Source organism: Gallinula chloropus (assembly GCF_964237585.1).
Source record: "Gallinula chloropus genome assembly, chromosome: 2".
Classification (NCBI taxonomy): Eukaryota; Metazoa; Chordata; class Aves; order Gruiformes; family Rallidae; genus Gallinula; species Gallinula chloropus.
In genome coordinates, this window is record NC_140086.1 from 125009642 (window position 1) to 125153820 (window position 144179).

Sequence of the window (144179 nt, forward strand, 5' to 3'; positions counted from 1 at the left end):
TCTGATTGTTGTCTATATGTGAAGACGTAGCAGCCTTCAGTAATTCCTGCTATCTAGTCAAAGCAAGGGTTCCATGCTCAGCCTTCCAAGTCTGTAGTAAATACTTGTACCAGGCGTAAGTGATGTACGGGAATTAGATTAATCCACGTCCTAGGGAGTTTATAAGGTTTAGTACATATATGCAGTTTCAAGAAGAGAGTTATTTTCCATAATCATTTATCTCAAGCATAGGAAACATATGCATGATTATATAATTAACAGAATATTTGTTTGTCAGTGTTTGGTTAGTGTGCATAATAATATCATTATTAGGCCTTCTGTGCTCCTGTATTATCAGATTGTTATCTCCCTGCTCCTTTAATTCACTGTCTCTGCTTTTTAGATTAATCACTTTGTTTTAATCTGAACATTTTAAGGGTTAGTTGGGTTTTGGGGTTGGTTTTAATTTTTTTTTTTTTGACCAGGAAGGGAATGGTTTGTGAACACCAAAGCAAAAGTTATTTTAGAACAGATTTTAATCTTTTTGTTGTTGTTGTTGTCGTTGTTGCTGTTGTTATTGTCACATCTGGTAATCATTTTATAAGGTGGTGGTTTAGTCCCAAATCTTGTTCCAAATCATATTTTTAAATATCTGCTCTATTCTAATCAGCTCTGCATCTCTCAAATTACCTTCAGTGTCCTTTTCCTCCCATCATACTGCAGGCAAGGCAGCACACTGCCAGCTGAAACTCCCTCATCCTTCACGATTTTCTTCTTGAGCCGTCAGTCTTGCTCAGTACTAAAGTTTATTGTATCAGGCTTCCTGAAAAGGATGAGAAAGGATACAATGTTGCCATTTTCCATTGAGCTTGCAAAGTTTGAACTCAACTACTTTGCACCGCTTTTCCTCCAAGTATTATCGGGAAATGATAATTCTTTTTGTCTTTTTTTTTTTTATCTTTTTTTTTTTCTTGTAAGAGGCACTGAATAACACTCATTCTGTTTGGTTGGAAAAAGATTAGTTTCTAAGTAAACAACCCGCTAGACAGTTATCCCTTGATCGTATGTTATGGAAGATGTCATCTACATTTTCCCTTGTTTTTCTTTGCGAAGCGTGTTCCTTGGTTTGGTTTGGTTTTGTTTGTTTTTTCCTTTTCAGCACTCTCGGTAGCAATCTTAGTAACCTTTTTCAGGACATGCAACATAGGTACAACTTTCCACGTTTTCTATGCGTGCCACCTCCACTGGCTTCGCTTTGAATAACGGCATTACGTTACGTAACCGCGCGCTCATTTTCGAGCACTGCATTTCTTTGCTTCCTAGATTATCATTTATTTTGTGCATTGCAGAATACGATAAATATTTCATGTATTTCACCCCATTACCATTTGCTTTTTCCTGCGTGCCCCGTATGCTGCTTGCTCCTATTTCAGCAAACATCAGCCTGTTCCTCTCCCTAGTCTCGATGCATTCCTCTTCTTCCCTAATACGTAATAGACGTGCAGTGATAATTTTGCTTTTCATGGATTCATCGATTCTCTCTTCCTTTGTTCAGAGGCCATGCGATTTCATTTATCACAGAACCGGTACCAGCCTCCCCAATTGCCTACTTTTGCTGCTGTTTAAAGTTTGCATGTGCGGTTCAGTATGGGTTGGTTTTTTGGGTGGGTTTTTTAATTTTATTCAAAGTTACTACCTTACACATTCCGGCTGTACAGCAGCCTGTGCAGTAATTGATGTTTTCTTTGGTTGATGATGCAGCTTTCCCTCTTAGACACAGTACAATTCAAACACTACGCGTTTTATCAATAAAGAAGTTTAATTTTTCCCTTATCTTGTGGCTTGTACAAACTTGTTGCTTTCAAGTTTGTCTAGTTGGGTTACTTTTCCCCCCCCAAGTGCATGATGGGAAAAAGTTATGTCCGTCTTGCTGTTATTTATTTTGTCAATACTTTACCGCCGCTTTCACCTTCTACGAGGCGGCTTTGGGCCCCAGTCTCCAGGCAGGATAAGGGGACAGTTCTGTAACGTCCCGCATCGTGGCGGGGCTGTAGTTTTTCACCGTGGCGAGCCCAGAGCCATGTACTAGGTACCCGGGGGTATGCTGTCGGACCACCGCCTCTCCCGTGCGGCGTGGATGATGCCCTCCACTGAACAGGGCCTGCGTCACACCACCTCTGCTGCGGTGTAAAAACGCGCCTGGTCCTTTCCTCTCACCTCTGTTGATATCAAGCGGGATAACAAGGAGGAAAAAAAAAACCCCAACAAACCCAACCAAACAACTTCTTTCCCCCCACGCGGCCTGCTGGCTCCCCGGGGGCTGCCCCCGCGGCGCGCCCCCACCTGCCGCTGCCCCCTCTCCCCTCCCCTCGCTCCCCGGCGCGGACACCCCGTTCCGCTGCCGCCGCTGTGCACCTGCCCGCCGCGGCCCGGCCCGCGCAACCTCGCGCCGAGGGGCGGGAGCTACGCTGGCGCGGCGCACTCGGCAGCGCCGGCATGATATTGTTCAGCCTTCACCCTCGCCCCTCCTCCTCCTCCTCCTCCTCTTCCTCTTCTCCTCCTTCCCACACCCCCCTCCCGCCCCGTTCTTCCCAACCCCCCCCCTCCAGCTCCCGCCGGCTCCCCCCCTCCGCCGCAGGCCCCCATCTGCCATGTGCGTGCGTGCGCGCAGGGGGCGCGCGGCCGGCGCTGGCTGCGCGGGGCGGCGCGGCGCGGCGGGCATTGTGCGCGGCGCAGGCAGGGCCGCCTCACCCGCACCCAGCTGGCTGCAAATTCGTGCGCGCCCGGAAGCCGCACGCCCTCTTCCCCCGGCTGCCACCCCCCCCCCCCCTCCCCGGCTCCCCCCTCGCTCACCTACCGCCGGCGGCCGCCCCCTCCCCGGCCAAGCGCCCCCTCCCCGCTCCTCACTGCGGTCCCCCTTTGCCACCTCTCTTCACCGCTCCCCCCAACCACCCCCCCCCCCCCCTCGCCGGCCTCGCCTCCCATCCCCCACGCCTCTCTCCTTCACCACCACCACCTCCTCCTCCTCCTCCTCATCCTCCTCCTCCTCTGCCACTTTCTCTCTCTCTCCCAGGACGCGTCGGATGATCCGGGGCCGCCGGGGAAGGGCTCCGGGCAGCAGTAGGGAGGCTGCGTCCTCCTCCCGTTTCGGGCTGTAAAAAAAAAAAAAAAAAAAAAAGCAGCCGGTGGCCTCGGTGTTATTTTGTATTAAAATGAGGAGGAGGAAGAAGAAGCAGCGGCAGCGACGGCAGCGGCAGCGAGCGGTAGCGGAGAGGAGGCTCTGAGCAGGGGACGGCGGCGGCAGCAGCAGCAGGAGGAGGAGTAGTGATGAGTCAACTAATAATTTAATGGGGACAGAAACAGAGAGAGAGGGAGAGAGAGAAGGGGGGGGGTGGGGGGGGGGAGAGAGAAGAGAGAGCAGAGCAAGGCAGCTCCGTCCGGGGACACATACACACACACACAGACATATATCCATGTAACATCCAGCAACAACCACCAAACCGGCCTAAATAACAACCATACTCGGCCAGCCAGGGGAAACGAGAATTAAAAAAAAAAAGAAAAAAGCAAATAAAAAAAAAAAACCCCAACCAAAACAAAAAACCCCAAAGCCTATCGTTATTATTATTATTATCCTTTTTCAATTATTATTGGAGGGGTTTTTTTGCTGGCTTGGTTTTTGTTGTTGTTGGCTTTTTTGCTACCTTTCTATTTTGCTTTTTTTTTTTTACCCCTTCTTGCGAGTAACTCTTCTCGGAGTTCACAGATTTTCTTTTTTTTTTTTCTTTGCAGAAGCAGAACCAGTTTTTTTTTTTTTTTACTGGGCTGTTTTTTTTCTCTCTCTCGCTTTCCTTTTTTTTTTTAATAGAGAGGGTTGGGGATTTTTTTTAAATTATAATTTCACTTGGAGGGAGTGAAACCTCGTCACTTTTTGTAGTGGTGGTGGTGTGCCTTGTTGTGTGTGTTTCCTTCCTCCTCTGTTCTTTTTCTCTCTCCCCTCCTCTCGCTCCCTCTCCCCCCTCACTGGCACAACAGCCCCCGGTAAATGAGAGGAGACAGGTCCTCTCTACGATTTTATTTTTTTTTCTTTTTCTTTCCCTCCCCGGACCGCAAAGGCAAGATTAAAAGTGGCATTTTAGTGCCTTTTCCTGCAATTTTCTCTACACTTTTTTTTTTTTCCCCTCTCTTCTTCTTCTTTTTTATCTCCAGTAGCGATCTCTGGGGCTGAGGTTTCCGCAGAAAGTTTGGGGGCTGTTACGGTGTGTATTTTTGCGGAGGGGGAGGGGAGCGGGCTCCTTCTGTGTGTGCTGCTCCTCTGGGTGCCTATTGGAGAATAATAGTGTAAGTGACAACCTAGAAGTAGACTTTCTGCTCTTCACACTGGATAGAAAAGCTGCTTGCTTTTTTTTTTCCCCCTTTGCTTTTTTTTTTTTTTAATAACCCCCTTTCTCACTTGCTGGTCTCCGCACCGGTTTTATTTTTGAAAGGGTAGCTCGACTTAAGTCACCCACCACCTCAATTTAACCCTGCTACTTTATTTTTTTCCCTAATAATTAATATATTATTATTAATTCCTCCTTTTGAGCGTTGCACTTGTCTGATCAGTTTGATCTTCAGCTCGTTCATTTGCTAAACCTCGAAATCCGGCTCTCTCAAAAGATATTTAATCTCTTTTTTTTATTTTTTTATTTTTTTTTTTGTCTATTGCCGGTTTTGCTCATGGCTACTCTGTTTCTCGCTATCTATTTTTGCCCCTCCCCGCCTAGGGGAAAATAGCAACAAGGAGAGAGAGGAAAAAAAAAAAGGACAAAATAAGAGAATATTAGGGGAAGTAGTCCTCAGGTCTGCTCTCCCCCCCCCCCCTTCCCTCACTCCCCCCTCCAAAAAAGGGGGGACCTAGAAAACATCAGTCTTGAACTTCTTCCTCTTCAAGAGCTCGGGCTGCAAAGGAAACCTCCTTTGTTTTTGTTATTTATATGCTGTCAAGTTTTGAAGTGGTGAGTTTCGGGTCGGTTTTGCTAATTTCACTCAGAAAACTGCAGTGTTTCTGTTTCTAGATAAGTACTTTGCTTCTTTGTCTCTTTAAAAGGTCACAGGGAAAGCTTGGCCTGGATTGTGAGAGCCATATGGAACGGATAAGTGCGGAGCCTCTCTCAAATGTGATTATGGGTTTTTATGGGGGAGGGAGGGAAGAGGAGGGGAAAAGGCATGGGGAGGGGGCTGATTCAGGAGGAGAGAAAGAAATAATATAATACCGGCGGCGTTACATCGCGACAAAAGGAGATACCGCACCGACTCTCATTCAGAAATTGCGCGGTGTGCCCGTACGTGTACGCTGTCTCTGGGAAACTGTGCCTTGAAATTGTGCTCGTCTCTCAGTGCCTGTGATGAAAACTTGTAGTTGTGAAAGATGCCTAAATGCGAAACCCGGGGAAACTCTTGGCCTGGAACCGGCGGAGATGATAGTTCTTCCCTGCAACCCTCTCCCTGGGCAGGCCACGCTGGTTGTTGCTCATCACTATTCCAAACTGAGGTTTCAGTGAACTTTAGCCTTGGGCATGGAGTTTAAATGAGTAAATTAGGTGTTTTATGTGCATGTAATTTTGCTTTGTAACATAAAGCTTTTTACAAGATGACTAAGCGGTGAAAGGATGCCGATGGGTGGGTATTCTCAGGCCAAGCGAAAATGACCCATTTGGTGTTTTGGTTGTAGTCAGTGTATTAACTAAGCTGCGATCTATCACTTTTATTCACTGTACATGATGTAGTGGGATTCTGACTCATGATGACTAGATACTTTTTGTAGCGAGGAACCTCGGTGCCTTAGAGTACTTCTGAAGTTGCCAAAAGTGACAAGGATTTTCTTGTTTGAGGCTTTTTGTTTGCTTTGCTCCCCCTCACCTCTCCCCCCCCTTTTTTTTTTCTTTCTTGTTGGGTTTTTTTTTTTCCCTTTCTTTTTTGTTAATCTCCTTATTCTTGAGAGGTACCACTCTCGGAAAAGCAGCCCTATAGCATGTTAGCATCGGAAGATGCTCTTACCGTTTGAGTCCGTAGTTCTTTCCTGAGGCTGCAGTTAACGCAGTGTAAAAAGAGAAAAACAAAATGTTTTCGAAAAGTGGCTAAAATAGGCACTTTACTGGTAATGAGACACACGACCTAAAACAGATGGGATCAAGATGAATGGTGAACCTTAGCTTGTCACCTTACAGCATAAGGAAAAATAACGATTTTCTGAACTTCAGCTATTCAGTGGCATTCTTGAGATTGTTTGTAAATGTTCAGATTAAATATATTTACCTCTTTCTTAACCGTATCAGGAATAGCAGCATGGTGTTCAAACAAGAAAAAATTAGTTTGCAGAATTGTCATTGGCATATGTACCAACGACGTAGAAGTGTATTAAAAAAAGAAACCCCAAAACCCAAGATGTTTAGGCTTTAATAGCTTTGCTATGAAATGTGCAGAAAAATGTATTGAATTACTAGGCAACTGAAAGAAAGTAGCAATTATCAGATTCGCACCAGTCTTTCTAAATATGACTTCCCCAGTATTAGTATTTGTACTTGCTAATGTAAATGCTAGTTCATAAATTAATGTCTAGTCACCTGTCCTTAGTGATTATATTATATACATAACATAATTGTCAGTGTAGTCACACCTTTCGCAGCCAGGGAAAGGTAGGGTAAAATACCTAACAATCACAACAGTATTGATGAATGAAATCATAACCAGAAAGATGTTCTCAGAAACTGATTTGGTTGTTTTAATTTTTTTTAATATACAGGGTTGGCAAAACAGATTCTGATGAATGACAAAAATCCTCAAAACTTACTCTGTTACTTTCATGGCTTGGGAGATTTTTAGTGATTTAACTGCAATTGTTATTCATGGATGGAGGTTTCAAAAGTTTATAAAAAGGGAAATAGATGCATGCTAGCATACACCTTTTCTTAATTTGCCATTGAAATTACTTCTGTTTTTTGGTTTCAAATAACTGTGCCAGCACATAATTTAGCATCACCCAAGTTTTGTTTGGGTATTTTTGGTGTTGGGTTTTTTTTTTAATATTTAAAGGCTTCAAAACTACTGTAGTAACTGTGGGGTTTTTCTCAGTGTTATGTTTTGGGAGATGCTACCTTCTCAGTTATTTTTCATAATACAATAAACTACTCCATTTAGTACTTAAAGCTTGAGATCTGAAAAATTTCATATGCATATTTTGAACTTTGTACAAGTTGATAAACTCTTTGTATAATATTGGTTAGGAAACTCGAAAGCAACCGTCTCCCGCCACTGCTTTCCGAAGTTAAATGTTAAATTCTCTCCAACTTTTATTTTTAAGGTAGGGAGGAATTGTAATTGGACAGTGTTCTACATCTCTAATAAATCTGTTGCTCCCTCAACTAAAGTTTTAACAATCTCTCTATTGCAGTTCATTTTTTTTAATCAAGTAGATGGAGAAATGTTGCACTAGAATCTTTTTTCTTTCCCTGTTTCTCTCTCTCTCTCTGTTTTAGCACAATAAAAACACTCGGGATTAATAACAGACCTTTCTGTGAGGTTTGTAACAATAGCTGTGTTGCAGCACATACCTTGACAATCATCATCATTTATGTGAGTCTTAGTGTCTCTCAGATTTTGTAGAATATCTCTGAAGATATTTTTTTCTTAAAGGGGCAGTCTAGTTGGCTTTTATAAAATAATTCCACTGGATTATGATACGATCTCTCTGTAAAATGGGGTATGAGGTCATTTTGGGGGGATAAGTTTGTTTCTTTAAAAAAAGGCATTTTCTTTCCAGTTAAAATAGGTATTTGTTCTTCTTGATACGGTACATATATCTCTCTCTGTACATGTGCAGGCTGTGTACGTATACATATGCGCACACGTGTACAACATATATATATATTATTTTTTTTTTTGAATCATGGCAGGTGATCTTTAGAGGCGGGACTGAGTATGGATCATTTGAACGAGGCAACTCAGGGGAAAGAACATTCAGAAATGTCTAACAATGTAAGCGATCCGAAGGGTCCACCAGCCAAAATTGCGCGCTTGGAACAGAATGGGAGCCCATTAGGAAGAGGAAGACTTGGAAGTACAGGAACTAAAATGCAAGGAGTGCCTTTAAAACACTCTGGACACCTGATGAAAACTAATATTAGAAAAGGTAACACTTTTGATAATTCTGCATTAGAGGAATATTATTTATAATTTTTTTTTTGGGGGGGAAGCATACTTTTGCAGACTCTACTTCATTTATATTTCAGGATTAACTCTCCATTCTAAAATACTATATATTCCCAACTTTGATATAAATCACATTTGGGAAATGTAAGCTTCATGCTTGGGTGGAGCATCTTGCTTTACAGGGTGGAGTCTGATTTTTGTTAAGGTAAAGGCTAGCTGCCCTGATGAAAGCAAATTCCTACGTTGAAATAGAAGTAATATAGTGCATTAGCTCTTTGAGCAAGTGTTGGGCTAAGAAACGCAAAAATACGTTAAGAGCAAATACCGAATCCCCAAACCAAATTCTCGCCTTTCCTCTTAATGATGGTCCAAGCTTGGAAGGGCATCAGTATTTCCATAACAGTTGCAAGTTGGTTTAAAGGAGAGAGTGTAAATCTTTAGGTATCACATTGGAAAAGTCATTTATGATGTCAATCTTCGCAGTTTATTTTCTTAAGTACAATTCATTATTGAACAATGAACAACTTGGGTGTCATATTTTTCAGTGGCTGGTTTGCTGTAATTAGACATTTACACAAGGAAAAGGCACATTTAGAATCGTTGATGTTTGTAGATGGATGGCTTTTGTTTGCATTGAAAATACTTTTAAGGGACAATAATCTATACGTTTTGCTTATCAAAATGTCTAAGTCTTTTTGACTATATCCTGCAGGCTTGCTAATTTAAATTGAAATGGACTGCATGTAGTTTGGCATTTGTTTTAAAACAGCCTCTACTTTTTTCAGCATAACTGGTGTGTGTTTATAATCCAGATTTTTCTTGCATTTGCTAAGCAAAGTGCAAAATGCAACCAAGACTATTAAACGCACAAAGTTAGAAGGCAGAGGAATTTCATTGTGTCTGATGCATAACATTTATCGTACAATCATTTATTTTTTCCTCGGTTTGGCGAAAACAAAGAATATATTGATCCTGAAATGAACAGACACAGCAGTCCGTATTGTTAGATCTTTATCTATTAAAAATGGAAAAACAGCACTTCAGCAAATTCTTTGGCCTCTGCTCATGATTACCCTATTTATTGATTGTTTGCCAAGAATGTATGCATCTTAAGAAAGCCAGGGTAAGAGCATTAAAAATATAATTTATTACGGCTTTTCAAGCCGAGTGCATTAATATTGTACAGTGAAGCAGTGGGGCTATATAAAAAGGACTTTCTGACGCCTGCAAACATATAAGTTCCATAAATTCCTAAATAGGAGATTTCAGCTGTCTCTGGTATTATGTGATATTTGCACAGCAAACTTTAATGCCAGGACAGTTTTAGACAAGGATTCTACAGACTTTGCTGCTCCTTATGGCAGACGTGCTGTTTACACAGACTCGTAAACCTTCAGCAAAAGCTCTAACACTGCCTTCAGGTTTAAATCATGCTGTATTTTTAGCAGCGAGCACTGACCAATGCTCTCCCTTTTAATACTAGAAGGTTATGAAGTTGCTGCACTTGGAGGTCTTGCCAAGTACTAGCAGGAGTGATCAGCCAGCTGAGATTGTGCTCTCCTGTATAACATTTTTCACATTAACAGAAGGACACCAGTGACAGTTTGCTAAAAGATTTAGTGGCTTGATTTGTAGTCAGATGATACCTGTGTTGCACTACCAGGATCCACCTCTGATAATCTACGCAGTACATCAGAATTTGGCCAGCAGGTTCTCCTGTGTTGCTTAAAGTACCACATTTTTCAGAATGCTGTAACTCACGAGACCCTGTACCTGGCAAAAAGTGTGCTGACGTGCAGCGAGGTACCTGTGCGTTGCTAGTTTTGTGTCTGGCCATGGCTTAATTTGTAGGAACTGATAAGGGGAAAAAAACCCAAGCAGGCTTTAGCTGTTTTTGAGTGTGTCAGCACCGTTTGTTAAAACGAAGCTTTGTTTACATTTTATCTTCAGGTAATAATGGTGAAACTACTTAAGAATTTTGAGCCCTTAACTCTGAGTCAGATGGTAGTAGGTCAAACGTCAATTGTGAGAGCCTGAAAGGAGGAAAAAAAAAATAGTAAAAAAATACCCACCACCTTTTTGCAGATGAAGCGTGTGTTTTAGAAAGCTTTCCACAGCTTAATTAAAACCAATGTAGAAATCACCGATTTGCATGCAATGCTTTTGCTTTGGTCTTCTCTCCCTTCCTGACCAATCTCACTTAGATTTTAAAAAAAAAATAAAAAGGACAAAAAAAAAAGGCTCCTTCCTGCGCTGCATAAATATTGGCAAGCTTTTAGTCTTGTCTTTCATGCTGAGCCTATTGGGCAAACTGGAGTGAGTTTGTGAGCTTTTCCAAGCAAGCCTGAAGGGGTTTGTTTGCCAGAGACTGACTCTCTGGTGAACAGATGTAGTTTAAATATACGTGCTTGAGAGGTATCTTTTTTATCGTGATTTCTTGGTATATGTTAGAGCACAAATCAACAGACACGGTCTTAAAAGCGTTCGTCTGTTGTCAAGAGTAAATCTTCTTTGTCAACTACGGTGTGTCTGGTGCACCTTAGCAGGTTAGGAGGTTCCCGTAAGTCCAGAGGGCAGCGGTTATAGAGGCATTAACATTGTAGGACTAATTGGAGTTCCTGGGTGCCCTGTTAAAATAACCCTTGTCATCATTTATGCTAAAGATGATACCCCTCTGGCAGGCTGCCATAAGACAGTTCTGTACATCTGCTTTTAACCCTTTTGCTTTCTGTCATTAAGAGATCCTAACCTGCACTGCTGGTGACAGTGGGACAGGACCAGGGCCTAAAACAGCAGGTCTGAGGTCATCGTGTCATCCGTGTCCGTCTGGGAGGCCGGGAGGGATTTTCACAAAGTCTAGGAATCTGATTGCTGGGAGAGGCTTTGTCCCTAAAACCAGCTCGGGTCATTTGTTACTTCTCTGTCTGTTGTCAGAAGGGAGGAAAAAGATTGGAGGGAGGAAAAAAAAAAAGCCAAAGGAAAGAGAAAAAGGTTGAAAGGTTGTTTGCTTAATATTCTGCGCAGTGTAGGGAAGGGTTTGTCGCATGAAGCCACAAACCTAGAAATTACTAATTACTATCAGGCATACCAAAATAGCAATGAATACCAGAAACGTTGAACGTAAAGTACAGGAGGCAGCAACAACAGAAGCCCAAACTGCAGGTACACTTCTTAAAACGGCATTGAAATTATGATTTGTTTCTTAAAGATGCGAGTGAAAGTAGTGCTGAAGTGCACTCAATGAATGAAGCACGAATTAGTGTTAACTTTTGCCTTGTTTCCCTGTGTACTCTTTTCAGAGCGAATGTGTAACATGCAAGGTGATTTGTTGTTGATGTTGAAGGCAATTAAATATTTTTGGCAGGACTAAGAAAGTTTTAGTGTTAACGAACAAAATTATGTAGCTGGTACTAAAATGGCTTACAGTGAAGACATCTGCAGCATGTATTTAGGTTCTCATGCTGCCTGCTACTCACAACAAATCAGGCAGGACAGAGAGAATCAACTTCTCTTCAGTCAACCTTGTTATTTCTATAGAAGGTAATTCTTTAATCTGTATCCGCTCATGCGAGATAAATTTGCATTTCTGCTTTTCAGGGAGATGTACTTTTTGCAGAACTTTCTCTTTTTTTGGGGAGGGTGAGGGGAAAGGACTCAGGGAACATGTTTATCAAATATTTGTGATGATTCTTGATGCCTCCTCTGCCTGTTCGTACAGGTTTTATTTACATAACACTGTATAGACCCACCTACTCTACTATAACTCAAGTTTAATATGTTAAATTTAAATTTTTTTAATAGGAAGTATGCTTCCAGTTTTCTGTGTAGTGGAACATTATGAAAATGCCATTGAGTATGATTCTAAGGAGGAGCATGCAGAATTTGTGTTAGTGAGGAAGGATATGCTTTTCAACCAACTGATAGAAATGGCGTTGCTATCACTTGGATATTCTCACAGCTCTGCTGCCCAAGCAAAAGGTAAATAAGATTACGAAATTGTACAATGAATTATGTTTGTTTGTGGGGTCTTGGGGGAGGGGCAGAATTTCTTTCAGGATTGTGATGCAGGTTTTACTGCTTAAACTTCTTGTAGATTCTGTCTCTGTGTTGTTTTTTTTTCTTAATGTATTTTTGTTTAGTTAGTGCACGTTTTGTTCATGGGGAATGTGGAGGTAGATTCTTTTTTTTGTTGTTTGTTTAAAGAAAAAAAAAGACTTCAACTGAATCATTAGTATGCTTATTGACCTTAATAATCTGCTCCACTGAGGATCCACAAGGAAGTGTAAAGCATATTTGAGCAGATGGACTGTTGAGAGTCAACTTGCATTTATGACTGAATATCCAGCTCTGTTTCTTTTATTTTGTTCCTGATGGTTTTATAGACTGCAAAGTACTTTTTTTTTTTTTAAACTCAGTCCTTGCATTGCAAAATCCTTTCTAATTTATTAAGAGGAATGCTATCTATTATATCATGAATTCATGGGAACTTAGGAAAATACACTTCTATACATATCAAAAAAATCTCTGCTGTAATGTATTTGTATAATTTCGTAATATAGATAAAGCAAATCCTTGGCGGTGTGTGGGTGGGGGTTTTTTGGGGGGGTGTTCCTTTGTTTTGCTAGATTTAAGAGGCTAGAAACAAAGGTGGTGATCTTGTTAAAATCAGGTATTTCTTTTGCCCCTAGGAATTAACAGGTAAATTACTTTTGGTTTGTGTTTTGTTTCCCCCCCCCCCCTCCACTTTTCCTGCCCTTCTTGCCCATTCCCCCTCCCTCCAAAAAATAAAAATCCCGCAGGGCTTATCCAGGTTGGGAAGTGGAATCCAGTTCCACTCTCCTATGTGACAGATGCCCCTGATGCTACGGTAGCAGACATGCTGCAAGACGTGTATCATGTGGTCACACTGAAAATCCAGTTACACAGGTAAGTTGCATACCAGTTCTGGGACGTGAACTGTTACTTGTCTGCTCTTACTGTTAATATTGCTTGTATTTAATTCCCACTGTGCTGTGTGATCAAAGTACAAAGGCTTATCTGAATTCCTTTTTAGTTACTCTAATTCTTCTTTAACTTACGGTATACTGTTGCAGAAAACTTTTATAGCTCTGATACATAGATTTTCTTTGGATATCTCATTAAAACTATATTGCATTTTAGTCAATTAAATGATGCATTACAAGAAGGCATTTTACATAAAGTTTACTTAAGAGAAAAATATTTTTGCATATCATGAACAGTACCATCTGTGTGCATTTTGTAAAAGAATGACTTGCTCACACTTATTGTTGCTGTCTAGGTTTTTAAATTTCACGGTAACACAAAAGAAAAAAAACGGTTAATATATTAATGCTTTTCATGATCAGTCGTGAGAAAGCATTACACCTTAAATTGTTTTACCAAGCGCATCAGAGCAGGAAGGTAGAAGTAACATGAAAAAATAGTCGCCACATGCAGCTGATGTATAATTCATGCATCAATACAGCAGATGTGTTGTATAAAGTAATTAACTAATCGGAACAATCAGGAGACCGAGAGCAATCTCCAGATGCATCTGCTTGATGCGCAAAATGAAATCTGTCTGTCTTAAAGGAATGTTCTGCAGCAGGATGCAATCTTGTAATAATCCCTTTTCTAATCTGTGTCTCAAATAGTTGCCCTAAACTAGAAGACTTGCCTCCTGAACAATGGTCTCACACAACAGTAAGAAATGCTCTGAAGGACTTACTGAAGGATATGAACCAGAGTTCATTGGCCAAGGAATGTCCCCTTTCACAGGTACTTAGCATAGCATGTAATAAATAATAAAGCACTATAGGCAGCGCTGATGTGAGATTTGAGATTTCTACAGGCAGTAGCAAGTAGTACCCATGGAGTGAATCTGCCAAAAATGCAAATTCATTTGACCACTTCATGATCTTTATAAATATGCCTGATTCATTTTGAACATAGTCTTACAACGTTTCCCATGGGGAGTCGTGAAAGGTTGTTTACACCACACTAAAATTGTCTCACAGCAAACTGGATTTTAACTGGTTTTTGTCTTCAGTCTTTGAACTGCTTTGATGTAACTACTTTTTTCAAGCACGTGTGTTCAAGATGTTAAAAGGCTCTTTACTTACTGCTGTCAAAAGTACTATTGAATCTGAATGCTTGTTAGATAACCTACGGTAGTTTTAAATGCTAATTCATAAAATGAGACAGTCTTTGGCATGCTATATGAGAAGGGAATAAAGAATAAAGCTCTTTGGATGATGTGTTGTTGTTGCAAACAACCAAAGGAAAATCAGCCATTTATTAGTTCTAATCAAAATATACCTAAACAAAAATGAAACCTCAATTTACGCGTTGCTAAATATTGAACTGATGCTTTTCTCGAGCCTTAGTTGCATTGTTCTTTTTTGCCACTCTTTTTGTCAATATTTTTGCCAAATTACTGTGAAGGTGTAACTTCTTTTTCTACGTAGTGTGGTGTCCAGTGGTGCTGTGGTGGGAACATAACATTAATTTATTTTATTATTACCTTTTAAATTTTAAAATGTATTTTCTTGTGGCGCATTGGAGACAAATTGGGTATACAAATGAATGATGCTAGTTGTGGTAGGGAGGGGAAAAATGAAATGAAGGAAGTGAAGGTATTTTTATGGGGATTTTATTTCTCTTGCTCATAATATTGGAGTCTGTCTCCGAAAGACTTCAGCTAATCTAGAGGACTACTCTCCTTCTCTGTCTGTCTTTGCAGCGGATATATTAGCAGGCTGTTTTCCCATCGCATTTTTTCCCCCAATGGTTAGATTGTTTTCAGTGATGTGGCACCAATACAGGAAGTTTTGAAGTGGAAATAATCAAAATTATCTTCACTGGTTGCAAACCATTCCAGTAATATGTCTGCAAAGTTATCTTGTACATACCTCATACCTCCTGTAAAAGCCTTCGAGCTTTTGCACTGCTGGCTTATGGAGGCTGCAGACTACTTGGAGAAAAATCCCATTTTAGTCTCCTAGTGCTAGTCTTCACTTGATATTGATGCAAAGCAAATTAATTCTATTGAGAAGGAATGTTTAATTTCTATTTGGACATCTTGTTTCCCATAGCAGCTTCTGTATACGTGTAGATGATGTAATGATAAAGCAGAAAAAAGTTTCTAAAAGGAATACTTCCCTATAGACAATATCATGGTACTGGAGGCAATTTAATAATTGCACTCCATTAAAAGGTTGTTTTTAAACTGTACTGAATTTTTATATCATAATTTTAATGGGCAACAGATCTTGCCTAATAACAGCTTTTGTAGCACTTGAGATGAGAAAACCCCAGATCGCAGAACTCTGATTTGGGGCTGTTTGTTTGCTAGTGGGCACTTCTTTATTTGTAAACGAATATACTCAAAGCCATTGAACCTCTTTCTGTTGGTAAAAAGGCATGGTTATTACTTTTGTCATTTCTACTTTCACCGGTGCTGTGGTGGTTGGGTAACAAGAACTTTAAATACTTTTGGCTTTTCTTTTTTTGCTTAAATGACATTAAACTTGAAATATATTTATTTATTCATTCTTAGCTTTTGGAAAAGAAGTTGTTACAGCAGTTGATCGAGAGCCCATCAGTCAGTTTAAATCTTCCATTTCCCTCCGGGAGCTTGAGGGAGGATGTGTTGATTTGACGGTGTTCTTTTCACATGACTAAATTGATCTGAATGCTTCCCGTATTTGCGTAACTAATAACTCATTGTATATCACTCCCATGGAAGGACACTGATTTAAGAGTGTCTGTGTTTTGTTAAACATTAAATCTGGAGAATTGCCCCGCAGCGGTGTGCCGCTGCAGCGGAGGTGAGAAGTAAGAGCAAGGCGGAGGTCAGGAGGCAATGTTTCCTTGGAGGGTCTGCCAAAATGCCAGCATGGGGGACTCTTCTGAGAGCGGAGAAGAGGTCTTTCCTGTTATGTACTTGCACGGTCATAGGTAATGCCATATTAAGTGCTTCATCACAAATGCAAACTAATGCAGTGACACCGTACCATAACTTATTAACACTGTTATGGATATAATTTATTAACCACAGAAAAATGACTCAAAGTGGAAACGAGAGTAGTTATCGTTTTCTGTCACTGTCATTAGCAGTGCTCTATTTTGTGTAGGTACGGAAGGATTTGCTGTAAAGGATTTAAGTTGCTGTCCTCAGCGCGCAAGCATCACCAAAACCCCATTTAAGCATGGAAAACTGAGACTCGTCATCCTTGCTTAGAATTTGCTGTATTATCTTAATTAATCTTGCATTTTCTGTATTTAAAAAATGCTGGTATTTATGCAGAGTACTGACATTCTAAGTACTGGAAAAAAAAACCCAAATCCCAAGGAAACTATTTTTATAGTGCAGATATATTTAATGTACGTGAGCAACCAAACTTTGAGATCCAGTTTTTCTCAATTATAGTCTTGAAAATGTAACATCATCTTCTAATTGAATGGTTTTACTTTTTTCCCCCTTTTAATTCTTGCTTTGCCCTTGACTTTCTTTTCCAACTAAAACCATGGGGTGTACAGGTATGAACTCTTCATGCCTCCGTCAGTAAAATACCGCTGTGACTCTTGCTCTCGTTAGAAGAGTTGAATGCATGGTATCTTTTGAAGCTACTGTAATTGTCTTGCTCTGTGACTGCTGTGGCCACTCTCGAAGGCCAAGTTCATCACTCTCTATACTAGCCAGTATCAACAGGGAATCCCCACTGACCTGAGCCAGAGTCCTCAGGACTTGATGGGAGCAAATGCGTGGTTCCAAATTGCCGTGAAATCGCTAGCATCCAGCCAGAGGTTTAGCCTCAAATTGTTTGGGATCAAGTAGGCAAGGTAAAAGGGCGCTGCAAACTTCACATGGAAAAGCCAAATCTTTTCTGAGTTACGTGCTGCAGTGTGTATTTTCAGGCTTTACCTCTGGTCTGCAGATTTTATTGCTAGAGACTAGCAGCATATGCAGATGCCAGGTGAAAGACTTCTCGTGTTTGATATGCACGGCTTGCTTCATTTCTGCTTCCTCTCCAGACTTTTCTTGATGGGGAAGGTGACTTGGAATTTAATCTAGGGCTCAATTTTGGACCATCTTGTGCATTCCATTAAATTGGTGCATCTTGCGAGTGGCCTAGATCTCATTTCCCTCCTGTTTTGGCTCGTCAGTCTCCAAAGGGTTGTAAAGAAATTGTTCTACCATCAATTCTTATTTCCAACCCCTTGCACAGAAGCTCTACTCTACCTCAGTCTGTTGGGAGCTGATCTAAAGTGATCAGACAGGCAGACAGGCAGGCCTGTTGCTTTTATTTATTTAATGTTCGTTCTTCTGTCTCTCGACTGGGCCTTACTCCTAGTATTTTCATACTGCGCTTTCACAGTTTTGCTCTGTTGTACTTTATAGTGCAGAAGTTTCTTACTACTTCCACAGTGAAAATAACTGATATGCTTCAGACCGTATTTATACTGATATAAATAAGGGTGTGTGTGTGTGTTTTGTCCCTGCTGAATTCTCTGTGTGAGTGTGTATACATGTATATTTAGATAATCTTTTAAAAGAGAGAGCGGAGTGACATGGGCTATCAGCCTGAGAGGAGGCTGGAAATTCTTTTAATAATTCTGGAACAAACTCCCCGTGTGCTTTTGAGCATTTAAATGTACCCCTTATCTTGAGTTCCTATAACCTTTTCCATGAAAGGAAGATAACAAGTCACCTAACAAACGAAGAGATTGTAGAGATTAATTAGTATCTGGGCACCGCTTTGAAGTATGGCAGTGATCAAATGGCATTGACTTTTCTACTGGTATTATCTCACCTGGTTTTTTTGGGTTTTTTTTACAAAAAGATTTTTTTAAATGATTGTTGTTAATAATCACAAACAACCTTGAGGGTTGTGGGGGTTTTTGTTGTTGTTTGTGGTGGTTTGGTTGGCTTTTTTGTTTTTCTTCACTTTATCAAACCACTGAAAACATGTTTCTGAAACAAAGTATTCGTTCCTTCTCTTCCCCCTAAGTGTAGCTAGCCTGACTCTCAGGACCACCAATAGCTGGTGCATTATAAATGAGAAAAATCAGGCCTGATGTGTAGTAGAATCATGAATCTCATGGTTTATTATATTTTTAAATAATTTTTTTTAGGAGACATGGAATATTTCTATGGAATATATCCAGAGTCTGTGATACTGAAGGGTGTAGTAATTTACCTGCATTATATTACTATTTTGAATTTTTTTTGAAGATATTTGTGTGCACCACCACCCCATGCCTGTAACATCTTTTACATAATTTTGATCTGGATGACAGGGGAATCATATTTTTTTCAGTTACAGGGATATATGCTTGCATTCTGTAAAATGTATGCACACGCAGAACAAGTGCTGGTATGGTGCCGAAGTCTGAATAGTTTTGCACTTGTGATAAATATAGTTATCCTGACTGCATTTTGATCAAACTTCCCTGCCATAGTGAATGACTGTCTGCATCTGACACGGACATAATATAGATCATATACTTCCTTTTTTGTTCAAATATCCTGCCCCAAATTTACATGCTGTTTTATGCTGACATTGTGCAGGCTTTATGTGATCTGGCAGAGATGCCAGACAGAATGCTTCCTTGGAACAGCAGTGTTTCTCAGTTTACCTGATCTGAAGGCACTTGGCCATCATAGCAAATAAGCAGTGTAATAGAAATCCTCTGGTTTTTCCTTGCTGCTGTCCTGTCACCCCCACCCCCTCCAAATCCCAACCCAAAATGTTGCATTTGCTAAAATTAAAACTTCCAGACCTATAAATAACCAAGGAAGAGTTGCCAAAATGCATACTTTTTATGAGCGATTTTTAATTCACGCTTTGCAAAACGCAAAGGTGTTTTTGCCCTCCGCTTTCAATTTTACTTGCCTAGACCTGAGATCAAGTCCTTGGGTTTCTTTGTTGCTTTTGATTCTCTTCTCTCCTCTCTTCCTGCTGCTCCCCACCTCCCCCAATAATTAATAACCTGAGTAAGGAATGCAGCTCCTTTTTCTACTTTAGAAGTTACTGTGCTTTAGATTTTTAAGATGTCATTAATTATTTCATGGAAGTAAATCCTTGAGGGCCTGGGCTCAGGTTTTGGCAGGCAGGGCTTTCAACCCACCCCTCAGTTGCTCAAGAGCAATTCATGCTGATGTCTCTTCAGGCTAATGTGGTATCTGGATTTTTTTAAAACAGTTTCAATTAACTATCGAAACTTAGGCCCATAACTCTTAGTCATCCAGATAGAACAGGCAGCACAGCGTGTGTTGCTGATGGGACAGGGAGGATGAAATACGTGTGACCATAGATCTGTGTGAGGATGTTCACGGGACAGTCAACCTTCCAATTCCCTGATCTTCTGATCACTGATTTACGTTCGTCAGATGCATCTAAACAACTCAGTGTTAATGCTGTGTCAGTCTGCAATGGTTTTATCTGGGCAGCGCTCTCTTAAAGGAGAAAATACAGCTATTTTTTACTGCCTCTTCATTAGAATTAACTATAATGAGGATTTGAAGGTCATTTTGCAAAACGGGCCTGGCAGTATTATGGGGAGGAGGAGAAAATACCTTGTTTCTCAAATAAATGCAGTTTCTGACTTTAGAGGACTCTGTAAGGTGTCAGGTTGTCCCTTAGTAGCTGTTCTGATCTGAGGTTTTTTCAGACCCCTAAAGTCAGCTGTATGGAGATATAAGCAGCTGTCTTACACCAGGCTCTCCTGTGAGCAAAGTACAAATTTCATGCTTTCTCAGGGAATAACATTTTTGGGACAGTGCTCCCCACTTAGTGTGCTAATGACTTGGGATTGTGGCTCAGCAATTTTGAGAACTGTGTCATGCAAACAATTACCTGCATCATACGGACATCAAGTTTTAGGGAAGTGACAGAACAAAAGAGGAACACAGCACGTTTTCTTCCGGTATGTGTTCCTTCTAAAATGTGCACTTGTTGTACAACCGAGCTCTCATTGACCTTTGTTTTCACTCATCGGTCCTGAGAACAGTATATTGAGTAACTTGAATTTTAAATATTTGCAGTGATGATGTTCTTTCTATACATATAGCATTGTGTAGCCATGCTTTTTTTTTCTTCTTTTTTTATTCAGTGGTTTCAAGAGGCAGTCAAGTAATGTGCTGCTACAAAATTCTGTATTCATTCATTCATGTTTCTCACATACTTCTTAATGCAGTCATGGCCGAGTGCGAACCCTGATTTATTTATTTTTTTTCCATAACTTTATTAGATGGTTAGCAAGCCACTCCTCCAGTGTTCTTTAAAGCAAGATTGCAAATAAGTCTTTCTTTTTCTTCTTATTGGCAAATTGTTGGCTGTAGAGTACTGCACAAGTATAAACAACATGAGAGATCCTTTAACATAACATGAGAGAGCCTTTAGTCGCTTTGCTCCCTAGCTTTGGAACTCATTGCCAATTGAAGTAAGGAAAGCTCTGGCTGTTGGGACTTTTAAATCTAGACTTAAAAGTTATTTGTTCTGTTTAGCATTTTTAAAATGATTCTATTAGGAATTGTATGTGCTTCAGTTTTAATTTTAACTCATAATGATTGTAAAGCACCCTGGGATGCTTGCATGAAGGGCGCTACAGAAACCCAAGATTGTATTGTACTGTGTTGTAATGTATTGTATTATTACATGGTGCTGGAGTTGGACCACGGACAATTCATATAGAAAGCATTTGAATACTTAGCTAAAGATAAGGAGTGAGTGTGTGTGGGGGGGTACCGTCTCTTCTTGCTTCTTTTCCCCCTTTTCTGTCAGTTATTTTATTAAACTAAATTAACATGGCAGCTATTCCCTAAGAAATGCCAGCATAATTTACTGCTGCAAAGGGGCTCAAAATGTAAACCAGATGATAAACTAAAAATAAAAAAGTCCACATTAAGATTTAATTGCACTTCCCTTTCTATATTACGTTCTTATGTAAAATACATTACAAAACAGTACTTTCTTTATCACTTCCTTCACTTTTAACTGAATTTCATTAACAATAAAGAAATATATTGTCTCCGTTTCAGTAATGTCACTTGACAGTTAATCCCTTAACTTGATGTACATGTCTTTACGATTTTTTTTGTTAATTTTTTTCTTTCTATAAAGAACATGATAGCACTGACTGGAGCCAAGTATTGCACAACCATGTGATTTGCAAGTTTCCCAGCTCACAGCTTTGCCAGTGCAGGTCAATTCACACCTGCCACACTTATGCCATTCTGGTCCTCATGTTGCTTTTCCTCGGTGATTGTCAGAGGTAGAGAGAGTTGTGCGTGCAGCTCCTTCCTTCCCCCCCTTCCTCCCCGCTCCAAATGTGTGGTAAACCTTGTGCATTGGAAGTGTCTGCTCAGGAATTAAATGGAGTTTAATTTCTGTCCATTAGGAAGCTGCTATCCACATCGCCAATTAAGCCTTCTATTTAAAGGGCGAGGAGATATGTATGTCTACATCTTAATCACTGCTGGGACTGGTTTGCAGAGACCTTCCCTGACTGGTTCAGTTATTACTAGCAGTGGTGGGAGGCACAGAGATCAGCGTGGTTATAAAACCTACCCAAAAGCTGAGCAAATTCTGTAGGTGCTGAAGCGTCACTGTCAGCAGATTTAAAGCTGGGGTATGTCTGTGTTAGGGGACGCAGAGGTGTAGGCATAAAGATGCGTCGGGAGAAAATTACTTGAATTGGTAATAACTTTTTACCTGACAGGAATGAAAGCAAAGCAGGACCCACTTATTGAGAGGCAATGCTGAGAGATGAGCAACTCTCACCTTGTCAGACCAGACTCATTACATGTCTTCGCTCTAATCATAACTTAGAGATGCGTTTCTCAAACTGACTCTGAGCAAAGCTCTCAGAGCTTGTTCCCTCCCCCCCTTTTTAAAAAAAAGATAAAAATAAATTAGGTCCTTCCTTTTTCTTTCCAAGAAACATGGTAGGAAAACCTGAGGTGAGGGTGAGTTCTGTTTCTTTCTCCTTGGACACTTCTTTAAGAACAGCACAAAGAATATCACATTCCTCTGGTGCCTTGCAGCAGTGAGTGGAGGACAGGTTTTTCCGGCCAGCAGCAACCTCAGACCTGCCTCACTCTAAGCCATGGAATAAACTACTCAAAAGGGAAAAGTTCTGTTCCCCAAGGGTGGGAACAGATGAAAGGTTCTCCTCTTATACACCTGTCTCGTAATTATTTTTATTTTATTTTTTAAGTACTAAGATTTCTTACTTTGAGAGTTGCATTTGTGTGAACTTGATCTGGAAAGGGACACACACACTCTGCTAAAGCATATCCTGTGCCTAGCTGTGCCACCTTTCCAAAGGATTTGATTCTTTTTAGCAAACTGTCATGCAGAAAGATGTTTTTTGTGATGATGAAAAACAGAGGCACATGAGAAGGACTGTGGTGTCAATGACTCTTCTAGTGATCGAGAGGAGATTTCAGCTCCCAGAGTTTACCCTAGTGTGTGCGTATTTCAATCAGTGTATCTAGATTCTGAGTCATGTGGGGGTGTGTGTGTACACATATAGACACACGCACGTATATATATGTGTACGACAATGAAATTCCTCAAAAATATACTTGCCAGCTAGTATGTATGCAGGCTCCTAAAGCTGTGCTCCTTATTCTGCACTTTTTGTAGGGAGGAGCTTTGTGTGCTAAACCTGACCTAGCTACATTTTTAAAAAATTTATATATTTTAATGTAAGAGCTAACGAAGAAAAAAAATTGATTAAATAGACCCTCAAAGTGCATGTGCATATTCCATATGGAAAGTTAGCTGGAACATTTCTTTTTCAAGATACTTTCATTGAATCTTGCGTCTCTTTAGGAATAATTTGGAGCATCTATGCTTTTCACAAACTCTTGTCAGCTAAAGGCAGCAGCACAGAGGCGAAACTAGGATCTTGGCTAACATAGCTACTTAAAATGTGACCTTCATGTGATTTTACTTAGCAGAAGTTAAGAATCCATAGCAAATTTCGTAGTATAGCTATTTTTCTCCTGACAAATTTTTTTTACGTTTTTCTTGGGACAGAAAGTAGTTTGTGTGCTTTCAGCAGCATAAATATCCTCACTGAATGTGGGTCTATAGGATTAAGAATAATCAGATGTACAGGTGGCTCATGAAGAGACACATGACTTGAAACAATAAATCTGACGCTTAACCATTTAAAGAAAGGATAGGCAAGGGATGTTACATTTGGCACTAGAGGGGTATTTAAGCAAGCAATCAGAAGCATGAGAGATGCACTGATTAGGAGCGGAAATCAATGAAGTTCAAACTAAAAGCTAAGTCGTACATTTAAAGAAAAAAAGAGGTGTGTATCTAGTAAAAGAGATTACCATGGGATGTGGTAAAAGAGCCAGCACAAGTAGTCTTCAGATCAATATGAGATGTTTGCTCTAGCTCAGCCACAGGTAGCTTGGCTGAATTCAGAAATCACTATATGAACTTCTAGGGTCTCTTTTTATGTAGAGTCCAAATAGATGGCCAAAACGGTCCCTTTTGGCTTTAAAAATCTGCAATAACTTGTGTAGAAAAAGGAAAAGAGATCAAAGAAGAGGCTTATCCTAAACACCAAAAGAAATTCAGCAAGACAACTGTTAGTGCTACTGAGTCTGATGACTTCTTGTCTGGACATTGTGCCTTAGGGCTCAACTTCATGCCAGACATCTGATGCTTTGCCTAGCAGAACAGTGGAATCCGAGAAGAGACTTGCTGACAATCATGTCCTATTTCCCAGCAAGGAAATGTTCCTTAACGCAGTGGATAATACTAAGCAATTTTGAAGAGCCTTTTACAAAAACTGTAGTGAAAACAACTGTTGTGGCTGGTTGAAGATAGAACAATTAGCAACATCTCTATCAGTAAAATGTGTGTACTTCATTTTTGTGGAAAAGTTTCATGTGCCCAAAGCTGAATTTAATACACAAATAGATGTATGATGTCCCCTATCACACAAAGCATTTGCATTAGGATGGCATTTGGAAGCATGTGCAATAGGATTAGCATTTCCAGATAGGAAACAAGTTAGTAGCATTCTGACCTGATTGGAACAGGGTGGTTGGAAATAAAAGCAGTCCACCTAAGAGGAAGTCTGAAGGTGTCTCTTACTTCGATTTTAACCAGATCAGTCTGTGAGATCTCCAAAGCCCCACCTATCCCAACCTTTACTCCTGTACAAGAAATGCTGGTTTGCCCTGTCCACATCTGTTGTGCATGATCTTGATTGTCCTCCTTGGGCTCCAGCTTCCTCTAGTCTTGTTCCTCATGTCCTGAGGAGGTGAGTGTAGGTGCACTGGACTGGCTTCACATAGTGCATTGCCTAGTGTAGGAACAACAGCAGCCTGTAGAGGGTCTCCATGCTATGGGACTCATAACTAACCTTGGAGTAGATCAGCTGTGGTCCTGTGTACTTGGAAGTCTAGCCTTGGTTGCCGCACAGCTGCTGGGTTTAGCTTAATCCAACAGCAAATTTGCCCCTCTGCCCCAAAATGGCTTTGTGATGAGCACCAAAGTAGGAGAAATAGGAAGTCTTTGAAAATGTGGATTCCCAATTCAAGCTAAAAGATTGCTTTAAAGCAAGCTAGTTACTTCATAAAAGCTTTTTGAAGTTGTTTCCTGGCTAAAATGGATAGTGCTTTCCTTACCTGTGAAGCTTTCCAGTTTCAGAGCTCTCTGGCAAACGCAGTTGGAGAAGCACAAAGTGAGGGTGTAGTAATGCACCCCTCAAAATATAGGACCACTATCATTCCACAAAGTAACACAAGAATCAGTTTATTAATTATTGATTTTAAAAAAAAATTATATTTTATCCGGGTTGATATTTATATTTTATCCACTTTTTCAGAAGTGTTTAGCCAGGACTTTTGCTGCTAAGTGCCTGCTATTTACAGATACCTTGCAAAAAAAAAAAAAAAAGAAAAAAAAATCAGGATTCTTAAAAAGCTTTGTGTTGGACATCTGACAATGAAGACAAAAATGTCTTCTGTCTCCTTATCTTTTTTAGGTTGAGGTTGTGACTTCTTTTTCTTTCTTTTTTTATAAGGCTAAGGCACTATGCCATAAGCGTGTAAAGCAGTTATGAAGTTCTTCAAATCTGAATTAACATTTCCCACCTACCTATCTTTCTCTCTTTTAAGCTTTTAACCTTTGTAGATATACGACTAGTATCTTGGGAAGCAGCTTTTTATTTGAGCTTTATTTATATCTGTCAGTGGGAGATGCTCGGAAAACATTGGGAGAATGCTGCTCTGTCATGCAGCAACTGGGAATTTACATTACAAAATGGTAAAAATAGTGCAAGGATCAGTTCCTTCAGATGCTGAATCCTCATTTCTGATTTTTAAACTCTCCTTGTGTGTGGGTATATTTCTATACAGATATAAATGTATGTGTGTGTATATATATGTATATACGATTTGAGTTCTTTTTAGTTTATTTCTCCCCTCATTGCATTCATTGTAGCTTTATTTTTCTGTTAATACATACATTTCTAATACTTAAAGACAACATAAGGCAGAAAAGGAGGAGGAGATAATTCAGGCTTTGCAAGGATAGGAGAAAGGAGGAAAGACATGCTCATGTATTGGAAGAAACGCTTGTGCCGTCATTTTAAATCTGCCTTTAGGCAGTTTTAACTTATATGACCAGCATTTGCCATGCAGATCCTTACTTCTCCTGACCCTGGCAACAGTATGGAGGTCAGATAGCCATCCAAGTGCAATGCCAAAGGCACAAACAAAAGTTTTTTTCTTCTCTGTCCATCTGTGGGTTTTTTCCTTATCCTACATGTTTATAGGGCATATGACAACAAATTCCATTGCATTACTTGTGATAGTTCAAGGTAATGGACCAAGGAATTTAACATAATTCTTCATACACAATTAAACTGTCCATTTCGTGATTCCTTGTCCAAAAAACAGCTAGAGCCTGGATATATTTGGTCTGCTTTTATTCAGAGTGGCAGATGATAATTCTCTGCCATACCACAACACTAGGAACAACAATTTTGCCCTGGTTGGGTTTTTGCAGTACGTGGGCTGGCGTGGGCTCAGGCAGGCTAAAAATCTTTTGATTTGGGGGATAATCTTGTGTTATCCGGTTGGGGCTTGAATGTTGCCTTCTCATTTGAAAAACGTTAACGTAGAGCCTCCTGAGAAATGAGCACTCCTAAGAGTTCAGCTTGTATTAAAACTGATGCTTGCGATTTCCACGCAAACAAAAGCCACTGATAGTGGCTTGGATCCGGGAAACAAAGTTCCTCTGTCCTTGATGAAAAGATCGTTCCCCCCTCACTCTCCCCCCACCCCCCAAATCTTTAAGTTCTGTTCTGTTCTGCAACTTTATCACTATTCAAACTAGGTCTAGGGACAAAGGCTCGTAGAGTTTCTCTCTTGCTTTTTTTTTTTTCTTTTTTAAAAGCATGTTAGGGTTGCAATATTGGAACATGCTACCCTGATGGTGTCTGGGGATGTAAAGTACAGGATTTACAGAAAAGAAAATAGAATAGAGCCTTAAAAGTTTGGCTGTAAAAAATGGAGGCAGTAGTTTGACAGATTGTTCAGTAAATGTTCTTTTTATTGAGAATTATAAAAAAGGTGCTTAACGTCTCTGTGCCATTAATATAATACATTAAAAGGTTACTGTCAAGATTAGTGTTTCAGCTCTGAAAATTGACTGTAGGGTTTATGGGCAGCACTGTTCATATATTGCTTAGAAGATGAGGTATCTTCTACTTACCACTTGACAAAACCATTATGTTGTTACAAGGCTTTATACTGAAAAACTTGATAAATAGTAAAACATAAATAAAATCTCATTTGAAAAGCAGGAGAATAGTTGCTGTCTGTTTTATAGCCAGATTTAGCAGATGTGGGTTTGAATGTAAAACAGTTGTGAAAATAGCCAGTGTCAAACTAGTGCAAAATTAAACTTGTGGGGTGTTCTGTTTTCAGTGTCTCTTATTGTTGAAGTACTCCATTTCTAAAGCATGCATTCCTTCCTACAGAAAAAAAATCAGATTCCTTAGTTGAAATTAATTAGCATTCAGAAACCAGATAGCATGTTTTTGGGTATTCATGAGATCTCTGTTTGAAAAAATGTTTTTAACTTGTAGAAATGTGTTGCAACACACAGATGGGAAGAAAAAGAAAAAAAAATCTCTTTAGCAAGCACTGTGTGTAAAAGGAATATTACATTTTGCACGCTCCTGATTACCCTGTGTAAACAGTTTTTGACATCTGTCTTTATAGTTTTCGAGGAGAGGAAGACTTTGTTAAAAGAACCATTTTTATACAGCAGTCACCATTTCAGTCTTGCTTTACCTGTATTATGAAAGCAGATGGTCTGCATGTCTTTTGAATATTTATAACTATCAAAAACAATCTCTTGCTATTCACCCTTAGGCTTATGAGATGTCAGGACTGTTCTGGTTGAAAAAAAATCATCTTGGGTGTTTACAGAAAGAGGATTACATTAAGCTGAAATGACTATACATTTTCCAGTTTAATATTTGTCCATCAGCTGTTTAATCGTATTTAGATAATTGTGTAAATAAGTTGTTGCAGCCCTTGCCCCTTCCACTGAGCAGGCTTGAAACTTTAAACACCGATGAATGAGTTGCAAAAGAGCTTGGATTTTTTTTTTCCCCTAGTTAAACAACCTGGAAGGCCTAAATAAGTTTTGGTTACAATGCTCCTTTTGAAGGAATTGTTTCATTTGCAAAGGAATTCCCGATATCCAACAGCCGAGTTGTTTTAGGAAGCTGCTGTGTCTGCTACTCTCTGCTAAGTCTGTTAGCATGTATTTGTTCTGTGTAAATACTGTGGCCCAACTACCCCTTCATGAGGCATGAAAACAACCTCTTTCTGCCCATATAAAAATAATTTTAAGGTTATTTAGGGGAAGTTTTGGGACTGTGGGGGTTAAAAGCTTTTTTGACTGGAAGCTGAGCAATCACTGATAACAGATTTTGCTGTGGTTGGTTGATTTGGCAGAAAAGCATGAACAGTTTTGGTTTAGATGATTGAATTAACCTGATTAACATTGTTTTCGTTGTTTTGCAAAAAGGACAACAGTATACTTTTAGTGATGATTGAACAATACCTCACCTGGTTGGAGAGGAGCATTAGAAGCAAAGGCTGAGAAATGCCTCCCGTGTAGCACTTGCAGTGATGGCTGCAGTGACCAGCCAGCATGAAAGGCTCGGTCGGGTCCTTCCCGTGTCCTGCAGGACACATCTCGCATCAGATTCTGGCACAACATGAAATGTATCTGGCGGCACCTTTTTATCGGGTTTTACTTGATGGACAAATGAAAAAGAGTTCTGGTTGAGATTTAAGATATTTCCTCAGGGAGTTCCCCAACTTCTTTGCGAAATGACGGTGTCTGGTTTTCAAATCTCTCCTATTTAATCTTCCTGAAAGAATGGGATTTCGTGCAAGCTACGCTGGGTGAACCTCAGTTGAACCTAAGAACGAATTCTATCCCTACCTCCACACAGTTGTTGGATGCCTAATTATAATTAACTTATTTGGCTAAAAAAAGAGTACTTGGGCTGCAGCAGATGGTATCATTCCAGAATTGTGGGATTTCTGTGAAGGTGGCACCATTTCAGATGAGATCTGATTCTCAGATCGGGACTGCGAGTGATGTGATTGAAGGGGGGGAGGGACAGAGAGAGGGGAAAGAGGGAAATTTGGGATCTTGAACTTATTTTCAAGGATAAACTTCTAGGAGATGCATTAAGACTGTGGATCTATGACCAGCTTTTGCATTCCATCAATTTTCTTTGTGACATATAAAAAAGAAATCAGATTATGAAGGAGGAATGTGTTGCATTTGAATATTTGTATGATATGTTTGTATTCAGTATCCTTGTACGTGGAAAGTATCTGCCTCTGTGCCTCATAGATAAGGAAGGCCTGTGGCCAGTAGTACCTGAACATGGTGTGTTTCAAATGCAATCATTTTCATTTTGGTTATTGATAAGTAAAAGCCAAGACATGGGGAGCTCCTCATGTGTAAGAAGAAAAACTTCAGGAAGCATCTAGTCTAGACCAGGATTCTCTGGAGACCCACAGGGTTAATCTTCAGTTTTAGGCCCTAAAGATAAGTGGGCACTCTGCCATGAAAACATACTGGAATTCTACAGCAACAGGAATTACATAGGAGTTTCTATAGTGAAGTGCATCTCTCTGCACTGACGTGACTGCAGGTTTGATGACAACATAATAAATAAAGCATAGAAACAATGAAATTCAATGTTGTCAAGTCATTTTCTGAGTTAACAAGGTAGTAATATTTTATCTGGCTTGTAAAATTTTGCCTTCAGTGAATTAGTAAATAAATCATTGATTCCTCCTGATGAGGATTCTTAGCGTAGGTAATATCACTTGAATGTTTGCATGAAGTGTTCTCAAAGAAAAAGCAGGATAATTTTCATTTTAAAATGTGTTGATAATGTCTGTGGGGTTTTTTTTATCTACTTTGAAGTGCTGGAGCAAAATCCCAATATTAGCCATCAGAGCCTGCAATTCACATTGTGTCAAAGAAGCTAAAACTCCTAGCAGTGTTATTTAAACAGACCAGTCCCCTATTTGGTTGTAAAATAAAGTAACTGCATTAAATTTATTCCTGAAGAAACAGGGAATGTCACAAACTGCCATGTCATTGGCATATCTTCTCTGTAAAATGACATGGAAGGGAGGAGTAGGAAATCCTAGGCAAACATTTTCATCAACAATAGGTAATTTACTAAGATTGTTATTAATATATGTGTTTTCATACTTTAGCAAGTTATCTGGGCAGGAGAAGACACCTGAAAGGGACAAAGTAAAAGGAGAGCAAACCACCTCAAAGTCTAAATGTCATCCACAAAATATGCACAAGCTAATATGGGATGGTGGCCCCTTACACGTGTGGTACCCCGTTTTGCATATGCAGATCTGCAGGTTTTGCATGTACAGTAACTGTGCATTCGTATAATTTACCAGTTCAGATCCAGAGAACTGTTTAAATCACTCCTTATGTATCACATGCCCATGTTTGAAATGGCTTAATCTGTAAAAGAGCTTAAACAATAATTTTCTAAGTATTAGACATTAATGATACTGCTATTATATTGGAAATTGAAATTGGGTTCAGCAGAGCTTGGTTCAGGTCATTCAGGCTATAGTTGCAGTAGTCTATTAAGATTTCATTCTCCTTTTATACCACTGACAGGAGGCTTCTAGCTAATTTCAGAAATGCCAGATTAATATCAGGGAACGGTAAGAATTTTGGTGATTCAGAGAAACATTAAAATAGCAGCCTGGTGAGTAGAGAGTATCCACATTTGGCAGAAATAATACTGCCTCACTCTAGCAGCCCTGAGCCTCCACATACATCACGTTACTGAGTAATATGTTAGAAAATGGTTATAATAAACTTCACTGAGATCAATAACCAAGGTACTTTTACTCAGAAGCTGAACTAGCCTTGTAAAAGAAGACTTATAGTAATATTTAGTACATTCTTACTCCAAATTCTTTCTTCTAGTGGTTATTGTAGTTTGTGCACCATGCAGCGGAGGGTTGATGCTGTACATCGATTTTACGGCACCACAAATATAGCTAAACGTTACATGCTGAATAGCAAAGAAATGTAATAATCAGGGCTTTGTCTCCTCAACTGCCATTGTTTTCTCAATATGCTGGACAATTCCTGTCGTTAAGCTAAAAGTAACTACTTTCCACATAGAAATCTAAAGGATGGCAAAGTTCAGCCTACTGAAATTGCATTTGCTAATTTTGTTGTTCATACATCATATACTGAGTATAATTTTGAAGTCAGAGCATTATCTCATTTTGCAAGGCTTAGTCTTAATTGATTTTGTAAAAGAATGTACTGGAACTGAAAGTTTTATGCATTGTAAATTCCACTATTTTAAAATTGGTCAAAACTGAGCAGAAGGTAAATTTCTCACTGTAGCTATCTGATATCTCGAGAACCTTTGAGAAAAAAAAAAATCATCTCTATCATCCTTTAGTCTATTTTACAGCTAATATTCAGTTACAGAATTAGACATGACAATGAGAGCTTTTCATAAGCCTGTTTCTGTGAATCACTTAAAATACCCTGTTTAGGAAAAGCAAGTCTGGTTTCGTTTCATGTTGTCACATATTTTATTCTACTATAACCCCCCGTTATTCTAGCCTGCTAATAGGTCATTCAGATAAAATCCTATGATTTTCTGGGGTCTGCCCTGGGATAAATGCCACAAAGGACATGGGCATGGATACCTTGGGGTGTTGCTTGCATTTCTGTAGTCAGTGTAGGATTTGTATGCCTGTAAATTTGTGTGGGTACGTAAAGGGTCAATCAAATTTAAAAGAAGAAATAGTACCAACAAAATGAGCTTTCAAGATTAGCATCTTCTGTCCAGAGTCCATCCCATTGCCTGATGTTTCTTGGTCGATAACTTTGTTCTTCCTTTAGTACATCTGGTTTTTTTGCTCCCATTTACAATATACCTTGGTTTGTTTTTATGCTCAATTAATGAGTTTTTTAAAAGGCTTTGGATGATAGGATTAAAAATGCAATACGGTTCTCAAACTCTAAAAATATAATGGTTTCAACAATTGGAAATAATTTGTGCTTTGACTTGAACTGCTCTGTATTACAGATTTTTTTTTTTCTTCTCCCCTTTTCACACAGAGTATGATTTCTTCCATTGTGAACAGCACTTACTATGCAAATGTCTCAGCAGCAAAATGTCAGGAATTTGGAAGGTGGTATAAACATTTCAAGAAGGCAAAAGATATGATGGGTAAGCAAAAAAAAAAAAATTTTTTTTCTGTGATGGTGGATATATATTATTATATGTCACGTTGAGGTCTGTCACAGTCATATAAGAAGCCAGGTCCCTTCATGATAAGTTTAGGGTGCTTTTGATGAGTAGGTGTAGAAAGAACATATATAGTGAAAGAATTCATTTAAATAAATATTTGCTATTGAAACAGCCACTGACTTGGGTTGCCAGAGATGTGAAGCTGTCATTCTGTAAATCTAAGAGATCTTCTACCACCCAGAATAATTGTTTAAAAAACCTGTTCCTGGAGCTGTGACGGACTGACTTTTTTAATGTATGCATTTTTCTCTTGCTCTGGCTAATGTATATTTAAAGAAACAGGCTTTTATAACTATCACAGCCTTCCAACAAGAGTGCTATAATTTTACAAATTCATATCTTTCTGTAACTTAGGGACCCTGGTTTCAATTCATTTTAACAAGTAGTTGTTGTGACAATTACTTGTTTGTTGTAGTAACCAGAAGTAAATTACCGGAGAAAAAAAAATTCTATCAGTGGGACATATTAATTCTGTAATACTTCCTGTCTTTCTGTATTGTTCCTTTTTAAAACTATTTCTTAAACCCGTTAACATAATGTTGAACGCTTCATGCCAGAGAATTTCTGCGTAGTTTTCAACACAATGAGGAAACGGGACCTCAGTTTGGATTGAATTTTGAGCTTGACTTAGCTTTCACTATTTGAAGCAAAATCATTCATCTACCAAAACGGGTTCCTTGCCTTTTATAGCTTAAGGCTGTAATGAAGACAATGCATCACTTTTGTGATAATTGCTTGAATTACTATTCCAAGTGAATGGCCCACTTGGGCTGATCTCTACTTTCCGGTAGAAAAAAAGGCGGCTTCTTTCCTTTATCTACGTTGTACCTTCTGTGCAACCCCGAACCCTTCTTTTGATGCTACCAAAATCAGTGGTGAGACTTCACTTGATTTCAGGTGGCCCGTGTGCGAGGCAGCAGAGCGCCTGCATGGGAGAGGGGTACCTATCCTCAGCATCCTTTCCCACCTCCATTGTGGCAGTGCTTCTGCATGGGGCAACCCCTGCAAAATTTGCCTTAAATGATCTGCCAAGGCAGGTTCACCATCCATTCATTCGCAGACGGTGAAACCAGTGCGTAGGAAATGTGTGGAGGTGTGTTTATTCCTGTGCAACCCAATGCTGGGAGGGAGGCCCCACGAGCCCCAAAGCCACATGGATATGGGGCAGTGGGTGCTCCATTTGGAGCACTGACTCAGGCTGTGGGCATCAGACCTCTTGGCAGAATAACACCTTTTTCTCTTTTTCTTTTCCTTTTTCTTGTCCTTTTTCTTTTTCTTTTTTTCCTATTAAAAAAAGACAAATTCTGCCCATCATAGGACAGAGGAGAAAGGTAGGGATGTGGGTGTGAATCCAGGTGCTGATTTCTTCTTCCAGCTCTCATCCCCATGGAGGAAAGGGTGGTCTTGCACTGAATGACAGTTAGTGAAGATCATAATAACTATGAAAAGCTCAGACGCTGCCTTTTTTTTTTGTTTGTTTAAAAAATGTGTTTTACTAGTATAAGAAAAAAAAATTACTGCAAGGCTTTTGGGAAGATACTGGAGTTTTGGATTTTAAATAAAGCATATTTCCTTAAGTCTGTTTCCAGACCAGCATTGCTAAAGCACTAGAACTGAGGTTGGTTAAAATGAAAAAGTGACACACATTGATAAAAAGGAGACTCCTTTATATCAGCCAAGAGTTGTTTCATATTGTCTTATCATGCATGAGAGACGAGCTGAAAGAACTCTTGTAGTTTAAAAAACTGTGTGGTTAATTAAAAAGGAGGGTGTGTCAAGGCAGATGAGTTAATATAAGAAAAAAATTCAACCATGTTGCAAGTCACAGAAAAAAACCCATGCATACATGGTTGCAAGATAAAGCAGCCCATCTGTGTAATTTACATAAATTATACTAGTTCCTAGCAGTCCCATACAATTGATGCAGCATCTAGAAATTAGCAGAGCATGGGGAGGTCCACACCCCACCCTGCTCGTTACAGATTTCCAGTGGCTGGGAACTGCAGATGTCATGGAGGGGACACCACAGGAGGAACGGAACCAGTCACTGGGGGCTTCTCTCTCTGGTTGGGGTGTGCTTTCCCATAACAGCCCTCCTTACCCTTTGCCCAGATACTGTTTCACCCGCATCTTCTGCAATGCGGAGTGGTATCTCGTCTGTTGCCTTTGCCCGTTTTCTAGTTGCTTGCTGTCTTGTCTGAAGTCCCCTGCATACATCGCCACGGGGATGCGCTCTGAAGCCGCACGCTTGCGGTTCGGTCTCGTTGTTCCTTTGCAAAACTCTCAGGAAGTTACTCCTTTGCTGTACGTGGTTTCTAGCATGTGGTTTTGCCTCTGATGTTCTTCTGGTTCCTCCAAGAGCCCGGAGACAATGCTGGGTGGTTTGTTGAACTTTTTGTAGAAGAATTCTGAAGGCATATAGCTGCAACAGTGATGTTCTGGGCCTTCTGATCTAGGTTTGCGAGTACACTAAGCTTGAACCTGAATGTGCTGTTTTACATTTATTTTTATTTGAGTATCTTAAAAGGAGCTTGAAGTCTGTGATTTTCAGTCTTATGTTGGCTTTTTCAATGTTTCTTTTCCGTTGTAGTTGAGATGGACAGCCTTTCTGAACTATCCCAGCAAGGTGCCAACCATGTCAACTTCGGTCAGCAGCCGGTCCCAGGGAACACAGCTGAACAGCCTCCATCCCCTGTTCAACTTTCTCATGGTAGTCAACCATCAGTTCGGACCCCGCTTCCAAACCTGCACCCTGGACTTGTATCTACTCCCATCAGCCCTCAGTTGGTAAATCAGCAGCTCGTAATGGCCCAGTTGCTGAACCAGCAGTATGCAGTGAACAGACTTCTAGCCCAGCAGTCCTTAAACCAACAGTACTTGAACCACCCTCCTCCTGTCAGTAGATCCATGAACAAGCCGTTGGAGCAGCAGGTGTCAACAAATACAGAGGTGTCTTCCGAAATTTACCAGTGGGTCCGTGATGAACTGAAACGAGCAGGAATCTCACAGGCAGTATTTGCACGTGTGGCTTTTAACCGAACTCAGGTCAGTCCTTTTTTTTCTTACTTTTTTTTAAGTCTAAGAGTCCGTTCCTTCTCTCCTGATTCAGTAATCATCACCTTTTAGGTCTGTCTCCTCATTTCTGCCTTGTCACTTAGCTCCTGTGAAGGAACTATGCGTCCTTGCAGGACCAGCATCCCTGTTGATGCAGTACAGAAATCTTCAGTGATTGGTTTGTGTCAACACCCGCTATTCATACAGACACCTTGGTTCCTCTCCAGTTGCCATGGTTTAATATCTTAAACATAATTGTCCCTGGAAAGGACATGAATAGCGCTATCTATGCAGAACCATTCACAAAGTCACCCAACTGATTGTCTTTTGTGTTGCAAAGGTATACCTGTGCTGACCACATGCATGCATTGAACGAGTTGTCTTCTTTCACAGGTGTACCTGAGATGGTCTTTTATTCTTGTTTGCGTTTATTTTTATTATTTTCTGGTGAAAGTCTTAATAACATCTTTTCAGGCTTCTGAAAAGATGAGAAAATAAAAGCTTTATTTTTTTGATCATCTATTCTTTTCATGTATTTTTGTAGCTTGTTGCAAAATCAGTAGTTGCTGAGATTGGAGATGTCCACGTCAGAACATATACTTCAGCTCTTCAATGCAGAAAAAACTAGCCCTAGCAAAGCTGATAAGTAACACTAAAATGTGTTATTTTTTACACCTGTTTTAGAAGCTAACCCTGTTATAATTTATTCTGCTCTATGAATTTAACTTAATGCCATGTTGCATGGAATTTAATCAAGCAGAAATTATGGAAGAAATGTCAGTATATCCAATGCAAATAATAAGATCTTAAAATTTTAGAAGTCTGTTTTAACAGAAAATAAAATAGGGGGGGTTTAAAAAGGAAACATTTGAAAAAGACCTAGGTAAATATGCTTTGATTCTACATTTTTAAACTTAATGAACAAGTGTTTTTCCATTGTAGAATATAGCAAAAAAAAAAAAAAAAAATTTGGGCTTCTCTTAAAATATTGATGCTTCTCTCTGCATTGCTTGGTGCAGTGGTGCCAGGCTTGAATCAGCATGTCTTTTGTAATTTTTCTGAATTACTATTGTCTTAAAAATTTTTACATCCTCCTTTAGCTGAAAGAAAGTAGAGTCATCGTATGAATTCTTTGTAGAGCTCTCATGTGTTTGCATCTGCCCTCTTAACAGCAGAGGAGGTTTTCATGATCTGGGTCTTTCGTACCAAATTTCACAGGATACATGAACTCATGGGAGGATTACTTACGGAAGTTAAGTTCAGGCAGTGTCACTTGTTATGTTTACACATAAGTGACATTGAGTTTTGTCTAATACAATGTTTAATATTTTAACTTTTGATACAATTAAGTATTGAAATAGTAATGGTAGCTTCAAGTTACCATGGTCTGCAGCTGCCATGTTACCCAGTAAAAACACCAAGCAAGTAATTCAGAATATAAGTAGTTTAGTAGATATTTGCTTCTTTCTCAGACTTGCTTAACAGAAGCTTGTTTTCTCCCGCTTTCTGCCCATCTCCAAAGTCATTTGTTCATTTCTTCTTGGCTAGTTTTGCATATGGCTTTTGGTCTCTGTCATTTCTGCATGAACAGTAGTTGTTACCTGCAACACAAGGACAGTTGGTTCTGACTGGAGATGGTATTTATATGATACTACAGAAGAAGATGCTCTTGAGGTGTGATGAATGCAGCTGTAGAACCAGACTTCTAGTGCAAATACTGATTCCTGATTACTATATGTTTTTATTACCATGAAGGTTATTAATTATTTGTTTAAAGTTTAGTTCTTCCACAGTTGTTGTGGTTAACTGGCTTGGCATAATGTGTTCAAGGTGAGCCAAAACTGGGAGATAACCCCAAAGTGAACATTGAAAACAAATCCCATGTAGAGACATGGAATACGTATGTAATATATTTTGGCAATTTTCAACCAAATTTACTTGAAAGAACACAGGGTGGTATCCCTGTATCCTGAAAATTGCATTAACTAGTCTATTTTTTTTTTTCAGTTAGCTACATAAGATTTTGCAGCATTTGGTATGTTTTGTTTCAAACGTAGGGAATAGAAAGGAAAAATACTAGTAGCCTAGGCAGTATTAGCCTCAGTGTTGCCAAGAGATATCTCAGCCTACTTTTAATATGAAGTGAATCCCCACTGAAATCCAGAGGAGTTTGTTGTAGGCCCATTTCACCTTTGCAAAACTGAAAATTGTTAATTGTACCAACCCCCCCATAACAGCTAAAGTCCAGATATAAAAACAGGTAAAGATATTTGTGACTCTTACAAGAAAGCATTAGATTTGTTTTGCTTGCTGTACCTTGGAATTTATCTCATGTTATTCAAGTATAAATGGCATTTAACTAAAATTAGGGCAGCACTTAAATAACTGGTGGTATTTAGATGTCATTTTTTAATATTGATGTACTTTCTTTTGTCTTTTTGTCTTTTTTCCTTTTTGGCTAGAGCAAGTGAAAATGCTTGTTTAAATTCATCTACTGTTTTCTGAGATAAAAAGCTAACTCAGGCTTACCACTGACATTTTTGAAACTGTCATAAGCATATTTGAGCCGTGTCCAGGGACCATATCATGCCATCAGTTTCCGAAGGCAGAAGATCTCACTGAAATCAGTTAGGAGTTCTGTGCACAAAACCCCTGATGTCGAGATACAGTCTCAGATGAGGGGAGAGATTTGCTTTCAGCGTAAAAGTTAAGGAAGGAAATGAACTATAAACTTAAGAGTAATTTAGCTGAACATTTTGGCAATAAAAATGGACTTTGGTTGAATTGGCTGAAGGTGTTGGCAACCTGTCATTTTACAGACTTGTGCTCTGCAATAAGAATACAGAATTCGGTGGAGGTTTTGGGTGGGAAGAGGGGGTTCTACCAGCTTAGTGTGGTAATTCGGCACATGGCCCTAAATTCCAAGAAGTTTGGATCTGGGGGAACAGTGTTGACTAGAAATATTTCTGTTTCCTCACAGCCCAAAGGAAAGAATTTGGTAAAATTACTTCTGAAAACTAGGGTTTCTTTTTTTAAAAAAATTACATTCTATCTATAAGGCAAAAAAAAACCCTTCAGCCACACCTCAGAAAAGGGTGTCCTTAATATCTGCTTTGATAACTTCTCCTCTATCCTTAACTTCAAAATGTCAGCTTCAAAAACGTGTAGCTCTCAGGAATGCGCCTTGCAAAGTTTAATCAGGGAAGGCTATAACTAGAATGAAAATTAGCATCTGTACAGGCACAATAGAACAATTGTCATAGGGAGCAGAAGTGCTTTTGGAGGACTGAGCACCTCTCTCCACGAGAAATTTCACAGTGACCCTTCTAGGAAAGCTTCAGGGTGCAGTGGGGCCTGAAGTGTTATTTGTCCTTCCGCAGTTGCGATTCCAGCTCACTGGCTGCGAAGAAACAGACGGAATCCTGTTAGCACCTCTTTGTAGCACACTGTGGAAAAGTTTGTTGAGTCAGGATGTGTGCAGGCAGGTCGGAGTTTCACCTCGAGTGTGCGTACCGCTCTCTGTTTGCTCGGGTAATTTCAGTAAATCGAGCTGCTGACGTTTTGGTTGCCATTCGGCCAAATTAATAAACGTAGTATTTTCTGAGCTGATGTCAGCGCACTGTGTAGACGCTTCTGCCCTCTTGGAAAAAGTGAGTTCAGTTTTACCCTGTGCTTTGCTGGTCAGAAAATGTGTTTTGCGATCAGCTCGCTGGCCCGGGTAGCACAGAGCAGCGTCAGGGTGACGGTGCCGATGCACTGGGGCAGCGCCCCAAAATGCTTTGCCCCGTGTCAGCCTCTGCCCAGCCTGCCATCGACAGAGAGGTTCAGCCCACGCCTGCAAATCTGCAGCTGAACTTGGAGGCTCTTGACTCTGTTCTGTTCTTCGTGAGAGAGCTGGCGTTGAGCATCCTTGTTTGTTTGGCTGGAGCACCTCTAGAGCCCCAAAAAAACAAACAAACCCCTCTAAGATTTTTGTCTTGCCTTTGTAAATGTAGAGATGAGTCAGGAAACGGAAAGTTTGGGTTCCCGTAGGCAAGCCTAACATTTGACTTGAAAGGCGTAGCTTAACCTGGCGCGTGGCAGGGTGACATGTACGTACTGCGCGAGCAGGGAATTGTGTTAGTCATGGTTGTGGTTGGAACTGTAACTCCGGGCTCCTGTCTCTGTGTACAGTTTCAACCATAACATTTACTGCATGAACTCGGGTGCCGCTGTACGGAGGTGACCTCTTGGCTCCATCATCGCAGAAGGAGGGGGAGTACTTTTTGCTGCTTTTGCCATGTCTGACTACTGTCATTTTTCTCCTTCCCACCCGTAAGAGTTTTTCATCTCAAGGTTTTTAAAGTACTTCTCAGTGTTTCTGCCAGATACCTTTTCTCTCCCCTCCTTTCTACTTCACCCCCATCCCTGTTTAAAATACTAGCTGCCAGGATACATTACCTTTCGTTCACATATAGTACCTTTTCTCCTATGTGAAAACTTCTGCGTATTTAGGACTGTGTTCATGGTAATTCTGGGCAATTGCTATTTCGAGGGAGAACGCTTGGAAGCCGTAAACGGCTCTGTGTAATTTTAAAACAAAATCTAAGTTTACACAAACCACCTTCTCAGGCACTATTTTTTTTTCCTTCCACTTTGTCTTTGGCACACTTTATTTTCCAGTAAAATGAAAAATGAAGATGGATTATTCAAAATTGATAACAGTAATGGACCATCATGTAATGTTTTATTGAATTTGAGTTCTGTAAATTATGTGGTAGAGAGAAATTTGCCTGCTTAAGTATAACAGAAATTGCCACTGTATTCATATAATTCTTCGTAGTGTAATTTAAGAAAAAGCACACTATCCATATCACTATTGAATAAAAGGTAAAAAGGTGCTATTACACTATCATGACAGCTCTCCTCTTGCTACTAAGCGACGTAGATAAATGTGTCTGCTTATAACTTACTTGGCAGGAATCCAGGCTTGTGGGTGGAGCCTGAGAATGATCCTCCACCTGGACATGGGATGGGAGCACCCTGGAAGGGAGAGGGATAGCGTTGAGGGATGTTCTGCGTGTTTTGGGGAGGTTTGGGCAAATTGCATTTTTCTTCTGGGAGCTTTGAAGTTCTATCAGGCTGATAAAATCTATTTGAATCAGTGATTACGTTCAAAGAGGAGACAAACTGGGGGCCAGACAGGCAGTGTTTTCGTTCATATTGGCAGACGCTCTCGTTTATCTCCAGTTTTAAAGAATTCATAATTAGCTTTTGAAAGCCCAGATAATATTTATTGAAGATTTTTGTGCAATTAGTAATGAATTATACTTGTGATGACGTGTAGGCTTTCTTTTTTTTTTTTTTTTCCAATGGGAGCCAGTAACATTTTAAGAAAATACAATTCCAGTGCAAAAAGAAGACAAGGGAAGAACAGCGAGGAGGGCTCAGAACCTGGCATTGTTTATAATCTCTATGCAAAACAGCATTTAGCTTTCATGCAACCTGAGGTACAATATCAGGAGATCACACTAAGAGTCGGATCTTGGCAAACCAGTTCAAGCCTGGTAGTATGAACAGTAAATCTCTGCACGTCAGCATGGGGCAGGAAGTGAAGGCTTATGTTTTCTTTCTAGGATTTTCCCATTTTATATCTTGCCTAGCAATCTTTAGCCAAAGTTTTGTGCTCAGAAAATTGAAGCAGTAGCAATGAAGTAATGTTTGAAGCAGGCAAGCTGCGGTGTAAGACTTCGCCTGCACCTGGTACTACACCTTTTTTTCCCCCGTGTTATTTCTTCACTTATTGTGACCTTTAGGTTCAAAGCTCCTAGAAGCAAACACCTCTCATCTCCTCTCCTCCCTCCACGTCTGTGTCCTCTGCTTCCAGCTCGTGCAAGGAGCTGTGGCAGTGATGGGGGAAGGACAGGGGAATGAATACTTAATAGCATTTCTAATCACCCAGAGGTGTCCTGCAGCAATAGTTGTACTGACAAACGCAAGAAAAATACCAAACCCAATTTTCTTTCTTTACTTATTTTACTGAGAGGGGTAACATTATACAAGAAAAGCAGCCTTTTCTGCTTTTTTTTTTTTTTTTTTTTAGCTTCCCCCTTTGTGGCAAAGGCTTATGCAATAAAGTATTTTCTACTGTGGGATAAAGTATTTTTCAGGGATATTTCCTGTGTCTGACAGTGGGCTGGCTGGTAGTAAGGAGTCTCCTCTCTTGCCAGTGATCAGTCCACTTCAGTTTAGTTTTTCTTTCTTCTTGTTGATCCTGGTACAGTTGTTTTCAGTACAGTAGGAGTCAAAAATCTTATCTGTTTACACCTCGATCATATGTCCTGTGCTATGCAGACATCTTTGCCTTGTCTCACAGAATCATTTTTGATGCCCCTTGGAGGATAGTATAACCCTGCCACTAGCAAACACTAGAAACAGTGGGGTTTTCTCCTTAGAAGTAGAAAAAATAGTATATAATAATTTAACTTCCCTTTTTACTAATAAGTTTATCAGTGAAACTAATCACTATGAAAAATTTCAAAACTCGTACTCTACCCAAATGCCACTCAGGTCTGTAACTCATTTACTTACCTTTGAATAGCTTCTGCCTGGACACCAGAAAAGAGGAGGGGTGAAGGATAGTGGTGAGAAAGTATTCTCTAGGATTTTTATTTTTTTTTTTTAATCTTTCTCCAAATTATTTCTCATGCTTAGTGCTGGAAAGACTGTGTTTTCCATTCCACTTCCCTCTTAAGTGTGCAGGCACAGACAAGGCCACGAGGACCACTCTGGCTCCAGTGCGGTGGTTAGCATCTCCCATCCTCATCACCCAGTGCAAGTACATTGGGCAAGTGCAGAGCTGAGAACTGCATTGGGTGGGCTCTGACACTGCTGAAGTGCAGCTGCTCGAGAGCAGTGGCTTTGCAGCAGCCCTTTTGTAAGGGGCTTTTGCTTGATAGGATGGGACCTTTGAGAGAGGTAACAACTTCCGTTGGTGCTATGAGCATCAGTCTTCCCTACAGAGGAGGCTGATGCTTGGGCCGTAGCTTTCCACTGCCTTAGGAATGGATATCTTCAGTCAGGGTTGCCTCTCTTAGGTAGTTTTATCTTTCTTATCACATGCCTCCCTCCTTCCATTTGCCCCTCCATTATCCCAAATAACTTACAACAGGTTTATAGGAAAAGATACATTTGGTTATGTTATTCCTTTAAAATCACATCTGTGTTCCCTTGCGATTTACAATAAAAGCCTCTCATACCAAGCCTCTCATTCCAGCATGGCAACAGCATTTACTTTATAAAGAAGTTCACATTCAAAAGTTGATCTTCTTCTCACTGCCTTGTTACTTCAAGACAGTAGAGCATTTTGTATGCCTGACATATTTAAACGGAGAATTTGGCAGGGGCGAGATTTCAAGAACCTGTTGACATTAAAGTTCTAGTTGCACTCACAGGTTCATAAATATTTCATCTTTTAGAGTAATTAGGTGTCCCAGACCGCCAGGCCTCCTCCATTGCTGAGAACTGAGATGAAACTGAGATGAAGTGATTACGTAGGAAACCTGGTGTGGTCTGTACAAGCCGCTGGCGGCATGCTATCGTCTGCAGCCTGCCCATCTCTGGCTCGCTGCTGTGGATGCCCTGGGTGCTGTTTTCCTTTCATGGCCCCCTGCTCACTTTTAGCTATCGTTGCTGGACTCTGAAAGTGGTCAAAGGACAGCAGTGGTAATTTGACTTAGGAAGTGGGGCCTGCACAGCAGGTAGTCGAATAAGTAGCCCAGGCAGTGGACTGGGTGAGGATTAGGGTTGTCCTGGTGAGGGGGACAGTGAAAGGAGGAGAAGGGAGAAAAAGGATGAACATCCAACAGTGAGTTTTGTCATCTGTTAAACGCCAATATACTCTTAAAACAAAATACTGACTTAAAAAAATACGTATCTGAGTCAATTAAGCAGTACTTCAGGAACACTGCGAGTTTATCATCTCAGATTAGTTGTGAAATACCACTTCCTTTCAGAGAGCTGATTAGGTTGCTAGAAATGTGGAAAGATATTTTTTTAGGTTCGCTACGCGTTTTGATGGGAAGACTGAGAACAGCTGAGTGTCATGCCTCTGAACTATCTGTACTTCACTTATTCTTAACATTTTGTGCTTGTCAGTCTACTGTGAAAGATTTCATGGCAAGTTAAGCCAGTAGAAGGAGAGAGACCTATTAGGCAGATTCAGTTTATGTTGTATGTAAACCAGATGCTTAATAAAATTAAGGGTACAATCGTGGCTCTCTTCTCTGCTACGTACAATGCCATTAATATATTCCTGTATGAAGCCAACAGTGCATTTGCTGCTCTCATTCTCAGCCCAATGGAAAGAAGAAAGAGGACTGATGAGCAGTGGCTTTGCAGAGCACAGGTTTACAGGCGCTCACCCAGGCTAACTCTCCAGCATATCTTTTTTTTCCCTCCCTCCCTACAGGGCTTGCTCTCAGAAATCCTCCGAAAGGAAGAAGATCCCAAGACTGCCTCGCAGTCCTTGCTGGTAAACCTTCGGGCTATGCAGAACTTCTTGCAGCTGCCAGAAGCCGAACGAGATCGCATTTACCAGGACGAAAGGGAAAGGAGCTTGAACGCAGCCTCTGCAATGGGCCCCGCGCCTCTCATAAGCACACCGCCTAGCCGGCCTCCACAAGTAAACCACTCTCTCTGTCTTTGAGATTTCCCCTTGTGTTTCCTCACTGTCCTGCTGGGTGATACATTTCTTAAAAAGAAGAAAGCTTTTGCTGTTGCATTTTTTTAAACACTCACAGAATCACTATTTGCAGTGTTGTTCACAAATTAAATTTAAGAAAAGCAGTGTATGATAGTAGTAGTTTATTACTACCTATTTTCTAGTTTTAAGATAAATTCTACCCATTATGGCCCCTACAGAGGGGTTTTTTTTCTCATTTTATTGATTTTTCCAGCTTTACTGGGCCTGGAAGATGTTGGCTTTTAGGTGTCTTCTTTTCCTATAATTCTCAGGTGTTGTTCTTAATGATAGAGTTTCACATAGGGATTTTGAAGGATTTGGACTGCTAAACTAAGAGGGAATGAAAGCAAGTGGGAGTACATCATATTGCCTTAACCAGAAAATGAACAGGTAAAACTAAAGAGATGGGGGAAAAGAAGACTCTACCCCAAAATTCTGGGCACACTTTCACCAGGTCAAGCTACTGACAACTGGATAACATAACAGGCTTGCTATATCTCTGAAAGATTTGATATCTTCATTAAAGCTTCATTTAGTATTTGTTCAAATGAAACTCCTGTTGATTTCCGTAAAATATAGTGAGACTATTGATTTAATTCTCCAAAAATTATAAAGTTGGATAGAGCGGGATCCAGAAAATCATTGCTGTAGTTCTTGTGTCTATGGAGGAAAGTTCATATGCTGGTTTTTAGGGTACCTGAGAAGTATGGGTGTGAGTTATAGGAATGCATAGGGTTTCCACAAGGACGAATTAAACTTCATCTTTTCTGATATACTCTGCATTGCTGTGGCTTCAGGTTGTACCTATTCAAGGACAAAACAAACTGATCTGCAGATATGTGGGAAGCATTCTGTAAATACAGTCCAGATCTGCTATACAAAGCAAGGCTTTGAGATTGTGGGAATGTATGGTTGAATGTATAAACAGAGAGCAGTTCTTTGCTAACCAGGCTCAGGCTTGTGCCTATGACTATATTCCTTACCCTTTCTGAATGCTGTAAATCCCTCGAGATTGTTTTTCTAATTTTCCTGCAGCTAATGGATACTAAGGACCACACTAAAGTCACAAATAACAAAATTGTACCATAAAGGAGGACAGAAGATCACTTTGACCTGCTGCAGTACTTTTCACAAGAAGAGAAAAAAATTTTAGCAGAAAGAACAGACTGTGCTAATGGTCTAATTTTGTTATCATTAACCGAGTTTAGTCTGTGAAATCCACTATAGATATCCTTCAAGATAAAGGATGAGAATCTGTTTACATAGCAATGCTTTAGGGGAAAATAGTTAAATATAGATAACTGTTTAAAATAACATTTGTGTTTGTTTTAATATCTGTACCTGCTCCCACAGCCCAGGTAATTCAGAGCAAAGGCTAACCCTCCTTCTTAACTTATCTCTTTCTGCCAAGGTAATGTCTCACTCTGTCTCAAGTGGTCTTGGGCAATTTCACAGCTAAAGAACAGAGTTAATTACAGGACCTTCCAGAAGGATGTCAAGTCGGAGGTAGTCCTTGTATTGGTTTTAATTCACACTTGAAACTGTATAAATCTCTTGCAGCCAGAAAGGAAGTGAGACTTGGGGGTTTTCTTAAGTGACAAAACATACTGTAAGTCAGAATTTCGGGGTCGGAGTTGGGGGGGGGATCTATCTCTGCTGGGCTCTTGTTCATAATTTCATTTCATTTTTTTAATGGGAGTCAGGAGTATAGTTAACCTAATTGCAACAGTTCAGAGTGGAAATGGCATACGGTTTTGTTTTGATCCTTTTCAAAAGGAAAACAGGTTAACAAGGAAGCTTTATAGGTTAATACTTGTGATCTACAGAACACATAATTTTTTTTTCCCTAGTTGTTATATTGTTGTCTGTCATTCAGCAAAACATACACACTTTACCGAGTGGATGGACTGAGAATGTAGAAACCTCTGAGTTGGGATTCTGTGCACCCTTTTTACATGTTGCCAGAATTACCCACCTATTAAATGCCTGTAGCACTTGCCACCTGCTTTTAAGTGTCCAGAACCCTAAGTTTTAAAATGGAAATATCCGTGTTGTTAATGTAAGTACAATACTTAATTCTAGAAATAATAATGGAATTGTTCTAGTTGTTGCACTGGCAAGTATAACTTCACAAATCGTAGCAGAAATAAATTATAGTCACGATATAGCAAAATTATTAATGCAAGCTACTCTCTGATACACCCACAAATGTCTACAGTTTATTAAATATTTGATGCTAAGGAAATAAATCTACAAATGTCCTTACTACTAAATTTATTACAAGCAATTATTTAACATTCACTAAACAGGAGTACAGCATAATATTTTTCTAGCTTAGCTGTGAGCTTCTTGGCTAACTATTGAAAGACAAAACAGACCGTTTATCCTGACAACAGAATTCACACAGGAGCCAAGATATTTAATATTAAATCTTTAGACCAGTGTAACATTTGAAACAATTAAACTATGAAACCATGAAAAATGAGAGCTAATATGCCACACATGAAGGTTTATTTTGCAATTGCAAGTTATCAGTTTCGGAAGGATGTGAAAATAAACATCCTGAAAAGGATCTATTTTGCATTTTTGTGTTGCCAACTGGTGGCCAGACAGTAGAGCAGACTTAACCATTTAGCAGCTGAGCTTGTTCTGTGTTAATTTTGCATACTGTTGCATGCAAAAACAGAAAGCGTGACCTTGGAGGTCTGATAGGATAGTAGGAACTCACCAAGCATAAACCCTGGTGCCTGAGTTAGAAGGAACTGTGTTGACTTTATCTCATTTTTACAGCATTCTAACTAGTTGCTACTTGAGCTAATGTATCTGGATTGTTTCCAATTCTTTTTTGAAATCCTTTAAGAAGCTCTTTGTCCCCCCTACTTCTCCCTTTCTCCCTGACTTAAACAAAAAAGCAAAATCTTACTTCTTTTTTTTTTTAATTGAAATCATTAGCCTCTAATGCATGAGCTTCTGGGATACGTGCATAGACCTCTAAGCTGGTCAAATTGTAAAAGTCTGGTACTGCCTTCGACACTGGCAGACTGAGTGCGAGGAGACAGCATACGCAAGAATTTTTCTCTTGGATGTTGTTCATCCTTCCACTTCCTGGGGCAGAAGCCTGTCTGTTGGGCTCTTTCTTGGAGCAGTGGAGTTTATAAATATTAGCATCTCCGCCAGGTAGGTACTGTGTGGAGACATAGTTTAACCTTTCCAACCTAGAAGGAAGAAAACGAGATCCTTTCTTGTTCTATTTATTTATTTGTTTATTCCCCTCTTCAACAGCTTCAGCTTGCAGATCACCCCGCAGAGGTACTTTCTGTGTATCTTCAAGTCAGGTTCAGAGGATAAATCTATTACATGTTGTGTGGGAACGAGAGGATGGGATACTTCAGAGGTTGCTGAGTGTGGAGATATGTTCAGGGTGGATGGAGTTCCCCAGAGAGATGCTAGGGATGGCCTTTCCCTCTCATCGGAGCAGTTCAGGGGGTGGGAGGAAGAAGATTCCCTCCTCCTTAGTACAACGTTAAGGGGGAAGACAGAGACAGGCGATCGGGTCACAGATTTTCTTTTCCAAAATGTTCAAGTTAAAGCTCATTAGCAGTCCTGCAGGTATGAACACTTCTTCTCAGCACATGTAATCTCCATTTCAGCAAAGCTGAGGAGTAAATCCTTCTCACCACCCGTATTACCCAAAGAAAATTTGTGCTAACTCTTGAGGCCCATTGTCATTCTGTGTAAAAACAGCACATGTAATGTCAGGAGCAGAATGTAATTTTGACAAGGCAGTGATTTAAGAAGTATCCACAAATGTTGCGTGAGTTGTGGTTCTAGGTACTCAGTTGACAGAAACCTTTGTTTTCATAAAAGGCCTCCTCCTGACTACAGTTCCTTCGTGCTGAAACAATTTCAGTTTGGGTCCCAGAGATAGAGTGTCACTCTGGAAAGACTGGGCTTGAGGAGAACACTGCTTTGCTGGTGTTTGAGGACCAGTGAACCTCCATTGTCAGAAACTCTGGATAACACCAGCTCTCATGAAACTTGATGGTGAAGCCCTGGGGTTCAAACACATGCACACACAATATATCACCACCAGCAAAATTTTGAAATCTGCAGAATTTGAGATTTAGGTTGATAGTCTCTGTGCCAAGTTGCATGTTAATGAAAGTAAAAATGAAAAAAAAAATAATAAATGCAACTCTTTCCATGCCCCCCACCCCCCCCTCAAAAACCACCATGCAGGAGAGTTAATGGAAACCCTGACACTTAACTATAACTGCACTTCCAGGCGCCACTGTAATAATGGAGTAGTAAACCTTGTCCTGATAAAAGCTGTTCTGAAAGCAACAGCATTTATTGTACCTCCTGTGCTATTTGCAGAGCAGAACTGAAAAGTAGTTTGTTTTGCCTGGAATGAACTACTTTATGAATTTTAATGTACGATGTAATATTAAAAGCTAAACCAGGATTAAAGAAGATTTTTGTTCCCAAGCTAAAACAGTACTTATGAGAATGTGTTATAAAAGATTTTTTTGTTTCAGTTTCGATGGGGAAGAAACGAGCTTCCATGTTTGTGAAAAGCTCTTCAGATTGGTTATTCTTTCTATAACAACCTGTTCTTTGTTTAGGAAAATTGAATTAATCCAGAACTTCTTGCTACTGTAATCAGTTTTATTTGATGAGAAGATATATCTGGACAGGCCAGGAGGGGATGGTTGTGTATGGGTTCTTTTTTTTCCAAGTATTTCTAAGTGACTGAATTGGTTGGTGATAGGAAGATGGCCAAATAAGTTTCTGATTCTCAGTTTGCTCAGGTTCTAAAATAATGCTCCCCTGTTTAGTTAGTTTTTGCAAAATTTGATTACTGCAAAAAAAATAAATTAGCTGATCAGTGGTTTCTTTCCTAAAAAGAAAATGTGGCTATAAGTGTGGGTGGGGTGAGAGGTTGTGCTTAAGTGTGGATGAGATGAGAGATTATGTTTTGTTTTGGTTTTGTCTCCAAAATGAATGCTTTCTCCCCCTCGCTTCCAAGTCCTGAAGTTACACTGTTGGGGGCTTTTTTGTTTTCTGTTGGGGTTTTTTGAGGAGGAGGGTGTTTTTTCAACCCAGCTTCAAACAGCCTCTGTCTTGAACTCAATTCTAAATTCAACACAACAGCCTAGATGCTTGCTATGTATAAATTATGAAACAGTTTTATGTATGGATATTCTCCAAGAGGTTAATTAACGTTATTGCATGGAATTCATCAGACCGGAGCAGACCAATGGTCCATCTAGTCCAGCCACGGTCTATACCTGATCTTTGAAGAGAAATTGTTAAGAGGCGGGGGAAGAATTTTCATACTTGGCCAATGATGTAAATTGAAGAGGGAGAGGGTATGGCTGTGAACATCTCTTTAATAATTCCCAAACCCACCATGTTACAGCTTTAAGGCTTTCATTCTCCTCAAGCTCTTTGGGCTAATATGGCATTTTGATGCAGGTATTAGTGGGTTTTGTTGTTCAGTTCCCAATTCAGTATCATCAGAAGGCAACAGGGCAGCAGGAGGCATATTTTTTCTTTTTTTTTTTTAACTTCAGTGACATATTAGATGCTGTTGAGTTTGTTTGCCAACAGGATTGAGAATTTTCAGTAATTCTCTTGGGTTAAGTTCATATCTGTATTAAACTGGGCACTGAAAAGTGTGGACCGAGATGCACATTTAAATTATGTCTCCAGCATGGTGTGTGTCTTGGGTTTTGATAATCTGGGTGTTCACAGCTCAGTTAAGTGGTCTATGAAGTGCTGCTACAACGTGAAGCTGTCTTTTGAAGCTGAGTAGCAATCAAAAAGGCAATGTGTTTACAGAAGAGAGACGTTCCAATCAGGATCACAAGAGCAAAGTGTTTCCTTCCCAAAACATACCGGGGAATTTTGTATCCTAGCTGAATGCCTTCCTTGTCCTCTCAGGACCCCCAAAGATTAGTTGCAAGGTAGAACTATTCCTTTGCAAAGGACTGAAATAACTGCTGAAATGTAGACACGAGGTCCAGGAAGATGTGTTGACAAAGCCATCACTTTTTCTAATTTAGCTTGCCCTGATTTTTACATGCAAACAGAGAAGGCTGTCTCCAGTTGTATATTTAACATCCCCGTTGGTATTCAGTTATCTTTCAATGACTCCTTTTCATGTAAAGGTTATAAAATTGCCACTGGTTTTGTAATTTTCAAATTATTTCACTGTATGGTGTTCAGGAGATGCACCTGCTCTTGTAGCCCCGTGCTGGTTTGCTCAGTGTGAGGCATGTGTTTTCCCATTCAGTGGTGGGAAGAAGGCACGTTGGTGGTACTGCTCCTCACGCTGCCCACTGCCAGCGCCTCAATTGTTTCTGAGCAGCCATGAGACCAGGCTTGGCCATCGTCTACCGCAGTGTCCCCTGTAAAATGTCACACTTCAGAAAAGGAAAGGCCTCACTCTTCAGGTCACAGCTGCAGAATACCTGTTATTTTCAGATGTACTGCCACATTTTGGGATTTTTATCTGTTCCCCTGCTCATTTAGGACTCCTGCTTTCAGAAAGTGCTAATGCCTGCCAGGAGGCGGCAGGTGGAAGCGTGTGCGGACGCCTTGTTCTTGCTGGGGTTTTGCCCCTTGCAGCTACGGGGCATGTGTTAGCACAGCTCCTGAAAAGCCTGATAGACACATCAGGCTCAGCAAAAGTGGCATGCGCTCCCAGTTTCTGGGCTAGATTATTTTATCTTAAAAGCACTATGGAGAATAGTTAACACAAATTGAGCGTGACACTTCTAGGAACAAATGGGCTGATGATTTGCCTAAGTATGTTTCTCACCCTAATCCTTTGACTCTTATATCGTGAGACCTGTGACATACTAAAGCTCCTAGAGAGTGAGATTAGAAGGTGAATTATCATGTTGTCATGATTTCCCTTTGAACCTCAAGGGACTTTAGAGTACAGGAAGATGCTGACTTGCACTGGATTAAACTGATAGTGAAACTGCGGTTTTAGACACATACTTAAGAGGAGGCTGAATCACCCTCTGGAAATGTCAAGCTCTGTCCATGAGATTTAGAGGTATCCTGAATGACTAAGTTTGACTAGATGTTGTAACTTCTTAATGGCTAAATTAATTGCGCTCTCAACAACCTCAGTATGAACCAGTGGGTTTGAATCAAAATCTAAAGGTTTGATATTGCATCATCACCTTGTAGGTTCTTGGCAGAAATACCGTTTTTCCTTTCTTCTGATCTACTTTAGGATTAGTTGTCTGTCCACTGATCTTGGTCAAGCATTGCAAGAGTAGCTGCTAAATAACAGATGTTATCCTTAACTGTTGAGAACATCCTAGGATAAACTGAGTACCTGCTAAGTTTTAGTACTTCTCAACTGATACTGCAGAAACTGCACTGTAAACTTGGTGAGATGATTCTTGGTGTTGAAACCTAGCTATCATCATTACCAGAGGATGAAAGAAGGGATCATCTTCTGTACATCATGTCACTGCTGTTGTATTTTTGTTGTTTTCCTTAATGCTGCAGATGCAGCATGGAGGTGGCAGTGTAATAATTGTGTCTTGGTTTTGTGTTATTTTTTTAACCTGGACCTCAAGAATAATAAATATTTGATGGATTTAAGTGAAATCCAATTAGAATTTAATAGTTTTAAGAAAGTCCTATCTTGATTTCATGAATGAGTCGTTAAAATATGCATTATTCTAAATTATTGCTTTCTTCAAAACAGCTTAAGAATTAAACATAATATTTAAAAAGTTGAATCTAAAGCCACAACTTTTCTACATTACATGCATTTCCATGATGTAAATGCGTAATATATCTTGGCATAATATATCTTGGCATAAACCAAGATATATCTTTCAGGTTTCTATTTCATTAGATCCTTTTATAACGCACTTAAAATTTCACTTAATTTGCATGGGGCAAAGAGATCATGTAAGGATTCACACGTCTCTACTTTTCCACCTAATTCTCTTTATGCCATTGAAATTCACAGTGGTCAGTTAATGATAACTCATATTTCAGATGCACTCATCTGGTACAATATAGTGAATTTTCTTGTTTCCCAGTAGCCCGAACCACAGATAACTTATAATGTTAAATCTCTGAAAAGCTGAAAGAATATCAGAGCAAGATTGAATAAAAGGAATAAAATGGAAAGGGGGACTACTTGGGGAGGGAAATAAGGGAAAATAACTTTTTCATAATGAAAAATGTCTCATAAAATATATTTTCTAGGTCAAAACAGCTACTATTGCTACAGAGAGGAATGGAAAAACAGAAAATAATTCCATGAACATTAATGCTTCCATTTATGATGAGATTCAGCAGGAAATGAAGAGAGCCAAGGTGTCTCAAGCACTGTTTGCAAAGGTTGCGGCAACCAAAAGCCAGGTAAAGTTCTGAGGGTGCAACGGCCTCCCTGTCCTGTGTGTTTATCCCCCCTCTTCCCGGGTTTTAATCTGTGTCTGTGGGAGTTACAGTGAGTGGCCAGGTTAACCACACCAGCCCAGTACCACATCTTGGAGCTCCTTGGTGAGTCCAAAGGTAACCTCTGGTTACCCTAGACCAGACAGGGTTGAGAAGCAGCTTCCCAAGATGCATCCATCCCTCTTCCCCACCTCTGAGATGCCTTTGCTGCGCACCCGTGGGTCTTGGGTGGCTCAGAAAGTGTCAAGTTCATCGGTTCTTTGCTGGCATGTATGTGGCAAAAGCTGTGGGCGAGCTCTGTGTGTTGCTGCCGACAGAATTAATCTTGAGACTTTGGCATTTTGCAATTACATGTGCTGTAACAAGGAGCTCTGGGGTTCTGTATTCTATGAAAATAGTCAGCCCTGCTGGTAAGGCTGTGCACAAGAGGTTGGGTAGCACTGTCCACCTCAAAACCAAAAAGAAACCCTGACAAACTATGCTGGCATGAGTTACATTTGAGAAAACATGTATGATCTGTGTGCAATATGATGGCTGCTTGGTTGCCTCTGTGGGTGCATACATCTGTATAACATATTCAGGTTTAAGCCTTTGTTGTGTGGTTTTCTATTCTGTTTTCTTCAACTGAAGAATTTCTGTCAAGTTTTGTGGCAAGGGAGGGAAATCAGCAAGCACTTGTTGGGTGAGATTATCATAAGTGACACGTCTTCTGAGAAAGATCACCAGAATATGCAAAAGCATTGATTTAAGTGAGAATATACTCAAGAAAAAAAACCAAAGGAAAAGCATACAGAGAAATGGGAAAGACTAGAACTACAGTTATACTGACACTTGAAAGAAATGGTAAGGGAACTAATGCTTACAATATCTAGTTTTCACATTAGATTAAATGTTAAGTCCACTCTGTCACTTTTCCTTTACTTTTCTGAAATTATTTCACAGAAAAATACATCCTTTTCCTGATAATGATCAGTTAGACATTCGTTTCCTGGCCCATCAGCATATATTTTTTAATAGTCTTTAACTTTTGACTTCTGAGTTGCTCATGTTTTGGAGTTTACTCTATTTCATGGTACAGAAAGGATGTTGTCTCTTAAGTTATATGCTGTAAGGAGCATTTAAAGGGATATTTTGGAAATGTTATATCAAAATGATTAAACTCAAGCTGTGGACTGTAAAAATTATAGCTTTATAGGCCACATGCCTGCCTACCCTTCAATCACTGTCAAAGTGATAATTTCTACAATAATATGTTTCTTTTATTGTGGGATTCTAAACACCAAGTGCTGTTTAAACATTAAACTGAATTGTTTATGTTAGTGCTGTACTCAGTGTGTCATACATCAGGCCACTATAATCTCCCATGGAATGTAAAAATTCTGTCATGAATCATGGCTTGTATATCGGAAATTACTGTAATTTTGATTGGAAATTACAGGGCTCTTGAAATGTTTCTAATTATGATAGAATGTTACAGCAGCTTCCAACCTGTGTGCTCTTCAGATGTCTTTATATTTACATGTCAAGACTCGGGGTTAGAGCACTGTCCGTTTTCTACACCTTCCCCTTTCCATTGCAGTTCTCTGCAAAACTAAAGTATGAAGCCAATCTATCGGTCCATTCAATTTTGATCTGATTTGTACAATAGTAGATCTGTTTAAGTACATTGTCTTAAAATTTCTAGGTGGGACAGCCTTTCCAATGCTGACTTTAAAAGGAACAAGTAATCAAAATCAAGCACAAAAGCTTCCAGAGGATGCAGTGCACTTTTTTTAGAGTATTGGTATCAAATTTAGACTCATGTACAAACTTTGCTAACAAATACAGAAAACAAACACTACCAAACATCTAGTTCTTTTCCCTTTCATTGTGGAGATCATGCCTGTGTCCTCAGAGGTTATTCTTCTCCCCAGTGGAAGCAGTGCAACGTTAATTTATGTGTTAAGCAAGCTTTCAGGTTTGCAGTTAGTCTTTTGCAGTAGAAATCTGCTTCACGGAAGTAGCCTCTTAAGTAAACTGGATGCATTTGGTCTTCTGTAACCAGTTGACTACTAGTCAGCCAATTAATAAGCTTTACTTATGTAGCAAAGCCGTGTATGTTAAGGGAGATTACCTGTATTTGAAAATATTCAGCATTGTAACATGTCAACAGTAGAGAGAAATATTTCTTGGGGCAAAGAAGTCTCCCTTGCACAAAAAAAGTGGCTTGTTCAAACATATACTGGAAGATAACCTCTTTTGAAAGAGGTCCATTGTTGGGTTTGGAGGTTCTTTTTCAATTTGGGGATATTCCTTTCCTGCTCAGAACTGGAATTCCTGGGGATAATTGCTTCCAGTTATAGCGAGAAGTCTGGAGAACACTTACTAGAAATGGTGCGTTGGTTAACAGTTTTGTTTTTAAAATTGTTAAAATTGAACATTGCTGCTCTTACCTTATACTGGATATAAAAACTTGATTAACTCCTGTGTGTAGTCTGGAGTTACGGTATAAAACAGTGTGTGCCCTAAACCAGCTCTGCCAGTGGACAAAGATAGTTAGTAGTTTGCTGAGGGGCCTTTGTATTTTATTTTTTTTTTAAGGAACTGCTTTGGGTCGACATTAGATCAGGTGTCTAAGCAGCCAGCATCTGCAAGGTGTCTGGGCTTGCCTGAGCTGGGAGACTGCAGATAATGTTCTGCTGACTAGAGTGCTTTGTACAGGAGAGCTATTAAATGATGCGCTACAGAAGTTTCTATTTAAGTAACACAGAGCCAAAAAAACCCGAGCATCTTCCCTTGCACTGTGTTAGTGCCTTTGGCAAGAGTTACCCGATTGACAGAGGTCCATGTACAGACCCGATGCTCAACAAACCAGCTGGCCACAGGGGCTCAGTGCAGCAGAGGTCATAGCACGGGGCAAGGATGGGGTGAGGAGGAAGAGATTGCAGTGATTGATGTTAGTGAGACCATGCTCTGTCTTAGGTGAGTGACGGTTTGTGTGCTTGTAGTTTCATGGTGTGCTTTACTGGTGACTTGTTGGCATTCAGAAAGAAAAGGAACTACTTGGCATGTGGGGTTGAATGAGTTTGGGGCCTTAGCTAGATTTCTTCACATGTCAATTTTTTTTCCCTGTATAGGGAATTTATTCATTCTGCATATGCATTAAAGTTCTATATATTTAAGGATCAATATTATTATTAATACTAATAACCTGCAGAATAAATTCAAATTCAGTTATATTCAAAACATATACTTTCAAAGTTACTATAGTTGTGCTGAGGAGCTAAGGAAGATGACATAATACAAATTGTTTGAATACATCATATCTTAGGGGAGTTTTATAATTGTAATTGGCAAAACACCTAATGCCAGTATTTAAAATCTTACATTTTTATTGCAAGTTCTCTGCCTAATAGGTCTATGTATTTTTTCTAGGTTATGTTGAAAAGAGAGCCTTAGAAAAATACATGCAAACGGAAGACAGGTTTACCCGAGTGCTTTGCCTCTGCTCCCAGGTTGTTGTTTTATAGTGGTACAACGGCAGTACTAACAACATTGTTTGCTAAAATTTAATCAGCACACCCGAATAAGTCGAAATGAAAAGAATCCACACATATATGAACTCGTGTGGTGTGCGTTACTTTTACAATTTAATCATATTGAGTTTTTATTAAATTTATAAACTGACAGTCTGATTCAAGTAATTATGAAAGCACATTCTTAATTTCGTTATTTCAAAAAAAAAAAAAAGAAAAAGTTGATCAGTGTAATGATCATTAAGGCATCATGGTTCAGTAACTGTGCATTGGTTACAATGTTTTCATGTGGGAGCCAGAGATGAGGGTTTTTTCCTTGATGGTGACAGATGCTGAAATCTAATTTTATTCCATTAAAAACAAACAAACAAACAAACAAAAAAGCCCCAAACCTAAGAGCCCCCAGAGATAAGGCAAGTAGAGACTTGTAGTGCTTCTGTATGTTTGCTGTATTTTGGGAAGTTACGTTTATGCTAATGTCTTACCCTGAAAGGCTGCAGCCTGCATGGACTAGTATGAAGCAGGGGAGAAAGCAAAACTTGCTGAAAAGTCAGCTTGCATTGCTAAAGCTTTCTTAAATTTAGGAAATTAGAGTTCTTTGTTAAAACTGAAGTGGTATCAACTGCTGTACCTCTGGGAGTCCCATGTGCTGCAGCGCGAGGCCACTCGCCTGCATTGCTATACCTAAGTAAATTTACTTTATAGTAGCATAAATTAAAAAAATTGATATTTTGCTGCAGTGTCAATCCTGCCAATCACTCTGTATGACCAGGTAGGTGCCAAACACCCTCCCTTCTCACCGAATCAAAATCCCTTTATGTTGAAGGTGAGACACTTGGCTCTTGCAGATGGTGCTCCGACTTTAATTTCAGTGTAAAACTAATGCAGTGCTACCCATACCTCCAGAAAACTCGTCTAATTATGGATAGTTTTGACCCATTACTTCTGAGCTGTTGCACCGTGTTACCCAATTTCCTGTCCTTCTGTCCTCGCCTTTCACTTCGGTTAGGCATTTAGCCCCTTGGAAATGAGTAGATAGGCAGGCAAAGCATGCAAGTAACATCAGGGGTCCGAGCCACTGCTAGAGACTCTGTCCTAAGCCATCAGACAAGAATTTTGGGTGATGGTTCGACCTTTTGCCTTAGTAGGCACCTGGAGCGTCCTCCTCCAAAAAGCTGTGTATGGGGGTACATCGGGTAGGCATCAGGCAGAGCATCAAACAGTTGGGAGTAGCTGGGAAGGAGTTAAATGGGAAGGGAATGCTAAACATTGGCACTAAAATTGCTTTTGGCATGCAAATACCATGCTTTTCCTGACATAAATATTTTCAGAATAGGCCATTAGAGTTCAGGTATATAAAACCCTGCTTTTACTGGAAATTTTAATGTTGTAGTAAACCCAGAGATTTATAGTGAAAAATTGATGTCTGTTATCTCACTTTTATCTTTTTAACCAGCAGTTTTATAAATGCTATATCTTTGATCTGGCTTTTTCCATCTAGAGACTAAGCTATATACTCTAATAGGAAAGTCATTTTTAAACAGCTTCCCACACTGAACAAGCACGGTATTGTGGATCTGGCACGAAGATGTAACATGCCATTACCGCAGATATAGAACGATCTATTAAACTATTTTCCAGCGGGGGGAAAAGAAACCTTTTTATCACCAGAGGATTACTCTGGTAACAATATGGCTTTAAGGGGGGGAGCTGAAATCTATTTCCAAAGCTGTTTCATCAGGGTACTGCACCCCAGGTTGCCTCCAGAGGGTCCAGTCTGGGGGGGGCAGGAGGGGGCTTGGTCCTTCGCCTGTCACCCTGTGTCTCCATCAAGTCGCCTCCTGCCTTTGTCTCCCTCAGAGCAGCTGAGTCACTTCCTGGGTTTAAATCTTGGCTTAAAAACCTTCTTTTTCCCCCTCCCCTCAGTGTACAATGGATTCTCTGTGGAGCATGGAGGGATATTGCACAGGGAGACATGAGGTGAAAACAAAACGTGCCGTCATTTCATGGGTCCACCTGGAAATAAAACCCTCGCCTTCAAGGGAAAGTGAGATACAGTAGTTAGAAAACATTAGCTGCCGAAGTACACCACATGCACAGACTCTGCATTTTTTTAACTTTATTTTTGTATTTTATTTTCCTGCTCCCTCTGGTACCCAGGTGTGATTGCTCTGGCAGTTGAAGAGGCGCCATGAGCAGCAGGAACTGGGACAGGATTGGGTGTCAGTGGGGTTGGGAGAGGAAGAGTATGAACCGAGAGAGCAAGATGGCCTTCTGAGAGTGATCAAGAATTGCCCCATAAAGCGACGTGTCATTCTGTGAAACTGTGAAACTTGGCAGATAGGGACGATTTGTTTGTTTCGCAGGACATTGTGTGTAGGCTCATAGTGTGTTCTGTCTTGCTCGGGTCGGAGGGAGAGATTTTTGGGTTTCTAGTGCAGGAGCAAAATGAATGCTTGTAGCACTCCATGTCCTTCCTCTGCCACATATCTTTATTTCTTTTGCAACATCTCTTCGCAGAGAGAAAGGTTAGAACCTCAGGAAATTTCCTTAGGAATCTTTTTTAAAATAGTTCTCAGAAAAGAGGTAGATAAATTGAGTTCTGTTAACTCGCTTATCGCTCGGTCTAGGTAGACCTGGAGAAAGGCTGGCGTTGATCCCAGCTGTATCCCACATTATTGATATGACCTTGGTGGAGTGGGTTGACTTCAGTCAGTCTTGGGTTCCCGCTATTAAAAAGTAGACAGCAACTTCTTGAGTCAACAAAGATGCACTGAAGAGAAACGGCCTTAAAATCTCCGAGGTGGTTCATATCAGAGTGCAATTGCCCATGGAAATCTGCATAGAGGGAAAAAAAAAAGCATTAAAACCTGAATTAGTTCAAGCCAAAGAAAAAGAATGAAAAATACTTAACTGGTAAGAGGATTATATTGACCTCTTCAAACAGCTTCTTGGGGCTAGGCAGCCCTTTCAACATGTGAGGCAAAGGTTGGATTTGTTGACACACCAATGAAAAAGTGCGCTTCCTGAGCTTGCTTGTACATGTGGGGTCAGATTGGCTCAGGTGGAGGTTCCCAGCCAGCGGGGTGGCAGTGCAAGCTGTTTAGGTGCTGCTGATGGTCCATGTCGTTGAGGCTGTTTAGAGGGCTGGTAGCAGCTTCAGGGAAATGTCATATATTTGAGCCCTAAGGAGAGCTTCCCTGGAGGAATGCGGTGCACATCTTCCCTAGCGTGGTCAGGAGTTAATGCCCCACACCTTGATGTCCCCAGCCTGCAGTGTCCCTGGGAGGCTCTGGGACCACTGAGTGCCTAGCAGGATACAGCCCCCCAGGTGGCCAGAAGGAGCAAGGGAGAGGGGCTCTTGGTTGGATGGTTTTTGTCTGGCAAAAGGAGCACAAATGTGTGGGAGAAGCTAGGAGAAGTGCAAGTTTAAGTCATTAAATGTACAAATGGAAAAAGGGAGCCAAGTAGAGAAAGCTCTTTACAAAATATAAAATTCTGTTAAAGTAGCAAGACGGCACAACATAAGGAATGTTTGGTACATGTTATTGAAACTGAAAAATCAGAGTATGGAATGAATTATAATTTAGCATAATCCATAATTTTACAGTTTTCATTTTGAATTATTTATCTTATATGATTTGATTAAAGATAAAACTGGCTGACATCTTGAACATCTCTGCATGTCTTAATGACAAATGAAAAAAGTCCTCATTATAACTTCACCATTTTAAAATTTTTATTTGTGTTGTTTCTATATAGCTCCCTTTTATTTTTAAAGCATATTTCAGATCCACATTGTGTACATGCGATTCCATAACCCATCAGGCTTCAGTGTTGCCTCAGTACCTCTGATTCAGTAAATCAGATCATAGGCAGCATGCTGTCATATAATAAGGTGTCTGATCCTTATTACCAGTTTGTTGATGCACAGACTCCTTCAAATTGACCATTGCAACACATGGTTTCCCCTGAAACTAGCTGTGATAATTAGCGTGGCTCTAATGAGACAGAATGTCACTGATCTTGTGCTGAACTGTCGAGTATCGACGCTACGGATGGGAACTGTCAAAGCTTGCCATCTGTGACAGAGCTTGGCATATTCCATTTGCAAGGTAGAGCATGCTCAATAGACTGTTTTTAAACAAATGGTCCATTTCTTGATTAGGGCTCTGTGTTCTGTTACCGTGGAAGACTTTATATCATAGTTAAACTTTTTTTCTCCCCCCCCCCCATTTTATTTTCTTTTTTTTTTCCTTTTTTTTTTTCCTTTTTTTTTTTTCCTGGGGTAAGCTTCTTAGAAAACAAAAACATTACCAATTCTCAAAACAGTGCCTTCAGTCCTCCATTAGCTTTTTGGGGAGAGGTTGGGGTGGTTGCTGATCACGTATTTATTCTTCTGTCCCCCGGTTATCTTCACGTAGTCCTCCTAAGGCTAGCATTTCCACCAGGCTTTTATCTGATTTTTTAATTTTTTTTTTCCAAGCAGTGAGGGATATGGAGGGTGTACTTTTGAAGGATAGAGGAGCAAAAATTAAAAAGCCTTAGATGACACACAGCGGGAGCACGTGCTCCTGGGATGAAAGATTGGATCGGTTAGGAGAGTTGGGCGCCCAGGCTCCCGAGACCAACCCTGCAAAATGCCATGCAAAAAGTCCAGCGCTGCTTATCATTCCAAAATATGCTTTGTTGCTTTTTATTTCCTCCTTCTCTGGCAGACCACACAGGGCTTGTTCTGAAGAACATTTTCACTAATCTGATCAGGCAGCCAAATACGCCGGGAAAACTGCTTTAATGATCCCACTAATTACCTCAAGTCAATATGAACTGTATTATTAGACTGAGGGAAAATATTCCATTAGGTCTCCCCCTTGGGAGTTTCTCCGCTTTGTGATGTCACCGAAGCCTTCGCCCTCTCGCTTGTAATTAATTTTATTTACACACGCAGGCACGCACAAGGTCACACCTGCACAACCGGAGCTGGCCAGGGAGCTAGTGGCACTCAGGCTTAATCAGATCTGTCATAATTACCATTCTGCATGTTTCTGACACACGCTGTGAAATATTTCAATTTAACTGCCGCTACCAGCACAACCAGATGTAGTGTGAGTGTGGCTGCATTGGAAATATTATTCCTCAGGATAAACTCTCTCCTCCTCCTTTTTCCTCCCACCCCCTCTCCCTTTTACAGCTAATGTGGCACAGAAGCTGATGTATCCTGTAAATCTTGAATGCAGCGCTAGATTGATAACAGCAGATTAGACAGTTTAACCACAAACAGCTTGTTCATTTTTCACAAATGAAAACCACATGTGGTGTAACTAAAATTTCAGGCTCTTTTTTTTTTTTCCTTTTTTTTTTTCTCTCTCTCCTCTTTGGTTGTTGTTTCCTTTTGTGTGTGCATGTGTGCATGCACGTGTTAAGGTCTGCCTGTCACTGCAAAGGAGTGAAATAAAAGAGTAAACATAGGAGGGGAAAGAGACACCGCTGTCTTTAGAAAGATTATTTCTCCATGACCTTTATTAAAAACCTTCCTTGCTTTGGCAAAGAAATGCGGGTATCGTACAGGGATTTTGTCTCTCTCTCTGAGACTTTCTAATCTCTGGGCTTTATGTCCACTTATTAAAGAAGTCATCCTACTGCGCTGATTTTCAAAATAACGTGCCAGCAAACAACTCGCTTTGAGAATAGCTTCTAACCAAAGATGTAGTCTTCACTGCTGCCTAAATTTGGCAGAAATAAAATTTTCTGCCAAAGTTTTTCACCATGAATTTCTTCTCATTGTTAACTCTTCCCTTTTCCCCTGGGGAAAAGATGATTCTTAAAAGAGAATCCTCAAAGTGTCTAGAATTTGGGCAATCGGAAACTTATTTTTAATTTTTTTTAAATTAAAACATTCCAGTATTTCTTATGAAAACATGCTTATGGCTAGCTTTTAGGAAACTAAATGTCTGTAAATTGGTTTACTTTTTATAAATCCATTTTTTCAGTTAAATTGTTCGGCTTGCCCTAATTAAATAGCATTCCATACTTAATAAAGTTGTGGGTTTTTTTTTTAACCATCTATTCTTTAGTAGATCACTGTTGGCTACTTTTCCTACACAGAGAGAAAAAAAAAAACAATTTTGATAGAAAGTTTTAATTATAAGATTCTATAACAATTCTTACACCAAATAAAAAAAAAGGTAGGTGTGATGCAACTGAGCAGATTCCCCAAAAGCTGTTGCAGGTATTGTCAGGTGCAGTGCTTTACATCTGATAGAATTTCATCTAATCTGTAATAAGGCTTCCAGGGGAGCTAAAAACAAATAAATAGTAACTTTAGGAAGAGATTGTTTTATCCATTGCCACCGACTTGTGATACAATATCGAAAGTGCAGGAGACAGGTCTGGGGCTCTTCAAAGTCAGAAGAAGGTGAGCAGGATAGTTGTTGAAAGCCACTGAAGGCACAATTTATAGCAGAAAATTTGGCTAGGTATTTGGCCCTCAGACTGCTGCAGAGATGGTTAAAGACCCATGCTCATATCACTTGGCCAGCAGTCACTGACTGCATTACTACCCACAGAGCTGAGCTGGCGTAGGTCAGCGTAGGTGTGCCATCAGCATCCCTCACTGCATGGCAGTGCCACCACTGTTAGTGACTGCCCTGGGGTCCATGCAGACCCCAGAAAAAGCAGAAGTCCCATGCTGGAGATGCCCCCAAAACCATGGAGGTGCCAAGGCTGCAGATGTCTCAAAAATAAGTCTGGAATAAGGCGAAGAGGGCAGGAAGGGCTGGAGATGGAAGAGAGAATGCTGAAATGACTGTCAGGGTTCTTGCAAGGATCCACAAATACAGCTTTGCTTTGCAAAATTATTCAAAAATGTCATACAGTTAGGAAGCACTGGATTGCCAAAAGAAAAAAAGTGCGGCAGCCTCTCCTACCTCCTTTGAGTCTTTTATTTTTAGTTTTTCTTTCTTAGGTAGAGGTGTTTTGGTTCCTACACTCCAGATGCGTGAATCAGCTCTTCCTCAGGCAGCACCTGCTGTCTGCCTGAGAAGAGGTGCTCTGTCTGGCAGGATGGATTTTCTTAATCTCTCTTCCCGCTTTCTGTATCCTCACCTTCTGTTTTGTTTTCCTCCTGCCACCTTCGCTAATTTCTTTCGTTATACTCTCCTCTTAGCCCTCCTTTGATTTTTCCCCACCCTGTTCATTCCCCATATACACCCTCAACATCCACTCTTGCTCCATCCTCCTCTTTCTCCTGTCCGTCTGCTGTCCCCAGTGTGCCAGAGTCCCACCCCAGGGTCACTTTGCATAAGTATCCCCTTTTGCATGGGCTAAAGCTTTGGCACCCTGAGCCTTTGGGCTTCCTTTGCTGGGTGGTGGGGAGCTGAGGGCTGGTTGGCAGCACTGCCAGCTTCATGGGTGAAAATTCGTTCCCAGCCCCACATGGCGACACAGATTTGGCCAGGAAAAGGTGTGTATTTTTGATTTCTCAGGTTGCTATGGGCAGATTGCTGATTCAGGATGCTTTTGAAAATCTATGTTTTAACATGAAGAAACTAAAGCACTATTATTAAAAAAAAAAAGCGGGTGTGGGGAGTGGGAGAGATGTCTGAGCAAGCTGTACGAGAGTTAATGACATACAGAAACGAAAACAAAGCTGTAGTGCCAGAGCCAAGGAGGAGGTTGAGGAGTTAGTGAGCAGCCCGAGGTTCCCAGCAGTGGGGGAAGCAGGGTACCAAGTAAACAGTGCAGAAAACAAAAGCGAGCTCAACCCGTAACTAAACAGGAAATGACAGGGTAAAATTCCTCCTGAAAACCTGAGAGCTGCAGAACACACGTGTTACTGAGAAGATAAAAGGCATCTTGTGCAAACACAACTCTACAGTAACAGTCCGAGCAGCAGTTTGTTAAAGGAGTGACCGGTTACGATCCAGGTGAAGGGTTGTTGGGCGAAGGACAGGACAGGAAATAATAGACAAGTGTTTTCTCCCTTAATGTTGAATGGGATAACTCAAAACACACAACACCTGAAAGGATTGTGAGAAGGGATACAGTGTTTTATTCCCAATATTTTTTTTAGTTTCGCTATTTCTTACAATTTCTCATTGTGTCCCATTTTTTTTTTGTATTTTCCTCAAATTTAGCCTCCTAAGGCAAACCTCAGATTTTTGCTTACAAATAGACTAGGGTGTGCAGGCAGCTAGCTGAGTGGGGGAAAATTCCAATTTGCAAATATTTATCTTATTCCAACTCTGCCAAATTTTATCTGAATACACATTGTAGTTCAGTGGGCATCTCATTTTTATTCCTGTGCAGTGTCATGTTCCCTTACTTCAGGGTGGCATTTAAGAAGCAAATGAAAACAGTTTTCAGGATCTTTATAAAGTAAAGGTGTTGAGACTGAGTGGTCCTTAGCAGAATTCCCTGGTGTTTTGGACCCCATCTGAACAAGATCTGCACACCTATCAGTTGTGTCTGTGGGTTTGTGTAGGTGACGAGGTATTTTGCTGAGCCAGGTGCTTAGCGTCTCTAGTACATGTAACATGCAAGAGAAGGTTCTGCAGATTTAGGAACTTTCCACTGTTTATGTAAAACTAGTTATTTTTTTAAAAAGCTATGAACAGACTAAATGACATTCTTTTCATTTTCCTTTGGGGAAGCCAGTTTGCTTCACCTCTTAGAAATCATTTGCTACTTTTATTGAATGCAAGGAGAGAGCCTAACTGAAGGCATTGATCCTTTTCACCTGGGAAGAGGGGATGAGACAGAAGGTCCATGGCAGAAAGAAGCGTGCCTGCTCCACACAGCGCCTGTGCTAATGGCAGAAGCTGCTGCCTGGAAATATGGCTGGGCATCGGCTTGGCTGGCACTTCTCTTGGTCAGTGAGAAGTGTAACACTTGAGCATTGCTCTCTTTAGGAGCTTTCCCCTTGTCCCCAACCTGATGGCGAACTACCTGAAAACACTCTTGGGTTGGTTCCCACCATGGGCCAGTCAGGAGGAAGAAAACAGATCTCTCCAGCTTCCATTTGGATCTGGCTTCCCTATTATTTCAAGTCCATGCACAAGCAACTGTACTATAAATAAGGGTATTTTAGCTTTTTAAGGACTTCAGTGCCTTTATTTTTCCATGAGTGAGATTTCTGGATGCTCTCTTCTCATTTACTGACAGGCATCTGTCTATCACAGGTGTGGAATATATATATTTTAATTTTTTTTTAGCTCCACTGAGGTAATGAGCATTAATAATTTTCTGATTGTTCTGTGGCTAACAAAACCTGGAAGAATGTTAGGGAAAAGTTGCTTTACAATTTCCTAAAGAGTCCCCTCACCGATGGCTTTATCAGAACATTAAGCATTCTTCACTATGAAACTGAGAGCCCCAGAAAACAGCTCAACTGCAAGAAAAAGATTAAAAGAAATTTTCTCAGAATATTTAAATGCCCTACTCAAACCGAGATGAAAACAATTAGGTCGTAAAAATGTGTAGGGATATCTGAGAATGGACTCGAACTGAGTATGTTTTGGAATGATGTCACTTGTGGAACATCTTATTAGCTGAACTGAATTTGCAGTGAAATCCAAGTAGCTATAAGCCTGTGATTACTCCGTGTGTGGTAGATCTTCCTGTGATCCAAAATGAATCCTGGAAAGAAAAAGCTTATGACAAGAAGCCAAAGATTTAAATTAATCTCTCTGGGAAATTATAGTCTTTTAAAAAAAATAAATCTAACAACATGATATATACACATAGAAGTAATTATGGAAGTGACACTTTGGACCTATGACCTTTTTACAAGAGGTCTTTCTCCCAAAGCAAATGTTAAATCTCTGTAAGCAACATAATAATAAACATTTGCTCTTCACTTGTAAGTTGATAGTAGTAAAAAAGATTTTTTTTAATTGGCAGGCTCTTTCTGTTAAAGACGTTTTGCTAACTAAACTGCAGATATAGCTACTATACCAAAATTGATTGGATGTTGAAGAATAAATAAATACGGGCTATTAAGGGTCGTGGTTGGAATTAGGGTGTATTTGCTTTCAAGGGAAACATTGGTATTGCAGTGAAATCAGTACTTCTCTCTACTTAAATAAAAGATAAAGGGCCATATATTACCAGTCACCCTCTGTGAAACCCACTGACCCATTTTTATGTCTGTACTATAAAAAGTAATGTGCCAGACTAAGAATGACTTATTTAATAATTAGCAGTTGTTTTTTCTTGTTTAGATTTTCTTGTTGTTAATTCCATTGTTGTCACGTGTATCTCACAGATACAATGCCAGTTGAATTGTCTGTGTGAAAGAGGAAGGATCTGGAGTAGGATGCAGCAGAATAGAGCTTCACCCACTGTTTTTTTTTTCATCTATAAATTTTTCCCCTTCTTTTTACATATGAATGTAGTTACATTTCACGTAAGATTTGCCAAGTCATGCATATGATGGTTTTGATCGGGGCTTGTGCCTATCTGTCATTGCTAGGCAATTGAAGGCAATACTTTGAAAAAATATACATTTGAACAAGAGAAAGGAAAGGTGGAGGAGGCTGAGAGCAGAGAAACCAAGCTTGGGAGAAGCCCTTTGTTTAGATTATTTAATTCCCTCTGTACTCAACTAGTAAGTAATGATAGTTACGTTTTCGATCAGGTTTAGAGTTACGGGTTAGTTTTCTTCCCTTTCCATGACCTGGTGTCATGTCTCAAGTGGTCATACATAGGAAACATACCCACCAGTTTTGTTACAGCCTCAGACCTTAATCCACTGACTCTTAGCCACTGACTGTAGCACTGACTCTTAGCCACCCACCGTGGCTCCAGGTAGGGGGAGAGGTCTGATAATGAGGGATGAGACTCCCAAGAGCAGGGCCACAGCTCTCCAGGTCAGTTGGGTTTTGTACGTGTTTGCTGCTCGTCATTGAATTTTACAGGTTGATTTAGCAAGTTTCCTTTCCCTATTTGTTTGTTTGGATAGTCACAAGAATACAAATACATATTTAGTTTTTAAGTGCTGCAGCTAGAAAGGAGAAAAGCAGAGGGAAAAGAAGAGATGTTTGCAATCTTTTCCCCTTAAATATCACAAAAAAAATGCAGTGAAATACTGTCAATACCACTGCTTGCTGTTTGGTCATTTTTCTTTTTTTTTTAAATTTTTTTCACATCCCAGGGAAAGGTAACATCCAGACAGATGGTGCAGCTGAATAATAGGTTGGATAAGAAATTTAAGGAAATGGCATAATCTGTTTCAGTATTCTTCAAAGGAAGTTTTTCCTGCTAGTGAAGTTTACCTTTCTTCTGAAAAGCCCTATGAGGTTGTGGGGTTTTCAGTTTGTTTGTTTTACTAAATCTCATCTATTATGATGGCAGATAGAGATTTACTTAAAATTCACATCTGGCTTCCCCTTTCAATGTTCTAGTAATGAAAGCCAGTAATATAGATAAACCAGAGATATCTGGAGATAAAGGACAGCTTCAGGTTTCAAACTTCCTCTGATTTAGGGGAATGCTCAAAGGCAAAGCCTGAAACTTAAGGCTGATTAGTATAAATAAAATACTAAAGCAACCGTCATTCTGGGGACATTTATTATCACTTTAGGCCACGTCTCCAGAAGAGGCGTTTGTATTCTGGTGTCTCTACTCATCTTCTGGAACAAGCTGAAAAAAACATTTTTTTTTGCTTCTTGAATTAAAGATTCAGAATTTTGTGAGGAAAAAATAGGGGGATCCCAAAGAATTGAACATTCACAGGAGTTTTTAAAATTACTAGAAGGTATGTGCCTCACACAGGACAGCACTTAAAATGACTTGAAAATATAAGCTAAACGAAAAAGATTTTCACTAACAAATGTGTTGGTATCAAAACCTACTAATTGTGGTAGATTAATTAGTTTTCCTAAAATTTTAGAAAAAAATCCGGTGGCCTTTCTTTTAATAGACTTCAGTTTCTCTGTGAAGCATTTGGGTCTATTCAGCTTTGCATAGGAGATTAGCAGGACAATTTATGTATTTTAGGGAAGATAAACATACAGTCAGAATAAATTTTCCTGCAGTCAGAAAATTCCAGAAGAACATTTAAGGCTAAAAAGGACCATTCCCTTTATCTAGGCTTGTTCCCGTGTCTGAACCCACAGGTGTTTTGCCCAGAAAGTCGGATTTAAGTAATCTTCACCCAAAAATGAATTCTCAACTAAATACTCTGTTCTTACCCTGTGGTCGGTGTTCCCTGTCATATTTTTCCAGATAATACAAATGTAATGCAAACGGCACTTCCCAGACAAATTAAAGCAGTGTCCATTGTTACTTATTTGTCATATTTTCTTGTGCTGAAGTGACATTTGTTTATTTTTCTCCTCAATGCATGAGCTTACTGATTCAGAACTCTCTGAGTGTTCAATCCTGTTGAACGCTGTGAGAAATCTCAGTTGAAGGGTTTAATGCGTTTTCCAATCAATGTGTAGGGGAAATTTGGCCTTATCAATTTAAATGCTGGAGATCCTTTCATTGCATTACGGAAGAATCTTCTCTAAGCAGAGATTATTCTTAAGAACTTCATAACATTTAAAGGTTAATATGTTAGGTAAAGAATAATATCTTAAGACAAACATTTTTATTACAGGACATGAAGGGATAGTTCTGATTAAATTACATGATTATTTGAATGGGAAAGAAGACAAAGTGCATCATTTCTTGCCCTCAACTTTAATGCCTTTAATCAAATAATGACCTTCTGGAAATAGTTAATTTTAAGCATTTGGAAAGATCAATACCACTTTGCCACCAAAAAATGGCCCAGATGATGAAATTTGATGTATTTAAAGTACCATTTCACCCTTTTAACCTAGTAAATAATTTAAAATGCTTTCAGTACTCCTTTGCTACCATTATGTATCTCATGCAAAGTATTATGACTTCTCCAAAAGCAACCTTTCTGTGCAAATGAGCAGCTTACAAGTTTAATGCTAAAGACCAAGACTATATGCATATACTGTAGCAGTGATGTTGGCCTTTTTCCTTCTCTTCTATGCATGGATTCTGTTTTGAAAAAAATTTGAAATATCTGTGATGAACATGGCCATTTGGAACAAAAAAGAGATCTATGAAGCAAGTTGGATGGCTTTTGAAGGGGAAAAAGTCGATATTTAAAGTTTAGTTCACGAGTTCTTTTCCTGTGCTTTGTCTGTAAGCTTTTGTGTTAAAGGTGAAGGATTTGGGTTGCTCAGACAATTAAGAGCCCATTTCACCAAGTGTAATTTCATATCTGTGTTCTATAAACTGGAGTGCCTTCAGCATTGTAAATAAAAAAAAAATTGCCCTCTATTAGCATGTTTGTGGGTAGATTAAAAACAGTCTTCATTAACATAAGTAACACTTACAGATTCTTTTAAAAGTAGAAAATTATTTGCTGAATGATAAATTGCTAGCTTTATAGTTAGTTGCTGAAAATGTGCTCATTCAAAATGCCTACTTTAGTTTAGTCTACAATACTCAAATTTTTGAGTTGGAAGTACTGTTTAATGGATTATGTACTTAGTCTTTGTTCACAGTAGATGCTGAAATGCAATTCGCACTTCCTGCTAAAATGTTTGTATCAAATATCTCCCTATTTAGACCGATTTCTTTTAACACCATATATTTTTATTATACTATATGCCCCAGAGAATGATACAAAATAATCTTAGATATACTATACCAAAGAAAAACTGTTCATATCTTGGCATTGATAGTCTGAAATCTTTTGCCTTCTTAGATTCAAATTACAGCTATTTTAAAAAATGTTGGCATCTTGGTTAGTTATTCTGCAAGAAATAATCCTCATTTGGCAAATTATTATCACTATAACAAATTCGCTAAACAAAAGAGTTCAGTTGCTCCACCTTGAAGCCCTTTCTTCTCAGACTGGATGTGTTTGTTGCTGATTTGGAAAGCCTTGCCCAGAAAACATCTTTCATAGTTGTAATGCTACCTTCTTTGATCTAGTTAGAATTGGTATTTGCACCTTAAGTACAGATTTCAATTATCTTTCCCCCCCCTCCCCCCCCCCCCTTTAATATGAAAGATACCAGAATGCAAGAATAGTTTGTTAGAAACTCTACATGAAAGAGCAGATCTTATTTAAACACAGCACAGGTCAGACTGAATCGAATAGCATTTGTATACATAGATGAAATGCATAGATGCTTTCTTTAAAATAAGCATGCTCATGGGTCTTGCAGAGTCTAATGTTTGGCAGTTATCCCCTTTGCGCTTTTCCTGCAATAGTTTGGCAGTTCAGCTTTCACAGGTTTTTTTCCTCTAATGTCTTATGTTTCTGTACTAAATCCCTATCAGAAAACCACACAGAAGACTCTTATTTATTTTAAATATCTTAGGTTTAGCATCTTTTTTTTTTTCACCATTTTCTTGCTTACTGTAGCAAGACCTTTGCAGATGGTACTTGGTTACTTGAAAGTGCATAACAGTATTTTCTTTGTAGCAGATGGATTTAAGACTTTTAGTTCCCAATAAATGTAGGTTTACAATACATAACTTTACAGGATTTGTGTTGTATATAACAGGTTTGAACATATTATCTCAGAATTCATCTGCATGGCATTTTCAGCTTATCCAGGGCCCATGCCAGTATTTTAAGTAATAGGGAGAGCATAGTGATTGATAGCAGCTAAAGGCGTGATTTTGAATAGAAACAAAGGTTTTAGAACAGAAGGTGTCAAATTAAACTTTGTCAGTTTGAAAAGTAGTAACATCCTGAAAGTTCTCCAAACATATTTACATGTGGCTAATGTTTATATTTTGCTTTGTACTCTCTTTATATTCAGTGTAATGTTGCCTGGCAAATTTACTGTTTTAAAATCAAGGTTGTTCCCAATGTCACTGCAGAGTTTTGGGGGGTTTGCCTTGCTGCATAGATCTAGTGGCTTAATTATTTTGAGTCTGGTTTTTTTGCGATCTACTATATATTCTGTATTAACCAGCTGTGATCTAATCTGAGTTATAAGTATCTCCTTACTATTTCATGGTCTTTTCTGCTTCCTGTAAGACTATAAAGAGATGAGAATGCAGCGGTCCAAGCCCTCCTTCAGAATGAGTTGCTTGAACTAGACAGGAATTGCTCCAGACTTAAATTTGAGTGTAAAAGGAGAAAAATCAGCCTTGTTAGGTTCACTTGTTAATTCAACTGCATTAACTGCAGCAATTAATATTTCTTTAGACCAAATGGAAACGAAACTTAAAATTTTTATGGAACTTAAAATTCACCATTAGAAAAGTCTGTATGATCCCTTTTCCTACAATTTACAAAAACATTTCATATGTTCTCATTTAACTGAGGTTTATGAATGACCTTTATGTCAGCTGCAGAATTCCAACCCTGAAACTAAACAAAACACAGTTTTGTTTGTTTTCAACCAAAAGAAAGTGTATTGGCATAAAGTTTTCGGTCTCCTAACACAGCAACCCCCTGCAGCCTCTGTTATTGCCCATTCACTACCTTTTCTGAGAGTATTTGTGAGAACAACCTACATAGATAAACCACGGAGACCAAAAATTTGTTTCCATCCTTGTTTTAGAAGGATTCAGTTGGTTGTTTCCATGTTGCCCATCTCATGTTTTATCAGGGTATCTGTCTACTTCTTTAAAAATGTGAAGGAGCCAGTGGAAAAGAGACATTTTAGTAGGAAAACAGTCTGCTCCATGTACCGTGTCAGAAGCATCTGATTTCAGTATCTCAGAATCAGTTTCTCTGAAAGGCTTAGCAGAGACATTCTTCGGGTTACAGTTCAACAAACCATTTTTAGATAAGAAATTAGAAGTATTATTTCAGTGAACAAGTTGATAGTAAAATATTGGAAATGTGATATTAGTCATTGGTAGTTAATAAAAATAAGGACTGATGTAATAAGTATAGAAATACAGAGAAGACACTAAAGGGAGAAGAAATTTCGTAGTTAACATAAAGTGCTGTGAAATACGTTTAATCAGTATAAAATGTGATTGCTTAGGAATTATTTTTACTACTGAAAAAGACTTTATACTGTCTTTTTTTTTTATTTTAGTGATTCATGTGGTCACCAGGTAAAATATGTGTAGCTTCTAAATGCGTTGTGCCATTTATTTTCCAGTCTGTCTGTATACCTTAGAGAGCTCTCATGGTAGAGGACAGGTTGTCTTGTCTTCTTTTTCTTTCTCCCAACTGCTGCAGTAGTTGGCTCTGCTCTCTGTTTCACCACCACTGGAAGAGGACCACCAGTTTCAATGTGAAGTAGTGTAGAGCCCAGACAACCAAAGGACAGTTTTTATGCTTCATGGCAGGCTGGTTTTCTGGGACTTTTTTTTTTTTGTTAACTAAAAACGTTATAGCTGCATTTGAATTTTTTTAAAAAATAGATTTTTTTCTGTTCTTCTCCCCTCCATCCCCAAGAAACTACCTATATTTTCTGATTGCAACTTTTTAACGTGCTACAGCAAACGAATACCACTGTTGAGCATAACACAGCGTGTATCCACTTGGAAGTGAGGTGGGCAGAGAACCACAAGCAACATGGTGATTTTGTTAGGGTCAGGGAGAGTCCGTACATTAACCTGCTGGTGCATCCCTGGGTGCTTCACAATGGGGAGAGAGAACTCAGTTGTCATTGTTTTAAAAACATGTCACACGATTCCAGGTGGGACAAGCTGTACGTTATGTCCTCTGTATGGAGGTGTTTGCCCCATCTGGCTATGTCCTGATGCAATTATGGACATCCACCCTTAGCGCGTGGTCAAGGACTGGGGTGCTCTCCATCCCCGGGGGGCAGGGGGGGCCCTTCTGCTGCTGCTGCTCCCCTCCCTATCCCTTCCCCCTTCCTAGCACACCTAGTGAGTACCCGGCAGATTTTGGCCCCACTAAAATTTTCCCTTTCTCAGCTCTGCTGCCACCATTCTCTCTAACATTTGTCATTTTGATTATTTCTATTTCTCGGGGGCGTTTTCACCTGTGCCATTTGTTCAGTTTTCCGCTTATATCCTAGAGAATATACTTCAATTTTTTTATACACACCTCACTAAATATTTTCATATACAATATGAATGCATTAAGATTATTTGTTTACTTCCACTTCTTCCTATCGTAGCAATATTTTTACACTGCATTTATTAACTGCTAGCTAAAGATATGTCTTCAAGAAAATGTGTATCTCCACTGTATCTATGTATCTATTGTATCTAGTAGTAAACTAGTCTAGATAAACCATTTCTTCAACTACCACTACATATAAAAAGGATCTAAAAGCTTCTGTACATTTATATTATTTGTTGATTCAATAAAACGTCACATTATCTTTCCTACAGCATTAAGAAATAAAATTGCATGGACCTAGTTTTGAAAACAGATCCTTGAAGCTAAAAGAAAGGAAGTATGCATATTTTATACATGTAATATTTTGTTTCTAAATTTTAATATCCAGAAAAATTGCTGCTGATGCACACCGTGTTAGCTAGAGTGCCTGCACTCTTCTTTCAAAATGAGCAGTGCAAAATCAAGAAAAAAATCCTCAATTAAATTCCACGAATACGTAAGAAAACAATTGTTAAAATTTCAAGACAAACTTGTTTGTGTCTTTCAGAAGCAAATTAGCAACCACTGCAGTTCTTGCAGGGGATTCTGTGGACGACTTCATAGCTTGTATCCCAAAAGCACGTCTGAATTAGAGTAGGTACACTCTTGGACAACTTGCTGTCCCGTGATTTGGAAATGCTATAAAGGGTTTATCAGAAGCTTGAGCAGGTCTTGCCCTCTCCCCCAAACCCTAATGATGTACATAAAACTGGGAGAGTCTTTTATTTTTCCAGCTCTGTGAGCAAAATAAATGAACAGGTAATCATCTGTCCCTTGAAATAGGTTCACCTGCAGAGGCACCTCTACTTGTAGCAGACAGGAAGAAAAGGTTACTCGCCTACATCTAGTCGAAGGATTCCTTCCTGTCTTTTGAAAGGACATTAGGGAGCTCCTCTACGGCTGTGATTTACATTAGACAGCCCTACAGGCAAGGCAGATACTCAAAGTGCTTTCTTGTTTTGCATAGTAGGGCCAGGATTTTAAAAATTGCTCAGCAGACAAATCTACCAGCACCTGAAACACAGTGCTGATGCTCTCCAATGGGTGTAGCCTTGCATGAAAGAAAATAGGCAGCAGAGAGAATATGGCAGCATCAGAGAAACCCCTGTCCTGCGGAGGGGAGTATGTAGGGGATTCTGCCTTCACCAAGCAGTTTGTTTCCAATCAAATAGACACCAGCACTGTGGTGTGGGGCCAAGGGGAAGGTGCTTTCCAAAACGCTTGCGGTTGGCGAGGGTCTGTGAAATACCGCGTCATCTTCTCAGTGTATCAGTGCTTGCTTTAAGCCCAGCCTTTCTTACGGGGGGAAAGAGTGAGAGAATGCAGCACTACTAAAGTACATGTTTCACCCTCGTTTTGCCCCTCATGAAGTGAGGGGAAAAAACTAATGTTTTGCTGGTGTTATCTTCAAGGGGTGGCTCTGTGAGCTGTTACGTTGGAAAGAAGATCCCTCACCAGAGAACAGGACCCTCTGGGAGAATCTCTCCATGATCCGAAGGTTCCTCAGTCTTCCTCAGCCTGAACGCGATGCCATTTATGAACAAGAAAGCAATGCAGTTCATCACCATGGTGACAGGCCTTCCCACATTATCCATGTGCCAGCAGAACAGATTCAGGTTAGTTTACCTTGGCCAATCCCGCAGAGCGCTAAGTAAATAAAGCTTTAAACGGAGCAAAGGAAATTAGTGTTTCTTTCCTCCCGGCCAGGCTAAATGCAGGTCTCCTGGTATGCGATAAAAGCACGCTGCTGTCCGCCACCAAGAGTTCAAAGGAGATCGTGGGACCACCCACGGTTTTTGTTTCTGCTCGGTGGTTTTTCGCAAACGTGTGTGGACGCGGTGGCGCAGGGGCAGCTGTGTGCCGGGCAGGGCGAGCCTCCGTGCTGGCTGTCCCTGGCTAGGCAGGGGTCAGGTCCGAAAGGCAGCAGGCGGTGTTGGGCACCCACTGTCAAACACCTTACCGGCAAAGTGGGAGGAATGTGCTGGGCCACCGGTCTTCCAAAGCTCAGCTCGAACCCTCAGCAGCGGTGGCTCGCCCTGGGTAGGAGTGAAGGGAAGGGGATTCCTCATCCCACTTTAACCCCAGTCGAGGCTGGGGTGAGTCAATGTTTGTCTGTTTTTCCTTCAGAGCCCCTCTCCCACCACCCTTGGGAAAGGAGAGCATAGAAGCGCTTTCTTACCAGGCCTGCTGACCGCTGGACCTTGGCTGGGTGCTGCTCCGCAGGTGAGCTGGCACAAGGGCACCGTGTCAGGGAGAGAGAGGAGGGGATGCAGGACCCATGCTGTGGGGCTTGGAAAGAGCGGCCACCCGCCCGGCTCCTGGGCAGCCCCATTGCCCCCTCCTCAGGAGTAGTGACTGCCCTTTGCTCACACGGGCACCATGGACCGGGAGCATGGCTGGCTGTTTTGCTGAATATTGTAGCCCTGGTTGGCAGTGGGGGCTGCTGTCTCTCTGCACTGGGGACTCTTTAATCCCTTCTCATGAAAGACCCGAGGTCAGCCTTTTAGCTGTTCCCTCTTAAAGGGCAGATATTACCCCCCACTTTCCCAACCTCAGCTGAGACCCAGCCTATCATTTGTATTACCTATACAGAAAAATATTTACAAAGCTAGGAAGGATAGAGTTATCTTGCAGCCAGAAACAACACAAGTGTATATTAAAGATAAAGCAAACTGAATAAGACAATCCCTTAGGATATCAAGTACTAAAATAATTGTGAAAGCCTGGAAACTTGCTGTTTGATTTAGCAAAAAGAGAGAGAAAGATCTATATTAAGTAATAAAACAGCACTTGTTTGAAAATGTACATTGTTTTTAATAAAATCCCTTCTTAAGGGGATAAAAAGAGAAGCTTATGCACAGTATAAACATTAAACCACTATGCCACTTACTTAGATTTTCTTGCCTTGTTGATAAAAGTTGTGTGTTTGATCTCGCAAATATTATTCACACAAGCAGTTGCACTGTAATCTCTTAATATGACTTGTAAGAGTAAGGATTGGGAGATTGGGCCTGAGTTTTGTCTCTGCTCTTCTACATGGTAATCGTTGTAGATACATAAATACGTAGCTAAGACATGAGTTTTCCAACTATATATACAAAGTCTCCAGTCTTGTAAGAATTTAATGTGCTGGGAATAATCTTGAATCTCTTTGGGACTGAAGCCTTGAATGGGATGGCTCACAGACCGTAAAAGATGAAAGGATGTGAATAGGGATGGGGTGAGAGCCCTAATTCCACTAGCACTTGTGTCAGATCTTACGATAAGATCACGTAAAGCAGTGGCTTCCAAACCAGCTGTCGAGACCTATGCAACGTCTCCACAACCAGAAATAGAGCTGCAACGTGGGCAGAGTTATAATTCCTCTGATATTTAGACCATTTGTACAGTATTTTGTGCTTCTTAGGGTCTGCAGGCGAGCTGCAACTGGAAGCTTGGGAACCACTACCGACACACAAAAAATTGTCGAGGAGAGACTCGCAAAGGGAAATGAAATGTAGTGATAGCAACTGCTTGTTTTGCTGCTGCTGTTTTTTAATAATAACTGGTGGTTTGTACCATATGACAAGAAATTTGCTGATCCAAAATATCTTACTAACCAGCACTTCCTGTGCTGCAAAGCAAAAGAATTGTCAACAAAAACAGTAGCTGATAAATTTACTTTTGATTTTAAACATGATCTTACAATGGACTTGTGCTCCAGTGGTAGATGAGAAAAACATTTCTGTCCCTGGGGTTCAGTGCCTCACCTTTTAAGAATGTTTCTGAATCCATGCTTGCAAAACTTCATTTTAAGTTCTTGTTAATTATTTACATCATGATTTGCTTTATCTTACTCTTCTGATGTGCATACTGGCTCATTTTTATTGCCTCAGTTTTTGGAATGCAGTATGTTCCCTTCTAATAATAATAGTGCAACTTATTTAGAGCTTTGCATCTTAGTGCTTTATAAATATTAACTAAATAATCCCCAGCACAAACACAGAAGCAGGTAAATATGTTTGTTCCCTCTTTACGTGTTGGGATGCTTGCACGCAGGCAAGACAGGCCCTCTCCAAGACCACAGGCAAGAATGGTCAGAGCCAGAAGAGGAAACACAGATTTCCTACTTCCAGATTCCTTTGTCCTTTCCTGGGTGGGGTTTGACAGTGTGAAGTGTTAGGCACTTCCCGCTAACGCATTCTGTAGTCACCTTTGCAAGTCTGAGGAGACTTGGGCATACGCTAAGGTCCGGGTCAGCAGTGGGATGTTTCCTGGCTAAGCTAAAATGCTCTCCTCCCTCATCTCCCCAGCCCCTCAGCCTCAATGCTGCTGGAGCTTTGCAGCCCTTGTTTTTGGGCAGCAGCTGCTGCTGCTGGCTGAGCTCCTGTGCGCTTGCCCTCATCTGGCGCTTCTCTCACTTTGCCCTTGCTGCGGTTCTGGCTAAGCTGGTCAAGTTAATCCTACACTATGTCACCTACTTAGCATTTTGTCTTGTCCGCACTTGACTTGTGGAGCACGTTCATTAAAATCTGTCAGCCAAACCGCACTGATGTCACGTCACTGGCGCTTTCAGTCAGACAATGCCAGAGTGTTCCCTCCACCTCTCTGTCCCTGCCCCACTGGCCCTTTATTCTCCACGCATAGAGACACATGGGAGGTATGCGGAGAGTTACTAACTCGTATTTTAATTCTGCTTCAGCAATAAAGGGCCTTTTTTTCTTAGGTTTTCCTCCCCCCCCACCCCCTTTGTTCTTTAAAGTTACTGAGCTTTTGTTTATCGCTTTGCAATATCATCACCCCCGCCCCAGATTTTCTCGGTAATGCAAAATGTGAGCAAGAACAGACGTAAAAAGAAAACCGCTGTGCTTTGTCTTGCAGCAGCAGCAGCAGCAGCAACAACAGCAGCAGCAACAGCAACAGCAACCAGGTCCCAGACTACCCCCAAGGCAACCGACGGTAGCGTCACCAGCTGAATCTGAGGATGAAAATCGTCAGAAATCCCGACCGCGAACAAAGATTTCAGTTGAAGCCCTAGGGATCCTACAGAGCTTCATACAAGATGTAGGCCTGTATCCAGATGAAGAAGCAATCCAGACTCTCTCTGCTCAGCTTGACCTGCCCAAGTACACCATTATCAAGTTCTTTCAGAACCAACGATACTATCTCAAGCACCATGGGAAGCTGAAGGACAATTCTGGTTTAGAGGTGGATGTTGCAGAGTACAAGGAAGAAGAGTTGCTCAAGGATTTGGAAGACAGCATCCAAGACAAAAATGCAAACACGCTTTTTTCAGTTAAACTAGAAGAGGAGTTATCGGTAGAAGGGAACACAGAGATTAATGCTGAATTGAAAGACTGATCTAGAAGTATTATTTTCTTTCAACAGTGCCACTGGTATTTACTAATGAAATGAAAATTCCATCTTGCGTTCTGTCAAAAGCCTTTATTCATTGTTTGGCCAATGAATCTTCCAAAACTTGCACAAAAGTTGACAAAAAAAAAGAGGATAATGCAGACTGCACTAGATGTTTTACTCTGTTTTACAAACTGCTTCGCAGCAGCAGATGAAGCATTGAGGATTGTTTGATATTAATTTGTGTTCACTGGATACACTGTGAGTGTACCCAATAAGCATGATACCAGTGATTTTGATTCTGGAGCCTTCAGACAAGCATTACAACTTTTGTGATTTACTGTTTTTTGTTTCTGTTTTGTTCTTGTTTTTTAATTATTACTGTAGCACTCCACACTTGATCTTTGGAAACTCACATTTATTTAAAAAAAAATAAAATAAAAAGAGTTTGGTACTCTTGTTCTATTGTATGTTACAAAAGAACTATAGACTGTGGAATGCAGTTTAAAGATAACATATGCCAACAAATGCCTTGTATTATATGGCACTGCCGTAATTCAGATTTGTTTTCTTTCGGAAATAAAGGTCACTGTATTTTCTTTTTTTCCATTCTCATTGTTACATGGTTTTAAAGAAAATGAAAAAGAAAATGTGAAACACAATTTAGTCCTCATTATTTATTTGTAGATCCTGCAGCATCATGTTGTAATTAATTTTTTGGGAAGTTTCCGTTAAATGTAATATTGCTTCTCTTGTTATCATACTGATTTTTTTTTCTATTTATAAATGTATTTTGATGGGCAGTAAAACAAAGTGTCTTAAAAGTTTTAAATAGAGAAAATGTGCTTTACACAGTTGCCTATAAAAAGTGCTCTATGTTATCCAAGCAATTCATACTATAAGCTTCACTCTTATTGTTGTATGCAATTTTTACTATCATGCAAATAAGCTTAGGTAAATAAAACTAATAGATCACCTTAGAAACTTATGCAATTAATGTGAAAATAATTGATGTTTGCAATGTGTCTTCCTTTGGTTTACAATCAATTTTAAAGCTACAGCTGTATAAATTTTCTGTATAAAGGTGTATTTCTTTTTTATGAGTTTATTGCTATGAAAACACCAGTTATTTTGTTACAGCTGGCTGTTTTTATAAGTGTATCACGATTTTCTTTATGCAGAAATGTTCTGACTAGGAGTGGTTATTGACTGTAACTACACAATTAAAATTGTTTGTATGGTATGATATGGCAGTGTTTGTCTGCGTATGTGTATATCTGGGAGGAATAACTTGTTCTCAGTGCACCTCGTACCTTCTTGCCACCACTTTGAAGATGGCATTTCAATTGTTCTCCTTTAAAAATCACAGGCAGATTTTTTTTTTTAACAACCTTCTTAAAATTTGAATTTAGATAACGTGCGTCAGAAAGAAGCACAGTTTGGTTATGAAAATCATAACCTGTCTTTTCTTGGTTTAAAAACTTGCCTGCCCAACAGAGATAGCAGGATATTATTGAGTCAAAAGGCTATCAGGCGTAAACATATTTACAGTTCCTGGCAGTAATGCACTTATAATGGATACAGCTGGTTTTATTTTACACTAGAATTATGCTAACACTATTCCTTGCACTAATGTATAAACATTAAAAAAACACATTAATAGTCACGAGGTAAATAGGAAAGATGAGCTTTGCACAAAGCTGTCCCGTTCTAAGCAAGATTATTTTTAATGATCACTAATAAGGTTCTTGATAAAGCTGTAATAATTGGTGAGCCCTGAATTTATGCAAGGATCATGTCTAGACTAAAGGGAAGTCTGCAGCTGAAAGTTGTGGAGCAGACACTTGTTTTCTGGGAGAAACACAACTTCCATCCACTGCAATTGGAGTTTGAATTCAGCTCAGTTCTTCTAAAAGGACTACAAGATTGCAGAACTCAAGACGAGTTTCAGAGGTGGAAGGGAGTCTTAGATTGCAGCAAATTCCTTGGTTCAGTTCCATGAAGTTCTTTAGTAGGAAGATGCACGTTAGACAGCCAAGCAGGTTTTTGTTCCACACATTGAAAACCGCCACAGGTTGCCCAGGTCCTCTGTGTCAGCACCCTTGGGGTTCATTGAGCAGCTCCCAGCTGTGGCAGCTATGGACTCCGGGACTGTGTTGGGGCTGTGTTGGGAGTGTGTTGGAGCTTGGGGTACAGTCCAGTTAAAAGAAAAGAGCCTTAGTACCGCTCTGGGAGGGACATGAGCTTTAGGAGGGACAGAGGAGTGTAATTCGGTGTTGCTTTCCAGTTGTGCCCTCACTGAAGGGACCTGCAGTAGCTATGAAGCTATCGCTAGCCCAAAGCTACGCTGCTTGCAAAAGTGCAATCCCTCAGCCGAGTGCAGGGAAGCCACTGTGGTCGTCGTGGGGTTTCTTCACTTAACCTCAAACATGATTGTTGTCCTGCACAGCCACACAGGAGCTAGGAGACATCCCTGTTCATGGCTGTGGGACAGGATGAAGTGTAGTCCAGGCAATACACGCTGATTTGTCACGCAGCACAGTGCCACTGGTGCCCGTGGGCTGGCCAATGCGCTGACTGATCATTACAATAGGGCTGCTTAAGAAGAAACAAACAAAAAAGTCACTTTTAAACTGACACACATACATATGCAGGGCAGAAGGGAAAGTGAAGGAAAGACTCCTGTGAATGTACCTCTCTTGGCCCTAAAAGCTAATACACGCAGCACTCCTAGTACCAGGAATAGGGCAACAAGTCCAACATCCTATAAAAGCATAAGAAGAAATGTTTATAAAATTGTCTTTGCTATTTTGAAAGCAATTTCCTTTTCTTTTATCCTTTTAAGTTTTATGGGTGCTGAAGTAGAGGCCATGTGCACTTGCAGATGGTTATTATAGCTGTTTCTTTTCCATTATCTTCATTTTTCTTTCTCCTAGCCTCGCTGAGGTTATCTTCCAAGTAGTTCAGCCTCTGTAGACACATCTTACCTGCACAGAGGTTTGAATCAGTGCATTTTTGTGTCCCAGCGGGTGGGCTCTGAGTACAGTCTTTTAACTTGGCCTAAGTGACCAAAAGCATTTTTGTTAAATCCTTGGCAGTGTTCTCAAAGGTGATAGGGGTATTAAGGATCCCAACTTTATGTGGATGCGAGAGATTTATACTGTTAGGAGTTAAGCTACTACAAGCATATGCCACCTTGACTCATGGTTAGACTACCTAGAAAATTACCTTATGTCCTGTTCTGTTCCCTTATCTCACCATCTGGCGTAATCCTACCAAAAAGAATATAAAAAGAATCCTTTCCATTTCTGCAAAGATTAAGAAATCAGACTGGACTTCTGTAGTGAGGAAGATAAATTAAGAGATCAAAACACTATTAGTTGGGAAGTTGCTAGTAAAACTCACTGAGTAGGACTTCACTGAGAGTCTATAAAATTAGTATTTCGAATGTACTTAGGGAAGTATGGGGAAAGAATATTGCTTACTAGGAATAAATATTAAGCTGTAAAGAAATATAAATGCCTAAAAAGAGGGAACTGAGTGCTGGGTGGGGATGGCAAGACTTAGTTTTTGCTGTAAAAGTGAAGTTTTTACTGTGTTTTATAGTGTTTACCATAAGAAGTGGAGTATTTTTACTCCCTGCTGATTCCCATTAATCTATATTTAACTGACAAGATTTATGGGTATATGCTAGAGTCCCCAGCGTGTGTTTTTCAAGCCTGAAAGAAAACCACAGAGGCCAGGAAGTCCATGGCTTGGGGACAGGCTCAAGCCCCTGTCATGCATACAAACCAGGACATCGTTATACAGACCTCCCCTACGACACAGGATTTTTAAGTTTGTGCTTTGTATAGCTGCATTCAGTTGCTCAGATGACTCTGAAAAAAATGTCCAGGTTTTAAAGTAAATTCTTCCACTTATTTTTTTCTTTAAGTTGGGAAGGTGCAGCAAATGGAGACAGAAAGGGAGGTTCCCCCAAACAAGTGAGGTTTTTCAGCAATTTACTGAGTCAGTACTTCGGTTGTGTGCTGGGAGAGCAACAGGCATTGCTAAGTTCATTTGCCAAAGGATATGCCCTATATGTTAAGAGCACTATAAATTAGCTACCACAGAAGACCTACTTGAGCAGCAAGTATTAGCAATTCAGCTTAACTTTTCGAACTTGTGCTTTGATGTCAGGTACATTGCAGACACCAAAGGTATTTTGATTTTCACGTGATGATTTATATTGTGCTTTGAATAACAGTCCCATAGCAAAGCAGGGATATAAATATACTCCCAGGCCAGGTTTTTTTTTTCTTTCCTTTGCACACAGATGTAATTTTAGTTTGGTCTCCTCACAGTGCCTTGCGTCCACGCAGCCTTTTACTACAACAAATGAGCTAATAATTCAAACTGCAATAAGCGATCCTCCTTGGAGCAGGAGCAGTGCTACTTGGCAGCGAGTTTGTTTGCTTTCAGGTTCATACGGGAGCCTTCCCACCCGCTCTGCTGCTGGCAGCCCTCCCACAATCCCGCGCCACATTGTTTCGCGTTGGCCTGGCCCAGGCACCCTTCCTGCTCTGGGTCATCTTGCCCAAATGTCATCTCTGCTGGTCCCATGCCAGCACTCAGGTATATGCACCACAGTTTAATGTGAGACAGCAAGGGCTGTACGTATCGGATGTCACCTACCCTTTATCATCGCCGTTCCCACTGCGAGCCCCGCGGAGCTGCTAGAACAGGCCTCTTTCACTGGAAAGAGAGTGTCTGGAGCAAACCTACCATCAGGCAAAGTAGTTCCTGAGTTGATGGGGTGGAAGGAGCAAGGGGACATGCATCCCTGAGGGGAGCAGGAAAAGTAAATAGGAAGGTGCCCGACAGATATGGAGGCATCAGTAAAGCCACAGTAGCTGCCCTTGCATGGAGGAACGGGCTCGTTTTGCAAGCCGTGCTACAGTGATACCCAGAAAATACCTCAAAGTACTGCCAAGACTCCACAGAAAACGTTCCTGACCCAAAATGGCTCAGTGGTCTCCAATCATGGGATTTGCCTTGGCAGGCAACATCCAGGATAACACAAAAGCCTCCTCAGCTGTCCATGGCAAAAGAGATCCCCAACAGTTTGTCCTCTGGTACTGTCCCTGTGAGTAGGACATGCAGGATTCTTTTCATCATCTGCAGACTGACAGCTACCATGGCAGCTGCAGTTAGGACTCTCTTTCCAGATTACTTGCTTACCCAGACAATATGCTAAAGCAACATCCAGGCTGTAAAACCTCTCATTTTGCTCCAGGATCACATCCAACCACAGGCAGCATGTTTGCAGCCTCGAACCTAGTTTTCTGAGCTGTTTTCTGCAGCCCCGCTCCTCCTCAGAACAGATGTTCCACAGGAGTTAAACAACTCAAATGTGTTGTATGGCCCAGATGTTTATCATAGTGGGCACACAGAGTTATATAGGAACGCACAGTTCTTTAGTTTTTGGGGCAAATAACGTGCCCCAAGAAGCTTCAGACTGAGATTTCATACTGCTATAGTTGTCCTAAAGCGTCACTTGCGATGATTGGAAATCATCAGGGCCAGGAAAAATTCATGCAGAGTCCTACTAACTTGGCAGGGGGCTTTCTTCCAGAATGGAATTAAAAGCAGGGATCCCCCTGTTTTGTTATTTGCATTACAAAATAAGCAGTCCTTGCAGAACCAACCTCATGGGTGATGCTGCCTTTTCACATCCACATTAAATCAGCACACCATTCTGGTAGCTAGCAGCACCACCTGAAGCTGTGTACCCCTTCTTGCCCCGTCTTGAGGGGGGGGGGCTCCCTTGCATGTGGCACCATCCAAAAATGTATTAACTCTTCTGTTCTCTCCCACCATCAACCTAAACACAACTCTTCGTCTGCAGTCACTGTTTTAAGCTGGCCAGAGCAATTTAGAAAACAACTTACCTTAGAGCAAAACCACGGGAGGGAAAGGTAAACGAGTATGTCCTTTCGGAAGTGTAGAAAAGTGATTCTTTATCATTATCAGCATGACAGCTTGGACTGGGAAATAAGTACAGGTGGTGTTGTTGGCTTGCCTTAGTAGGCAAAATGCTATATCCCCAGCCTAATAAGGATTTAATATCAGCTGAGAGACTGAAGGAGACAGAAAAGGAGGAAAGGTGAGAAGAAGCATCTAGACAAAAACTTATTGGGGGCAGTCATGCCTAGAGATGACTGGAGAACAGCAAGACTAGTTTAAATCGAGGGAGATGTGATTTAGCCACCAGGAAAAACTGAGTGAGGAGCACTTTGTGGTTCACATCCTGGATGTCCTGCAAAAAATGCCAGAAGAGCGAGTAGAGTGACGGAATTGCTTCAGAGGAAAGATTAAATAGCAAAGGCTTGCAAGAAGGTAGTGGCAGCCTCCTTCTATAGCAAACACCAGCAAAGTCATAAGTGGTGCATGGAAGGTGAATACAGAAAGAAATTCAAGATTTCTCATACCAACTAGAGGCAGTATGTTTGAAATTCCCTACTAGCAGGGTTAAAAACCAGCAAAAGGGAGCAGCTTTATGTGCATTTAACTGCCAGACTCACTGCTATGCACACCTCTCCGTACCAGAAGCACAAATGGCTTTCTAAAAGTTCAAAGAGTTTGTGAAAGCAAAGGGTTGGTCTGAGCTTCTGTTAAAGAGGTCAAGGACTGATTTCCACTCTGTCGTGCCGGACAGCATGCGAAGATCTCACTATGCTGGGGTTTTTTTCTGTGTCTCAGTGGTAGTAGCCACATGGACAGTGTTCAGCATCCAGCCATGGGTATGGTTGCTTTGAGTCTTCCATACTCAGGAGTGAGAGGAATCTGAGTGGGACGAAATTTGCGCTGCATTCTTGGTCAGGTGTGCGAAATGCACTTTGTGCACTTTATTCTCAAACTTGGTCGTAACAAGATTTGAAAACCACTGATCTGAGTAGTTTCACTGAGGAGTAGGTCACCTCATAGTGACAAAATAGCCCCTCCCACACGCACCAGCGTAAAAATTTATACCCAAACCCAAAGCATTTTGGTCACTGCCATGGTACCAGTGCACTCTGTTCACAACTGTGCTCTAACTGCAGCAAGGCCCCATTGACACCATACATCTACAAAGCTGGGCCATTTTTCACTCTGTGGTACCACCTTTCTTTTAGCTTCCCCTGTGCACATTCCACTTTCATTCAGGTTTAGCTGATCTGTTCTTTTCTCTCCTTCAGAAACCCACAGGAACAGTTCACAATGGACAAAGATAAGCAAGTGCTTCCAGGATGATTGGAAAAAAAATAGATGTATATATTTGCATCATCCCCTCATGAGGCATTATTCCCAAGCTTTTTAGGATACATTATGAGATGGCTGGGAGAAGAATCACAGGAATGTATTGGTTTGATCCCGGGTGTCCTCCAGTTGTCACTGGGCTTTCTGCAGCATGCTCTGGGGAGCCACAAGCAGTGGGACAGTGACTGCAGCCAGAGGTACCTCCCCAGGGTGCCATGCAGCCCATGAGCGTGGCACCACATGCAAGCGCACTGCTGGACAAAAAAAGCACCGTGGGAAAGCAGATCAAAGCAATGTGATTGCATTTCACGTTTGATACAGCTCATTCCTGAAGCCAGGGTGACTAGCCTAATCCAATGTATCATTCCTGTGCAGGCAGACCCTCGGGCTGGCATTGTGTCCCATGGAGCACTGCTCCAGCGTGCAGCATCTGCCACCATCTGCCCTAGGGCTTGGCTTCAGACTGCCCTCCTCCTTTCCACCTCCTTTTGGGAGATGCTTTGCACAAACTTTGAAGGCCAAAAACTCAGGCTGTTTCAGACCCTTCAGGGCATTTATTCCCTTGCCACTTCCTGCACTACTTGATCTTTGATCCACACTCCTGACCTTTAAAGATTCAAAGGGGCAGATTTCCAGTGATTCAGCTTCAATTTCGCATGCTCTTATTTTTGCAAATGTAAGTCTATCTGCTTATCCATTTTTCTCTCCTGTTTAATCAATACATCAGCTGTTGATCACAACCGCTGCCAGACACCTAGTAGATGGGACAATTATTCTCACAAGGACTTTTAAGTCCAGACTTTTAACCCACCAGGTCCATCATGGAGCAGCTGCAAGAGCTGCGAGGAGCAGCTGCCCTTTTCCTACTGCAGCTGCGGAGCTACTCTCCTGATGGTCTCTTTGTTAGGGCAAGAGGAAAAACTACTCTCTTTACTAGAAATCCTAATAGAACATGCTGCTGCTGTAAGAAAGGAGGTGAAACGCCACAGCCAGCTCCCGCCCATTGTGGTCCTGATGTAGAGTAGCCTAGGGCAGCTCTACCTTGAACCCAGCCAGCAGATGAGTAAGAGGCACAAGACACGACAGGAAAGATCTGCCTGCCTGTCATTTTTCAAACCCCAGCCTGTTCTTAAAGAGGCATTGGGGCAGATATTCCTACAACCTAAAGATACCTGGAGCACCCTCAGATTCAGGATCCTACAGCTCTTGGCTTCCGTGTTACCTGCTGAGCAAGGTCTATGGCAGGCTCTTTCAAACCTGCCCCCTGAACTTTACAGGCTGCTTTGGGGAATGGCTTCACCAAGCTCATTGGAATAAAATACCAAGAGGAAAAACAAAAGAGCAAATGTTTCACATGTCATAAAGATGTATTCCACTGAGGAAGATCAACCTATTTGATACTAAACCTTTCCAAAACCTCCCCATGGCCACTGGACTGTACTACTTCACCTCATTTCCCAAGACAGTGTTTGGGAAAAAAAAAAGTGTATGGTCAACACTTGGGGTCAGCCAGCTGAGCCCTCAGTGTGGTTCTGACCTATGGTAGGAATTGGCCTTGTGTTCACCCAGCACTGAGACTGGGGCTAAAACAGTTTGATTTAAGGCCAGAATACCCAACACTTCTTTGGTTCTGCTGCAAGCACTGATCATCAGTATCAAACCAGCTGCACTGCTATGAAGCTATAGATGCAAAGTGTTACCACTGCCAATAAGGAGTTACGTGCAAGATGTGCAGCTGTAACTACAGCTTTCTGCCTGGCCATGTGGTCTTTAGCGCTGGGGTCTGGCAGGTAGGCTGGAAGGCATTCCTGACATCAAGGAAATTCCATCCTTCTGCTGACTTCTCCTGGGATCTGCCAGATCCCAACTCACATGATTCATTAAGGGAGAGCAAGACACAAAGTGAATTCATATCTGTACCTCCAGTCCTTTCACAACACCCAAATGTGAGCTACAGGGCTGGCTACAGGGGCAGGAAATTGTTTCAGAGGATTCGTGATGACTTCTCTCAAATGTTCACATCAATCTGTATAATCAGCAAATTGTATCAAGGCACCTTGTTGCCCCAGGGAGGATCCTCCCTGATGAGAAGGTCCTTCAGCACAGTGTGATGATCCAGTCCACTCAGGGTGTGCAACAGCATGCTAATGGCCCACCAGTGAAGGTGCACTAGGAGAACAGCGTGAGATACAAGTGAGGAACAGCACAGGAGAAAAAACATGTGAACAGTAAGGATTGCCATTGGAAAAAACAATAAAGTGAGGAAGGAAAAAAAAAGACAAGAAAGAGATGACTGAAATATAAACTAATGGCAGTAAAATGCCCTCACCCCTCATCTATACTGATTTTATTTCAGTACGTCCTCCAAGGTCTCACAAAGAATTGCCAGTTTTTCTCTCAGCTGGTAGAAAGCAAATAGAAGATATTTGTTCCCCAGTGAAGTGAGTGTTTTAAACTTTGATGGATTTGGATTCTTCTAAGTTGTTTATTATTATTATTCTTTCTTTTGGGCTCATAGACGTGATGTTTATCTCATCCACACATGGGAAGAGGGGAGGGAATGGGTAGGCTTGACTTGTGCTAACTGTTGGCAACAGTTTAATTTTTTGCAACATGCACCCAAGTATCGTAAGAGTGAGGAAAATGTAAATAAATATGCTCTTTGGAAACCCCATACATCTTTATGGCCCACGATACCTTCAAATCATGGAAAAACACATGTTTGTTTGTTTGTTTTTTTGAAAGAAGATTTTGGTGGCAATGCTACCTCCCATTGCTGTAAACAAGGTCAGGAGGCCAAAATTAGTCTGTCCTATTTTGCACAAAATAGTCAACAACTTAAGATGTTTTTGCAATAATCAGAAAATTATTGACCGGTGTCAACACCCCCTTTCTGATAAACTGTTGAAATGTTAATATTCTTGGCAAAATTGTTTTTGCTCTAATTACTGTATCCATCTGCTCTATAAGATTGATTATACTGTGAGAATGTTTGTTCTCTTGTCTCCTGCAATGATGGGCCTCTCCTTGGCGCAGAAATAGTCCTGCCTCATCTTTACACAGAGACGAATGTGCAGCAGAAGTCAAACCAACACTCAGCCCTAATAGAGAGGAATAAAAATTCCGTGAAGGAGTTAATACAATTGATGTTAACTGGCTCCTGAATGGACCATCCCTTGGAAAAATATTGCCCTGGCCTGGATAAAAATAGCTGGCTTTTGTCCAGCACAGGATATCAGTGACCAGGAAGGCCACCAAAAACCTGGGAGCCCACAAATCCTGGCATAGCAGGAGTGTTACTGATTCAGCTGTGGAGAAGTTTGGCTAGTTGGCAATGCCAACCTCCCTCTCTGCACCAGCTCCTTGGCAAGGAGCAGCCGAGTTGTCTGAGGAGCAGAGTGTTTCCTGTCCTACCTTCCATCAGCACCTGCAAAGGCTAATGTTACCTGGATTGGATTGGCTATTTTTGGAGCCAACATATAATATACGTGCTATCTGTGGCATGAGCTGATAAAGACTTGGTATAAAGGGATGTCTGGTATTAATCATTATTAAAGCTGATTAAAACAAAATGAAACAAAACAAATCCCACACACATATTCTTATTTAAAAAACAAAACAAAACAATAAACCAGTAGAAAAAGATTTTTGTTATTAGAAAAATTTTGTTTTCTCATGGAAAGGCTGGAAGAAATTAAAAACTGCATTTCATTTTGAACGGGTATTTTTAAAACAAATGCACAAAAGTCATGCAAACTCAAAAAAAATCACTTTATTTGAGCTTTCTTGCACAGCAGCTGAACTTTTTCATTGTAAAATGATGCCTTTCTCACACACACACAAAATCAGATTCAGGAAAAGCATTTATTTCAGAAACACAATTTCCAGTAGAAAAAAAAAAAAAGCAGATACTGAACTATGTGGTCATGTCTACAGCATTCAAAAGTCACTGAGACTCAGGCTAAGATTGTTTTCAGGTTTATCATTTGAAAAAAAAAAAAAAGATTTAGGAACTTTGTAGAAATCTTCCAAGTTATTGACTCCATGGGCTTCCAAGTTATTGACTCCATGGGGTGCACTTAGTGCATACACTTATCCTTGCAGAAGGAAGCTTAAAGGCTACAAACTTCCAAAAAGGAGAAGAACTTTCTAAATGATGAAACTACGGCTTTTTCACAGCTTTAAATTTGTAACATATGAGTACATACAACTTTTCTTGAACTGTAACGTAGCCTAAAGAGCATCTGCTGGATATTCATTCACACCTTGGTGTCAACCCCTTATTTGTGCCAGCAGGGAGTATTGAGTTGTACTTAGCTAACACTGGCTGCTCCCAGTGCCTCAGCTAATGTACCATGCAGGAACACTTTCAGAAGAGCTTAAGAAAGAAGGGGGAGAAGACTAACAAAAATATTGTTACTAGATTTATTGGACATAGCGTGGGAGAATGAGGCTTTTAAGAGAAATTCCTCTTTAGAAAAAGATTTTTCTATGCTGGCTTGTTTAGTGTGCTATTACACTGCTTAGCAATTTATATATTTTTTTTAATCCTGAGAAATGTTTATTGGGAAAAAAAAATTAAAAAACCAACAGTGAGGATAGGATGACTGCAGCCCAGGTTCAGCATAACACCTCTCTCTTGTCTTCTGTGCTTACCTTCTCCTCCCATTTCTCACAGCATCTCCTAACCTTAAGAAGACCCAGCATGACGCCATATCACTGCTACTGTCACCCAAGAAATGCAGGAGGAGTTTCTATAGGAAAAAAGGTACTTGAGGTTTCTAATCTTCTTGCTTCAAATAGAGTGTCTTAGGCCTGGGCATCAAGCACCCAACATCCACTCTGCCAGTTCTCATGTGTCTGGTGACCACCATTCTAAGGACTTTCCACTTGGAAAAGACAAGTTTTGTTTACTGCCAAAGCCACAGAGTGACAAGGTCCCTTTCAAAATGAGCCAAGTTTTATTTAGGTAACTGGGAGACGCCATCCCAGGGTAATTTCTGGTAAAATCAGTAGGGATTTCCAATCAGATTTTGAGCTGCCAACTACTTTTACATTATTTTTCATACATCTTTTTAAAACTGTTTTTCATCTTGTATTTGTTTCATCAAGCCAACCCTAAAAGACCAGGTAGGATTCCAGCAAACATCATGGGAAACCCATCACGGAAAGAAAGTGTCAGCATAAAGATGTCTAAATCTCAGCAAAGAGAAGGATTGAAAGTTACAGTCTTTACCTAAGACAAATACCTTGGAAGAGGGTACTGACAGCAGCGAAGACCCCGCGTTCCCCAAAGAGCCACTGGGAAATCCAGAAGCCCAAAGAGTTTCACTCAACATCCAGTTGCCACAGTTTCTCTTTGTGGAGGGACCCGAGCACTTTCTCATTGTCCCCTGCACAAAACTCATGGCAGATTGCAGCAACTGATTTAGGCTTGATAATTTCCTCTCTGCCTGCAGACTCAGACTGACATCCTGATGCTGGCCTGCACTGGAGGACTATCTTAAATGCTGCCTTTACAGGCACACTGGATGTAATGGGGTTTTATTTTTAAATGAAATCTTTGATTACGGAGAACAATCCCATGGCTAGGGATGCATGCTGCAGAACCACAGGGTCTGTGGGGGACCATGCTTATCGCAGCAAAATCGCCTTCTCAACTGTTCAGCACTGCTGCCGTGTCATGTTACAGTAATAACTGCAGATGAAGAGCTTTTAATTCATTGATAAAAGCAGAAGGCTGGAGTAGCTGGCTAGCTGTAATGAAGCTTATTATTCTGCAGCTAATTTGCCGATTATATTAGAATTTTATTTCTGAGCACTTGTACCAGAAGACAGCATTATCAACACAACATCTAAACATAGAAGGTCCTGGGAAGAATGTTAATGAGCTATCACCTACCTCTGCAAAGGTCTCTGTTATTAATAGTGAGTATCCTAAGTATAGATCAAAAACTCTCCCTGAAGAGTGTGCAACCTGTGTAAAATATGATTACTCATTTGGAACATAACCAGAAAGTAATGGCTAAGTCATGTCTCATTTAAAAGATTGTGGTTTCTTTAATGATGGTAAGTGGACAAGGGCTTACAAGAAGCACCCCGGTTCAGCAGTGGGATTCCCACACACCCCCAGCAGCCCCAGCCACAGGCTGAAGCCTGATCCTGGGAGAAAAGCTGCATGTTAAAGAGCACTCAGCTGCTCCCTATTCTCTGCCTTCTTTAACTCTCCTGCTTCCTTATTTCACTGTATGGAGACCAAGAGCCCCTGAAGACTACTGAAACATGGGATCTGCTTTTTCCTCCTACCCCTATCACTGAGATTGCTGCAAAAGCCTGAAAGCAGATGCTGCCATGTTTTTTTTCTGTGTCATGATAGATGCATGGGTGAAGGGGAATTGAGAATATGACACCTGGGTCACAGCTAAGATCTCAGCAGACCTTCAGTCAATTACACAACCTGGCATCTTCCTGGGAATGTTGAGACTGGCTTTTGTTTTCCTAAAATTTCTTCAAAAATTCATTGGGAAAAGGAATCCTTCGTGTCCTCTCACTTTCCTGACACCCCCAGACACAGGTCCAGCTCCTTCTGGGTGCTCATGAGAGCATAGTATCCTGCTAAAGCAGTGGCTCATTGGATCTTGCAGGAAAAAAACAGCATCACTGAGCTTCCTTGTACCTTGGGAGTAAGGAAGAGCAAACATTGTTTTAAGTTGTTTGGAAAGCTCATAAATATATCTACTTACTGCTAAGCTTATGAGAAATTCATCTATGGAGTTAGTCTTTGGCAGGTTCAAGTTAGACTAAAGCACAGCAGAGATTGCTATAGGATATACTTTGGGTTTATATGTAGCAACACCGTAGTTCAGAGAGGTTGTTTGTCCTAATCCACAGAAGCCCATAATTGCTTTGCAATCTCACTGCCTGTTCGAGGGAATTACAAGCCTGAGAGGTTCTCTCCTGTGTTGTGTCCAGCCAGAAAATTTGATCTGCTACTACTCAGAAAAAAAAAAAAAAAGGAAAAAAAAAGATTAAAAATGTAGCAAAACTCTTGTTTTCTTTAAAACATGACACAAAGTTCTCAGCAGCAGGTATAGCAGGTACGGTCTATCTCTCTTTCCTATTCATTAAAATACTGCTGTTGAAAAACTCGCTTTCATTTCCTAGTGGCAGTGTGCTCTGGTTGTTAAAATGAGCTTAAAGCCGCAGTTCATGACTGATTTGTAAAAGCACTAATTGCTAGAGATATTAATGTCAAAGTGATATAGCTGACATCAGATAAATGTTCGCTGTCCCCAGAGACGAAGCTGCGGCAGGCTGAGGGATGAGCATGGTTATCTCACAGGCTTGCCAGCCCACCAGCTAGCCCACAGGAGCTGTGGGCAGTGGCATGAACATGGGGTCCAGCTGTCAGGGGGATCCAAAGCCAGTCTTGTCTTTCTTTGGGCAGTTCCCCAGCTGGTCTTTGCTGTGCTAGGGGCCACTTGTAACCAGGAGACAAGACCAAAGAGAGCTTCCAGCCTAAACACCTCAGTTGTGAGATTTACTTCAATCTGACCTTTGCTTTTTTCCAAAAAGGGACATTTGGGGGTCAGTTCCACTCTAAACTCTGCTGTCTGTGCTCCAGCACATGCTGATTAGCCATGAAACACCAGTCTGCCAAGAGCAGCAGGCACACTGCATTCAAAGCAGCTTTCCAGGGTGATACCTGAGCCGCATCGTCCCGATTCCACAGTGGGATGCAGAGTTCCCACCTCTCAGGACCAGACAGTGCCCACACACCTGCAGAGGGGAGATGTTTACCTCTGGGGGAATTGGAGGGCTAATGGGATTCACAGCCTTTGCAGAAGGGACAGAAGTGGCCTGCAAAACAGCTGAGGAGACGGACAGCAATGGTAAATTCCCCTCCCTGAGCAAATGTCAACGCATCAGCACGACCTCCTCTGCATATAGGATATTATGTCTATTAGAGACCAATCCACGTAGCCACAGGCAATCTAGACTCCTTAGGGAAACAGAAGGTTGCCTACTTAGACTTATTAGGATGGTAAATGGCTGAGCAGCTGGATGAACAGGCAAAAATAAACTACCTGATACTCTTCCAAGTGCTACACAGAAACCATCGCCTTTTCTCTTCAGTTCTCTTAGCTTTGCAAGGCCAAAGGGACTTAGATGCTTAACATTCAAGACTTAAAAAATAAAAATCATCAAAATGTAAGCAGGCAGCTTTGAAAATCTGTGTCTTAAGAGTCACTGTCCCACTGATTTTTCATCAGACTTTCATAAACAGAGGTGCTAGGGTCTGGCAAGGTCAAGTGGAATTGCCAAGACAGTTTGAAGAAGCTCACATTCACAATAACCGGGCATGCAAACAGCAATGGAGAATATAAGACTCACCCCCATAACCTGGTAAGATCCAGGAAGACCACAAAACCCTTCCTAACAAGATCTACTTCATTAAGGAAAAAAACTCCAGTGCTCAAATCACAGAAATCTGACCAGGATGAGACATTAGATATAAAACCACAGCTAATAGAAGAATCACCATTGTTTCATGTGTCATTCATGCACCTGTAACAAAATTTTAAGGACTTATCCATATAAAATAATTCTGTGATTCTGTTACATTACTGTAGAGTTAATGTTTCTGGGTTTTGGGTGGTTTTTTCATCAACACAGTGTTTCAACAAAACACTTTTTCTGGTATTGATGGCTCTGTGTAGAGCTTTTCTCTTGAGCAGTTACAAATGTTTTGGAACAGAGCATTATGTATGAATAGTTGAAATAGTTAATTCTTGTAATTGTGCATTACTTCAAACTCATGCTCCTCAAATTCCTTCTATACTGTGGAATCCATCACTATTGATTTCCTTTTCTATCATTTAGATGGTAATTATTTCTTTTTCTTTGAAATAAAGAAATTCTACCCAGCAATATACACTGTACTTTACTCTGCATCTTTATCCTGGTAGGAGGCTGAGAAAGAGCCTATTTGATTGTCAGTCCATCTCCAAAGTCTCTTATTCTGTGGTCCTTCAGCATGGAGGCCAACATTTTCCAACAGACTGTGTAATGTTAGGCATTTGAATCCATATCTATACACGTAAATAAAGTTAGCCCTGCTTTTCAGAGGACTCTCAGATCCCATCAGTGGGAGTTTTTATGGACAGAAGACTGAATAAGCATTGCAGGATTTAATTAGTACTATTACCCAAAGGAGTGCTTTAAAGATGGCTATATCGGAGGACGCTGATACAGTTCAGCAGATAACTGTTCTTTTTTCTGGGTATAAGCTTTCAGTTGATGCTTAAGAGGAGAATATTCTTCCTTAAAAATCAACTTCAGCTATGCGCTTCTCAAAGTAGTATTTCCTCAATTAACACATCAAGCATTAGGGAAGTCAATACACAAAAAAAAAAGCCTGGAAAACTAGAGTCAGACTAAGAAAACTGTGTCTCTTCAGAGCTATGCTTATCTGCTGACTTGATAGAAGAACAATTGAGGACAGTTAAAACACCTTTAGGAGTTACATGTAGCACAAACCCACACAGCCTCTCAAAAGGAAAGGCACAGTGCACTTGTCCGTGGTCTACATGAGAGATCTCATCTCACATATCCTTGAAAAAAGGAGGAAGTCTGAAGTCAAAAACCACCACAAAATTTACAACCATCTTCAGCTGGTGCCTCAGCTGGTGTAAATCAGTGTAGCTCTGCTTGTTTGGATGGAGTGACACTGATTTACACAGGCTGTATTGGATGGCTGCACACGTGTGCTTCTTACATACTTAGAGGAAAAAATGTGGAAAATGTAGCAGAAAATGAGCCAGGGAATCTGTATCTATGTTTCCTATATGAACATATAAGCTTCACAGCTTATGTGTGTTAAGATTTTACTGCTTAACAGCCCCCCCTCCGCAACAAACCCCCTGAAATTTCAGTTTAGAAAGTGCTGCAAAGATATTTTAAAATAGTCATGTAACAGAATTTAATTTCATGAATATATATTTTTGTAATGGTTTGGGATATCTGTCTGCATACAACTAATGAGTTCAGTTGAACATCATGAACTCTGCTTACATTCTTGATCTTGCTACATTCTTAGTTTTTACTGTATTATACATTTACTTGTAGTGAGGCTATGAAGCCTGATGCCTGGATGTCTGTCTGTGAAAGGGCCAGGTATTACATTGCTCATAAACTGAATAAAATAAATAATCTGAACAGATCAGCCCTAACAAATAGTGGGATGGCTCCAGTCCAGCTTTCTGTAGAATAAGGTTTGGTGCAGTGGGTTTTCTTCTCTAAGAAAAAAAGACAAAGACAAAAGATGTAGAACAGGCATTTAAAAAGAATTCATGTAATGATAAAGAACAAAAAAAATAACAGAATTTTGGTCATTTAATGTTAAAGAAAAGAAATTTGGGCTTATAAAGCTTAAGAAGTTGTTACAAAAAGGAATCTTTTAGGGTCCCAAAAGGACATCACTCAAAGTCCAAAGACCTGTCAGGACAAGTGCAAGAAATGCTGTAAAACAGCTGAAATAATTTTGCATTGAATTCAGTATTTCTTGTCCTGACCATAGCAAAGTGAGAAACATTCTGAAAAGTGCACAGCTTATTTAGCAAGTATTTTTTCATGAAAGGTTACACCAGAAAAACCAACACAACAAAGGTCTTCGGAGGAGGTGCTTGGTCCTCCTTGTAAGCCCATCGGTGGATGGGCTTTTGCAGGGGGCAGTGGCAGAGCAGGGCAGTGAGAACCCCTGCCAGGATGAGGCAGATAGAGGATGGGGAAGGTAGGGGACTACTCAACAGGAGCTGCTTGCCTTATGGTATGGGGCATGTGTCCAGGACCAAAATATATGCATTGACCTACAAAGACCAGTTATGGTCTGAGGACCTTCCCAGAACAGCTTCTCACTGTGACCACCAGCCACATTCAGAGGCGGCTTGAGCTGGTGCAAGCACAGTAATTTTCCAATTATGCTAAATCTCACACCTTGCCGATAGCTCAGCCAGTGGGATTGGCTCTCAGTTCCTACAGATTTAGTCACTTACTCATAGTCCCTTCACTCACCTCACACATTTCAGCCCTACTGGATGTGTCTGAATGCGTAAGGCAGTCTCCACACATCATAGAAAAATACAGCAAGAAAAACAGCCAACAGAAGAATACAGAGATTTACATTGAAAAATTTCATCAGTCTGATGTTTCCAAGTTTTTCTAGGTTTTGGGGATTTGGACTAGACCGAAATGCTTTGCACATGGTGAAATGTGGATGGCAATGAGAATTAGGTTAAGAATGAGGAAACTTACTTGAGCAGAAGGTGATTGAATGGGAAGTTATTTGAAAAAGATCTTCTTGACTTGGGCATAAATACAGTGGTGAGGAAACCTCTTGTAAAAGAGAAGCCGATAAGTATTGCAGCCATAACTAGTGACTGCATGTGTGCAACAGACAGATGAAAGATTTAGTAGCTAGATAGCAAAACAGGTGACACGACTTCTGATTCTGACTTATGGAAATTGATACCTCCACTGAAGTACAACCTGTTCTCCAAATCCTGACATTAAGACGAATAGCAGCCAAACGGCAACCTCTAGCATTTGATATTTGAGAGAGCTCAAATATTGATTGCACTACTTATTAATGAGTTTCATTCATAATAGATACATGGTATGTTTGCACAGAGGAGGTGTTTTCTAGGGGAGGCATTACATGCTGTATTAAACAATGAATAATTTCTTGATCTTAAATGTGAGTAAACAGCAGGGTAGTAAGTGTCATGGTTACAGGCAATTTCAGGAAGGTGCAAGTGTAGCAAGTGCTCCAGCACACCTGATGAGGCATCTCTCACTCCAAGGGAAGGTTTTCTTGATAGCAATTACTATGTGAGGTGTTTTGAGATGGAAATTACTATCATAATGTGTAACAGGTAAAGGAGTTGCCTTTTTAAGTACTAAATCCTATGTTGTTTCACTGACTGCACTTATTATGGTAACTTTCTATGTTGTCTTTTTAGAGCTCCTCCTACCTGAAGTATAGTTACTTCTACAATGTCTGGTCTTGGCTAAAACCCCATTTCTTTTATTCTCCATTTAGATCTATTTCAAAGAAAATGCTTCCTTCATAAGAGAGCTGACACATTTGAAATTCAGAGAAAGCAATGTATCAGAGAACTGCACAGAATGGGCTTTTTAAAAATGGATGTTTAACATTGCATTTCATAAGGACTGTATTCCCCAAATTGCTGGTCAAGTTGCCATTTACTGTAATGAAACAGAAGATGAGGTCTTGTGTTTTGGAACTGAAACTTCAAAGCCCTCAGTGCTCCCACTTTTTCCCCCCCTCCTATATATATTTTTTTTTTGGTGCAGTTGCTAGGTGTTTAATTTCTATCATCAGCTTTTGATATGAGGCAAAATCAGTGAGTGTGGACAAACAGAACCTTCAAGCAAGAATAAAAATGGTCACTGTTTTATATCAAATATGCAGTTTGCACAAATGTTCTCTCAGAATACAGATAATTGCTACTGGACTACTTGAAAAAGTCAGTGCAAAGTACTGCAGAATATTTTCTTCTTTCACAGATTATACCAATGGGTTTCTGTTTGCCTAGGTCTCCAGAGCTCTCTTCCATGATTCACTGAAAGAAAAAGGAATTCAGCCAACATGGACATATCTACACTGTCCTGCCAGCTTTATGCTCCAGCTCAGACTTTCCACCTGCTCAGCCTGACTAACTCCTTGGCTGATACAAACCACCCATGCGCCTGGGGGAACCTCACCCCTGGAGAAGACAGAAAATTGGGCTGAGCTGAAACATCATCCAGGGCCATGCAGTGGGGCAGGTACTACTACTTCAAACAACACAGAGGAGCAGCTTCTGCCTGCAGACAAGCAGAGCTAAGAAAGAGTACAGAGCTCCACAGAGCTGACCCGTTCTCTGCTGCCACGTGAAGAGACTTACATCCTAAATATTCATGTACAAAGGAATAAACAGATAAAACTCTTCCAAGGTTTGATTTGGGATATGATTCACAGAACCAACAGTGGACTGTTAAAGTATTTGTAGAATACCTGTAATAATGTAACATTTTACCATTACTGCAGGCATACCACTTCCCTACCAAATTTCCCATCAAATACTAGCAAGAAAGTCTGTTCTCAAGAGGAACTGGAGCACTACTCTAGGTCTTGGGCACACAAATATTAGGCTGTATCTGTGAAGTGGCAGCTTCAAAGTTACATCTTTGGCTCCAGTGCAGATCCACTGAGACCCCGAACTCTTTTATTAGCTTCTTGACAGTGGTGGCAGGCTCTTGGATAAAAGCAGCATCACTTATTTTTGAGAAACAACATATGGTACTTAGAATCCAGTGGTTGCCAGCTTTTGATGTAATTAGCCACGATCCCTGAACATCTGCACTCATCAGTTAGCCTTTAAGTTGGTGATCTATTGTTCTACATCGGAACTGAGATTACTCTTTCTTTGGGCATGCTTCCTTCAAGAATGCTTAATATCTTTAGTTAAAGTTATTAGCTTCAAAACCCTGTGAGTACTCTGTAGGCAGAAATCCTATTATAGATTATCACCTCGTCACACTTGAAAAGTTCTCCCGAGACTGGAAAAGGCAACTGCTTAAAAGGCACTGTAGGACAGTGAAGGACCACAATACATGATGGTACTGTCAAGACAGAAATACACTCCTCAGAATAACCATGTTTACTAAATCATATTTGTAGTCTGATATTGTCAGACTTACTGTCATGCATACATATTAGGTAAGTCCAGTAGATTTATAGTAGGGAAAATGGAGTTTAAAAATACTAGTCAGAAGAGCTGAGAAAATGAAAATGTTTCAAAATTTTGCTAGAGTTTTTTATTAGAATTTTGAATTGTCGAAGAGTGATAGCCTTACACAATGAACAAAGAAGAACCATCTATTCAGTGCTTTTTTTTTCTTTTTGAATTGAAAAAAAATTTAAAATTAAGAAAGTATTTTTGTGACCAGTTATAACCTTGGATTACCAGATGGATTGAAAGGGACAGTAAGGCAAGAGAGAGAAACCATTAGTTAAACAAGTAATCTCATGGAAGCCATATGGGCTGTTAGACAATTAGGATTATTCATAGAAGAAGGGACTTAAAGAGACTTTCAGAAAGTCCATTATCTTTGATAGCAAGGTTACACTGAGCAATGTGAACTATATGGAAGAGAAATGATACTGGAAGAAAAACTGAAAAGAAAGAAAACATCCTAGGAATAACAATTACATCTAGAATAGCAAGATCAAACAGTAAATGATCTGATAAGTAGTTTTGCTGGCCATAGAGGTCTAGAAAATAGTTTTAATTAATCCTGGGGCAGCAGAACGAGAATGGAAAATGCCAGTGTCATGAATACATGAGTATTCAGCAAGAAATCACTCATTTTTGCTAGCTCTATATTTCTAGTACTCATGCACATAACTATTAGACACCTAACACAGGTCAAGGATACTGTCAATACTTAAGAGTGTCAAGATTAGTGAAAACAATAGTCCAGCTCCTCACTAAATAAAAGAAAGCTACCGTGTAGCCCATGTCATATTTTCTTAATACAAGTGAAGATCTCCTATGGTGCTACATTCCCTGGCAGATTTTCTCTGAAGATCCAACAAGGTAGCAATCATACACTGAATTTCACAATGAAGCTGTATTCACAGGATAAACATACCACTTAAGTGTCACCTGGAAGTTACACACTGGATAATGCACCTGGAAGATAAAAAGATGCACTCAGAACAGCCCAAAGAAAGATTCATACAGACTGAGCTTGTTGAACTACCAGCACAGTCAGTCCTACTGGTTTGCCCAACAGTTCTTAGGTCTTTTTAGGGAACTCCAAGAGGGATTATCTTTCATCAACACATTACACCACCCCTAACAGGTTTAAAGTCCCATCCTGATTCACCGGGGAAGCTCATTATAAAGCATGAATCCTGCACGCTGTCTAGTATCAAGATCAAAATCCTTCCATATGTGAGGGATGAAAACTTCTTCCTCTCTGAGAAGTTTTTCAGGAGGAGGCAAGTTCCTTCAGGTGGAGAAATAGTGGGGCTGTGTAATGAGGCCCTGCAAAGTGAGATTCAGCTAGAATTAGGTTAAGATAACCTCAAATGACAAGCAAGAAGAGAATGTTTATTTTCCCTAATTTGCAGTGGCTTTGCTATACTTGGCTGCGACACAAAGAATTGAGCTCTGATGAGCATTGCAAGAAGAGAAGATGATTGTTTTACCAGCTTGAAAGAGAGGGGGATCTGGGGAATTCATCCTTATTTATATTATTATGAAGATCTTTTGTTTTTTGGCCTGAAAGTAAAAAGACCAAAGGACATTTAAAGCCTGCACTTTTTCCTGCAGCATTTTCATCAGCTGACACAAAGCTGGCCAATTTATTGCTCTGACTGACAGCAGCTGATCAAGTGTTCCCACAGCCACTATCACAGTGTGAAACATTGGGTTCAAAATGGTGATGGGTTCATTTGCTGTAATTCTAAATGGGACAGAGCCCAAAATCAGGATCCCAGTTCCCTTGAACTCGAGCTGTTCAAAATTCAGATCCATATCAAAATCTTACTGCTCAGGCCCATCACTACTTAATTTACCAAGGCTGTTACTGGCACAGCACTTCATTCTGGCTGTCTTCACTAGCCCTCACGTGGCAGCCACAATAAATTATGCAGCTGGGAATGCAATAGCATCTGAAGTGATTGACCCGTGCAAGGGTAGTGGTATTGCTCACACTGCTGTGATGCAGCCCCATACCAGGCAGAGCACTGCTGCACTGCACCAAGGGGACCCGAGGCTGGTCCCCTACTCCCCTACATGCAAGTAAATCCAGCCAATATGGCAAATGCTGCCTCCCTCCTGTTATGTAGCAATAGCACTGGATACCATCAACTATGTCCTGAAAAAATTCCCCTTAAGCAGGTCTTCTTCCACCTTTGATAAGAAACCCTGCTAGTGAGTAATGTTACAGCTCATAAGAGGACTTCTTATATAGCTGCTCAAGTCCCTTTAGTGAAGCCTTTGCTTGAGCCTGTTTGAATATTTGCTGGAGAACTAAATGTAGATTCGGTAGTTAATGCCATCAGTATTACTATTTCTAAAGCAAGTGGTGTAGTGAAATGGGACTTTGACTTCCTGAACGTAAAGCCCAGAGGCTGGCTGGTTTGGATGAGTTTCAGATCCATGACCAGTATGGCAAAAGCGGGTTAGAAAAGGGAGCCAAAGGAGTCAGCACTGAGTGCATCACAGCAGTTAGACATGCAGCAGTAAAGGCACGTCTCTAGGCACTGAGCAACCCCTGAACTCCTTCTTTATCCTGGCTTTTATGAGAGCGGCCCCCACTGCAATGATGCAGATACTGTGCTGGGCTGCATGCTCTGCACACTAAGCTCCTTGGGAGCTGAAGCCAGCACAGGATCTCCCTGCCCTGGGACTAACCTGAGCTTCTTTGCATGCAGGCAGTGCATGGCTTCAAGTAACTGGAATTGCATAGTTACTGGTGGTGTTTCCAGCCGACAAAGCCCTCCATGCCTGGGGACTCCTCTGCCCTCCTCACCGTCACCCTACAGTTAAGCACTCTCAAGCTTCTGTTCCTACTTCCATGAACATAAAAACTTTCCAAAGGAGCAGAGATGGACAAACTATGAGTTCCTGGCTTAGCTCCAGAGCCTACACAGAGCTGCTGGCTTACAGATAAGAAAATGACCTTCCTCCTGCAAAGGGAGTATCAGAGCAGCTGGCTTACCTGTGTGATTGGGAGCTTTCCTTCCATCAGACAAAAGTGCTTCACACCCTGCCCTCAGAGGAGGTTACCTCTGTGCAGCACTTCCCAAGGTACTGACACTGAACAGTGTGGCCTATGCTAATGCTCATCACTAGTTTGCACCTCGCTCTCTGTCTGAAGCATCAAGTATTCACCATGAGTGCTGAGCTACATATGGTGTAAGGTATACATTATTCCACTGGCAGCCGTTATATGACACTGTAAGTAAAATAAAGTAACAGGTAGATATATTTTTCTTGTTAATCACAAACCTAATTTTCTATTAAAATGTATGAGATGACAAAATCTCAACAAACTCTTTAAAGCTATTACTAGAGGATAAAGTATTCCACCAAAGTATTAATATTAGCATCATTAAAAGAGTTTTATCAAGTGTGCCTTTATCTCCAGATTGCAAACAATAGCAGCCTGAAGGAGAGATATGCCCTTGAGTATTGTGGTATGAAAACCAACAGCAGTTTTAGAGCCACATAAAGTCTTCTTGTGGCTTCAAAATTAGGGAGAAAAAAAGTCTTGGAGCCACAATTATAAGAAGTAATAGAGTAAATGAATCTATTTTTCATCACCTTGGGCTCTGAAAAGAAAACATTTGAGAATTATATTGATAAGAGAAAGAGCTGAGATATTCAAATGCATTTAATGTTGTTTTAATTGATTAAACTAGATCAGGAACATTTGAAAATGTATAAAGGAGCTGTTTCCGCATAAATATTCAAAATATATCTGGTTTAGAAGATAGGTGCTGCTTTGTACATGTAAGTGATACAAGATACCTTATCTTCTATAACGCAAATGAAGTCTTAAGAGTCTAGAAGATTAAGAATCTTAAGTTTTTAGAGTGCATTTTTTGACCAGTCCTTTGGTAATGTTGCAGAACCATCTTTCCTTCTTTTGGAGAGGGAGTGCTTCTGGCAGTCTGGCACTTTAGAAAAGACATCTGAGAGCGGGGGAGACGAGGAAAGATTTTGGTTCTGCTGTGGCAACCCATGCCAGGTTTGTCCAAAAGTCATTGCATCAGGGAGTTACAAATGAAAGCTTGTGAAAGCCTAGACAAACCCTCTCACCTCTATTTGGGAAAGATATATCTTCTTCAAGAGCAATCAATGCCATCTCACCTCTGAGGATAAGGGCATTTTTGAAAATGCTAAGCCACTGATGTCAAGAGTACACTGTATAGTGCCCCTGGACCTCAGATCCCACAACACGTGTGTCAAATAGCCCATAATGCCCACTGCTCCTTCCCAGGCTGTGGCCATCCTCTGCGAACTGCCCAGAAGCAATTCTTCTCCTTTTTGCCACCATCAGTTTTCTTTATAAATCCCGATAGTGAGTTATTTCAACAAGCTTACAGAAGGGGTCTTGTGGGGAAGAGGGGATGGTCTGTGGGAGAGGACAGAGGTAACCAAACGCCAGTCCATTGGAGGGCCTGTAACAATACCAGAATTCCCAATCTTGACAAGGTCCCTTTAAAATGTTTCTTTGTTTCATGATCATAAACTCAAAATAGTCCCCTTTGCCACATCACTGTAACACTGCTCTGAGATGAGGAAAATACAAGAATATTGTACTGTAGATGTCTGTCTCCCAGCTGCATTGAGTGATGAGGCTCTCTCTTCCCTGTATGTTCATAAGAGGTAATTTCTTCTAGAGTCTCTCCATAAAAAACTCCTTACAGGGAGCCCACCATTAATCTTGAGCACAGTAAGTATTAGCCAACATGGTAAAAAGAACATTAAAAAAAATCTTGTCCCTAAGCTGCAGAAGCCTAAATAATGACAGTAATAGCATAATCTCACTCTCACACACAAAGTTGTTAACTGACAAAAATAGAGTTCGTGCAAAGCAGAGTACACAATCAGAGCAGAAAAGCACAACTTTCTTCACTAATTCCCAAATAAATAACACCGAATATATTGCTTTTAAGTGCTTCATTTATTTTAAAGAAATACTTCTAAAAGAAGTGTTCCAATGACAGACCATGAAGAGCACTTTATAAAAGGAGATTAATTATATCCTGAAAGTTACAAGTGTCATTGAATAGGAGGACTGCTGTATAAAATACCAATATACCATCCGACTCAGACACCCATTCGGACTAGGCCTGATCCTGAATTTCCAGCTGAGAACTGGAATTATTTAGCAATTATTTAGCTGAGCATAAATATTTAGAGACAGTTTCTGCTAACAAATCTTGCCACTAGGAGCCAGGCCCATAACAATATTCTTGGCACTAGTTTTCCACATATAAATCAACCCCCTAACTTCACACCTTCCTTATTTCATTTTTACAATTTTGTAGAATACCCAGTCTGGTTTATTTATGTGGTGCTGCATGTAGGATTCTCTATACGATGCCTGTTATTAGATCTAATTCTGGCTACATTGCCACCATTAAAAGCAGCCCTACAGTATTAAAACAAGAGGCTGGGGAAATAGGGTTCTCAGTAGCAGTGGTAAAAAATAAAAATGTTTCTCTAGCTAAAGAAAGCACAGAAAAAATATCCTCCTTCCACTGGGGCCTGGCAGCTACCCCTACCCTCTGAGATTTGCCTTTTCAAAAAGAAAGCCCAGCAAAAACTGCTCAACAGTTCGCAGCTCCAGGTGAATCATGTTGTAAGGAAACTAGTAACCGAATAAGTCTCTTAAGCCATGACCAAGATTTCCTGCTTGAAGTGGCCCAGGGGGATCTGCTGGAGGTGAGGGTGGAGGGCTATCAGTGTGGCCTGCGACAGACCTGCATCCAGTCTCCTCCCTTCCTTCCCTCCCTCTCTCTGCCACTGAGATGGGTTTAGCAGAGAGGTATTACAGCAATTCAGCTAAGGCAGGACATGAAAATATTCCCCACTACTTAAGATCACTTTAAATGCATCATTGATGGCACTACTCTCTTAAGCTGGACAGAATAAAAATTCAGGGCATCTTGCAAGTTATTCCTTGCAACTGCTGCAACCTGGATGGTTTCTTTTCCTCTGTGGAAAAGCACTGGTTTTGACAGCAAACTCACAGTCCTCCAAAGAAAACCGTGTATTTGTCCTGCTTGCTTTCCTTTGCAATTTTTAGGCACAAATGGAACATATCAGAAGTTTGTTAATGCAATTTTCTAGAGAAGGGCCTGAAGCCTACAAGAGGAAATGAGCTTTGGGGATGGCTCGTTTAACTGCAAGTTCCTGAGGTGGGAACAGCACTACCTTCCTTACAACAAAAGCAAATCATGTTTAAAAACATGACTCTTCAGGCCCTCCCAAGGTTACACTATGTATTCGAATCATGGAATTGCAGGCTGGTTTGGGTTGGAAGGCACCTCAAAGCTCATTTAGTTCCAACCCCCCTAGCCCAGGTTGCCCAAATCCCCATCCAACCTGGCCTTGAACGCTGCTAAGGAGTGGGCAGCCACAGCTTCTCTGGGCAATCTATGCCAGTGCCTCACTGGCATCAGAGTGAAGAATTTCTTCTTGATAGCTAATGTAAATCTACCCACCTTCACTTTAAACCCAGTACCCCTTTTCATATCACTACAATCCCTGCTAAAGAGTCCCCCTCCATCTTTCCTGTAGGCTCCTTTAGGTACAAGAGGCTGCAATAAGATCTCCACAGAGCCTTCTCTTCTCCAGGCTGAACAAGGCTAACTCACTCAGCCTGTCTTCTCAGGAGAGGTGCTCCAGCCCTCTGACTCTTTCTGTTGCTCCTCATTTAGGCCTCCTTTCTCCTGTTAGGGAGAGAAAGAAGCAAAGACAACCCCAATCCAGACTCTTCTGCATGTGCTTTATTGAAACAACTGTTTCACACTGCTATAGCTTGAACCTTGCAGTTCCAGCACACTTGAGTACGATGGAAATGTGCTCCAACAAAGAGCTTACCAGCTTTCAACTCTAAATGCAGAGTGAAAAGTAGCAATAGCAGCAGCACCACAGCTGAGTTCTCTATAGATGGTAAATAAATCATGGGAACAACAATCCCCAATTTCACATTAATTGTTCAGAAATCTCTACAACATCAAACATTTTGTTAAAAATCTAGAAAAAAATCAGCATGGCTCTTTTGTTGTTTTTGTTGTTGTTTTGCTTTAAAATGATTTGTTCTAAATACAGCTTAACATGCAGATGACTGGTTTGAGACTAGTGTATTTCTTCAAGACAGAAAAAAACCCGCAGTAATGGTTTGTATGGGGATGTCAGCAGAGAAGCTATTTAATAACAGAAGTACCTGGAAGTACACTCGGCACTTGCACGTGGATGGGGAGAGTCAGGCCTTGAGGCAGTCCAATGAATTTGCCTCTATTGGACTCAATTTGGGCAAAAGCATTTTTCAAATCAGAGTGGAATAGTCCCTCACTGATTGTAAGGCGTTGGAGGATAAAAGATAAAACAGATCTGAAGTTCCTCATAAAAAAAACTCAAAGAAGTTAATAACTTGCTAGGATTTTTTTTTCCCCTTTGCTAGTGTGACATTCAGAAAGGAAGAGTCAACCCCAACACAGTTTCTTAAGAACCACTGTCTCTGCTCATGTTGCACTTTGACATATACAGCCTGGTATTGCACTTGTCCTCTTTTTTTTTTTTTCTTTTGTTTTTTTTTGTTGTTTGGCTGATGTATTTGCAATTCAAACCCATATCTAATTACTGCCCAGTAACAACATTTCCTTTTTTTACAGAGCAATTGCTTTCCATATTTTTGCTTTCCATTGAATTTCAATGTTCTGGATCACTTGCCTCTATTGTTCTATCTGAGCTACTGTTTTTCCCCACACTGAATCCCTTTGTGCTGTTTTTGACGATGCTTCTAGCCTCTCTATAGCCTATTGTAATTTTCTATCTTCACTCAGATTTGCAACTTCTTTTGACTTTGTATCATCTGACCATGAATTACATTAGCATACTATTTCTTTCTTCTTCCAAATTTGATGCCTAACACCAGCTCCTTTGTGTTGAAAACAAAGAAGTAGTTAAAATATAACTCTTCAACATGTTGATAAAAGCTATCACAGGATTTGCCTAATTTATTCCTAGCAACTACCTGGCCCATATTAATAGGTTCACCTAAAAGGTAGGCTTTCCTGATCCAATCCTTGCCCAAATGCTCTGTAAAACAAAAAACCCAGCAAAAGAAGTAAACAAACAAACAAAATATCATTAATTTTCTGTATTGTTCTGGCTTCTGCCCTGACTCTTGCCATGTCCCTCATTTTAACCTTGCTGGCTAAATTCTTTATGGTGAAATGGAAATAAAAAGAAAGCAAATTGTACTGTACTCTGTAGTGCTGAGTCACTGCTCTCCTCCCACTCCTTTCAGCTGTGCCTGTTCCAGATAGATGGCTTCAAAAATCAGCCTCTGGGGGTTGGTAATTATGGGAGATGTGGCAATGGGACTTGGGGACAGGAGTGGTAGTAAAGGCTTTTTTGGGGGTGGGAGAGGTTTTCTGTAGTTATTAAGGATTCTAAAATAAACCGATATTCCTTTCAAGTGAAGAATTCTGGCCACATTTTCTTGCAATATGTAGCATTTTAGGTACCTAGTAAGATGAGAAGGGATTGTGGGTTGCCTAAATCCCAGAAGAAAAATGCTGAGAACAAAGTTACTGCATCTGGGAAATACTTTTTCAGAGAAATTGAGCATAAAACAAATGATTTACTAGTGATCCTTAGCTTAAGTTGCTTTTAGTGCAAGCAGCCATATTGTATTAAGGGAGCTTTTGGTATGACTGTAAGATGTGAGTTTATAACTGTGCTGAAATTGAACTGCATTTTAAATCTTTATGAGATAGTATTAAAGATTCACTGATATCAGAATATCTACCATCTGGGCTATTCTCTAGTAGTTGGGAAATGGCTATTTCTTGGAGCCTCCAGGTCTATTTTAACCTGCCATTGGCTGTAACACCTGTTCCCCGGACCATTTTTTGGGCACTAACGTCCTATCCTACTCTCATGTTGTTGTGCAGGCAGAAAAGAATGAAAAACAGACATCATGTTCTCCTGGAGGTTTAACATGTTCCTCAGAGCTCCTTGCTTCTACTCTTAGCAGCAAATCCCAAATGTAAAGCAGCCAATTCTGCAGTACCAACACTCACTTTGGAACATAGCCTGTAAGTAACAAAGGTGTTTAGAAAATATACCTCTGATTAATAAAAATTTTTCCTTCACTACCAGCCTGCCTGCAAACCAGTTGGTGACATGAGCCAACTGTGTCTTGGCTGCCCGTTGCATCCAATAATGTATGGCCCCAGTGTGGGTAGGGGACTGTAATTCACTTGCGGGACTCTGCCGATGTCAGACAGCGCCTGAGCAGTTTATGAACAGCAGCAGAGCCTTGAGAGTGAATTACGGCCCTGCATTCACTCCTAGGACATCTGTTGTTGTTCAATATAGAGTATACTTTCTGTAAATTAAAAAAAAAAACCCCAACAACTGCACTGCTTCTTCACCCAGTCTTCAGTTTCCAAACAATCTTTTTCTTTTTGCCTTCTATTTGAAACTAAGTGGTTCCACAAGAAACCTGAGGTTTGTCATGGTATTTTCTTGCCAAAGTCACCATTGCCATTTTAGTCTTCTTATTGAGGGCCATCTTTTCAAGATTATGGTGGCCTTCTAGTTCCACCATAGGTTCAGTTGCACCGGGGTAAATGCAAAGTAATCTGGTGCACTTCGTTTCCTTGCCAAAACAAGTGACTCAGATCTTTGGAGTTATTCCAGCTTTTCAGGATTTGGCCCAGAGAAGCTAGTTACAGCATGTGACATCAAAGAGGCGTTTGTGAAAAACTTTGTTAAATGTTCTATTTACGAACATTTCTGGCCATGTGTCATGTTTTCTGTAGGTTTCCCCCCTCCTCCTATTTTATTACTAGGGACATTTGCCTGAAAACAGACTATTTGTTACTTAGCAAGTTCATTTGCTCCTGCTGCTTATTCCTCACTTGAAGTCACTCCTGTGATTGTGGCATCATAATTAGTTGCTCTGGAGATGATTATGATGTCACAGAGGACTGTGTGTTATATGGCTGCAAGTGATGAATAAGCAGCAGGAGCAGATGATCTCTCAAGCAATAAAGACCATGTCTTTATGAAAATATCCCTGGAAACAGAAAGGCTGAAATTCTATATTAAAGCAATGGAATAGTTTCTAGTATGTTGACACTTTCCACAAAATAGCTGTGTTTCCTTTTAGGGATTTTTTGAAAGGAGGGAGTCATACCCTTTTTAACAGCTATGTGCATCACTTTGAAACTCCTTTTGAAATATTTGGCCTTCAGTTGTCCTTAGTGGATTACAGAGAGAGTGAGCAAGATCTATCTATTGATAAAAAGTTGATCTATTGTAAATAAAATAGCACATTCACTTCTGATGGTCAGTGACACCCTTTTCCACCTCTCAGTCATCAAAGGAAACGCTAAATTAAAAGAACACTTGCACACAACCTAAATCCTAACCTGCTCCAGCAAGGGGGTCTTTGCCCAAGAGTGTCTTGCAGGCCAGGGGAGACAGAATCCATGTACACATTGCCCTGTGACTGCAGCAAAGGCTCCCTGCTTCCTACTCCCTACCGGGCACTTCTTAGCATGTCAATCCCCTCTTGAAATCTCCATGCTGGCACAGTGCCCTCACCTTCAGAGCACTTGTCAGGTCTATGCTGGGTCAAGGAAATAGTTCATATCTTTCCTTTCCTTTTTTAACCTGTTTTATTCTCACCTCTACCTTCTTCCCAGCTGCCTCCAATGGACAGGAGGCAAAAGCAAGGAAGACTTGTGTGCAGGTCACTTGCATAACAATAACTTACATAAGGCCTAAAAAAGAAGACGTTTCTAAGAGACATACTTGAAGGTACTGTGCCACCTTGCTTGCTTTCTCTTCACTTGGTTTTGACCCACCTGCACGCTACAATTACACTTTCTAATCCCCTAAAACCCATAGATATAATTGCCCTATAAGACCTTATCTCCATCCCACCACAGCATTTCAGTCTTTCCAAATATCAAAGCTAATGAATTAAGCATTCCTAAAAAAAGGTTTTAATTTATTGTTTCATGCATTCCGTGTTGCTCTTTTTATCAGATTGGTTAATCGAACTTAATCTGGTGGAACAAAAAAAATCTGCTTGGCGCCACAAAATACAAGAGAATGTTTCTCCTACTCTGACTACAAAGCTTGCTGTATAATTGTACAAATATTTGTGGGTTTGGCTAAGGTGAGCACTAATTTGTTATTTTAGCAAAAAGCTTCAAATAATTTAGAATGTGCTAAGAAAATATTCACTGCCTTTTTGCAAACAGCGACGTGCTAAATGTTTAAGAGAAACTACCATGCTACTGAAAGGATTTTGCAAGTAGATGCTTGTGAAATAATAATAAAAAAAAAAAAAAGCAAAATTTTCAGTGGTTATTTTCTGGAATGTTGAAAAATACAGCCTGCAAGAACCTGCCTTGTGGGCAAACATTCTCACTATGTCCCTAGTTATTTATTTTAATTAGTGTTTTGGGCTTTTTTAACCTCTGACGAGGGTTTTTGTTTCGGAGGGCTTTGCCCTTCTAGTCTTCAAGAAGAAAAGAGGCTGCTGCTGCGAAAATAAAAAGGCGGTGATTGAGGACCTCCGTAGTCCTGTCGCTAGGCAAATGAGGACCCACTGAATTCAGATAAATACCCCTGGCCCTTGAGGAGGGGAACTTCAATAAATCTCAGCTTCATCCTGATTACAGACCACGCTGTAAGTGATCATTTACAGCAGCACTTGGTGAGATCAATAGCTGCATACAAGGAGAGTTTCTCTGGGAGCGTTCTCCTTGCCGGGCAGGGTGGGCCCAGCAGCATGGCTGCTGCTGAAGAGCAGCCTGAGTGCAGGGAGGCGTCAGGGCCCTGACATGCTGAGCAGGCATGTCCTCCCACTCACTTGCATCAAGTTGTGGAGTTGCAACCCATCTGCCAGGATGTTTTTTGGCAGTCACAAGGGGCCTCTAGGGAATTCTTCCTGAAATGTTTAAACTCTGGCATAAACTCCAAACCCAGAAATCTAAGACAACCCATGGCTTGGGTGCACATGGAGCAATGCTTTTTTCCCCCTCAATGATGTGCAGTGAGTTAGCACATGGACTTAAATGGCAGAGCATCACTGCAAAAGGGAGAGGGGAATGAAAAATAGTAGTAAAATAGCATAAAAATAATCCCTTATGGCTAACTACCAGCATCCAGGGCACGCTGGCCATAGTCCAAGTCTTCCCTCAGCAAGAATGAGTGACAGCATGGATGACAAGTCACCACTTCCCTCCTCCGGCCTGCTGACCCTCATGAAGTTGCAAAATTTCCACAGCTACTGCATATGTGGGTGTCAGGCTTTGCTGCCTCAGCCAAGAAACTACCAGTCACGATCCCCTTGCTCACCCCACTATGCCTGCTCCCCTTCTTTTCTACCTGTTGCTCCCACCATAAGTGGCCCTGTGCTGCCAGCATGTCCTCTGGTATTTATCCTGGTGATTCCATTTTCCTACTTTAACCAACACCAGCTGGGTTTCAGGGCTTCCTTTGCCTCCCTGCTCCTCCAGGATGCACGTGTGTGACATCAGGCTGTGGTGGCATTCTCCTCTTGGGGAGTCTGGGCGAGTGAAGTTGCCCAAGCTTTTCACGGAGCCACCCCTGCCATACTGTCTTGTGAGCTCTAATAGAAATAACCTGTCTGGAGATTAAATCCATTGTCCTTCCCTTTTCAAGTCTCCAAGAAATGCTGAAAGAGCGCTCCCACCCCTGGGACCTCTGGGCTTTTTGTGAAGCTCTTTGCCAGAAGCTGCTGCCTTCCTGCAGACCTCAGGCCCCACCTTTCCACAGTAGTGGTTTTGTTTGTTTGCTTGCTTTGCCAAGAGCAGATAAATTACAAATAAATTTCTTTCTTCAGGGAAAAAAACAAACCCAAACCTGAGATTATCAGAAACTCTTATGGTTCCAGTGCCACAGTCGTTATGGCCCATGTCAGCCATCATTCAGAAGGAAGCATGAGGTTAAGCCTTTTGGCAGGCTGGGGGAAGTTGCTGAGAATGTGAGTGTGAAGGAAACATTTCTAACATCTCTGTGTGCTGCTGGAGGGAAAAGCAGAGTCTGTGCATTATTTTCTCAGTGTACAACTGGCTTTCTGTTCAGCTCAGCAGCAAGATTTTAAGTTAAGCAACGGCTGTTTAAAACTATGGTTAAAACATATGAACCACACAGCTAAAAAGGACGTCAAGAGCTGGTCAAGGATAACAAGATTCCTCGCAGGGGTGGCACAATCACAGGTCAAACTGTCCCATGTGTTCAAACATCCCCTTGATTGATCCCATTCAGCAAATGCCTATAAAAAATGGATTATCTGTCACCCTGAGCTGAAAGAACAGGACCATCAGCGTCACATCTGGAGCCATAACCTTTGCCTTTGCTTAGGTCCAGTTCATACCTATGGTGCCTTGTGACTCACTGACTACCAACATGTGGGTGTGCCTGCAAACACTTCACAACCTTACTGACCCAGGATCACAGCAGGAATGACTGCTGCCCTCCATGCAGTAGGAACCTGTGCACATTTGAAATCTGTCTATTCACTAACTAGTATTTGTCTCAGGACATGGCAAGATGTCCAACCTTAAAGAAATGACCTCTCTTCAAGAAAAGTTTTTTCCACACCAAGGAATGGAGAGGAAAACAAGAAGAAGGCAGGTCCCATCTATCCCCACAACTGGTATTTTACCTCCCAGATGACATTGTAACTGCTGAGACTGCGGGAGTATTATCTTGCTTTCAGAGAGCTCTCTGATGAGGAATTCAGTACTGTAGCTGTGGCACGGCACGAGACACGTGGTTGGGATGTAAAAATGTGAAAAATAGGGCCCGAAGAGCTAGAATGTCTGTGATGAAGCTCCTCCTTCAGCAAAATGGGAAGTGTTAAAGCTCTGAATATCAATCAGCACTTCCCACAGGCAGTGGGATTCACTGGCAGGATCCGTCAGTGTCTCTGAGACATTGAATCCTTTCCTTAAATTAAAATTGTGACCAACTAGAGGCAGAGCAAATTACTAAGGTAATCAAAAATGAGTGACATTACTCTTTTAAAACAAATCTACAAAGTGAAATTCACTGTAGGATGCATGAAAACTCCATCAGTTCTGCATTTTATGTAAATGATCCCCCAAAACACTTGCAAATCACAGAAAATTGTAAAAATGCACCACAGAGTTCAAGTTTACAATTCAGTAACAATAGTGTACAGTATAATAATAATAATGTAATAGCAATAATAATAAACATCCATCGCTTTATTACTACAGATTGTCTCTGATTGAAAGTCATTAAAAAGGTATGTAAAAACCTGGAGAAAAAAAACAGAAAGTAGTTTTTGCTGTCGCTGTTTATGTACAGTACACTTAGCTTCTCCGAAGCACATCTGTGGAGAGAGGAGAGAAACAACAGGAAAAGCCCAAAATAATAAACAAACCATTTTTAAGCCATGTTATAAAACTCCTGAGATTCAATTGTAAGGGCACTCTCTCCTAGAAAGATGACAGCAATTAGCTTCCTACGAAGAACAAGAGGAAAAACAGGGACACTCTCCTGCAGTTCAAAATACTGGTTGTAATTTTCAGTCTTCCCTTTTCTCTGCCCTCAAGAAGCTCTGATTAAGCAAGTGGTGTGCACTCCCAGGTACTGCCAGAGGAAGAGGTACACAGATAATCCAATCTTTGTCCATGCTAGTGGCACAGACCAAAGTCCCCTCGTCATTAAAAGGACATTTCAAATATTTTTTCGCCTGTGTCTCACCTGGATACCTTTGTTCACACTCTGTCCATGCTGCTGGCTGAGCAAGATGATAGATGGCATGCCAGAATACAACCTCTTTCACAGCCAAATGAGTTGTGGCTTCATTCTCGCTGGCCACCTTATGCTAGCAGTAAGGGCACTCATTCCTCTCCCCCTCTTGTTCATCCTCTTGATTTTTTCCTTATTTTTCTTATAATTTTCAGATAATCCTGAAAGTTAGAGTTTGAAGGGATTTGTTCCTGCACCTTTTCCATCTTCCTTCTGTGAAAAGGTTGCTCCATGTGATGTAGTTCCCAGCAGAGCTTCTATATTTCCATAAGCAACAGGTTAGAGACTAAGTGGAGAAAAGAGCTGAGCATTTGTCAGTAACAACAGCAGAAGGCATGCATGGAAAAGCAAATGATTCAGAATTTCAAGCACAGGATCAGCTCCTTAACCTCAATCTCATGATCTCTTATTTCTCATATAAACAAGGCACAAGTGAAAACCAGAGAACACCAACAGATATGGATCATCTGGAACTTCAAATGAGAAGCATGTTTTGAAAGCCAAGAAATTTATAGGATATATTTCCCAATTTATAGTCCATCACTTTTTTACATATGCAAAACAATGAACATTTCTCTTGGGCAACTTCTTTTACAGCTCAGTATAGACAGATTTTTTTTTCCCCAAATATTCAGGCTCAGTTTTCCATTTCCTATAATTATCCCAGGATTCTTAGCTTTACCCTAATTATACCCTAGGTATATAATTAGTACCCTAGGTACTAGCCTAAAATAATCATCTCCATCCTTGCTGTCTGCACCCATCTAATTCTCCTGGGAAGAAAGGATGTTAATAAAATAGATGAACTGTTGTCACTTTTTTTCCCCAAAGCTTTAATAGGAAAAAGAGAGGACAGCTGAAGGGCAAATAGAGATTGTTACTAATTCTAGGATTTTTTTACACAAGTCTTAGCTTTTTCTCCCGGCTTTCGTAAGCTGTAGATCTTCTTCTCCCAGTTCTTACTGTCCTCAATATGAGTGTTATTGAACTTACTCTGGTGTTTATACTAGAGCTTTCCAAAAAGCATTGTGAAAAATAACATTTACCTTGCAGACAGCATTCTTAGAGAGATGCTACTCAGTAGCTAAAGAGACACCATATGAACCATTCATTTCTGCCCTCTGGATCTCAAGGGATAAAGTCTTTTTTCATCCTGACCATGCTACAGTCTGATATGTGGAGTGACTTTTCTTCAGTAGAAAGCCCTTTTCCCCAATCTTGTCCACCAGGAGTTATCTGCAGCTGTAAATAGGGAGGATTTTGGGGGATGGGCTGGAATGATGCTCCATGAAAGCAGATGGATAAAAACTTCTCTGGCCTTTCTTTTTTTCTATTTTTTTTTCCCACTTGATCAATCAACTTTGCAAGCTATGACATTAACACATTGATCAGTTCCCAGAACAGCTTGTGAAACAATTGTTTGCTTTTGGCCAGTCTCAATTATATCTTATCTCCACTAGGTCACATAGTCTGTCAAACATAGCACTTAAAATAATGGTAATGGTAACTTGGAACCAGTAAATGCAATGATACAAAAGGTTAAATTTATATTTCCCTGGGGTCAAAGGTATTTAAAGATAATCTAGGCCCTGGTTTGAAATGCAGCATACTTAGCTACCAGATTAAAATGATTTTTCTTGCAGCAATTACCATGGTAGTCCCAGAAGGGGTTTGTTATGTTAAAATGGTACTGAGACTCCAGAACTGTTCACAGGCAGGTTTTTTAGGCTGCTTTGGAGGGCCTGCTGTTTGCTTTTGTTGGCAAGCATGACCTGTGTGTTTATTTTATTCCTTCCTTACTTCACATGGTGAATTTTGTTCTCTGCATGTACGAGAGGATTACAAGCAAGAGATGTTAAAGTTTCTGTTTACCTACAAGGCATGTACAAACAGAGGGCCTGATCCAAACCCTGTTATCATCAGTGGGAAGTTGAGTCAGCATCTGTGAAAATCTAGCCACATTTTCTAGGTGCCGAGGTACAAATATGTGCTCTTCAAGCACCATGTTTGAAAATTTGAAAAATATTCTTTATGAGAAAGAAAGGGGAAACATTCCATCTTTAAATTCCCTATAGATGGTGGGTATTCATTTTTTTTTTTAAGGGCAACTTTCTATTTGACTGAACTTGAATTTTAAAGTTACATGTCACAAAAAGTTGTGTCACAGCTCTGTCTGGAGACCAGTTTTTCCTGGAAAGATTTCTGAAGCCATTCTTTCAGTGATTCCTAACAGTAAGACAATTCTCTGACCCACCCACCCTGCTGTGGCATGTACTGCTCGTTATTTGTTTGTTTTGGTGAACATAAAGAATACAAGCCAATGTCAGCATCTCATTTGCCAGGAAGAGAAGAGAGAGAAGCCCACAGTCAGGGTCAGCCCAATAACAGGGGTGGATAAAGAAGTGCTCTATATCATACATGCTATACAGCATCTTCACATGGTACATAGGAGACCTCATCACAATCCTCTCCAGAGAGTCAGCAGGAGGTAAACAGAGAAACAGTCTTTGTGTGACACATGAGCACATCCTGTAAAGAGCATATATAGATGGCAAATCTCTCTAAAAACTGATACTTAGCATGCTAAGCAAACAAACAAGCAGCTGAATACATGTAAATTAGATGAATGACTTGGGTATAGAAGACAGGAACCTCATAAGTCAAATGATTCCCAGCTTCCAGAAGGATTTGCATACAGCGTAAGGAGGGACCTTCTGCAGATGCAAGTTTGCTAGCAGGATGTATGCCTGGGGAGCTGTGTCTTTGTGGGACTGACTGATTGGGAGAACAAATTAATAGGCTGAAAAAAAAATAAAAACACTTTCAAAACTTCAAAATGCAAGTGCCTGGATGCAACATTTTCATTGTCTTGCCCTGTCTGTTAGGAGGTTGGGCTTTTCTAAATGAAGCACCTCTCTTTCCAGCTCAGGTACTGGGAGTCAGCAACCAGCCATTACTTCATACGTGAGGCAGCTGTAAAAAAGAGGATGATTCTGATGGTTTGGACACTGGAATGGAATGCATTCCCTCAATCATCTTTTGACCCTGTTGCTCATTTTTAAAACAAGCGAAACAATCCCAAGTTTTCTGCAGGGTTTTCAGAGTAGAAATTTCCCCTAATGTTTGTCAGTGCAATGCCTATCACACTAGACAGCATGCCGTGCCTGCTATGTGACTCTGATCTTCAGACAAAAATAATAACTTTTAGGAGGAGGGCTCTTTCACAGTACTTTTCTTTTCACAGAGTACTGAGTTGTACTCTGTTGATGCTGAGTCAAAAACATGCACTTTTCTTCCATATTCATTACTGTGCTATTTGGAAGGCTCAAGGACGTGAAGCGAACTTTAAGCTGAGAAGATGTTAACAGAATGTATACATGGAAATCAGTGTTTCTGTCTCCATCTGTTTCTTTGGTCTCAAAAAACACAAGTGCCTCTGTAGCACAGTCAGTACAGTAACAACTTCTGGGACCGGTGGGCAGGCATTTTTCACATCCTTTTTTCAGCGAGACTGCCAATACTAAAACCTTGTCACTGCCATTTGTAATGCACTTTTATTTTATCACATCAAGACAAAATTGTTTCAGCCCACTGCCCAGCACTTGCCACCATGACTACTGATCTGAAGCAAAGCTCTCAAGCATACAGAAAACTGGGGAGAGAGCCTGCAAACTGAAACAAAACCAGCGCAGATTAAATTAGAGTTCTAACAAAACTTACCAAGCTTGACACTATGACCACAGTAATTTTTTTCTTTCACACCCTCATTTGATAATCAGGACAGATAACATAGCTTCACTGTGGATGGAAAAGGAGGGAGGGAAGATTGAGAAGGTGGATGTACAACTGTTAGGGTGCCACTGAGTCGTGATAATCACCCATTGACCTCAATTCTCCCCCCTGCTATAAATCAGTGCCTGTTACAAAAGAAAAGTCCATATCTGAAAACCAACTACTCTCCATCTTTCTACAGGACATTCTTTGGATGACTGGAAGGAATCCTCTTAAACCTTTCTGTCTGAGCTGGTTTGCATTACTGAGGAGGTCCTTCAGATACCCGAGTACACAGTCTCACCATAATGCTGAGATGGGCTCCCTCCCACAGGGGCTGTGCCATCCCCACCATGCAGAAGGCCCAATAAGAGTGGGAGATCAAGTTTGGTTTAAAGCAAGATTGAGGTTGTTTTGCCGGACTTGCCATCATCACAATTTAGGTTAGCCTCAAACTTGCTCTAATTTGCCATAAAAACCATCTGGGATTGAAGTAGTGGAATCAAGTTAGCAGTGATACCGTTGCTGCTCACCTCTGTTCTGTCAAGGTAGCACTCACAGGACGAGGAGAGGAGTCGGAGTGGACATGCAGTTTGTTATCAGACAAGGTAGATGAAGAGCAGTTTATAACTTATCAAGTGGCTTCTGCACAATCCTTTGATCTGTGTTACCCACTCTATTGTTAACACCTGTGCAATGCTCAATAAAACACTCCCACAAGCCCTTTTTGATATCTCCAACGTGCAGTCTGTTATATTTCCTGTCGATGATGCAGTACATAACTCATTTAGAGGGGCATGTGAAGTGTTCATGAATGACAAATTAAGATTTAGTTCAAACATCCCTGATGGGGTCTTGGTGCATTTACCAGGTTTATAGATCTGTTTCCTGGGAATGTACCTTATAAAGTTGCATTTGTGGGTTGTTTATTCAATGAACAAAGTGATCCATTATGTTTTTGTCACTGTTTTAGACATGAATGGAGGGTAGGGAAATAATTGCAGTAAATAGCTCTTCTTTCTGATTTTCACAAGAGTGAAAGTTGAAGTACAGCAAATGGAATAATCTGTTCAGGATTGCAAGCTGAAGCAAAAAACCCATACTCAAGTGCATTTAATTCTCTCCTACTTCTTCCATCTTGGGAATTTGGAGAAGAAAGAGGATTCTGAAAATCTTTGGTTGGTAAAAGGTATCATGGGAAAATGAGGCACAAAATTTTAAATGTATAAAATTTAGATTTAGTTTTAGTTAATCTGGGGGTTATGAATGGCAGTGGGGAAGAAGGATTAAAAACATAGGATTTTACACACTCCCTCCCATATTCTTCCTCCCAGAAAGTCTCTGGACTCTCTGTTGCTATCCAGTGTGAAAAGTAGCATGATGGGTTTAGTGCTTCCAGCCTAGAGGGCAAAAAGATCTCCTGCCAGTCTCATAAAAGCAGCCTGCTCTTGATAAATTTCTATTACTATTTTGAAGATCAAGTTGGTTTTAATAATGTGCCTCTGGCTTCTGTAAGCATCAAAACCTTCTAATTTTTCTCTATTACCAGCAAGATTTTTCCTAGTACTGAACACCAGAGGTACTGAACGGGAATGTGGGAAACTAAATGATTTAGTTTGCAGTATCACTAAGTGAGGTTTCTTACCTGAATTTCAATGTTATGCAGCTCTGCTAGAGGCTGCAGACCAAAGCTCTTCTGTTTTCAGTCACAGGCTAGATATCAATTAATTCTTTGAACTAGAAAAAAGAAAATATTTATTAAAAATTCTCATTCCTTGGCCTCAGAGAGGCCAATGGACGCAAGCAGGATGAAAAATTAATGTGAAGTTAATTCTGTGTGGACAAGAAAGACACAAAAAGATGAGCTTTTGCAAAAGTCCAGAAGAAGATCAGGACACATCAGAGTTGAAAATATTCTTTCGTCGTTGACATGTTCTGCATTCCTACAGGAAATTTCCCTACGTGGGTCAGTTTTTCCATGGTTGGCCTCAAGGACTTGAAAACAATTTACAACATCATTTTCTCGGGAGAAAGAGATAAAACCCAAACTTTCTAGGCCTCTTCCTGCCGCACTGTAGAATAAGCACTGACTCTTGAGTGCTGTGGGAATAAATGTGTCCGTGTACACAGACAGCATAGGCTGCAATAGCAGTGGGATCTCTCTGTTAGCTGTGTTACTTGCATACTCCTTTTGCTTCAGGCAAAACCCAATCATCTTCCCTACTTCCCTCCCCAGTGCAGAAACAAAAAAAATTCACTAATGTGGGTAAAGACTCATGTCAGGGGGCAATGTGTTTGTTCCCTCTGCCACAGGGAGTTATTGTGCAAAGTTGTTCATCTCTGGTAGCTTAGCTCATTCCTTTCCCTGTGTGTTGCAGGAACATCCAGAAGAGCTTACAAGATACTTAGGGTAAAACCCTTTCCATTTGGAGAATAATCGTGTCTGGCTTGGGCAAATTCAATGGATTTAATGTGGTAAAAAAGAAACTTCCTTTTTTTTCTGAGCTCTCACTCTCTCTCAAAACAGATTGATCAATAGAGCAACACAGTGAGAGCGAGGACCTGTTTTCAAAGAGGAAAATATCTTGTGAATAAGCCACTGGCCTGAAACTCAAGAAAATGTCTTTGCTTATCACATGTTTGCTGACAGAGAATCCTTGCAAAATGCTGGATTTCCAAGAACAGATTGCTGAACTCCTACTTTCATCTCGGGAAAACTGCAGCCAATAAATCATAAAAACAGAATTACAGAGACTTTGTTTTGGGGTAAAATCAAAACTAGAATTAAACATTCCACTTTCAGGAGATAAACCTCTAATCCTGGACTATTGGGCTAGTGAGCTGTAGCCAATAAATACATTTAACCACTAAAAACGAAGGGCAAATGATTTGGCCTCACTGAGCTGTCAGATTTTCTCCCTTTTGTGCACTATTCCCGTAAGGCCCCAGATCCGGAGGGGGCTGTGGTCAGATTATTCCCATGTTCTGTTTATTCTCCTCCGAGCTCCTGACACTTTAGAGCACAGTCAGGATGGATGCTTAAGAGCAAAACTTTACCCTGTAGCTACTGTTGAAATTCAAGGGTTTAAGGAGCACAACTCTCAGTCCAGACAGCACCGAAATGAAACATGTTGAAATGCTGTGAGCTTCAAACTCTTTCTGCTTCTTGTTGCAAAGAAAGGTGAAGGACAATAACATTAAGAAGACAAGACTAACACAAGCCTGTATTTACATAATTTACTATTTACATCGTTTGGAATGTGAATTTGATCTGCAGCCAGGAGGAATATTTTTTTCCCTCTATGTAAAATTGTTAGAGAATTGGGAGGAATTTTGCCTCTCTGATAGTAAGATACAGCTTCTTCCAGAGGTATTTTCCTTTAACAAACGCACTCTCTACTGGCTAGTGCACTGGTGATGTCCCTGTCCTCTACTGCTCTTCCCCTGTGGCACATTCCAATTTTGTGGATGTTGCCTTTAAATAAGCGTAGACGATATAGGGAAAGACTTCGCAGCTTGCAAAACATAAAATGGATGTTCTGTGACCACCCTCCAGACAAAATGTCTCCCACAGGTTCCTGTGACTACAGGGAAATCATGTCCAAAATTCCTATGCAGCCTTTAAAAAGAAATTTTGAAATTTAAATATTACTTTGTTTTCCATAATTGCAGCAAACAGCTGTGATCAACATTCAAGTAGACCAAAGAAAAAGATCTTCCAGTCTTAACATTTTTCCTAACAAGTTAAATACCCGTGACAAATTTCAGATATGTGCTACTCCAGTCCTCTGTATTAGAATTCATACCATGCTGTGGATTTCAAACTTACACTGTCAAATTTAGACATATTGTATTTTACAAGAGATGTGGTGCTCATTTGCTTCATTCTCCTAACTCAGACTCATTCGTTTCTGAAGGTAGCCTCTTCCAACAGAGAAGGAAAGAAGCATGAGATTATTTTAGTAGGGTTCTTCTAGGTCTTCACTTTGAAGACAGATGCAGAAAGAATTTTAAAATTACAAAGGTAAAAATAAAAGCCTTTGATTGCTCTGCTTAATAAATAAAAATGGCTTGATCCCGAGTCTGCGAGAACTTAAGTTTTGAACGGTCTGCATTTTGAGCTTTCCATGTTCAAATCCCTCTCACAACCCTGGAGCCCAGGCTGACGATCCACTGCAAAATATTCATTTCTGGGGAGATTAAGGATAGGTGCCTTTGATGAGAGTTGTATGAAACCCAAAAAACATTCCTGCTGCGGAGAGATTGCTTAGTACCCTACTAAATTATAATCCTGTCTCCGACTACAACTATTAGAGGTGATTCTTAGAGATATTTGGAGACTATGGTTTACATGTAAGGCAAGCAGATTGCATTTGTAACATTTAACACACAATAACAATAATAAAACACTGACGTGGGTTTTCTCTGTAAACAGTCTCTTCTGAAGATAGAGCCAGTGAAATGTTTTGAGAACTTTGACATTTATAGCTGTATTTATAATCTCTTTTGGATCATTTCCTCATGGAATCACATGTTTGTGTATTTTAAATTCTCTGGAGAAATAAAAATGTTTAAACAAAATAATGATGTGATAGGCATTTTATGAGGGCTTGTTCAACACGCGCGCATGTACAAGCAAGGCTGGATTTGTTCTGAAGTAAATGAGTGGGAGTTTTGGAAGTGGGTATCAAGGAACGAGCCTCTTTATTAAAATGACGAAAAAGAGAGGGGAAAAAAAAGCAAGTACACCCAGCCCTTTGCAGAGAACGGGTCTGTTGGTGTTTGAGAAGTAGCGTAGCAGTCGTTACGGTTACTGCACCGATATATGAAAGAGAGGCAGAGAGGAGATACACTTATGTTCATATGCATACATATACCTCAACATGTGTAAATGAATTCACGCAGACACACACCGCACAGGCACTTGTATTAGTGCGTAATTCACAGTAGATAATTTATTTGCCAGTCTTTCTACTAATGGCACATACGTGAGCAGACTGCTTTTTCCTAAATGTGATTCTCATTCCGCAGAATTTGAGTAGGTTCTTCCTGTATAGTGAGAGCACAGGTAGTTTATTAGTGCGATTGTTTGACACCAGATAACGAAAATTTTGTGTGTGCCCGTTCGCTGCTGCTCGTCACATGCATCACACGGTCTTTTTCCCCTTTCTAGATCGTCCTCATCATCACAGGAGAAAAATAATAAGGTTTGTTTCACAGGATGGAAAAAAAAATGGGAGATCTGTTTCCCAAGGGCAAGCACAGATGAATCGGATTACACTTGTATTAGATACGTGTGTTTTCCCTGCACGCCCCGACCTTGTGTAAAATGGCATTTGGCTGCGTAAGATTTTCATCCCTGTTCCTCAGCCTCACATGAAAGAAATCAGTCAGTGGGAGATAGAGAAACTGCCTGTCCAAACCCAGGCAGAAGAAGCCCTAAGAGGCCGGTGCCAGCATTGCCTCTAGCATGGCTATTTCTTCACAACCCAGACACATATCGCCTGCAGAGTCTAGTTGAACTCCACATTCCAAGAGCAATCACATATCTCAGTTCTTCCAAAGTGATAAAAAACTGTATAAGCACAGAGAAGCAAGTCCATTTTTAAACTCAAGCAAACGCTTGCCCAGAATGTTTTACAATGCTCAGTTTAGCTTTCTCTTCTATTTTTTTCATATTCAAACAGTATCACAAGTGTGTCAGGAGCGTTTCTAAAAAGAAAAGGAGATACAAAGAGCTTGTGAGCCCTGGAAAATTCTTTCTATGTCAGCTTCAAAATTCTCACCAAAGCTGTGTAAGAAGCTCGCTAGAACAGCACCAGATGCTCAAGTGTCTTCACTAGTTCGAAAATGATAGCAATTCAGGAGCTGCACACAACTCCCATTGAAGTCAGTAGAAAGATCCCCACTGATAAAAGGAGTCACTGGATGAAACCCCAACTTTGTTAAGTAAGTTTCCCTGTCTACGAGCTAAAGAAAAAAAGTGGTTATGCTTGAAAGTGGAGGCTGTTCAAGAAGGAGGAAGGAGTTTTTCAAGTGTAATAGGTGCTCTTGTAACAAAGGCCTTTAGACACAGCTATTTGCAACTTTTCCCTGTAAAATGAGGAAGTCAACTGTACTTTCTCCCCAGTGCTGCTTTTGCTCCAGTTCCCAGCAGCAAGCATGTACTTTGTTCTGTGGTATAGAATGAAACTCAGGAAATCCTCAGATAGCAGAAGAAAAATGCACAAATTATGAGACAAAACCTGCCATTATTTATCATATTACTCCTTGAGTATGTGTCTTAAAAGACAAGACTTGCCTTAGCCGTGGCTTATGGATGAAGAAAAATTGTCACTAAGTAGTTCGAGGGATGGAATGATTTAAGCAGAGATCTCTGGGGAAGGAAAGAGAAAGCAGAGGGGAGAAGTCTGGCATATAAAGATCATGTAAATAAAGCACTGACCTTTACTTCTGACACTGTTTCAAGTCCAGCTTTCTCTCTTAAGTGGAACCAGACAAAGGTTGGTGGAGGGTTTTATTCCCCTGGTACTTGTGTTAGGCCCATCAGACATCCCAAGGGAAACAGTTTGAAAGGTCACAACATAGCTGCTGGCCATCTTTTAGCAGTGGAAGGGCCCCCAAACTTCACTTGTTTATGGAGTCCTCCTGGTGATTGAAAACTATCATGTGGTGTTGTTTTGACCTCTTAACACGTTCTCATCTTGGTTCCAGAGCATTCAAATACTAGGGAATTCCATACTGAGCCCGAATGAACAAAAGATAGCTTTTGGCAACAGCTTGTCAGCTATATCCTGCTAAGTACTTTTGGCACTCTGTAAGCTGAAACCATATTCCTCCCCCAAACTGCTCTGCTGCCCCACTACAGGTATTTTGTTACTGAAGTTCCCAGTGATTCTTTACAAGATACACCCAGTCCACGCGATTTCTAGAAGAGATTAGAAAATCCCGCTGTAGATCTCACATAACTGTGGTGGGAATCATGTCTCAGTAAGAAAAACAACTCGTGAATTATGGAGATGGTGAAATCCTTAACATTTTTAGAGGGCACATCACATACTTTAAAGAAGTCTTTGTATTCCACTGCCCACTAAAAAAGTATTTTCTGAAGCCTTACTCTTTCCCTTTCCTAATCACTGTGCATCACATTTCTTTTTTTTCCCTTGTATGTATTTTTTGTCATACACTCCTGTCTTCCATTGTGCAATGTTCCTATATCCTTCTTTCCTTCTCCTTATCTGCTCATCCACAACCAAGGATCTGTCACAACAAATTATATATATATATATCTTTGGCAGAGAACATGCAGTTAGCTAAAAGAAGATGTGTTCCTTTGGTCCTCCTGGCCTCCTGGTCAGATCTATGTGTGCTGAATGACATAGAGATCAAAGGCCAAAAGTACTTTCTGTAGGCCACAGAACCACATGGAGGTTTTATTAGAGATGTAAAATGTCTCACGATTGCAAACTCGATTCTCCAACCCTATCACTGACCAGAAGAAAACATCCCAGCCTTTTTTAACTAGAATATATCTACTCAAGTGTATCATAAATGACTGAACTAAGTGAATCAATAAGCAAGGGGAGTTTTCATTTATGGATAGAAAGAACTAATCGGTAGTAATATGATTGTTCTCTGTAGAAAATGGGTAAGGTATAGAGTGCTGCCATTGAGACGTAGGCAGCATTACTCACTGTCAATATTCTCAGAGAGTTCTACTCATTGTGATGAAGCTTTATAAATCTTTGTCATGTCTTCAGTGCAATAGACACCCAAATCTACTTAAATTTCAGGTAACATATTAACATAAATAGCCAAGTTCCAAATAGGATATCTGACAATTTCCTCTAAAAAATGGGGGTTAGATTATTAGGTGATATTGTGCCATATTATCTTCCCCCTTTTTTTTTCTTCTTCAGTGATTAGTGCATACAGGGAAGACAAGCAGATTTAAGAGATACTCATGGATGACATTAAAAGTAGATTGAACGGTCAAAATTTTACACTTTTTAAATGCAGAGTTTGCGTATCTCATATATTAGAGGTGATTCTCATCTGAATTTTTGCTGAATGTTATTCAAATAACATGTTTCTTCTTAAAGCTACATGATCGTAGCTTTATGAGTCTATTCTGGGTCTGATCTTCTTCAGTTGTCAACTAACACAAGCGTATTAACATTAAATAAATTCATGCTAGCTGATGTTTCAGTCCCTTTTCATCCAAGGCTTGGGCGCCCTTGCCTCTTTCACTCTCTGCACTGTTCGTGGCCATGTCTAGAAACTGATGCCCAAGAAGCACAGGAAAATAACTGTTCGTGTCTGCTCTAAGCTATTTTTGAGCCATGTTGCAGAATGTTCAGATTTGGTCCCAATTAGTAACAGTCACAAGTGCTGTAAAAATCCACCTACAGTGTCAGTTCAGGATTAAGACTGGCCTTTGTTGTACATTGGCATGCTGATTCTCTAATATTATCTCTTTTCTCCCCTCCCTCCAGCTCTGTCTTTTCAGGCAATACTACCCACATTTTAAGCATCATGAAATGTCATCAATGGAGTACTTCTCACTATGAAAAGAAGATGAGCTAGTGAGTCAATATATTCTTTTCAGACTATAGCGATAGTGTCTGGCCCCATCTGTCAAGGACACACAGTATATATCTCTGAGTCCATTTTAGCTTTAAAATATGATTTTAACAGACATTCCCAGAGGCAAAAGGACTTGACCCATTGCACCAACAGGCCTGGGATAAAGGTATGCACTGATGAAGAATCATGAGCCATGAAAAGTAAATTTAGGTAAGACATTGTGATTTTAGTGGCATTTTATCAGGCATTGGAACAGGCTGCCCAGGGAGATAATTGAGTCACCATCCCTGGATGTATTTAAAAGAAGGGTGGATGAGGTGCTTAGGGATGTGGTTTAGTAGAGTACAAATCCCGTTGGACTCAATGATCTCAAAGGTCTTTTCCAACCTAAGGATTCTGTGATTCTTTCTGGGCACCTTCCACCCCCACCCTCCTCCCGCCCTCCCCCCTTCCTCCCCCCAAAAATTTACTTCAAGAAAATCAACCCAAATATCCCAACATTTTCTTCATTATGAACTTGTAATTTATGAGGAAGATGTATCAGGAAGCAACTTTTTGATTCAGGACCTAAATAAGATGCAGTGATAAATATCCAGAGTAACTGGGTTCAGTGAACACATGTGACTGTGTGCATGCAGAAGAGAAGCAGAGAGATAAAAAGTGTGTTTGTACAATTATACTTATGCCCAAAAGTAATTACTGTGTGGCCTGCACTCTGGGCTGGAGGACAAAAATAATAATGTATTTTTCCATAAAAATAATAAGGTAATTACTATGTAAACACTATGTCTCTACATGATAATTATTGCAGGCCAGGTTTTGCTCCCCCTATTCATATCAACTACTGCTACCAGGTGAACTGGCCCCCACCTCCTTGATACCAAAGTGACTATTTGGAAGCTGTGTACCGAGTATGAGTAAAGGTGACAGCCTTGTGTAATTAAATGGTCAATGAGCAATTTCCATGTAAGTACAGCATAATGGAACCTTGCAAAAGAATCTCTAAGCAGAGGAACAAACACATTTAAATACTGTGTTATTAGAGTCAACCTGTCCTGCTTCTGTTGTCAGTAAAAAGATGTCTTTGCACGTGTCTTTTTTGTTCCCTTTCTGTGCGCTATTTAAACAATTCTTGGGTTAAAGAGCAAAATCCTAACAAAACCACAAAAGCTAAAGATGGGTGAGAAGGGGTACATTCCTCTCTTTACCAGTCTATCGCCCAAGTATGAGTACCCTCGTAGAGCCATCTCTGAGCAGAATCCAGCCCTGCACCAGGAGCAGGAAGGACACTAGCCGACAGAGGTGGATCTTGGGTTCCAGTCTGATTTCTGCAAGAAACTCCGTCTGAAAGCAGTTCCAACTGCTGTGTGACTTGGTTCCCCAGCCATAAGATCAGAATAGGAATTTTCTTTTTGTCAGGGACTATGAGAGTGAAATCTATTGCTTAATTGTCAAGCACAGAGGACCTGCAGGGACAAGGATCCCATCCATAGGAAGATTCTTCATTCACCTCAGTGAGCCTCAAATATGTTCATTTGAACCTTTCAACACCTGCGATAAATACAGTGCCTCTGTTCTTATCTGATTGCATTTGAGGATCTCAAAGCACTGTGAGAACTTTAATGATCTTGGTGGTGCTGTTCCTGCTCGTATTAAAATCAATAGCAACACACCCTTTGATGTTAGTAGTAACACAGTCATGCCACAGGCTTTATAATATGCTGAGGAGGAAGGTATATATATCTCATGCTTTTTCCAGTCATAAAATAACATGGTTTTCTTCAGGAGCAACAGGAGTGAACCACACGTTCCAGCTTTAAGATCAGGATCCAGTTGGTCTGAGCAGGAAAACATTTGCTGAGAAGTTTCCTGGAGACTGATGACATTGCTACTAACGCAAGAGGCATTGTACCCACTGATGTCAGTGGTGTATACCCAAGCCACCACCTCCTATTCCTGTGCTAGACTATGCAACAATGGCTAGTTGTCAGAGCAGACAAAATGAAGACGAACAATCAAAAGGCCAAAAAACCTCTTAGCATAGAACAGAGACATTATAGTCTCTAATTACCAAACTGTCCTAAAAGGTGTTTGTGTTTTCCGAAGCATTCTGTCACAAGACCATCGTCAGGCTCATTATGAATGTAACCCACCAGCATCTAATTGGTATTCCAATATCTTTGAGCTGTGACCTAGAAAGAAAGAGCAGAGCAGAAGAAAGTAGTACACACACACACACACACACACACAAAATATCTTGTCGTGGTCCTGGAGTGGTAGGGCAAATGCCTGTTCCTATACTGTACATGCATAAACAGCTCTTTCTCAGCTGCAATTTAATGTTGCTATACCTTCGATTGCAATTACATTGAATCACATTGCAACAAATCTTTGTAATGCCAATCCCATCTTTCCACCTCATTGACAGCTTTGGAGATGCATCTGAAATTCATAGTAGCCTCATAGCCTATGGCAAGAGAAATCCATGCTGCTAAAATTTTATTTTAGAATTCAAGCTGGTTTCTCTCAGTCTAGGATGCTCTGGTTTTAATCTTTTGCTGCCTAGCACAGTGTATCAAAATAACCAGCCAATATTGTTAAACTGTCAGGGGTCTTCACTGCCGCTGAATTTTACCAGTATAAATAAATACTGTAACTTAAGGAAAAAAGAATCCCTCTGGACAGAATTTTTAACATTAATAGAATTAAGAGGAGAGGGAAAATGTGTATAAACTTCAACTTGACAACAGGCTTTTCCTTTTTTTTTTTTTTTTTGTACAGAAAGAAAAGGCTGGAGTGGAATATTCAGGCTGATTTACTGCTCAGGCTGATAGGGACTCCAGGCTGGATCCCAAAATTTGAACAACGTTCAAAGGGAGAGATATTTAAAAATCCCAGAAAAAGAGATATTTCCAAATTAATGGCATTGCCCAAATGCCTTGGCTCCTTGCACCCCACCAGGAAGGTTTATTATTTTCTGGTAAAATGTTGCTTGAATGGGGAGTGGTAGTCAGTGATGCGTCAGTGCTGCTCTTTGAAGACATTAAAAAGCTGAATGCACAACAAAGAACAGATGTTCCAGCATGCTTTATTTATGCACCCATCAGCAATCTTCCAATGACCACAAAACACAAGCTTTTTTTTTTTTTTTTCTTTTTTTCCTTTTTACTCCTCGCAATATTATTTTCCGATCAACTCACACTCTATTTTTCCTCCAGCTGAAGTCTTCCCTGAATTGGGGGGTGGTGTGTGTGTGTCTGTGTGTCTGTGCATGCACGCGTTTGTGTGTGAGTGTGTGCCTGCGCGTGCGCGTGTGACTGTGTGTGAGCGTGTGTGTGTGTGTGTGTGTGTGTGCTTGAAAGTCTGCTTCCACATCAAAAGCAGGCTTCTATTGAACTGTCGAACAGGTGTGGATTCTGCAATTAGATCACATTTCAGAGAGAGAGAGACACTGAGGGTAATAATGGCGGTGAATTCTTCATAGTCAGATGCAGCACCATAGCGACCAGTAACAATGAAGAATAATAGGTATTAGTATTAGGGTGATTATTTTTAGTTTATAGAATCATTTGATTGAATACTGCCATAAGGCACCGTTAACGTGTGCACAGCGCTTGCCAGCTGTAGAGCAAACTTGTTTTACTGGCACTTATCTGAAATTCTCATCTCTCCCCCACCCTCTCTGCTCACAATTGGAATGAAAGTAGCGATTAGGAAGTGAGATGTAAAGCAGATTAAATGTTATGATGGACTAAGATCCTGATAGGTTATTAAAACTCACTTGCATTTGGTGTTTTAAAGGCATAGCGTTTGCATATTTTTCCACCGGTCTACATCTTTTGAAGATAAAACAAAGGGAACATTTTAAAAATCCATTCATAACCAGGAGGCTTTTTCATAGTGAGCTTCCAAATTTATGACCTTCCTGTGTGTGTTTTACACCTGCGTGTTGTAAATATATATTAAGTATGGAGCAACTGTGTTACCAGTAACTGCGGATCTGATTTAAAGAGAGCTAAGGCCTCCGCACCGCAGCGGGCCAGATCCTCAGCTGATGTAAACTGGCATCTCTCCACTGAACTCAGAGGTGCTACATAAAGTTGCACCAACCGAGGATCTGCAGAGAGGGGAGAATGACAGCCTTAATTTGGAATTTCCCCGCATCTGTTGGTATAAATCAGAGGCCTAACATTATTGTCACATAATATTCTGGTGTAGCAGAGGTGCTGTGAATTTTTAAACATAGAGAGAACTGTTGATCTATTGTTCCTCTCCCACCCTCCTGCCTCCCTGCTTTCGGCTGGCATTGTAAGGAAGCAAGAGTATTGCAGAGTTGGACAACGTGGAAAATTCCGATCCTTGTTCTTAACAGATCTTGATATAGATGCTCTGTTTTCTCCTTAGGCACAGAACTTGGCTCTTTAGAGACCCTCATAAGACAAATAAGTTTTCCTCTGATGTCACCTGGTATCATAAATATGCCATTATTCCTTCTGCAATAATAATCGCTATTAAAAATAGTAATAGAAGTAGCAGTATTTGATAGCAGCAGTATTTGATAGCGTCCAAAAAGCATACTAATGGCTTCATCACAGAGGTGAATGTTGTAATCTATTTCTTGGAGACTAAGTAAACAAAGACTAAGTCTCACTCAGAGACTTAGCGTGCACTATGTAAACGTCGCGTTCCAATTTCAATTCCCTTTGTGCTGTTAATTATAATTATTTTTCAAAAACCATTAAAAATATTTTTCGAAACGCCTTCCATGTTCGACCGTGGTTGGTTTGTTTGCGTTCGACCCAGTGAGACACGAACAGCATTCTTACGGCATTCCTTGATGATCTGACAGTGTCTATGCAGATGTTGCAGTAGCAACTTTTTCCATACGATTCTGCTTTACAATCGTACTGTGCATTGACATACTGTTCCATTTATTCATCTGATTGAATACTGCCACAAGGCACAGCTAACGTATGTTAACAGTGCACAGTGCGCGTAGCCTAGTGTTCCTACTTCACGAGAACGCTGGCAAACACAACAGTGGGTGCAAACTAAAAGTCACGTGCTGAATTTTGGCAAAGGTTGGCGTAAAAACACCTCCAAGAGTTACATCTCGTGATGTAAATCTCAGTATGCTTTAATACAAGTCACAAAACCAGCAACGGGAATCTGTGGCGGATGTATGCACGTATAGCGTGCACCGACACTGTAATAAAACCACTATTGAAAATACTATTTCACATGTGTCTTAGCTTCTTTCTGTATACAAACCACACAGGTTTTTTCTGCTGTGATTTTCTTAGGGTTTTTTTTTGTTTGTTTCAGCGTTGGGTTTGATGGTTTGAAAGGCACACTGCTAAATCCACTACATTTTTATTCCTTTACACTCAAAAATATGCCGTAGAAATTTAATATGCTTTAAAATTTCAATACTGATGAGGAGTTGCATGCCATTTTTTAGCCCACTGAACAAAAGGCGTACTGAGTCACACATAGCCTATTCAAATAGGAAACGCAGATGCCTGCTAATTTATCTTCTCACATAAAGTCCGCTTACCAATCCATACAAGAATTGCCCCCATGTCTTTGCAGCGCTGCAGCCAAAACGGATGCTGTCACTCAGGGGGGACATGTGACCATTAGTGCCACCTCCTTGGGGAGCTCTTTAGCATACTGTCCTCCACTGCTGTAATTAAAACTAACAAGAGCAGTCTACAAAGGAAAAAGAGACAAACCTGAGCATTAAAGCTTGCAGCAAGACGGAGAAAGGAAGTTGAGGAAGCATTCCTATGCACTCCCAGAATGCAGAGGAAAGCCAGGTTTCTGTGGAGGTTATCAGGGAGGAGAAAAATGAATACACAGACAAGGCAGACCACTAGTTAGATGAGAAGATTATTCCCAAACCATTAGTTTAAGAACATGCTGATTAGAGAAAAACACTTATTTCTTAAAGGAAAAGGGGAGGAATGCTAGATATGCCCTGATGCACTTGTAGGAATAAATAGAATCAAAATCCCAATATTTCTCTGCTTCTGTCAAAAGGTGATGCTAAAGAAGAAATTAAATATTGGAACTAAGGTGGGGCAGTTTCCCCCTGAGCACAGTTTTGCCAGCAAATATGCAGTTTGAGGTTGACCACAACTACCCACATATTTAGTTTAAATTTAATGAATAGTTTTAACCATAAAAAGGCTCAAAAAATAGATGATGAAGTTAAAGCTCCTAAGATACACTGTTTTCAAAACTAATATTCTGATGTTCTGTTTCGGAACATTTTGTTCTCATTTCTGTAGGAAATTAGATTTTTAATGGACTAAAAACGTCAGAAAATAAAGAGAAATTTTATCTTGGATTTGGATGAGGCATATTTTTGTTTTCTAGTTCATACTGAAAAAAAAAGGGGGGGGAGAGTGGAATCCGTTTCTGGTCAACTGGGACTATATTTTCACTCCTGGTTTTGCAACTCAGCCACTGAATCAAAGCTTGATTATTTACTTCTGATGTAACTTTAAAGGTGCATGCTTGGTGCAGCTCATAGCATTTCAGACATGCCCAACTCCTGGGTCTCTTAGGAGAAGTGATAATGGTTTCACCTGAGAAAGCAATGGGTGGGTGGATGCAAGACCAGATGAGGATAAGACAAGTCGTTGCTTGTGTTCGCTCATTTTAAGAAAAGCCCCTATTCCACCGCTATGGTGATGAAGTTCTGCAACATCTAAATCAAGGCCAGAAAGCAGCAATGGGACAAGGTTCTGAAAGCTGCAGCTCTCTATAGCTAAAGCTTTGGTTTCCACCTTATTCTGTCAAACTCGCTTTGGGATTTGGCTGGAGCCCAGTGGTTATGGGATTAGTAGGGAGAGCCCTTGTGAAAGGGTGTTTTATATAGCACAGGTGATATTTCTTCTCTAGGGACAGGACACCTAACCCACGTATCTTCTTGTAGACCTAGTTCTTACAGTGGTTTTTCACCACAGGCCTATATATAGACACAGATGGACAGCTTTGTAAAGAACTCACATGGAGGAAATGGGAGCATTTGAAGGATGACTGACTTACGACAGGCACTTAAGATCTTGTCTGATTTAAAGAAGCCTGTCATAAACTAGATCCTTGAGAACTGCTGGGTTCTTATCACTGTCACAGTGATCAGGAGAGTGCTGAGTTTCAGTGCTCTCCAGATCTTCTGTGTATACGTTGGGCAGTAAGATATATTTCTAACAGAGGGTGCAAGGAAGGCAGCTGAATACCAGCATCCCTTTGGTATCAATGCTTTGTACCGGTGTCTGAAGCTTAATAACTGCATGAAAGTGCAATGTATTGGTGATGGAGAGGGAAGGAGAAGAGAGGAGGAAGTGAGGGAAGGAGGTAACTGGTGAAAGCTTAGCCAGTCTCATGAGATGGTGTGCGATGCATGTTGTTTTGAGCATTGCAACTGTCAACAACAGCTTAGAGTAGCTGGACAGTCATTTGGAACCAGATCCTGCTGCAGATGATCCCTGAAGGATATGGGGAGAAACAAGAGGTGGATTGGGAGCACACCATGACCAAAAGTCAGGATGTCTGTGGCCACAGTGGCTAAAATTTCGCTGGAACCCCACCTCTTCAGCTTTCTCTTCACAATTTTAAAACAATCCCTGAAAAAGGAATAAGCAAAAGGGTGTCACCATTCCAGAAGTAAATGCATTTGTTTGTTGTTCCTTTTTTTTTTCCCTTTTTTAATGGCAATGTATGAATGTAGAAAACAGAGGCTGCCATGATGGTTTTTTTCTTGATGGAAAATAGCATTGTTTGATAAGCCTCATTGCTTTGCTGGTGCCTAGAAAATTAATTCCTTCTAACTCACAGATGAGTTGACCTTTGGCTGAACCAGTCTGCTGTCATTTTGGGACTCCATTTTCCATTTATTCCAGGATAGATTCTACCATCTTTACTTCTGCTACAGAGTTCTTTATATCTCATGGTGTTCCATCAAAAATATACTAGTTAATGCAAATAATTAGACTTCCTAGTTGTTATTTTGAGGAAGCACTGCTTTAGTTGCTAAGCAGTTACTTTCTTATTCTAAGGCAGATCTGGGTACTGGTGTCTATAGACATACTTGCACTTTATCCGCTACCTCCAAAAATAACTTGACACCTCTAAGAGCACTGTAAAAATGTGGTCTGTGCCCCAAAGGACATGTATTTTGAATTGAATGTTGAATACTAGAGGCAAATTGGATGGAATAGGCTAAGAAAGCAGTGGGTCACGGCCGTGTTAGCCAAATGGTGTCTTTTCTGTTACATGTGATGTTATTCTGCTCCTATTCAGGCAAAACATGTGCTTGCAGGAGGTACCAGAGAGAACAGAAACATGGGAGAGTAAGAATGAAAGTAAGAAAGCGTGGTGAAAACAATGTCAAGAGAAAATGATGATGACATCCACCACTGTGAGAAGAATATGCTGTGAAGTCAGATAAAAGAGTTTGTCTGTTTGAAGTCAGAGGTGTTGAGTAAATATACTTAAGATGAGTGCGAGATGGAGCAGCAGTAAAATACCTGATAAACAGACAATACAAGCCACATGGCACTTAGAAAACCTGTTATAATTACATTTATTTCACACTAATAATAAAATATGTAGAAATCATCTATATTATTTAGGCTTGCAAGGTATCATTTGTGAAAACATGTAATACCCAAAAAGCCCTGCCACCGCCATGTCATTTGAGAAGTAGCTGTTAGCATAGCCAAACATTGTTTTCACAGCTCACATTATTAATGTGATCACCCTCCAACAGCTGCCTCGTGAATCACCACGACGCGACTCCCTGGCAATAAAAACGGTAATCCCGACCTGTCGCCATCTCACCATCACCACCACAAACTTGGATATCATATGCCTGGCTGTTGTGCTGTGCAGTCTGGCACGGTGTGCATGTGCATCGTGCCTGTGATGATAGAGAAAGTTTGAATCAATAAATCCATTACAAGGAGACAACAAGGAGGGGATTGCCACGAACGTGTGTATATTGACATTTAATGTTCCCCCATCACACTTATTTCCTGTACATGACCACAAAAGTCAAATACATACAAATATAGTTGAAAAAGGAGTCCTGTGGGCTCTGTGCAATAGATCCGGTCTAACACAAAAGCACGTGTTCTTTTTACTAGCAAGAGCTAAGCCCAACACTTACTGAGGAAGGAGAAATTTAGCTCTGGTTGCTATTTCCAGAATACCATTGATGGACTCTACAGAAATTTGGATTTCACAAACCTTTTTTGCAGGGAAATGATGAGATACTGAAATTGCAGTGGAAAAACTGTGGAAACGGAGAGTCACTGGAGAAGCCCTGAGGCAAAAACTTTTTTTTTAAATCTGGATCAAGAAAATATGCAAACTTTCTTCTCCCATTGAAAGACAGTAGATTTCTGGGAAGCAAAAAAAAACCCTCAGAAAAACCCAAACCACCACTCCAAGACTACTCACAAATTTTGAAGATGCTTAGCTTGAAGATTTTGCTGTCTATCCTGAGGATGGAGCATCCTTTATGTCAGCTGATGTTGGTTTATTCCATCCCCAGGCTCAGTCCTCTGTCACTTACAGGATGAAATAGTAGGTCATCTATATCAAGTTCCAAATTTTATTTATTCAGTAGCAGTTAGGTTTTATGATTTAAGGCTCTTAATGGGTGCTGGAAATTTTTGCAGAAGAAAAATGATTGATGAGCAGTAAGGAAATGTATTGCTTTATAGGCAATTTAGATTTTTTGTGAAAAAGGTTCCAAATTATTAATATAATCCCCTACATGTAAAAAGGGGGTTCAAAGTCAAGATATATGATACCCAAAGGTGTACAAACCTGCATATGCTTACAGCTTTGTTCACTAAAACAACCCCCACTAAGGTATTTTCACTGCATGAGCAGTACCCCAAAAAAGCCCACTCCCAAAGAGTCATTTTTGGAAAATATACTGTGGTGTTTGTTCAACTCTGTTGTAAAAAGAAAGGAAACAAAAGCAAAGAAATGAGAGGGAAAATGAGAAGATGGAGGGCTTTCCCTGTCTAATAACACATACTCTCTCTTCCTTCCCTCCTCGCCCCAGCCAGCTAAAGCAACTGGCAGGTGCAGTATTACTCTGCAGATGGACCAGGAGTGGCACACATACAGTTATATATGCCTGGCACACTCGTATTTCCTGCTTTGTATCACATGCCAGTAACCAGGCAATAGCCAGATTTGAGAGGACATCCCCAACAGTTGTTGTGCATGGAGAGGAACCAGTCTACTGGCAGTACACTATTAACCCTTCTCCAAAAATAGACTGTGCACTTAAGCCAGGTCAGTAATTCTCATTTCACCCCATCCTTTCACTGTCACTCTTTGTTTCTCTCCCCTTCCTTGTCATAACACAAGTGGAGAATATTTGGATGGGACAAGGGGGCACAGGTGTTTTTGCAGCACTTGCTTGGTCCAAACTTTGCACGAATTTCCTACTGTTCTTTCAGGTCTTCTAGTCCAAAACCAGACCCTTTTAGGTTGGGGGTGGAGGAGAATAAAGCAGGTGGAGGGGGAGGAAAGGTGAATGAGACTCCTGTTACTGTTCAAAATGATCATTGTATTTTACATGAAAACTACCTAGCTACAAAAAAAATGAATCTATGCTTTCATGAGAAAGACACAAATTTGCTCATAAACTAACTAAAAAATTGTGTTTATAGGTCTTTTGGCATCTAAAGGTACAGCTAATTATTTGGTAGGATTTACAAAACCATCTAAATGTTGCTTGAGATGTAAGAGGCAAAGTTTGTGTGAACCAGGCAGATTTAGAAAATCATCTATCTCTGGGGATCTAAGTATTTTGTTAAATATGGTCTGGTATAATTATGAAAGTGCCTAATTTTAAAATCTTCTCCAACACTCTTCATAATTTCTTCCATTTCAGGGGAAGGAAAAGTGCTGCTGTGTACATCTGTGAAAATAATGTCAAAGTAGTGGGACAGGTTCTTCTAACAAAGGCACTGGAGACAGGTACAAAGTCACAAGTTCACTGCTATGTTGTCCCTCCAGTGCAAACCCTGAGTGGTGGAGAACCTGTGTACCAAATCTCAGAGTCCCTCCACTCCCCACTGAAGTGGGTAACCAAGAAGAAAGTGCAAGGGCTTCTCAAAGCAAACTCAAGTGCCTTCTATGTGACACGTGCTCTTTGGAAAAATTTGCTCTCTAGAAGGAGAATATTTAAGGAACTCTCCCATGAATGCAGGCCTCAGCCAGTCTCAAAGCAGGAACAATTCTGCTCAAAAGAAATAACCACCACAATCATAAAAAGAAGAGATGAAAAAAGTTTGAACATTGCAATTAAAAAAAAAAGAAGAAAACAACAACAAAATTGGGTTCCTTTAAATCCTGACATTTATCACACCATGGGATTTACTTTTACTGCAGTATTTAAAGGATTTCCTACTCTTAGACTTGGGAATACTGCAAATAGCACAGTAAATTTAACTACTATGAGCAGTAAATGTCAAGATTTTAATGGTGCCTACTGTATGCCAGTTGGTTACACAGTCACCCATATGTGTTAACATGTAAGACCTGATTCTGCTCTCAGTTAAGTCTTTGTAAACCAGGAGTAAGTGCACGTAATTAAGTTGAATCACGTGAAACCAGAACCCAGGTCTGTATCCAAAATCTAGTTTGAAATGAGAACATTGGTCTAAACCTTGATTGCTTTCACCACTTCTTTCCAGAAAAAAACAACCCCCAAAAAAAAACAAACCAAAAAAACCCAAAAAACCACAACACACACCCCACAAAAAAAAACTCATTGAAAACAGAGGACTGAGATGGGACATCAGGATCCAACATTCAGTTCCCATTGCAGGGCTGCTAATCATGAGGGAAGAGAGTGGCCATCACTTGCTTTGCATTTATCTGTCTGGTAGATAAGAAATATATGAAGGCAGAGCTGATGTTCCTTCTGTGAGAATAAGACTCCACCTTGATGCATCATTAGTTCGGGTATCACAGAGAAGTCAATTAACTTCTACTGTCCCAGAGGACTTTTTTTTCCTCTTTAAGCCTCTTGAGCCTTATAATACCCCAAACAATATTCTTGTGCTTTAGAGAAGCTCCTTTACTTCACCCTACTGTTATTTTCCATAAAGTAGCATAAAGCCATGGAGGATACTGCAACCATATGTACCCAGGTACCACTGGCTGAGAAAGCAGTTGTGCAAAAAAGTGTGCTTAAGTCTGCTTAACAAACCAAAACCATGCTGAATGACATGTCTCTGAAGGCAAAGAATCTTATATCAAAAGAGCTTTTATTAGAAACATCCTCTGAGGCCAACATGAAAGACAAGCCCCTTCCAGTTGACCCTAGTAGAGGTGCCATGCAAAGCCACCAGCACCTACCTGCAGCTGTTCTAGGATGTCACACGTATTCTCATACCCTGCTGCCTCTCCAGCCAGCAGTGAGTGGCACATGAGGTTTCAGTGAGACCGTTCCTTACAATAAATGCCCAGTCGCACTATAGGTAACAAACCGGAAAATCATTCTGAAGTGTCTTAAACTCTTAAAACATGATGTGCCTTCCTCAGAAGTAGATCTTTTTTACAACATTAAAAACCAGACATTAGATGCAATCTCGAGATTTGATAATAAGTAAAAGATTCCAAAGTTTTGGTATGGCTAACCATATTTTCTTAGACATACCCCAGTTCTATTACCCAACAGAGGTTATTTCAGATCCTATTTTCAGTCTGCCACACACTAAGTACTCATCATTTTATGACACATAGTTACATGGACTAAGATAATGGTAATTATATCTCATACTTCAAAGCAATTACCCAGTGAGGTGAGGAAGGGCTCCTTGTTCCACATTCCACAATAGAGTATTTGCAGCATGGAGTTATTCACCTTTCTGAGATGCATTAGCTATTGGTCAGAGTCAGAAGCAAGATACCAGATTTAATGGATTAAAGGTCTGATCCATTATCACACATCTTATAATTATCCAGAAGCATAAGTCTTTACAGTAATTAATCAGTGAGAGATTAGTGAATATTCCCAGTGGGAAGATACTAAGTCTGAGAAATAAGTGTAGTTTGGTGATGCCCTTAATTAGATATTGACTCATTATCCAGAATGCTTGTGTTTTTGGACATGATGGCCACACACCCCAAAAAATTGCATTTGCTTGTCGTCCTTAAGGAATATAGGGTAATTTTTCCAGACATTTACATATGAAATCTATAGACTCTGTACTAGGGGGATTCTGTTTTCAGCTTCTCTGTAGGTGTGGATGTACATTTGTGGCTACTCTGGATGCAGTCAAAAAATGGAGGGGGTGATGAGAACAAGGCAGCAGTTCTGCCACTCTGAGCCCCAGAGGAGCTCAAAATAAGAGATAAGGGGATCCTCATCCCTGTTGCAGGGCCTTGACCATCCATGACATCCACGGATGGCTGGGGAGCCTCAAGTGGCCATCTAAGGAACTCTCAAAGACCAGGGAAGAGATGATGAACACAGGTTAACAAGGAAAAACAATTCCCTCTATTTAGGCTTTTGGCTGTTAAGAGCTTGCAACACCACGTGAAGATGATGTGGGTTTTATGCTCCTAATTGCCTTAATATCCAGCAGCTGGCCTCTGTGAAGCAACCCGTTCCTCATGTTTTGAGCACAACTGGTCAAAATCTCCCATCAACAGAAAAAGGAGCCCAATGAGGTCTTACTGGTCACTGGGGGTGTGAATTTCCTCCTTATTAGCTTCCTGTGTCTTTTACTATGCAAGGACTATTGCACTGGGTTAACTCAGTTTTGGTTTTCCCACTTTCAGGCTGAGCAGAGAGTCATCCCTCTCTCTGCCCAAATTCACAAAGTCCTGGTTTTCACCCCAGCAGACAGTGCCTATGGGATATCACTACTATTAGGTCTCGCCATGTACTACGTGTCTTTTCCATTACAATAAAGGTGTTCAATCTTTTCTGTCAATATCCCCATTAATATTACCTTTATTTGGGTTTTTTTTACTCAAGGCAACTCAGAAGGAAGCAGGTTTTCACAGCCCTTAAGGAGACAGAGAGCTAGAAGCGCGTCTCGAGCCTCCTCCACGCCTCGTCTCACTCGCAAAGGAACGGGCCAACACTGTGATGAGGTCTGTTAAAGGCTCCCTCAGCTCTTTAGTCGCCTCCTCTCATTCCTGACATCGTGTCCCCTTCTGTGTGCAGCACCATCGCACATTTCCTATACTCCAAATAACTTCTCACTCCTCCCTCAACTCCCTCCTTTGAGGAACCTTCCTTCTTTTTTCTCCTCATCAGTCATCTCATCTCTCTCCCCACCCCCCCCCCCCACCGAGCTGTAAGCTTACTGGAACAGGGAATATGCTGTATTCTCAAAGTACTCTATAAACATGTTTAATAACAATCTTTTTCAACCCTTGATCTTTCCTGGATGAATCCCACTTAATCCTCACTGAGATTTTTATGAATGGTTTTTCCTTACCCTTCGAGGCAACATTTTTCTGCTAATATTTTTATGTCAGCAACTAAGTGGGAGATAGACTGTGGCTGCTAAAAATAAAGAATAAAAGACAAAAAAACGCTAATTACTCAGATCAAAACAAAATCTGGAGAAGTGAGTCATAACTCAAAAGAAAGAGAAGAATGTCTTGCTTTTCACTGGGTAGGGGAAAAAAAAACTACAGAAAATTAAATTCTGCTCCTCTTACACTTAGGGGATTATTGTCATCTTTAAGTTAACTAAACTAGATATTACTGCAGCTCACATTTCTAGACTGCAAGTTAGAAATGAAAGATGTCACTAAAACACACGCGAGTTGCAAAGCAAGAAAGCCAAACAGCTTGAGCTTTACAAATGAAAGAGATGAAATTGCCACAGTACTAAATAAAAGGATTTAATCAAAGCAGAGAACACAAACTACTTCTGACTATGCAGAGCCACTAAGATAGTACAACTGGTAGAAGGCTGTCTGCTTGTACATTGTGCCAGTTACTGAACTAGCATGCACCAAAATAATTTGTAAGTAGGTATCTCTTGCTTTGGATTCTTATTTTAAGGAAAATTTCAGTATTGTGCAAACTATAAATATTTCCCTGATGCAACTACACTGAAGTATTTGGAACTAAGTCTTTTATGCATTATTTAGTGTTTCAACTGTGGAAAAATACTTTCATAATATAGTAACTTAGATGTCTGAGATAATGCTCCTGGGTCAAGTTCACAGATGATGTGAAGAATGATGTAAGATATATATGAGGCTTGCCATATCTTGCTCCTTCTGTAGCTTTTCTTAATACAAATCAACCTTTTTTTTTAATTTACTGGTCATTGAATTAATAGCCCTTGAAATGTGCCTGTATACATGATTGTGGGCAATTTTTTGCTATTATCAAAGGCTTTGTGCAGGTCTTGAGTCCAAAACTGGCAAAAAATTGTATTGGATGACTTAGAATTTGAGAAAAGATTGAAATCTGCTCATCAAAATGTCATTCAAAAATCACTTCTCTCTGTTATTTATTTAAACATTTATGGAAAATTACACTTTCAGAGAGGTGGGCAATTCTCTGAGATCAGTGTGCCCACCCGTCCCCAGATTGCTGGAGGGTAACCACTTAGCACACAACGCAGTGAGTAAACTCACTTAGCACACAACAGCTATACTCATCGGACCATAACATGGACTACATACTGGTTGTGGGCTATTTATACATGCCATTACTAGAGAGATATGTCTTTCACTTGCTGAATCTTTGTCTGCTATGCACTCAGTGCTTTAACTGCTATCATTACAAATGTTTACTCCTTCTCTAATGTATTATCAAATTGCACCAATTTTCATAATAAAACCTTTGCCCCTGATATAAATAGTTTATTCTTGCAAATAACAAAAAATGGGAAGAATTAAATGGGGTTTTTAAGAGATTATATACACTGGGAAAGATCGAGGGTATCATCAGTTTTAAAAAGAATATGCTCCTGCAACCCATCTTACACTTTCTGAAACCAGTGTTGGTTGATATCATTCTTCAGGCATGCAATCTGTCTTCAGAACTAACTTGGGGAGTGCTTCCAAAGTGGTAGCTTAAATATCAGCTACAGAAGACTGTCCCATCATTGAACAATATGACCTCAGTCCCAATGCCCTGTCCCTTAACCTCTGTTATGGAAGACAGCTCTGTAGTGAAGAACCTCTAATGCTGCTCAGAGGCACGGGATTTATTCCTGGTAGCAGGATGGTCAAAACCACAGTTTGGAGTTACAGTCAAGCTGATCCAAAGAGAAGGGGTATGAAGATATATTTTTCAGATTAAAAGGCCAGCCTCACAGGAAAGTTGTATTAATGATTTTTTGAAAGAGCAGAAATAATGAGAGTGAACATTGGCTGGTCAGATGCATGGAAGGTAGCTGTATAGGATATACTCTTTTATGCATCAGTGAAACAACTGAACAGTTGTTTTATTAAGTGATATTATGAACTCTCTGATCATAATAGCAGCTGCTATTTGTATCCCACTGGACTAATATGCTCTGTTTTCCCTATTATGGCACGTTTGGGACAGTTTTGGGGGGGTGAGGGTGGGCAGTGGGGAGAAATTGCAGCCACAAAATGTGCCAGGATTCCACATTTCAAACAATATGTTAAAAAATAGTTTAAAATAAAATGCTTTATTATTCTGTAGGTATGTTCCAAATGACAAGCAACTGATACAAGATGGAGTAGCTTCCTGTCTGTATTATGCAATATGTTTGCTCAATAAAGTCTTGCTTTTCAAAGAAAAGTGGGTGGGAGAGGCATATCTGTAAGTAAGTAAGTATCCACAGCTGGGTCCCTAGCTTGCTTATTTGTACACTCACAAGTACACCAGAAACTAGAGGTACTTCCAAGAAAGTACAGATCTTGGGGCAAGAAAGAACTAGCCTGGTAAAGAAAGGAGGCCACAGCTGCCATTTGCACCTGCCAAGTCATATTCACATCTCATCATTTGTTAGAGAAATAGTCACATCGCAACACAGTACTCCCACCCAAATCTCAGTTGTATTAGGTCCCTTCTGTTTCACTAGCCATTTGTGTTTGCCCATCCTTGTACATTTATGTGTCTAGCTGTAGTAGACATGGATTCTGGATAATTATTAGTTTTGAAAGGGTTTTTAATTTTAGAAGATGCAGTAGCAAAAATATTGTCAGACATATTCCAATTTAAATATTAGGATGATGTTTCATTGTCTTTCAGTATAAAAAAATTAGAAGAGATTATGATTTTTTTTAAATGATGCTACTTTTATATGATATTGCAAAGAGAATAAGGCACATTCCTTTAAACTGATTTTCAAAGCTATATCTGCGATCTATATCTGCTGTTTATGGATCACAACTAACTTTATAGTCATGTATAAACTGTACTTCTGAGTGCCGTAAGAGGTATCCCCTGTCTCACAATAAAAATATTATGGAACATTATATTTCCATATAGTAATGGCACTCTTATTTTACTAGTAGGAAAGGTATTGTACTAATTTAATTGACTAACATAAAAGTCTCACAAGCAAGATCAATATTTTATTTTCTCAACAGTTTTTGTCAATGAAGATTTAATTTCCCATGCAGAGAAGGTGTCTGTATAGCTCACGGATATAAGTGGGGTGTGGTCCTCTCTGTGGAGCCCA

The 144179-nt window shown here is 40.4% G+C and overlaps 1 protein-coding gene across 1 annotated transcript; it reads left to right on the forward strand.

Annotated features, from left to right (window-relative positions):
* Positions 1-2927: 2927 nt before the first annotated feature.
* On the forward strand, positions 2928-78365 carry SATB1 (SATB homeobox 1). The gene is made up of 12 exons (XM_084280589.1): positions 2928-3300; positions 7914-8149; positions 11971-12147; positions 12969-13095; positions 13824-13947; positions 31884-31995; positions 34667-35121; positions 43580-43792; positions 52100-52255; positions 74296-74499; positions 75011-75106; positions 77744-78365. The coding sequence occupies exons 2-12, from the start codon at positions 7939-7941 to the stop codon at positions 78221-78223; spliced, it is 2355 nt and encodes a 784-aa protein (XP_084136715.1). The 5' UTR covers positions 2928-3300; positions 7914-7938; the 3' UTR covers positions 78224-78365.
* The last annotated feature ends 65814 nt before the right edge of the window (positions 78366-144179 follow it).

Excerpts from the sequence above, each read along its gene's own strand:
- SATB1 (XM_084280589.1), top strand. The coding sequence starts at position 7,939 with ATGGATCATTTGAACGAGGCAACTCAGGGGAAAGAACATTCAGAAATG. Across the intron at positions 31,996-34,666 it reads GAAGGCAAAAGATATGATGG|TTGAGATGGACAGCCTTTCT; the intron begins GTAAGCAAAAAA and ends TTTCCGTTGTAG. Across the intron at positions 35,122-43,579 it reads TGGCTTTTAACCGAACTCAG|GGCTTGCTCTCAGAAATCCT; the intron begins GTCAGTCCTTTT and ends CCCTCCCTACAG.